The sequence below is a fragment of the Arachis stenosperma genome, chromosome 8 (genome assembly GCF_014773155.1).
Source record: "Arachis stenosperma cultivar V10309 chromosome 8, arast.V10309.gnm1.PFL2, whole genome shotgun sequence".
Taxonomy (NCBI): domain Eukaryota; kingdom Viridiplantae; phylum Streptophyta; class Magnoliopsida; order Fabales; family Fabaceae; genus Arachis; species Arachis stenosperma.
The window spans coordinates 38,558,127-38,702,305 of NC_080384.1; the positions used below are offsets into that span (position 1 = coordinate 38,558,127).

The 144,179-nt window shown below is 32.0% G+C and overlaps 7 protein-coding genes and 1 pseudogene across 11 annotated transcripts; 6 read left to right on the plus strand and 2 right to left on the minus strand.

Moving 5' to 3' along the window:
* Nucleotides 1–8,655: 8,655 nt before the first annotated feature.
* Nucleotides 8,656–10,656, plus strand: LOC130945954 (uncharacterized). The gene has a single exon (XM_057874641.1). It carries the CDS (start codon nt 8,656–8,658, stop codon nt 10,654–10,656), a length of 2,001 nt encoding a protein of 666 aa, XP_057730624.1.
* Nucleotides 10,657–29,552: 18,896 nt separating this feature from the next.
* On the plus strand, nt 29,553–32,866 carry LOC130943720 (G-type lectin S-receptor-like serine/threonine-protein kinase At4g27290; annotated as a pseudogene).
* A 4,843-nt stretch (nt 32,867–37,709) lies between these two features.
* On the plus strand, nt 37,710–69,782 carry LOC130945955 (G-type lectin S-receptor-like serine/threonine-protein kinase At4g27290). The gene is made up of 15 exons (XM_057874642.1): nt 37,710–37,785; nt 38,882–40,182; nt 40,317–40,457; nt 41,867–41,997; nt 42,875–43,082; nt 43,528–43,765; nt 43,859–44,009; nt 44,137–44,447; nt 44,555–44,634; nt 45,074–45,210; nt 48,826–48,965; nt 49,060–49,147; nt 67,594–67,927; nt 68,790–68,948; nt 69,580–69,782. Exons 2-15 carry the CDS (start codon nt 38,910–38,912, stop codon nt 69,780–69,782), a joined length of 3,594 nt encoding a protein of 1,197 aa, XP_057730625.1. The 5' UTR covers nt 37,710–37,785; nt 38,882–38,909.
* A 10,307-nt stretch (nt 69,783–80,089) lies between these two features.
* Nucleotides 80,090–91,462, plus strand: LOC130945956 (uncharacterized). The gene is made up of 15 exons (XM_057874643.1): nt 80,090–81,371; nt 81,493–81,633; nt 81,740–81,906; nt 82,381–82,591; nt 82,980–83,217; nt 83,497–83,647; nt 84,090–84,373; nt 84,875–84,878; nt 86,534–87,803; nt 88,118–88,264; nt 88,353–88,519; nt 89,935–90,145; nt 90,310–90,547; nt 90,786–90,936; nt 91,021–91,462. The coding sequence occupies exons 1-15, from the start codon at nt 80,090–80,092 to the stop codon at nt 91,324–91,326; spliced, it is 4,968 nt and encodes a 1,655-aa protein (XP_057730626.1). The 3' UTR covers nt 91,327–91,462.
* Nucleotides 91,463–103,771: 12,309 nt separating this feature from the next.
* On the plus strand, nt 103,772–107,733 carry LOC130943690 (G-type lectin S-receptor-like serine/threonine-protein kinase At4g27290). Its single transcript, XM_057871682.1, has 7 exons — nt 103,772–105,150; nt 105,248–105,388; nt 105,849–106,009; nt 106,194–106,404; nt 106,682–106,919; nt 107,018–107,168; nt 107,323–107,733. The coding sequence occupies exons 1-7, from the start codon at nt 103,869–103,871 to the stop codon at nt 107,626–107,628; spliced, it is 2,490 nt and encodes an 829-aa protein (XP_057727665.1). The 5' UTR covers nt 103,772–103,868; the 3' UTR covers nt 107,629–107,733.
* Nucleotides 107,734–117,622: 9,889 nt separating this feature from the next.
* Nucleotides 117,623–126,486, plus strand: LOC130943691 (G-type lectin S-receptor-like serine/threonine-protein kinase At4g27290). Of its 5 annotated transcripts, none has more exons than XM_057871684.1 (8): nt 117,623–118,900; nt 119,012–119,149; nt 119,379–119,521; nt 120,073–120,283; nt 120,411–120,648; nt 120,753–120,903; nt 120,984–121,291; nt 122,656–122,934. In XM_057871684.1, the coding sequence occupies exons 1-8, from the start codon at nt 117,733–117,735 to the stop codon at nt 122,732–122,734; spliced, it is 2,436 nt and encodes an 811-aa protein (XP_057727667.1). In that variant the 5' UTR covers nt 117,623–117,732; the 3' UTR covers nt 122,735–122,934. The 5 variants fall into 5 exon arrangements, 4 of the variants coding, with proteins under 4 accessions (XP_057727667.1, XP_057727669.1, XP_057727668.1 ...); XM_057871685.1 differs by lacking the exons at nt 117,623–118,900; nt 119,012–119,149; nt 119,379–119,521; ... (1 more) ...; nt 120,411–120,648; nt 120,753–120,903 and adding exons at nt 123,921–124,061; nt 124,342–124,505; nt 124,602–124,812; ... (1 more) ...; nt 125,721–125,871; nt 125,973–126,486 and having other exon boundaries at nt 121,024–121,291; nt 122,656–123,816; XM_057871686.1 differs by lacking the exon at nt 122,656–122,934 and having other exon boundaries at nt 119,006–119,149; nt 120,984–121,451.
* Nucleotides 126,487–128,686: 2,200 nt separating this feature from the next.
* On the minus strand, nt 128,687–132,741 carry LOC130943693 (pentatricopeptide repeat-containing protein At4g37170-like). Its single transcript, XM_057871692.1, has 2 exons — nt 132,261–132,741; nt 128,687–131,658 (listed from the first exon to the last, which is right to left on the minus strand). The coding sequence occupies exon 2, from the start codon at nt 131,539–131,541 to the stop codon at nt 129,538–129,540; it is 2,004 nt and encodes a 667-aa protein (XP_057727675.1). The 5' UTR covers nt 131,542–131,658; nt 132,261–132,741; the 3' UTR covers nt 128,687–129,537.
* A 4,790-nt stretch (nt 132,742–137,531) lies between these two features.
* Nucleotides 137,532–141,178, minus strand: LOC130945957 (uncharacterized). The gene is made up of 2 exons (XM_057874644.1): nt 140,294–141,178; nt 137,532–139,349 (listed from the first exon to the last, which is right to left on the minus strand). The coding sequence occupies exon 2, from the start codon at nt 138,963–138,965 to the stop codon at nt 137,532–137,534; it is 1,434 nt and encodes a 477-aa protein (XP_057730627.1). The 5' UTR covers nt 138,966–139,349; nt 140,294–141,178.
* Nucleotides 141,179–144,179: the final 3,001 nt, after the last annotated feature.

Consider the following 144,179-nt stretch of genomic DNA (forward strand, 5'->3'; position numbering starts at 1 on the left):
TTAGGGGATGCAGTTTGGGAGATGCTAATTGTAGAATTATGTATTACTCGCTGGGCAAACCATTGAAACGCCCAGGTATCGTTGAAAGCAAGTTGCCGGAAGGGAAATAAGGTTTTGTTATTCAAAAAGTCTGGCTCCATGTGTCGTTCTATGAGAAATCGGTCACAGTGCAAAACAGTGTGTGAATTTACTGTTTGGCTAGTTAACCATTATATATTAATAGATTAATATGCAGTAATACTATATATTCCATGGTTCCATCTTGTTGACCGTTACTTTAGGGTAAGTTTATTTATAGGCACGACGTACTGACATACAAATATAAAGATTCAAAATCATATTTAATAATTGAGATAGAATATAAACATTATATCTAAGAATATTAAATTTTTATATTGTATGTTTTTTTTAACAAGAAGAATATCGAAATACTAATAAAAATATATTTTATTTTTTTTATTATTTTTTTTATTTTTTATAATTATATTTTTATTAATATATATTTTTATTTTTTGTATAAAAAATTAAAAATAAATTAAACTTTTATAATTTATTATTTTTATACTTAATTTATTATTAAACAAAATTTAAAAGACCAATTTTTATGTTTCGATTTTTTATATCTTATTTTTAATATTTTATTTAATTCTATTTTCGAAATTAAATTCATCAGTCTCGTAGACAAGGTTCAAAACCATCTCCTCGTTGAAACACAAGGCATCAACTATGATATTGATAGGTCGGCATTTGAATAGTACGTACTATTTCTAATTTTCTATTACTATTATCTATGGGTAACGCTAGGGAGACAATGAAATATGTCTACAATGGCTACAATGGACCGTTTTATAAGGCCCAATTTAGTTTAATAAGATAAATTAACCCATTAATAACCCTAATCTTTTATAAATGTTTGGTTAACTATACCACAAAATTATAATTAATTACATTTTTTTCCCAAAATCCTAATAAAGGAGATTGAGGCCATTTCACTCCCAATCAATTAACCTTGCATTTGTTGAACAGAACCAAGAAGACCTCTCAGCACCGTTTTGCAAGGAAGACTCCGCAGCGCCGCAAACGCCAACCAACCGTGGCCATCGAGAAGACCCCACCGTCACCGCCCGAGGCCGTCGAGAGAACCACGCCGTGACCGCCCGAGGACGTGGAGAACAGCCCGCCTTCATCGCCCGAGGAAGTCCGTGCCCCGCCTCTGATCAGCGCCGAAGGGAGAGCGGCGGCTGAACACCCCGCCGTCACCGACCCGGAAACCGTTCGCGCTGTGCCTTCGGTCAGAGTTGAAGGCAGAGGAGCGCTCACGACCGAAAGGAGCATTCTAGCAGTTTTACTCGCGTGGGCAACGCCATCGCCGACCAGCTGAACATCCGATCCGAGGTAATATGCCGCGTTCTCGAAGTATCTGTTAGTATCTGTAGTTATTCATTTTTTGAATGCTTATTGCTGTTGCATGTTGTGTTAGAGATAGATTTTGTTGATTATATGAGCGTTTAACCATGGTGAGAAAGCTTTGGGTGCCATGGTAGCATCCCGGAGATTGTGGGATAGGTAGTTCATTTACGTTGTTGCAATTCATGTTGATTTAACTTTAGCGCGGGAAAAGTATGAAAAAGTTTGTTCCTTTTGGTTTCATATCATTTTAAATTAATTTTTTTCCTTTTTTTGGTGTGTATCTGTGTGGACCATGTGCATCTAATTTGACGTTTTCTTGGTTGACCATTATTGAATCTTCGTTGACATTATCACGGATGGTTACTTTAGTATGATAATGGATGTTTAGTCTTGAAATTTTGATAAAGATTGGTCAATTTTCAGTACCAAATATGTTTCTCTTGTCACTGTAACCAAATAATTAACCTCTCTTTATGATATTGATATGTAATAACACTAAAAAAATTTTGTTCTCAAGCCTGGACCCCCTGATTTTTAGACCTGAGCGAAGAAATTAAAGTTAGTATGCTCTAACAAGGTAATGTTTGCTACATGGACAAAGGAATGTGTTGGTGGCTTTGCGAGGCATCTTTGTATCATGCTGTTTTGTGCAAAACAAGCTTGACTTTATATGCATTAATATACTTAAATCCTACTTCCAGCTACATGAGCCAGATAAATACACAGTATTAATTTTTTTTGTACCGCAGGAAGCCGTAAAACAACCATTCTATCTCAAGTTCAGGCTCTCAACAAATCAAGCGTGTTAACCTACTATTAGGTGAATCCCCTTTGTTTAGTTTTTCTTATATAATAATTCTCACAACATGCATGTTGGTTTATACAACTTGATATCACGGTGTCCGCTTTCTATATGTTTGTATTTGTTGCGTTGTTGGATGGCTTCTAAGATTCTGCCTGAAACATGTATCTATAATCTTTGTTCCAACCTACTGATGAACAGCTAAGTGCCTTCGCTGAATCTTGTGCTAGAAAGAGGACTGAAATCATAATTGTATCTTTGGTGCATCTTATAATTTCTAAACGGTCTTGTTTATTATGTCATTCAACAGTTTATAATGAACACGCTTATTTTATCTTTTGGTTTTTGTATGATTATTGATTGTTAAATAAAAATTTCAATTCTATATGCTCATGTCAGACTTGCCTGAAGTGAATAGCTTTTTTATGAATCATTTATTGGCATGCCCTCTAGTGAAGGAAGAAAACAATATATGGAGCTCTCTACTTGATGAATTGTGTGAAACTAGTTTTCCTTGATGTTTGGTATGCTTGTAGTTGAAAGATGTGCTCCTGGTATTCGATTGTTAGTGATATTTGACATGACCCATAGTTATTTTGATTGTTAGTTAAGTGTGTGGATGGTCAGTTGTATTGTGTATCTGCTGATATATGTATTGATGAATTAGTTTTTCATCCTAATTATAGATGGTTTACTGTTTCTGTTCCTTCTAATTTTAGATGCAATGAATCTTGCTTAGATGCTTGGTTGTTCCTAGTGAAGAACTCCATTGTTTCAATTTCAGTATATTGGAACGTGTAGAATAAATTATGGATGTAGATGGTTGCAATTGATTTAGTGTTAGATAAATAATACCTACTGAAGAGATTCATGGTTGAGCTATTGTTGTTGGTGGTGAGATTCTAGCACTTATAGTCTTTAAGATTGGATGAAGGTTGTCTAATTCTATTAGACCTTCTTGGTACAGGGCATGTGAGTGCATGGATTGGTTTTTGTGTGTTTGAGTTAAGGGTGCAGGAGTTGTCACTATTTGTGTATGTGTGCTATTTATATCATTATGTGCAGTATCATCACGTATATTGTTTTGTGCAATGTCATCATTTATTTGAACATCATTATTAATGTGAGACTTATTATGACTACTTGTGTAATTTCAATTTGAAAGTTCAACGGCTGATTATTTTCTCCATGATATTCATGATAGGCATAATCATATGAAAAAGGATCATGGCTTATGGTTTTATTGTAATACTGTTCATAACCTTCAGGTATTGCATGTTGCTTTAGAAAATGAAAATAAAACTCATAATTCTACATTTCTTGATATAAAAATTTGTCTGCTTTATAAATCTAAGAGTACAAGGTTGAAATGGTTACAAGGTTTATTTGCTATGTTATTAAATTTTTTTTTTACTTGTGTATAAACTGAAAAGATGTTTGCATTGAATTGCAGAGGACATATTGCGTGATTTTATATGTGGCTTACCCATGAAGAGGACCATTACACAATAGATTGAAGAATTATCCAAGAAAAAGACGGACAAAAGAAGAAAAAAATAAGTCGAATAAAAGTGAAAATAGTACAATCCTCTTTGATATTGTTTATTTGTTGAATAGTTAGAGTTTAGTTATAAGACAGAATGATGTTTTTTAGTCACAAATGTATAGATATTCCTTTTTTTTATTTTGCTTGTCTCAATCGAATAAACATCCAGTTAAGAATAAAAATAACTATCCGCATACCTAGTGAATTGAACATCCGTCGTATCGTAATTAAAAATTATGATTTGGAATTGGCCATTTTACTAGTGATCAATGATCATGTACTGCAGTTAGCCAGCAATAGTAAGGTAACTATTTTGTGACAAAACTGACTCACTTTTTTTGTTTCATGCATTTTATTATTCTATTATTTTTTTGGGTTCTAAAGGGTAAAAATTAATTACTTAACCTTTCTTTTTTTTATTATTGTTACTTTTCATGCATTGATGACACGAATATATCATACTTTAAAAAGGATTGCAATCATCTGAATGATGCAAATGCATAAACCACATACATAGATGTAGGTTAATTTTGAAAAACATTAAAATCAAGGGAGAATTCACTCTTATCTAATCTTGGTCACAATTTAATTTATATCACTATCAATAAAATTTATATATATTGAGAATGATAAAATTTTCTAGTAACTCTTTCTAACGACTAAAAACTTAATTTAATTTTAATACATTGTCAGTGTAAATTAGTTTTATGCAATTTTTGTTAGTACTATTTTACTTTGATTACGTGAATAATCATCTAAAAAGATAGGTGTGATTAGTCAATTAGGTAAAATGTTTTACACAATCAATACATGAAAATTAAATTCCTTAAAGTTATAAAAAAATTTTGCTTTTTTATGTATTACAACCAAACATCTACTTGAAAATGAAAATAACAATTCGCATACCTATTAAACTAAACATCTAGCATAATTTAATTGTATCTACTTGAATCTAATACTAACAACCAAACATCCACGTAACAGTGAAAATAACCATCTGTACACTTAGTATAATGAACATCCAACATAATTTAATTGTATTTATTTGAATCTAATACTAACAACCAAACATCTACTGAACAATGAAAATAACCATTCGTATATCTAGTAAAATGAACATCTAACATAATTTAAATGTATTTACTTGAATCCAATCCGAACAACTAAACACTTAATAATGAAATTGACCATCTACAGACCTAGTAAAATGAACATACAACATAACTTAATTTTAAATCTACTTATTGTTAAATCAACAATAAGTTAAAATTTGAACCTCATGCCTCAGTTTCATCACATCCAACATAATTTATTTGTATTTACTTGAATCCAATTCAAACAACTAAATAATTAATAATGAAATTAACCATCCATTAAAACTTCAAAGGAAAGGATAACTTCAAACAACTAAACACATAATTTATTTGCACAACATAGGCATATAGAAGAAATAGAATTGGCAAAAATAAATAGTGAAGATAAGTTTGAGTATACTATTATCCTAGTAAGTATTTAGGATTAAAAAAATTACACAAAAACACAATAACATACATTAAAATCTCAAAGGAAAGGATAACTTTAACAACTTATATTGTCAAGATAATTTTCAGTCACACTAAATTAGAATTGTTCCTACCAATTACCTGTGACCAATAATGAATCTAATAATAATTTCCTTCTCGCGCTCTAACTGAAGAAGTTGTTTTCCTATTCAAACAGGTATTAGATATATATTAAAGTTGGTCATGCCATTCTAATTCAATGTCCTCTCAATGTTAGGATCCATATAAACATCTATCAGCATAAAACTTTTTCTCTAATATTTTATCCCATTTTTTAAAGGTAGATACCAACATTGACTCTTAGCAGAAACAGTTTCTAGGGGAAATATAATATACCCTGAGGCATCCAAGTCTCTCGGACCGAATCACGCCTCTTCCTACTGTTTAAAGCTGTGTTTATTCTAATCACTACAAAGGCCTTCTTCTTAGGAGCACCTTCCCCCGGATATCCCCATGATAGTGGCCGTGCTATTCGAGTCTGAGAACCTGGCTTCATGAGAACTCCTAGTAGCTGCTAGTTCCATTTGAAGCATGAAAAACTGCTTATCTAAAGCCCTGGCATGCCTCAATATAAATACAGAGAGGGAAAAAAAGTAATTATTCATTTATTATTCAACCCCAAAATACAATAAAAATACAAATAAGAAAGCTCCAATTGCAACCAAATCTAAGCCAAAAAGGGAAAGAGACTCAGGTTAATTAGTTAAATGCTCACATGCTCAAATTATGTTCCCCTTTCAACAGACGCGGCGCAGGGGAGTAGAGGGCAGCCTTCTTCGTTGGGAACGCGTGGCGCATCGGAGCAGAGGGCAATCTTCTTCATCGTCGGGAAGGCGACGCAGAGGATCAGAGGCGTTGCGGCTTGCGGCGCAGTGGCACGACTTTCGAGTGCCGTTTTGGGGTTGGGTTTCTTCATCGTGAGTGGGGGAATCGCGGTGGTGTTGGGGGTGGCTTTGTGCATGGAAGAAGCCGCGGATGTCTCGCCTCACGGTTGGGGGAGTCGCGGCAGAGAAAGAAGTCGCGGTGGGCTGCACGTTGCGCCGATCAATTTCATGTGGGAAAAAGATTTTCAGGGGACGGCGGGTGCTCGAAGATTGCCGTAGAGGGGGGCGGCGTCGGCTGTGGATGCACGGCAATTGTTGGCGTCCAGTAGGTGAGAGGGTCCAACGAGAGTAAGATAAGCTGAGAGGCTAGTTGCAGAGCCTCAATTCACCAATATGAAAACTCTAATTTGTTTCAAATTTTAAATTAGAAAGAATTTAAAATTAATTAATAACCCATAATTTAATTTTAATTTTAATTAAACCCCATTGTATGCATTGTATAATAAAGCTATTGTTTCCTCATACTTTCCCATTATCTTAACATAGTAAAACTTGAGTAATAATTTTGACACCTTATTTTATGGCGAAGCAGATTGAAAGGAGCACAAGTGCACAACATTGACAGAGATGGTCGTTTTGCTAGCATTTTTTTGTTAGAAAGAAAGATTGGGTCAGGGATAAGCAACTTTTTACATATTTAAATAACTTTTTTTAAATAAATACTCTAATAAAAATTTTATAATTGTCTTTATATAAAAATATTTTATTTTGACCATTAAATAATAAATTTTAATATTTAATTTTTATATGCTATAAAAATATTATTTTTGTTTAAAGTGTAATAAAATAAATAAATCATATTTTTTAAACTAAAAGCATTATAAAAAAATATTTTTGATATTTTTATTGAAATAGTTATTTTTTATATATTTATAAATAGTAAAATATTTATCAATATACATTCACTCTTTTAAGTATCTGGTTAAGAATAACTAGATTAATTTACATCTATCTCATCACTATTGCCATAAAAGAGAAAATCAGTATTGCACGACAGATAGGGAGTAGATTTTTTCAATGAGAAAAAAATTGGATGGTGTCTAGTATTCAATCTTATTATTTATTATTCTTTCTCTCTTATTTAATTTTAATTTTATCTATAAAATTAAAAGTAAAAGATCATGCTTTATTTTTTTAAGTGTTCAAAAAAATAGAGAGAATCCATTTTCCTACAGATAGAATTTACTAACAAGTAATAACATGGTAAGTACTTGTACCTCGATGGTTTTCACAGTTTAAGTATTTATTTATTTTGCCTTTAATAATATTAAGAAATTGAAAATTTTTAAAATAAATTGTATTTCAATATTTAATTTTTATTATAAATTCAAAAATTAATAACATTCTTATAATAAGTATTAAAATGTTATCAAATGAAAAAAGAAAAAGATATAAGATTCGCGTTATATTTTAATACTTCTTGTATGATGAACATTTTAGGGTAAAAAATCATAATAAGCCAACTGGCTCAAAAAATTACGTAAATACGCTAAAGCAAAAATCGTTTCAGCAATAAGCCAGATCGTATTTTTATATAATTCGAACCAGGTTGGTTCGAACTCTATTTGTTAGTAAATCGAACCAGGTGAGTTCGAATTAGGGTTTTTTTTTTGTTAGTAATTCGAACCAGCCTGGTTCGAATTAGGAATGAAGGTAATTCGAACCAAGGTGGTTCGAATTATAGAGAGAGAAGGTGTGCATGTAATTCGAACCAGGCTGGTTCAAATTACACCAATCATAGTTCGAACCAGGCCGGTTCGAACTATGTGTGAGACTGACTGTATATATATGGTTCCAAACGTGAGTTAGTCTCATTAGAGGGAGTAGGATGGCTAGTGAGGAGAGTTTTGTTGTTTTGGTGCACCACAGAGGATCTGTTAATAGAAAAACTCGTTCCGGAGTAAAGTTCACAGATAAGAATCCTCTATGTATTGTCATAACATCTACGACGAGTTACGATGAGCTTGTTAGCGCTGTACTAATGAAGCTTGGTCTGGAGGGTGCGAAGCGGGTAAAGAAGTTTTTCTATCGCATTCCAGTCACGGTGCTACAGAATATGGTGAAGTATGATTGCTTCACGATTAATAATGATGCGGACTTGCAAGTAATGTTTCTCTGTCGGCGGCAGTTTCCGGAGGTGAGGACACCGGAGTTGTTGGCCCGGCTGGCTGATGTTGTATCCAGCTCCGGCGGTTCGAACAGGAAAACGAACACTATAGCGAATGCAGCAGGTTCTAGTTCCCGGCCTGCCGTTGCTTCCTCGTCCGTCCCTGTGTACGAACCAGTGGTCGAACATGTCGCCTCCCCATCTTTCGCTGTTGACCTCATGCCACCGAAGGCGACGAGGTAGTGGAAAGGGAAAATTTGCCGAACGCTTTAGTGGGAGTTGCACCTGTTGGTGTAGGAGACGGTTTTTTGGACGATGAAGACGAGGATGACGTCGAGCCGGATATGATTGACGATGATAGCGCTGATGATATTGGAGCGACTGGGCCTGCATTGGAGGTAGGTGGTTCTAGCTCTGGCACACAGCAGTATCCACCACATTTTTCCTCGTTGGACTTGGACGCCATGAGACATGAGGGGGTTTTAGGTCACGCTGTTGGATTCGGAGCTAGAGATGCGGAAGGGAGTACTGGTCTGACAGAGTTCCAGGTTGGTCAGCAATTCCAGGATAAAGATGAGGCCCTTTTAAGTGTGAAGACTTACAGCATCCGGCGAGGGGTACAGTACAAGGTGGTGGAGTCCGATCACCGCCGGTATGTGGGCAAGTGTTCCGAGTTTGGGAATGGGTGCACATGGTTGATTCGACTGAGTCTCCGGAAGCGCAAGGGCATTTGGGAGGTCAAACGGTACAATGGACCTCACACTTGCCTGGCCACATCCATCTCAAGTGACCACAGGAGTTTGGATTATCATGTGATTTCGGCGTTCATTATGCCAATGGTTAGGGCCGATGCATCCGTGAGCATCAAGGTGCTCCTGAACGCCACGGCAGCGCACTATGGTTTTAGGCCGACTTACCGGAGGGTTTGGATGGCGAAGCAGAAATCTATTGCCCTCATATACGGTGACTGGGATGAGTCCTACAACGACCTGCCTAGGTGGGTCTTGGGTGTCCAGCTGACGATGCCTGGGAGTGTTGCGGTCCTGAAGACGAGCCCGGTTCGAGTTGGAGGACAGGTGGACGAATCTCAAGCGTACTTCCACAGACTTTTCTGGACTTTCCCGCCCTGCATCGAGGCATTCCGTCATTGCAAGCCGCTAATCAGCATTGACGGCACACATTTGTATGGGAAGTATGGGGGAACGTTGCTCATCGCGATTGCACAGGATGGGAACTCCAACATTCTACCTGTGGCATTCGCACTAGTAGAGGGTGAGAATGCAGAATCCTGGACATTCTTTCTCTCGCACCTTCGACAGCACGTGACCCCGCAGCCCGGTCTGCTGGTTATATCGGACAGGCACAACGGCATCAAGGCTGCGCTCGAGGCTCCTGACGGCGGTTGGCTACCGCCATCTGCGTACCGTGCATTCTGCATACGACACGTAGCGGCTAATTTCGCCCTAACCTTCAAGGGCAAAGACGCTAGGAGGCTACTAATGAACGCGGCGTATGCGAAGACCGAGGTTGAATTTGATTACTGGTTTGATATCCTTCGATCTGAAGATCCGGCGATGTGTGACTGGGCGAACCGGATTGATTACTCGTTGTGGACTCAGCATCGTGATGAGGGGCGGAGATTCGGTCACATGACGACGAACATCTCCGAGTGTGTGAACTCCATCCTGAAGGGGGTCAGAAATCTCCCTGTAGCATCCCTGGTGAAGGCAACATATTGTAGGCTTGCGGAACTGTTTGTTCGCAAGGGGAGAGAGGCTGAGGCCCAGATGGGAACAGGACAACAATTCAGTCAGCATCTGGTGAAGTGTATTGAGGCCAACATGAAGACGGCCAGGTGCTTCACGGTGACGCTGTATGACCGGGATAACTCCGAGTTCACTGTAGCAGAAACTACTCCGACAGGTTCTTTCTCCTTGGGTACTTACAGAGTATCACTTGCCTCTCGAACATGTGACTGCGGGTACTTCCAGGCTCTTCATTTCCCGTGTCAGCACGCACTTGCGTGCTGTGCATACTCACGGGTCACCTGGACCTCTTACGTTCACAGCGTCTATCAGATTAGCTCGGTCTTCAATGTGTATCGGATGGGATTCACACCTCCCATCCCGGAGGGCTTCTGGCCACCTTACGACGGGCCCACAGTGATTCCAGACCCTGCCATGAGGCGTGCCAGAGAGGGTCGTCCTAGATCCACTAGGATACGGACGAATATGGACGAGGCGGATCCGAATCGGCCAAAGAGGTGCGGCCTATGTCGCCAACCTGGACACACGCGACGTAGTTGCCCACAGGTTGCAAGCTCGTCTCAGACAGGACACCATTAGTATGCATGTTGTTAGCGTTAGCATTATCTACATTAGTGCGCATCTTGCTAGTCTTAGAGTTATTTAGATTATATCCCATGTTGTTAGTGTCAGTATTATTTACATTAGTGCACATGACTTTTAGTTTGATTGTTGCGAGTAGTAATGAATATGGCTTTTTTAATTATGTATTTTTTTTCTTTAAAGTTCAATCATGTATGATCCTGGTTTGTACTTTTTCTGTTATGTTATAGTCTGTTTACCTATGTTTTTTTTTAATTTGTGTTCTGGGACATTCATTTTGTATGATCAATGAATCTTGAAACAATTTAGCGTTTATTTTCTCTTACTGAACTGTGTCCGGGTTGGCGACATAGGCCGCATCTCTTTGGCTGATTCGGATATGCCTCGTCCATAGATACACAGCTTAGTCAGTCTCACACATAGTTCGAACCGGCCTGGTTCGAACTATGATTGGTGTAATTCGAACCAGCCTGGTTCGAATTACATGCACACCTTCTCTCTCTATAATTCGAACCACCTTGGTTCGAATTACCTTCATTCCTAATTCGAACCAGGCTGGTTCGAATTACTAACAAAAAAAAAACCCTAATTCGAACTCACCTGGTTCGATTTACTAACAAATAGAGTTCGAACCAACCTGGTTCGAATTATATAAAAATACGATATGGCTTATTGCTGAAACGATTTTTGCTTTGGCGTATTTACGTAATTTTTTGAGCCAGTTGGCTTATTATGGTTTTTTACCCAACATTTTATGTGTTAGTTTTCTTTGTCAAAAGCGCTTTTCGGATAGCGCTTTCTAATCAAGATACCAAAAAATAATAGGTACTACATGAAAAATAACGACATGTAAATAAATAGTTTTAAAAGAGTGGTATTTTGATAATAAATTTTAGAAATTGTGGGATATTATTAAAAAGTCAAAAGAGATAAAGTGAGTGGAGAAACAAAAAAGATAACTCTTTAATTTAAAGAAAAGAAAAGATAAATTTTATTTTAATTATAATAAAAAATATTACATGATATATTTTAGTTGACAAATTAGTAATTAGTGATAATATATGAGAGATGGTGGAGTAGGTGAAGGAAGAAGAAATATAGAAAAGAAAAAAGGAGAAAGGAGAGACCTTGATTTTGAAGAGAAATATTTTAATTTTGTTCTTGCTGAGGTTTGGGCGCTGTATAACTCGTCTATCGGCGAATACTTGTAAGCTTTCCGTCAAGATGAGTTATACATCGGCAAGGAGAAAACAAGGGGGTGGGTACCTGCAAAAGACATTCTGACGCTCAAGTCAGTAAGTGTTTAAGAGGTATAAGAATAATTTTATGAATATAGAATGTAAGACATGAATGAAATAGAAGTTATCATATGTTGTGTGTCTATAATAATTCTATAAATATAGAATGTAAGACATGAAATAGAACTTATAGAACTTATCATGTGTTGTGTGTCTATATAATAATTCTATAAATATAGAATGTAAGACATGAAATAAAACTTATAGAACTTATAATGTGTTGTATGTCTATCTTGAGATATAGAAATTCGTGCTTTTTATAGGTATAAAATTGATGAATAATATTCATGTTATGACCGTTTGGTTATTAAGATGAAAATGATGGTCATTAATTTAAGAAGTATAAGAATAATTTTATGAATATAGAATATAAAACATAAAATAGAAATTATCATGTGTTGTGTGTCTATAATAATTCTATAAATATAAAATGTAAGACATGAAATAAAACTTAGAGCACCTCCAACAGTTGGTTCCATTTAACTTTTTCTGACATTTCAAAGAACCTGCCGTTGGAGTATAATATGATTAAGTCCCAGCACATTGCTCAAGAAGAGAGAGTCCCCATTCAAAGGGACTCATTGTAACCAATAATATAATAACTTGCCACTTGGCTAGTTATTTAAAACTAAATCATTAAATAAAATCTGAAATAATTAAATAATTATATTAAATAATTAAATAATAATTAAATTAATAATAATTATAATAAATAATTATATTAAATAATTATATCTTTATTTAATTAATAATTTATATTAATTATTTAAATAATAATTAAATAAATAATTAAATCATAATTAATTTGTTAATAATTATAATAATGAATTAAATTAAATGATTAAAATGCTAACACTTACATAATTAAATAATTAAATCATAATTAATTTATTAAATAATTTTTATTTTTAAAATTTAAAATGCTAATCACATTATTAAAATTAGCCGTTGCAAAATTAGTCGTTACTATGTTACCGTTATTATTAATAAATTAATATCTTATTACTCTATATATACCACTTACATACATTTCTATTTTCACACTTTCTTCTACTCTTCTTCATTTTCTTCCAAGTTTACGAAATCAAAGTTCTGCTGATATTATTTTTTTGTTCGGAAAAATGGATCCAAACCAACTCAACTCTTTTTTCAATTATTTACAAAACTTTTCTCAAGCTCCAAATACCTAGCAATCTCAAACCTCAAACTCTCAAGTTCTAAATCAAAACCTCACACTACCAAATATATTTCAAAATCCAAATCCACAAAATCTTTCTAATTTCAATTTTCAAGCTCCTTACAATAATCAATTTCCTATATTCCAACTACAAAATCAAAATTCACAAACACCACATTTTCCATTTTTATCCATATTTAACCCCTCTATCGAAAATGTTACTCCAACATCTTTACCGTTTCCAACTCAATTCAGTGCATCAAGACATAACTCATCTGGTGTTGGTGGCTCTTCTAACCCATCCTCTCAGACTCCGATACAATCTAGTCTAAATTCGCAATATTCAGATTTTGCAAATCTTTGTGGATTAGATGCTATCGACCTCAATGATGATGATATTGAAGATCAGAGGCAAGATATATTCAACACTGGCAATAGAAAGAGGATGAGATGCTGATCAGTGCATGATTAAATGTTTCAACTGACCCTATAGTTGGGACCGATCAAAAGGGGAAAATATTTTGGAGTCGAATTCACAGCTACTGTGTAGAATTTTGCTCCGACATGACAAGGGGGGTAGTTACATGTAAGAAACGATGGTATAAGATCAACAAGGCTATTGTACAATTTGCTGGTTGCTACGATCAAGCTAGTCGAAACATAAGGAGTGGTTCGAATGCTGATGATATAAAGGAGTTGGCCTATAAACTTTATTCCACAAATTATGGTAAAAATTCACTTTTGAGAGGCATTGGAACATGCTTCGTTTGGAGTAAAAATGGAGAAGCCAACTACCTACACATAGTGGAGGCTCAAAGAGAACCAAGGTTAGTGCAACTGGAGCATACTCATCCTTATCAAATCCAGATACACTATTGGCAGACGAACCCGGTGTGGACTATCCCGTTCGTCCATAAGGATCAAAGAAGAGCAAGCAAAAAGGTAAAGGAAAAGCACAAATGTCTGAAGATCTTAGCGAAAAGAAATCATCGGTTGTTAAAAAACTATCTCTCATGGAAGATATTAAGAATGTTAGAGAAAAGAAACTCATGGATAGGAAAAAAGAAAGAGAAGAGGAGATGGCATATAAAGCAAAAGTTATGGCAACGAAGGAGAAGGAGTTACAAATTCAAGCAGCAATGAAAGAACAAGAATTACAAACTTAAGCGGCAATGAAAAAACAAGAATTACAAACTCAGAGGTATATTAAAGAAATGGAGATAAATACAAAAGAAAGGGAAATGGAAAGGATGGCTAAGGAAAGGGAAAGTGAAATGGATATGCAAATACTTAATGCTGACACGTCTACAATGAGTGCAAAACGACGAGCTTTTCATGAGATTGAATGTGAGAAAATAATCGTGAAGTGGTTTACTTAATAGTTCCTTGTATTCGTAGAGTTACGTAGTATGTTCTTATTTTTATTGCATATTACTGGTATGTGATGTAGACTATTTTATTCATTTCTAATGTAACTTTTCAAATTAGTCAATATTATTGTGCCGTTATTGTTCATGAAAGTGACCGTTAAGTAGCCGTTGCAAAACTATCCGTTAAGTAGCCGTTGTAAAACTAGCTGTTGAGAAGTAGGTACTTGTTGCAAACACACTTATAAATATCAACTATCAATGACTCTGTAACTCCATTTCAACTCTTGTTTCTCACCTCGAAAGAGTATTAAGAATTACATTTCAAGATATGGCTAAAAATTTTGATGATACGTTTAATGAGGCTTTGTATGGCAAAAGAAGATGGCAAGATAACACACTCATAGATAATTAGATCGATGAGTGTTTATTCGAAGATTCAGAAGAAGAAGATATCGCTAGAAGCTCTATCTCAACTCCTCGTAGATGGATCAACAGAGATCGAGAAGCAGGACATGATTGCCTTTTCCAAGATTACTTTGCAGATGAACCGGTGTATAATGCTGACATTTTTCGATGGAGATTTCGAATGAGAAGACATGTATTCCTTCGGATAGTAGATGCTCTCTCAAACGTCTATCTGTATTTCCAACAGAGGGTTGATGCAACTAGAAGAAGAGGCTTGCACCACTCCAAAAATGTACCGCTGTGATACGGATGTTAGCATATGGCGTAGCAGTTGATGTTGTTGATGATTATTTGCGCATAGGCGATAGCACTACAACTGAATGCTAGGAAAAATTTGTTGAAGGTGTCACTTCGGTGTTCGAGGATGAATACTTGCGAAAACCAAATCCAAATGATGTAAGATGCCTGCTACAAATGGCGGAGGGTCATGGATTTTCTGGCATGTTGGGTAGCATTGACTACATGCATTGGCAATGAAAAAATTGTCCCAAGGCGTAGAAAGGTATATACATGAGTGGTTATCGTGGGGTTGCAACCATAGTACTTGAGGTTGTAGTATCTTCAGACCTTTGGATATGGCATACATTCTTTGGAGTTTCTGGTTCAAATAACGATATCAACGTGATAGATTGTTCTCTAGTGTTCGATGATATTCTAAATGACCGTGCTCAGGAGGTAAATTATACTATTAATGGTAATAATTATACTATGGGATACTATTTAGCAGGTGATATTTATCCTAAATGGGCCACATTTGTCAAAATCAATCTCAAAACTACAAGAGGAGAAACGCAAGTTATTTGCACAATACCAAGAAGGGCAAATTAAAGATATGTGGACCGAGCATTCAGAGTGTTGAAAGCACACTTTGCAATTATACGTGGTCCAGCTCGCTTTTGGGAAAAGAAGAAGCTTGCCAACATAATGAGAGCTTGTATTATATTGCATAATATGATTGTTAAAGATGAAAGAGACACTTATGCAGGAAATTTTGCTCAAAGCTTAGAGTATGATGAGAGATGCTTTGAGTTCCTATTTACTGTTTATGACGCAAAAGCTGATGTGGAGTTACTTTTTATGACAGGTGGGCCATAAATAGGGACTGGGATGAGTTCCCTACTGGAGACGGTCTTATAGAACTTATCATGTGCTGTGTGTCTATCTTGAGATATAGAAATTAGTGCCTTTTATAGGCATAAAATTGATGAGTGATATTCATGTTATGACCGTTTGGTCATTAAGATGAAAATGATGGTCATTAAGTCGGTAATGAAGATGTCAGTTACAAGCAAAGAATGAATGATAGTTAACGGCGAGTTATAACTCATAATGCACAATAAAGATCGAGTTATAAGGTGACGGATCACAGTCCCCAAATTTTGTTTGCCGATCATATGATCCAGGCTAAGCTTAAAATAAAATGAGTTATAATTCGGTTAAAAGAAAGATAAGTGAATAATAATATGGTGAGCCCCCAAACTTAGTCGGGTTATTATGTCGGCACTTATTTAAAAAATAATTGACTGATAAGAGTCATTCAATCAAGATAGTTGTATGGGGGATACTTTTTCGCTTAAGAACAATTTTAGCATTTGATTGTATGTGAACTGAAAAGTTCAAAAATAAATATCCATTGACGGAATCGATTGTAGATCCGAGGATATAATAGTTAATTGTCTTGGAAAATTTTTCGATCCACAACAGCTTATTGATGAATTTCTCGTTCGCTCAAAGCAATTAGTTATTAAATATTTACAATTCATAGTGAATGTTGTATAACATGAATAAGATAAATTGGGAAAATGAATATGTACAAAGTCGCAACATATATTGAATAATATATATTGTAAAAGTAAAAGAGTTCAAAGTAAAAAAAAAAAATATACCTTGAAAGTTGATAATTGTAGAGAAGAAGACGACATATATGAATGTCATACATGTCAAATATAAATATCTGAATTTTATTTTGTAGTGCATGCTTTAATTTGATAATAAAGCAATAAGATAACAGTTATTGAATGATACATTTAGTATGATACATTTAGTATAATATTTTTAGTAGTTACAACATGATGAGGAATATTTCTCGTGTAATAATAGTAAATTTTAAATGTCTGCACGTGTTTTTGCTTAACTTTTTGTATTAAATCAGTAGTAACATAAAATTTAATAAAATGAATAGTGCAATAGTGATATATTGCTAGAGAATAATACATAATTAATCAAATGACATAGAGTTATTAGGATTATTTTTGAACAATTTAATTTTAAATTTAAGTTCATACAAAAATGCATTTAAATTTATAAATGTTGTAGAAAAAAAGAATGAAATATTGATAATAAAGATTGAAATAGTATTATTGAAAAATTTTATTATAAGTTTCGAAAGAATTCAATTACATTCAAGACTTAGACTCATCTAATTGTATACATGATAATAATAAAAATAAATAAATATAATTTATGAAAAAAATTAGCATGATTGTATGAAAATTATAATGCCATATAGAAATGATATGTTTGGAATTTGTTCATGAGTAATGAATGAATTCATATATAAATTGAAATTAAACATGCTTTTGATTTGATGTTATAGTTTATCAAATGTTAAGAATGATTTTTAAAATTTTTTTATAGATCTACAAACCTTGATTTTGGAGTATAGAGAGCAAATTTAATGAAACTTGAATAATAATAATTATTCAGGAATATTTTAAGTATAAAAAAGTCTTTGCGTAACTGGAGTATAGAGAGCAAAATATATACGACAAGTGTGACACATGAATAAGAATAGCTAATGCAAAGAATGAATCATGGTACGTTTGAATTTAAAATGACAATGATATATAGGGAGAGGTTTTATCAACACTCTCACGACAATAGCTAAGAAAAATGTAAGAAATGAGGCTACTGTGTAGTACATGATCCCAAGAGCTGAAAACAAAATTATAAGCAACTATATAGTAGGTTTTGTACTCTTTCTACTTTTAGTCAATAATAAAAAAGATAGAACATTGCAAGAAATTAAAGAACATGAAATTAAATAAATTTTGTATGAGATAAACATTGATTTATTTAAATTTTTAGGAGTTTGAAGTGCATATTTTTAGACTTCAAATTATTAATAGAAAGTATAACAAATTAAAGATTAGTATTAGATATTTTATTATTCTAAATGAATTATTTGTAAAATTCTCAATGAATATTATTTGGCCATTGTATAGCTCATCCATTGGTGAATACTTTTAACCTTTCCGTCAAGATGAGTTATACATCAGTAAAGAGAGAATAAGGGGGTGGGTACCTGCAAAAGATTCTCCGACATTCAAGTCAGTAAGTGTTTAAGAGGTATAAGAATAATTCTATGAATATAGAATGTAAGACATCAAATAGAAGTTATCATGTGTTGTGTGTCTATAATAGTTCTATGAATATAGAATAGAACTTATAGAACCTATCATGTGTTGTATGTCTTTCTTGAAATATAAAAATTGGTGCCTTTTATATATATAAAATTGATGAATGATATTCATGTTATTACCGTTTGGTCATTAAGATGGAAATGATGGTCATTAAGTCGTAATGAAAGTGTCGGTTACAAGCAAAGAATGAATGAGTTAACGCCAAATTATAACTCATAATCCACAATAAAGATCGAGTTATAAGGTGATGGATCAAATTTAATTGTAAAAAAAGAGTAATATGACATATTTTTTTGTGAAATTAGTAATATATAATGGACTAGTAATAATATATAAGAGAAATGGAGTGTGCAAAGAAGAAAGAAAGATAAAAAAAGAGAAAAAGAGAGAGAGAGTTACTTAATTTTGAAAGAAAAAATTTCATTTCAATTAAAATGAAAGAGTATTATGTGACACATTTTAGTAATAAATTTTAAAAATTATAGTATGCTAATTAAAAAGCCAAGAGAGATAGAACGAGTAAAGATAGGAGAGGGAGTTCTTTAATTTTAGAAAAAAAATATTTTATTTTAATTGAAATGAGATAAAGTATAATGTGACATATTTTAACTGTTAAATTAATAATATATAATAAATTTTAATTATAATTATAATTAAAAAATATTATGTGATATATTTTAATTATCAAATTAAAAATTAATGATAATATATAAGATAAATAGAGTGAATTGAGAAATAAGAACATAGAAAAAGAAAGAGAAAAAAGAAAAGACTTCTTTAATTTTAAATGTTTTTTTAACTTAATTATAATAAAATAAAGAAAATATATTATTATTTTTATTTCTAAAATTTAGAATACAAATAAATTTATTATTGAACAAAAAAATTTACTTTGTATTCATAAAAAATGATTAAACTAATATTTTTACGAATAAAAATTTAAAATACTAGTTGTTACGGTGGGTAACCGGAGATTAATAAGATGGGCGGCGTTGACTGGCCCAAATGCGTGAAGGAGGAAGTTTCCGTCTGTATGCAGCCCGGGAGACTCCGTCCGACTTGTGTCCACAAGTGAATGGGGGGTGGTACCTGCAAAGACACTCCGATGCCTAAGTTAGCAAGGGTGTGAGCAGGTCTAGAGAGTATTGGGCTTAGTGATACCTGAGGAGTGTCAGTGTACTTATAGTGGTGAGCCAATAACCACCGTTGAGGTAGCGCCGTATCTTTAGGATGTTAACCGTCCCATTATCTTAGGGAGGTTAAGATATGGCTTTGTGAAGCGGTTAGAGAGATTTTAGGGGCGGTTACTCTTTTGAATGAGTGCTTATCTGCCAACTAATCTCATGTCCGACTTCTTTAGAGCAAGTCGTGGTGAACACCGACTTCTTATGTGAAGGTCGGTGCTTTAGCTAGGCTTAATCTATTGGATTAGGCCTTTTAATTGGACCTGGGCCCTTAACATTGGGCCAGGGTATGAACAGTGCCCCTACTTGAGCCCAAGATCTTTTTAAGGCTTGGGTTCAAGTATTTAACTCGGGTTCGTAGCCGACTTTCACGGGTTTTGCAACCGACGTGATTTTCGCGACCTTTTGTTTCTGACAGTTACGTCAATTCAAGCGTCGTGTCCGTTGGGGAAGCATTTAGGGATTGAGGGCTTTGGTAACGGTGCAATCTCATTAATGACTGCCTCGTTTTTACCATTATGCCCCTTAGTATGTTTATAAATACTTTCCCTCTCTTTCCTTCTTCCGTTTCTGCAATCTTTCAAACTTCTTCTCTCCTTGTTCGTGCTGTATTCTTGTGCTTGAAGATTTTTGCCTTTCCCAACCTTCATTTCTCGGATAAAGGTTAGTGTTTACTTTTTTCATGTCATGCCTTATGTTTGCATGCTTTTGGTTTTTGTGGGTAGATAGGTTGATCTGTAGGTTTCGGTTTCGCATCCCTCCCCTTTAGGGACCGTATTTTTTGATTTTCTTTTTCTTTTTCCTTTTTGTAGGTTTCTGTCATTTTTCATTATATAAAGAAAAATGGCCTCTGTAGATGTTCTTTCTCTGTGGGTTGATGACACTGTCCTTGGGGAGGAACCCTTGGTCGATGCTGAGTTTATCACTCATCTTCGTACTCATCATCGGCTTTGTACTTCGGAGGAGGATGAGCCAAAGTATGAGTTGATAGTCCCGGGTCAGGAAGACTGGGTTTGTTTTGGGAGGGCCGATGAGGCGGCTCCTCATTTTTTCTTTATGTATGAATGTATGATCACCCGCTTGGGTGTTTTTCTTCCCTTTTCGGATTTTGAAATATCTGTCTTGCACCACTGTCAAGTTGCACCTACCCAACTTCACCCTAATTCTTGGGGTTTTCTAAAAATTTATCAGTTTGTTAGCCACGCCTTGGACTTTCCGACCTCTTTGAGGATTTTCTTTTTTCTCTTTCATATGACTAAGCCCTTTAGTGGGCTAAATAACAAGCAACAATGGGTGTCTTTCCGAGCCATACAAGGTCGGAGAATTTTCACCCTTTTTGACGAATCCTTTCACGATTTCAAGAATTATTTCTTCAAAGTGCAAGCTGTAGAGGGTCACCACCCCTTTTTCCTGGATGAGCATTCCTCCCCTCGCTTTCCTCTTTATTGGTTGGCGGCCTCCCCTTGTGAGAAGTATGGTCTAGATGACCTTGACGAGGTGGAGGCGGCTATTGTGGGATTTTTCCGAGAAGCGTGGGGGAGGGCCCCGTATTTAGATACGAGGAAATTTCTCCAGGGGACGCCGACTTTTGTTCGGTCACAACTAGGTAGTGCATGCATCTCTCATTTCCGACTTGTTTCTGCCGGTTTGAGTTTTACCGACTTGTAACTTTTGCTAGTTGTTTCTTTTGCAGATATGGCAAGGAAGAATGCTCAGGAATCTTACCAACGAGTTCAGGAGGCTAAGGCAAAGTCCCGGGCCAGGTCTGGTGGTGCCAAGGCGATCGCCTCTCCTCCTCCTCCTCCTCCTCCTCCTAAGAACGTGGGTACTCCCTCTCGGCCCATTATAATTTCCTCTTCAACTTTGTCCCGACCACTCCCTTCTGCCCAACTTCTTCCTGAGCCAGAGAAGAAGAAGCGCAAGACTTCAGAGTCTGGCTCTTCTTTTGATGGTGGGGTTAAGGCGGATGCTCTTGCATTCGTCCGAAAGAACATCTATCCCTTTATAAGTATGGATGATGTTTCTGTTCGAAACCACCTCACCACCATGGCCGAGGAGAGTTTTAGGGCAGCAGGTGTTTGTGGCAAACTTTTAGATCTTTTTGAGAAGACTCCCCTCAACTCTTTGGGGGTAACCTCGAAGGTTGAGGAGTTAGAGGGGAGGCTTCTTGCTTTCCAAGATCAAGAGAGGGAGTTAAAGGAGGAGGTGGCCAAGTTGAGGGAGGAGAGGGATAGCCTCCGGGAGAAGGAAAGTAAGCTGCGGGCCCAATGTACTATGGAGGCGAATTTAAGGAAGACAGCACAGGATAGTTATCAAAGTTTATTTCAGGATCTTGTGGCTGTGAGGAAGGATTTGCTGAATTCTCGGAACGCATACGCCGAGTTGGAGGACTCTATCGCTAATGGTGCCGAGGAGTCTTGGAGAATTTTCCTGGAGCAAGTCAGAGTTATCGCTCCCGACTTGGACCTTTCTCCTTTACATCCTGATAAGGTCGTCATTGACGGTGCTATCGTGGATCCTCCTGCCCCCGAGGTTGTTTCCGAGTCAGATTTGAAGACTCGGGGGCAGAGGATTATCGAGTCTCCTCCTCGTCCCAAAGACGCTCCGAGTTCTTCAGTTGTTCCTCCGACTTCCTCTTCAGCCTCTCTTCCTGGTCCTGGTGGCGCTCCTCCTGGCTCTGGTGGTGATGATTCGTCTACTCCTCTGCAGAAGTAAATTGTTTTTTATGGCTATATGGGGGCTCGGCCTGTGAGTCCCCCCTTTTTTAAACTTATTTATATGTTGCTTGATGATGTTTGAACAATCTTTTTTGGCCTTTTAAGGCCGTTAACAAAATATTTTGGCACGTGCCCTTTTTGAATAAGGGTTTAGATTTAACAAAATAAATACCCTTTTTTGGATAAGGGTTTAAGTTACCTTGTGCGTGTATGCTTTTCTAATTTTCTGAATTCCCTTTGACTTTTTCTTGAAAACCTTTTAGCTTGCTTGTCTTTTCGGACTCTTTCGTTTAAGGATTTTTTTTTGGGACATCCTTTAAACTTCTTCCTAGGTTTTCATATCTCTTTTTGTTATTCCTCGTGCTCAACTTTTGTTTTAGCGAGTTCCCATGACTTAGGTTATTTTTGCGATGCGTTTTTCTTCTACTCGGCTCTACATTCCGATTCAAGGATCGGTGTGTTTCTGAGCTTTCCTACTCGGTATATTGTTCCGACTTATGAGTCGGATTTGTTTCCGAGTTTTTACGATCGACTCGTATAACCTCTTTACGCCGACTTGTACCTCGTCGTTTTATCCTGACGACCATCTAGGTCGGTTCATGGGATTTTCACGTTTTGTCGAGCTTAAGTCGGCGCGTTTCGTAGAAAGACTTAGAAAAATAAAGAAGGATATTATAAGAGATATTATGAATGAAAAAGATCTTTATTAATTGGGGAGGTACCTTCTTTTGCTACTAAGGGTCTTGATAGCCTATTTTTTCCTTAGTCTCTACTATGATGCCTCGTTAAAAACCCTTCTCCAGAAAAAACCCTTTTTGGGAAAAAATCTTGAAGTTTGGGAAAAGAGTACATCAGGGAGTAGAGTTCGCTTTTAACTGTAGTACCTTTTTATGTTACAAGCATGCCACGACCTTGGTAGCTCAGTGCCGTTCAGGTCGGTTATTTTATAATAACCTTTTCCTAAGACTTCATTAACTTTGTATGGTCCCTTCCAATTTGCAGCGAGCTTTCCTTCTCCCGATTTGTTGACTCCAATGTCATTTCTGATTAGGACCAGATCATCTGTAGCAAATGTTCTTCGAATGACTTTCTTGTTGTACCTTGTAGTCATTCTTTGCTTCAGCGTAGCTTCTCTTATCTGGGCACCTTCTCGAACTTCGGGGAGCAAGTCGAGCTCTTCTTTGTGTCCCTGTATATTTCCGACCTCGTCGTGGAGAATTACCCTTGGGCTTTGCTCATTGATTTCTATTGGAATCATGGCTTCCACGCCATAGACTAGTCGGAAAGGTGTTTCTCCCGTGGCGGATTAGGGTGTTGTCCTGTAGGCCCATAGCACTTGAGGGAGCTCTTCAGCCCAAGCCCCTTTTGCTTCTTGCAATCTCTTCTTTAGTCCTGCCAGTATGACTTTGTTAGCTGCCTCAGCCTGCCCATTGGCTTGTGGGTGCTCTACTGAGGTAAACTGATGCTTGATTTTCATACTGGCTACTAAGCTTCTAAAGGTAGCATCGGTGAATTGGGTTCCATTATCCGTAGTGATGGAGTAAGGTATCCCATATCTTGTGATGATATTTTTGTAGAGGAATCTCCGACTTCTTTGAGCGGTGATGGTGGCTAATGGTTCTGCTTCTATCCATTTTGTGAAGTAATCTATTCCCACGATCAAGTATTTGACTTGTCCTGGCGCTTGGGGAAAAGGACCCAACAAATCCATTCCCCATTTTGCGAAAGGCCATGGAGAAGTGATACTAATGAGCTCTTCTGGTGGAGCCACGTGGAAATTTGCATGCATCTGACACGGTTGACATTTTTTCACAAATTCTGTGGCATCTTTCTGCAAGGTCGGCCAGTAAAATCTAGCTCGGATTACTTTTCTGGCTAGTGACCTTGCTCCGAGATGATTTCCGCAGATCCCACTATGTACTTCTTCCAACACCTCGGTGGTTCTTGAGGTCGGTACGCATTTTAACAATGGTGTCGATATCCCTCTTCGATAAAGGACATTTCTCACCAAAGTGTAATGCTGTGCTTCCCTTCGGATTCTTTTGGCTTCTTTTTCCTCCTTAGGGAGGATGTCGAATTTCAGGTATTCGACTAAGGGATTCATCCATCCTAGGTTTAAACCGACTACTTCAAGTACCTCTTGCTTATCTTTTATCACCGAGGGTTCCTGGAGAGTTTCTTGGATCAGGCTTCTATTGTTCCCTCCTGGTTTGGTACTTGCTAACTTGGATAGGGCATCTGCTCTGCTGTTTAGATCCCGAGTTATGTGTTTGACCTCGGTTTCTGCAAAGCATCTAAGGTGCTCCAAAGTTTTTTCCAGGTACCTCTTCATGTTTGGATCCTTTGCCTAATACTCTCCACTTATTTGGGAGGTCACCACTTGCGAGTCGCTGTATATCATCACCTTTGTAGCACCGACTTCTTCTGCTAATTTTAGCCCAGCAATCAAGGCTTCATATTCTGCCTGATTATTTGAGGCTGGGAATTCAAATTTTAGAGAAACCTCAATCTGGGTTCCTCTTTCATCTACCAATATTATGCCTGCGCCGCTTCCCGTTTTGTTGGAGGATCCGTCTACATAGAGTTCCCATGTAGTCGGCTTTTCCTCTTGGTCTCCTGCGTATTCTGCTACGAAGTCGGCGAGACATTGAGCTTTAATTGCTGTCCGAGTTTCGTATTTTAAATCGAATTCGGAGAGCTCTATTGCCCATTGAACCATTCTCCCTGCAACATCCGTCTTTTGGAGGATTTGCTTCATGGGTTGATTTGTGCGGACTCTTATTGTGTGAGCCTGAAAGTAAGGTCGTAGCCTTCGTGAGGCTATTACTAAGGAGTAGGCAAACTTTTCAAGTTTGTGGTACCTTAGTTCAGGGCCTTGTAGGACCTTACTGATGAAATAGACCGGGTGCTGTCCGACCTCGTCTTCTTTTATCAGGGCTGACGAAACAGCCCTGTTTGCTACGGATAAGTACAAAACGAGGTCTTTTCCTGGTACTGGTCGAGTTAAGATAGGAGGTTGGCTTAGAAACTTTTTGAACTCTTGGAACGCCTCCTCACATTCCGGAGTCCATTCGAATTGGCATCCCTTTCTTAATAAGGAGAATAATGGAAGGGATTTTAGCGCCGATCCTGCCAAGAATCTGGAGAGGGCCGCAAGTCGGCCATTGAGCTGCTGGACTTCTCTCAAACAAGTCGGACTTTTCATTTCTAGGATGGCTCTACATTTATCGGGATTGGCCTCAATCCCTCTTTGTGTTAGCATAAATCCTAGAAATTTTCCTGCCTCCACCGCGAAGGCGCATTTTGCCGGATTTAGTCTCATCCCATGCAACCTTATGGTGTCGAAGACTTGTGAGAGATCGGATAAGAGGTCGACTTCTTCCTTGGTTTTTACTAGCATGTCGTCGACGTATACTTCCATTAAAGTCCCCAGGTGGGAGGAAAACACTTTATTCATCAACCTTTGATATGTGGCTCCTGCATTCTTTAATCCGAATGGCATGACCACGTAGCAATAGTTAGCTCGGGGTGTGATGAACGATGTTTTCTCCTGGTCGGGCTCATACATCGGAATTTGATTATATCCCAAGTAGGCATCCATGAATGACAAGTATTGGTACCCCGAGCTGGAATCTACTAGGGTATCAATACTTGGCAGGGGATAAGGGTCCTTAGGACATGCCTTATTTAGGTCGGTATAGTCGACGCACATTCTCCATTTACCATTTTGTTTTTTGACTAGCACTACATTGGCTAGCCATGTTGGGTACTTGACCTCTCTAATAAAGCCGGCATCCAGGAGCACCTGTACTTGTTCTTCTACTATTAAGGCTCGTTCTGGGCCGAGCTTACGTCTTATTTGTTGTACAAGTCGGGATCCTGGATAAACCGAGAGCTTGTGGGACATGAGCTCGGGGTCAATCCCTGGCATGTCGGAGGCCTTCCAAGCGAAGAGGTCGGAATTATCTCTTAGGAGCTTAGTCAACCCTTGCTTTAGAGTTTCCCCTAGGTTGGCTCCTATATGAGTGTTTTTCCCTTCCTCTTCACCAACCTGTACTTCCTCGGTTTTTCCTCCCGGTTGTGGTCGCAGCTCTTCTCTGGCCTTTGCACCGCCGAGCTCTATTGTGTTAACTTCTTTGCCCTTTCCCCTTAGGTTTAGGCTTTCGTTGTAGCACTTCCTTGCTAGCTTTTGATCTCCCCTTACCGTTGCTATTCCTACTGAGGTCGGGAATTTCATGCAGAGGTGAGGGGTAGATACCACTGCTCCGAGTCGATTGAGGGTAGCTCTGCCGATTAGAGCATTATAAGCTGACCCTACATCGATGACTATGAAGTCTATACTCAGAGTTTTTTATTTTTCCCCTTTTCCAAAAGTAGTGTGAAGGGGTAAAAATCCTAGTGGTTTTATTGGCGTGTCCCCTAATTCATATAGGGTGTCGGGGTAGGCTCTTAGTTCTTTCTCATCTAACCCTAGCTTGTCGAAAGCGGGCTTGAAGAGAATGTCCGCCGAGCTTCCTTGGTCTACTAGGGTTCTGTGGAGATGGGCATTTGCTAGGATCATAGTTATTACCACTGGATCATCGTGTCCAGGGATTATTCCTTGCCCATCTTCTTTTGTGAATGAAATGGTAGGAAGGTCGGGTGACTCTTCCCCGACCTGATAGACTCTTTTGAGATGTCTTTTGCGAGAGGATTTGGTGAGTCCCCCTCCCGCAAATCCCCCTGAGATCATATGGATATGTCTTTCTGGGGTCTGCGGTGGTGGGTCTCTTCTGTCCATATCATCTCGCTTTCTCTTTCCGTGATCGTCCGACCTCTCTATGAGATATCTATCAAGCCGACCTTCTCTAGCCAGCTTTTCTATCACATTCTTAAGGTCGTAACAGTCGTTAGTGGAGTGACCATATATTTTATGGTACTCGCAGTAGTCGCTGCGGCTTCCCCCTTTTTTATTTTTAATGGGTCTAGGGGGTGGCAGTCTTTCAGTGTTGCAAATCTCTCTATATACATCCACTATAGAAACTTTCAGGGGAGTATAAGAGTGATATTTCCTTGGCCTTTCGAGACTGAGCTCTTCTCTTTTCTTGGTTTCCCTTTTCCTCTCTTTTGTTGAGGGAGGGAGCCCAGGTCGTCCGCTCAGGTCTCTCAGTTTGGCGTTTTCCTCCATGTTGATGTACTTTTCAGCTCTCTCTTGTACATCACTTAGAGAAACGGGGTGTCTTTTAGATATGGACTGTGAGAAGGGGCCTTCTCTGAGCCCATTGACTAGCCCCATTATGACTGCCTCTGTGGGCAGGTCTTGGATCTCCAAACACGCTTTGTTGAATCTTTCCATATAGGCTCGTAAAGATTCTCCGACCTCCTGTTTTACTCCCAGGAGGCTCGGTGCATGTTTCACCTTGTCTTTCTGAATTGAGAACCTCATCAAAAACTTCCTTGAGAGGTCTTCAAAACTGGTGATCGATCTTGGGGGAAGGCTGTCAAACCACTTCATTGCTGCTTTCGATAAGGTGGTCGGAAAAGCCTTGCATCGAGTAGCGTCGGAAGCATCAGCTAGGTACATCCGACTTTTGAAGTTGCTTAGGTGATGCTTTGGATCCATGGTTCCATCGTAGAGGTCCATATCAGGGCTTTTGAAGTTTCTCGGAACCTTTGCCCTCATTATGTCCTCGCTAAAAGGATCTTCTTCACCTAAGAGTGACTCTTCTTGTTCGTCGCGGGAGTTGTGGTTCTTGAGGGAAGATTCCAGCTTTGAGAGTTTCCTTTCTAACTCTTTTCGCCGTTCCATCTCCTCTTTTAGATACCTCTCCGTTTCCTTTTGTCGTTCCCGCTCATGTTCTAACTGCTCCAGGCGGCTGTGGACTAACCCCATTAGTTCAGTTATGTGGGATGGTCCGCCTTTTTCTGATTCTCGCTCGTCTGAGGGGTTTGCCTTCGGGTTTTTTACCCCGGAGGTGCCCTCTCTTTGCTGATCGTTAACTTCTTGGTGGAGGGTTAAGTCCACATTGTTATTACCTACGTCCAGATTCTCTTCTTCGGAATATGTCTCCGCATGGCCTTCTTCGTGGGATCTATCCGCCATCAATGGATGATCTCTCGGGTCCCCGGCAACGGCGCCAATGTTACAGTGGGTAACCGGAGATTAATAAGATGGGCGGCGTTGACTGGCCCAAATGCGTGAAGGAGGAAGTTTCCGTCTGTATGCAGCCCGGGAGACTCCGTCCGACTTGTGTCCACAAGTGAATGGGGGGTGGTACCTGCAAAGACACTCCGATGCCTAAGTTAGCAAGGGTGTGAGCAGGTCTAGAGAGTATTGGGATTAGTGATACCTGAGGAGTGTCAGTGTACTTATAGTGGTGAGCCAATAACCACCGTTGAGGTAGCGCCGTATCTTTAGGATGTTAACCGTCCCATTATCTTAGGGAGGTTAAGATATGGCTTTGTGAAGCGGTTAGAGAGATTTTAGGGGCGGTTACTCTTTTGAATGAGTGCTTATCTGCCAACTAATCTCATGTCCGACTTCTTTAGAGCAAGTCGTGGTGAACACCGACTTCTTATGTGAAGGTCGGTGCTTTAGCTAGGCTTAATCTATTGGATTAGGCCTTTTAATTGGACCTGGGCCCTTAACATTGGGCCAGGGTATGAACACTAGTAAAATTATCCATAAATAAAATTAAAGTTTGAATATTTTTTTATCACATATAGAGGTTATTTTTTGTGGATACACAACAAATTTAATATATTCATAAATAAATTTGTCAATATTTTAAATTTTGAACAAAAAAATTAATAATTTACTCAATTTTTTTTTTAAAAAATATTTTATAAACTTATGGATGCAAATCGAAATGTCTAATGACTTCATAAAATTATTCAAAAGCATTGTTCAATTCGTTAACATCTATAGAAACATGCATTATCGGGCTTTTTTATTTTTATGTTTTTAGAAAATAATATAATATATAGATCTCATAAAAAGGAACATGAGAAGGAGAAACTTTAATTTTTTGAGAAATTGAAGTAACAGGGTAACACTGATCACTATCAGTTTTTTCTCACGCGCAATTAAGTATGTATTATATAGCATTAGGTGGTATTATAAACAAGTATTTAGTCTTATATTATTGACTAATAATAACTTAATCGGGCCGTGTGAAGTGAACAATTGACAAATTCGTGTTACCTAACACAAAATAATAACAGAAAAAGTAAATCAGGAATCAACTTTCAACTTTGACAGAGAAGGCAATTCAATGAAATTGAAACCGTAGTACAAGTTTTAAGATATTTTCTACATTTTCTGCTTACGAGAGACACTCAGATTCACACTGCAAATGGAAAACTTCACAATAATGATTCTCTTATGCTTATTTTTGATGAACTATATGGTGGCTTCCACTGCAAGGGACACTATTGATTCACTGCAATCTATCAGTGATGGTGAGAAAATAGTTTCAGCTGATGAAATCTTTGCATTGGGATTCTTCAGCCCTGGAACTTCTAAGAACCGTTATGTTGGAATCTGGTATAACAAAGACCCAACAAAGGCAATAGTGTGGGTTGCAAACAGAGAAAAACCCCTCACTGATTCCTCAGGGGTTCTGAAGCTCAACAACACCGGAATTCTAGTCCTTCTTGATCATAACAGCAGTCTTATTTGGTTCTCCAACGCAACAAGATCCGTCCTGAATCCGGTCGCAAAGCTTTTGAATTCAGGAAATCTTGTTGTGCAAGAAACAAGCAACAATGGTGCTAACGAAGAAGATTTCGTATGGCAAAGTTTTGATTATCCAGGCGACACGGTCTTGCCTGAACAGAAGTTAGGAATAAATCTGAAAACAGGACAGAGTCGATATCTAACCTCATGGAGCAGCTCGGATGATCCGTTTCCAGGTAGATATACTTTACAAATCGATATCAAGGGATATCCTCAAGTATTCATTAAAGAAGGTGCAAACAAAAGATTTCGTGCCGGATCATGGAATGGAGTTCAATTCAGTGGAACGCCACAAGTGAAAGGAAACCCAATCTTTAGATATAAATATTTTTCTAACGAGGAAGAGATATATTTTATGTATGAACTTATCAATAATTCAAACCCTCACAAAGTGGTTCTAACGCCGGAGGGAATCAACCAGAGAAGCCAGTGGAGTACGGACACATCGACTTGGACCAACTTGGCAAGGTTACCGGCTGATGATTGTGACTACTATGAAACATGTGGAGCTTATTCTAGTTGTAATGTTAACAACTATCCAAGGTGTAGTTGTTTGGATGGATTTGTGCAAGATAATAATAAGAAGGAGCAAGGTTTATCAGATGGTTGTGTAAGAAGAACATCATTAGATTGTAATGGAGATGGGTTTTTGAAGTATTCAGGGCTGAAATTGCCAGATACAGAAAGATCATGGTATAGTAGAAATATCAGCATTGAAGATTGTAAGATGGTGTGCTTGAAGAATTGTTCATGTATGGCTTATGCAGCTTTGGATATAAGTGAAGGCGCAAGTGGTTGTTTGATGTGGTTTGGTAATTTAAATGATATTAAAGCCCTGAATCCAAATTCTCTTGAAGATATTTACTTAAGAATGGCTGCTACAGAACTAGGTATAAGTATTTTCTATTTTTTTTTAAATATTCTTTTTTTTTTCAATTTTCTGCTATTTATTAATTAATTGTTTATTTTCGTTTAACGGGTGCATTTTTTCTTCTTATAGAGGAAAATAAATCACACAAATCAAATGTCCGAAAGAAAAAGACTATCATCATAATTTGTGCGTTATCTTCTAGTGTTCTAATCATATGCTTGGCCTTCATCGTCTTTAGATGGAAGATACGAAGGAAAGGTAGTTAAGTAACTATTATATTATTTAAGTGATGTGGAAAACAGAGCATGTATTGCATTTACGTATTAGTGTATTACATGATGCTACTTATGTAGGTGTAACAAGTGACCAACAAGAGGAAGATCCACAATTGCCTTTGTTTGATATGTCCACACTTTCTTCTGCAACAAATAATTTTTCAACCGATAGCATTTTGGGAAAAGGTGGCTTTGGTTCGGTATATAAGGTAGTGAAACCATTTGCCTTTTGTTTTACCCAAAAAAAAAAACACACTATACATGAAAATGTTACATTATATATATTGTTACAACTTTCAGGGTGTATTAAAGGATGGAAAAGAAATAGCGGTTAAGAGACTCTTACAGAATTCAAGTCAAGGAATCCAAGAGTTCAAAAATGAAGTTATGCATATTGCCAAACTTCAGCACAGAAATTTAGTGAAACTCCTAGGATGTTGCGTTTATGCAGAAGAAAGATTGCTAGTCTATGAATTTATGCCCAACAAAAGCTTGGACTACTTCATATTTGGTTTGATTTCAGAAATCCTTTATGATCATTCAATTAAGCTGCAAGTGTACTCTCTATCTTGGTGAATGAGAATTTTTTGTTTGAAAAACATATAATAATGAATAGACTACAATATATTATTTTTCTTTTCAACACTTATTATCTTTTATCTACAGAAATTATATATGCAAACAGATTTCCACTAGAGGCTTCGTATTAAATTCTGAGATAATGTGTTAATCCATGCACTATTTAATTACTTCTCAACTTAAGTTTACACTCTTACCACAAGAAAGATATAATTGACTACCTTTTGAACAGATGAAAAGAAGAGCATGTTACTAGATTGGACTAGGCGCTTTGACATTATCAATGGGATTGCTCGAGGTCTTCTTTATCTTCATCAAGATTCAAGACATAGAATAGTTCAAAGAGATCTTAAAGCCGCCAATATTTTATTAGACGGTGAAATGAATCCAAAAATTTCAGACTTTGGACTGGCTAGAAGTTTTGGAGGGAACGAAACAAAAGCAAACACAAGACATGTTGTTGGAACTTAGTAAGTCTCTTATGCTTTGCTGATTGTTAATATGGGTGTCTATGATGGCTTGGCTATATGTTTGATTTTTTTTTCCTTTTTCTTTTTCCTTTGGTTGGATGTGCACAGCGGATATTTATCACCAGAGTACATAATTGATGGAGTTTTTACTCAACAAAATCCGATGTATTCAGTTTTGGTGTATTGGTGTTAGAAATAGTGAGTGGAAATAGAAATAGAGGATTCATTCATCAAGATCATCAATTTAATCTTCTAGGACATGTAAGTGTGTAACTGAATTCTAATAATCATTTGTTATATATGTTTCTAATCTTAACCACAAGCTTTGCAAAAAATATATGCAGGCATGGAAACTATTTATGGAAGACAAAGGGTACGAAATAATTCATGCTCCAATAAGAGATACATCAAATTTATCTTCAATGCTAAGATCAATTCACGTGGGACTACTTTGTGTGCAAAAAAGTCCAGATGATAGGCCAAACATGTCATATGTTGTTCAAATGTTGAGTAGTGAATCCACATTACCTCTACCTAAAATGCCTGGATTCTTCTTAGAAAGAGAAATGGTTGATGAAGGTTCTTCTTCAAGTAATAACAGAAAATGCTCAATCAATGATGTCACAAATAGCATAGTGGAGGCTAGATAGGTAAAATTTCATATGGGGATCAAGAGATTTTTGTATATATACTCTAGAAGTTAAGAACATCTTAGACATCAATTATATTTTAAAAGTTTTATATAGTTATTTAATTATATATATGATTATTTGTATAAACTTACTACTGTACAAGTTAATCTAGTATACCACTATGAAAATTGTTTCTTTCAAACACAGTTAAGGCAACAAACGGTCAACCAGCTCTCATGTGCTCAAAGCAAATTTGTGTTCTGAAAACCAGATGATCAAGAGACATATCAAGAGCGTAGCAGGAAGCTGGAAATCAAAGTTTTGAAATATATATAGTCTTCATGAATGCACTTCTTCTAAATTTGTGTATAATTATAAGAAGGGAAATATAAACAATCTACGTATAATCTCTTCTACTCCACTTCAGCACTTGTCTATTAGTGAAACACATTTGGAGATTGAAATATGTAGGTATGATTATCAATAAATAAACTCCACCTATTCTACACCTGGGATACATAGTCGGTTCGAAGTCCGGATAAAGGAGAAGGGTTGTGTTAGGCCTTTGACAATCAATATAAAAATTTCGTCAAATCTTCATTACATGAATTAAAAACGTTATTGAGTTAAAGCTAGGTCATTATTCGAAAGCAACGCACTGTATGACTTACATACATTGTAACGTCTCCTCTAACAAAATGCCTTGCTTAAATCATGGTATTTCCACTAGTAAGAACATTACGTAACCTTTCCTAATATTATTTACTTAATTACTGAGCCTTTATTATCGCATTCCAATTTTCTGAAAATACCAGAAAATTTTGTTCAAATAAAACCATTCATCCAAGATTCTCTAACAAAAATAGTCACATAATTATTAATAATAGTAAATATTATTCAAGTAATTTCAAATAAAGTTCAGATATAACACATATCCCTCTAAATAAAATAAAATCTTAAGCGATAAGTGCGAAGAAATTCTATGAAAACACTTAACTCATAAACAAACTCCACTATTCGTCCTCGAATTCATACGGAGTCTTCAAAACCTGTGTCACTTAAAGGGTAAGAAATTTTGGAGTGAGAACTAACCACTCGTTCACAGTAGAGGATGAGAATACTATAAAAGTAAAGAATAAAACACAAATAATCAACTTAAAACTCAAGAATGATTATCCTAGTGAAAATCTTAAAATTCCTCGAGTCTTAATTTAAACAATGTAGTTATTTTTTCTTCAAATTACATTATTTGATCAATTTTCAGTTACATTAATCAATCCACATTTATATCAGTCTTCAATCATCTCAATTAACAGTCACATTTATAAACTAACAAACACAGATAAGGTACATAATGCAAAAGCATAAACAATTCACGCAAGAAAATTTTACAGATAACCTAACACAGCAATAGAAAGCACACCTAAACAATTCTTACGAATACATATGATGAATGTCTATTCTTATACAGACAGTGAGCTCACGTGTCAGTTCGTTACCTGTTATCCGACAGTGGTCTTGAGATAGACGTTACGTATTGCTATTCCTACCTCAACCAACATCTCTTCTATCAACATTATGTATCGCCGTCTTCATGGGAATCTTCTTTCGGGTCTTAAGTAGGCGTTAAATGTCACTGCCCTCGTTGAGCCTCATCCTTCTTTAATTCAAATCATTCAGTATTTTTCTCAATCTTTATTCCTCAAACTACAATCCTTGATTCCTTAAACCTTTAAACCTTTAAACTTTATTCCTTAAGCCTTAATTCTTAAACTTTAATTTCTTAACCCTTAAACTTTAATTTTTTAAATCTTAATCCTTAAACTTTAAATTTTAAACCTTAACCCTTAAATCGTACTTCATTATAAACCTTAATGATCTCTTTCTCATTCAAACTCGATTTAATCTCTTTACCCTCATATATTAAATGATCTTAAATTATTATTTTAACCTTATTCTTTTATTAAAAAATCATTACATCCTCACTAATGTTTAACTTTAATACCCTAACTTCTTTGACCGAAACCTATATCCTTCTTTAATACCTCGTCTCCTTCTCTGTTTCCTTTTTATTCTTAATATTTTTCTTTAAACTTTTTCTTATTTTTATAAAATTTCGCACATAATCTCTTTTAAAAATAGGGCTTAACCATCCTCAAGAATCCCCTCAATCACAACAATCCACCAATTTTTTTTAACGATTACCAACAATAATAGTTCTACGGAAGAGAAAGAAGAATTGAGAGACTTTTGCGGAATACTAACGGTTTTCTAATCCTTTTATAAGGATTTGATTTTTGTTCTATTCTATCTCGTTTACTGTGTAAATATTTTTTTTCTCCCACGTATCTCGTTTATATTGTAAACAAGATATGACTAAAAAACTATTTCCCACTTATCACGTTTATACGTTTGTAAAGGTGATACATTGTCACATACATGTTTGTGACTTATCTCATTTATATTGTCAATGTAAACAAGATAAAATACTTGATAAAAATCGATAAATACTATCAAATTAACGTATTCGTAATTAAAATATTTATTTTTTTATTTTAAAAAAACCAAACATTTTGGGAGGAAAAAAAAAGCGAAAAATATTATATATGTCAGGGCTTTTCATAAATGAGAAATATGGACCTATTGAAAATAATATCAAAATATTATAATTAATAGAGTATAAAATACCAACAATGTTAGAGAATCAAGAGGGTACTAGCCAAAAACTAGCAAAATACTTTTGGATGAATCCAAAACCTCTACGTAGATAGTGTTTATGCTAGGCATTATGATGTTTATTTTCTTTATAAATTGGATGGTTCTAAATCTATTTTTTGATTTATCATGTTTTAGGTATTTGGAGAGAAAATGAGGGTGAAGAGACAGAAGCTAATTGAATCAGTTTTCGTAATTCACGTTGCAATGATACTGAACGTATCTCCTCCTAATTTAAATGTGATAAAATATTTAATAACTAATATTTTAAATCATAAATAAATAAAATTAATTACTATATTTATAATTAATGAAGTTGTTCCATTTTTGACTGATTTAAAGTTGGTTCATATATTTTTCCATAAAATACGGGAAGAAGATAACTGTCGTTATTAAGAGGCTTTTAGAAAATTCATCAAGCCAAATACTACAACAATAATTATTCAAAAATGAAGTGGTGAAACTACTTGGCTGCTACATTCATATAAAAGAAAGATTGCTAGTTTATGAATTTATGTGGAACAAAAGCTTAGGCCTTAAGACTCTCTCATAATTGGTCTGGTCTTAAAGTAAGAACTTTATGATTATTCAATTCACCTTAAAATTAAACTTGTAATTGTACTGTTAGTGAATAATTATTTTTGGCTTAAAAAATATACGAAAATATGACTATGCTAAAAAATTGTTATTGTTTTCGTTACCAAACTTTCACTAAACCTTTAATTACATGCAGAAGGCATATATCTGATGTATTCAACTTTGATGTGTGGGCCGGGTGCCCAAAAAATTCAATGATAAAATAAAGAAATAGAGGATTTTGTCATTAAAATCACCACTTTAATCTTCTGATGAGGCATATAAACTTGATCAATTTGAATCACTTTTCATATGGTTCTTATTTAATATTGGTCATAACCTTTTAAAAAATGTGCAGGCATGGAAATTTTTCATTAAAGGCAAAGGGTGCGAAAAAGTCTATGCTCCAGTAAGGACTAAGGAGTAAGTGACACATCAAATATATCTTCAAGGGTAAGACCAATTCATAAGCTCAGATATCGTGTAAGCACTAATTTAGATATTGTTTTCAATAGAGCATCGAATACGCGCGTATTATAATTATTATATCTAACACGACGAGAATGCACAAAAATCTATTTTATTTTGTGTTGAAATATATTTTTTTTAAAAAAAAATAAGAGTAACATACATGAATTGAAAAATTTTTTTATCATAAACATATCATATTATAAATATTTAAACTATTAGATAAAAACAAAGGAATAATTTATAAATCTATCACTGCAAATAAAGAGTCTAAATATATTAATATTGTTTAATTATTAGCTAAAATCTTTTCCTCTTAATTACTGATATCTGGACTGGTCAAAACAAAGAGTAATCTTAGAAGAAAACAATTAGAGGTAGTATTTTTTTAAAAAGAATCTACACTGTATATATATAAACACCAAAAATCCCTTTCACTTCGGCTATGTTTGGTGAGAAGAAAAGAAATAGAGAGAAAAAAAATAATAAAAAAAACGAAATTGAGTGAATTTTTTTTTTTTAAATGTGTATTTGAATAAAAAAAAATTAAAAAAAATATTATAAAAAGATAATTTTATCTTTGTATTATAAAATATAATAAAAAAATAAAAAGATAATATTAAAAGTAGTGAGAAAAAATAAGTTTTTCTTTCTTTTTTTTAATATTGGAGAGAAAAAAAATTAGTAAGTCTCACCAATTTTTTTACATCTCTTTTCTTTTTTCTCTAATTTCTCTTCATAATTAAATAATAAAAAATAATTATTTTTCTTCCTTTTTTTTCTTTTTTCTTCAAACAAACATAACATTCGTCCCAAGAAAACAAAGAAAAATGATATTAAAATTAAACACTTAATAAAAATATGATGCTGAGTCGTTAGTTAGTTGAATTCAAAAGGAGATAAGATACAAAATGATTTTAGTTTAATTAAAATTCATGACGATAGAAGATATATATAAAACAATCATTTTAATTTATTGCACGTCATTTTAGTTGACAAATTCGCGTGACGCTGATAATTAGGTTTCATACACTTGAGGTAGAGGGTACTAATTGAGTACTAAGGAAGATATAAATATCATATGGTAGTTCAAACTTTCATTTGCACTCCATAAACAAGACTCCATTCCCTTCTTTAATTTCCATCTCCTAAAGCATGTGTAAGTTGCTCCATATACCCACGACCACAAGGTACGTTAGTATGAGTAAATTCTTTTAAATGAGCATGAAAATAAAAAGCTAAATGTGAATTATCTATGTTAGTCCAGAAGTTATTAATAAAAAAAAAATAAAAGGTTAATTATTATTCTATTTTTGAATTTGCATCTTTTAAAGTGAAAAAGTTAATAAAATAATAAAGTAAAAAATTAATCACTTGATTTTATAATTTTCATAAAATATGTCTCATTATTTAAATTTAAAATTAATTAATTTTTTACTTTATCATTTTACCAATTTTTTTAGTTTTATAAAATTTTGATCCATTATTCGTAATTAATCACTTTTATTTTATGAGTAACTTATTAAATGCCTTAATGGCAGTTAATTTTTTATTTTTTACAATTAGAAAATGCTGAGGAGTCAATACCTTCTTATCAGTAAAAAATAGAAAATTAATTAGGACCCACTCACATAAATATAGTTAAAATATCTTTTTTAAAAAAAATTTTAATAATTAAAATTTAATAAATATAATCGATTAAATTAAATTATTTTTATTAAAATTAGACCAGACAAATCAATTTAGTTAAAAAATCAGTAAATCAAATTTTGAATCGGTTTAAATTAATATTTTTTAATAAAAAATAATTATAATACCCCTATTATAGAAAAATGACTAAAATACTTCTATTATATATATTTTGAGAACTCTAAATTCTAATCCTTTTCTTCTCTATCGTTATAGGATTAGGATTCAAAATTTTTAAAATTAATATATATATATATAATAAGAGAATTTTAGTCAATTTTTATAATAAGAATATTATAATCAGTTTCTATAAAAAGGAATATTAATTTAGATCGGTTCAAAGTTTAGTTTATCGATTTTTTTATTAAATTGATTTATCTGGTCTAATTTTAACAAAAATAATACAGTTTAATCGATTATATATATATTTAATTTTAATTATTAAAAAAATATTTAAAAAAAGAACGTTTTAGACTTTTTTATCTAAGTGGCTTCCAATTAATTAATAATATTCACTCAAATACAAGAAAAAAAAGGAAAAGAAATAGTCACTTAACATTTTCCAAGAAGTAAATTGCTCTGCGGTTTCACATACAGGTGATATTAACAAAGTGAAGAAGAAAATATGGAAGGTTTTAGCATGTTGCTACTGTGCCTTTCTCTCGTGAACAATGTAGCAGTCTCTATTGCAAGAGACACAATTGATAGAGTACAATTTCTGAGCGATAATGGTGAGACCATAGTTTCAGCTGATGAAACCTTTGCACTAGGGTTTTTTAGCCCTGGAACTTCTAAGAATAGGTATGTCGGAATTTGGTATAACAAAGTTCCAAAACAGAGTATCGTATGGGTTGCCAACAGAAACAAGCCCTTAACAAACTTATCGGGGGTCCTGAAGGTCATCGACAACGGAATCTTAGTTCTTCTTGATCGTAACAACAATAATGTCACCATCTGGTCCTCTAATACAACTTCAACAGCAACACAGGATCCAATTGCAAAGCTTCTGAATTCAGGAAATCTTGTAGTGCGTGAGAGAAGCAAAGGTGATGATGACAACAAAAATTTTTTGTGGCAGAGTTTTGACTATCCATCCGATACAATGCTACCTGGACAAAAGCTAGGGAGAAATTTGGTTACAGGTCTAAACCGGTACCTAAGATCATGGAACAACTCTAATGATCCATCTTACGGTAGATATAGTTTACAACTTGATATAGATGGATGTCCACAGCTTATGATCCGAGACGGCGCAACCAAAAGCGTTCGCATCGGATCATGGAACGGCGTTCAATTTAGCGGACAAGCAGCGGTGGCTAAAAAAACCTCCATAGTTAAATATAACTATGTTTCCAACGAGGAAGAAGAATATGCTACTTATGAGCTTATCAACAGTGTAGCTCCTCATAAATTAGTGTTAGAAACCGATGGAATCTGCCGTCGGGCAACATGGAGTAATGAGGAATCATCTTGGATCACCATTTCAAAAAAGCCTGGAGATTCTTGCGACTACCACGCAACGTGTGGGTCTTATTCTCGTTGTAATAGCAATAGTAACCCTATGTGCGATTGCTTGGATGGATTTATACCAAGTAACGAGCAAGATTCGTATAGCGATTGTGTTAGGAGAACTTCGTTGAATTGCCATGGAGATGGGTTTTTGAAGCATTCGGACTTGAAAATACCAGACACGGAAAAATCATGGTGTAATAGAAGCATTAGCCTTGAAGATTGTAGGGGTTTGTGTTTGAACAATTGTTCTTGTACAGCTTATGCAGCTTTAGATATTAGTAAAGGGGAGAATGGGTGTTTGCTATGGTTTGGAAATCTTAATGATATGGAAGAGTTGACTCCGTCTCTCCAAAATATCTATATAAGAATGGCTGCTACGGAATTAGGTGTGTATATAACTATATATATGCCTCTGTTTTTTTCTTTAGATACTTATTATTTTTTATTATTATTATTTTTTTTGTTGTAACTGTATTATCTTATAACTTTTTAACTTTTCTTTCAACAACACATTTTTTAGAAACTATACAAGAAAGTAAATCGCGCAAGTCCAGAATCCAGAAGAAAAAGACTATCATCATAAGTTGTGTACTGTCGTTCGGATTTTTGGCCTTATTCGTGCTCTCCATTCTCATTTATAAATGGACGTTACAGAAAAAAGGTAAGTATTATTAGATTATTACTGTGTCATTCTTGGAAATGTTATATACTATATTTATCCAAAATAAATATTGCGACTTTTATCTTCCATTTTGGTTCGCCTGTATGAATGTGTGACTTTATATATATATATGAATTCTAGTATCCTATGGTGATTATATAAGTGTGTTTTTAAAATTAAAGTCATATATTTTTTAAGTAACACTTTTTAAAAAGTGTTGTTTAATAATAAAAAAACGTTAATTTAATTTTGGCCACACTTTTTAAAACATTATAGTCATGGTAGCTAGTTACCATAACATAGTCATACTAGAATGACCGATTCTAATATGCATGTACTACGGTGATTATATTGTTACGATGGTTATAGTATTTTAAAAAGTATTGTTAAAATTAAAGTAATTTTTTATAATTTAGCAACGTTTTTTTAAAAAATATTACTAAAAATGCTATTAAAATATATAAAAAAACGTGACTTTAATTTTAACAATATTTCATAATCATTGTAATGACCATAAATATAAATATACTAAAATTCAATATATATATATATATATATATATATATATATATATATATATAACAAAGAGAGTGCGTATTTGATTTTAATACACTGATAGTATAAAATATTTTACATAATTTTTTAATTATATTTATTTTTTTAATAATTATACATGTGTTTAGTATAGAAAATAATTATTTTTTTATATAACAATACGTAATTAAATATATATAAAACATTTGTGAAATAATAAAATAATATTATTTATTTTAATAGTAATATTTTTTAAAACACCACCTTAAACTGCTGTAGTATAAACACCTTAATATATATATACCTTATTAAAGTAATATTTTTTCATCATTTTATAATTCTTTTGAATAACACCTGTAAAAAAAATGTAACTCTAATTTTAAGAAGAGTTGTATTTCGAATTTAGGACAGTAACCACCTCACATTTTCCTACAAGAATCTCCCATAAATATATGTCTCGTTGAATTCATCATCTCACCAGACAAGTAGACCATAATTACTTTAAGGGCCTTCAAGTTGACTTTGTCTGTTGTGCTTTGCTAGTTTTTGCCTATATATGTGATTTTATTTTAAAATATTTTTATTTTTTATTTTTCTTTTCAATGTGAAAGTCAGTCTGTTTAAGAAAATAAAATGAAATGAAAAAGGTAATTCAACAAAAAAGAAATTTAATTATCACAAATATTTGAATCATAGTGAGTCCACTTTTCTGTAAGATGTTGGCTAACGAGCAATGGCAAAATGGTAATGTGGCTAGCCCTATTCTTTCTATATTTTAGGTAGAGCAAAATGTTTTAGTGAAGAGAACACTGTGCATGATCTATTCAATTATATATTTCATTTTTATTTACACTACACCATATGTTACACTGCAGGTACAGTAAGTGGCCACCATAACGAAGAAATAGAATTACCGTTGTTTGATATGTCCACAATTATTTCTGCAACCAATAATTTTTCTGCTGACAACATACTTGGAAAAGGTGGTTCTGGATCAGTTTATAAGGTAATGTCTGAAATAAATATACAATGCCTTTAGCCTATAATACAACATAAAAATATTCTTTATTACTTTTACTTATTATGTCAGTGTTCAATCATTGAAAGTGCCATGAAACTATTTGATTACGTTGTTGGTCTTATATTTTATTGCTAGAATCATTCCCGATTTATTTGGTGGGTTCAATATTTTTCCTTATAATATCTATAATGGGTGCAAATCTATAAGGGAGCTACTTAGATAAAGACGTCAAAAACGTCTTTTTTTAAAGATGTTTTTTAAAAATTAAAATTTAACACATATAATCAATTAAATTGTATTATTTTTATTAAAATTAGACTGGACAAATTAGTTTAGCAAAAAAATTAATAAATTAAATTTAAAATCGGTATAAATTAATATTTTTTTATAAAAAATTAGTACAATTATATATATATATATATATATATATATATTAGTTTTGAAAACTTTAAATTCTAACTCTATAACGATAGAGAAGAAAATGGCTAGAATTTAGAATTCTCAAAATTAATATATATAATAAGAGTATTTAAGTCATTTTTTATAAAAAATAATATTAATTTAGACGGATTCAAAATTTGATTCACTATTTTTCGATCAAACTAATTTGTCTGACCTAATTTTGACAAAAATAATATAATTTAAGTGATTATATGTGTTAAATTTTAATTATTAAAAAATATCCTTAAAAAAAGACGTTTTCTGCGTCTTTATAGGAGCATCCCCCAATCTATAAAATTGATATGCATATTTTGGAAATTTGATTCCTTCTATCAACGAGGAAATTCTTAGCCCTTTTGTCACTTATTCTGCTTAAATATATAGAAAGATTTTATAACTTATAAATGGTTATAATTTCTAGGGTATTTTAAAAGATGGACAAGAAATAGCTGTCAAGAAGCTTTCACGAAATTCAAGTCGAAGACTCCAAGAGTTTAAAAATGAAGCTATGCACATTGCCAAACTTCAGCATAGAAATTTAGTGAAGCTATTAGGATTCTGTATTCAAGAAGAAAGATTGTTGGTTTATGAATTTATGCGCAACAAAAGCTTGGACTTCTTCATATTCGGTTTGATTCTCATAAAACCATTCTCAGCATCATTTTATTGAATGATTATAGTCTAGTTTAGGTAATTAGATATATTTATTTATGTGTGGAAATCTAGGTGCAATAAACTTTACGTGAAGTTGATAACTGAGAATGGTTAGATGAAAATTTAATTAAATTATTTAAGTCATTTAAGGGCTCTCAACTAACAATTTCACGTAAAATTGACTATACCTGAATTTTCACTTTATTTATGTCACAATATTTAGTTAAGTCAATAACTTGAATTAAGTCTGGCAACACATATGACTTCATTTTTATTGATTAAGAAAGTTAAAAAGCTATCTACTAACACTAATTGAAATCTGATCTAAAATTCGACTCATCATTGTTTATTGTCTCTCTCATATAATTTAGAACTTTTTATCTAGTCCAACTCACTCTTTTCCCTTTTTTTTTCAAATAGATTGTGAAAGAGGAAAACTATTAGACTGGCGTAAGCGTTTTTTTATAATAAATGGAATTGTCAAAGGTCTTCTCTATCTTCATCATGATTCAAGGCATAGAATTATTCACAGAGATCTTAAGGCTGGAAATATTCTGTTAGATGACGAATTGAATCCCAAAATCTCAGACTTTGGACTAGCAAGAAGTTTCGTAGGAAATGAAAATGAAGATAACACAAGCCATATCGCTGGAACTTAGTAAGTCATTGATTCTATATTGCTAACAAACAACTAATATTATGATTTTCCTTGATTTTAAATTATATATGTTTGATGCTGCATAACATACAGTGGCTATTTGTCACCTGAATACATTATTGACGGACTGTACTCAACGAAATCCGATGTCTATAGCTTTGGTGTACTGGTATTAGAAATAGTCAGTGGAAAGAGAAATAGAGGATTCACCCATGTGGATCACCACCTTAATCTTCTCGGTCATGTAAGCATAAGTTGTTGGTTTGTTGCCCTTGAAGTTTATTTGCAATTTCCATCTAAATAGCATAATCTATTTGTGTAATTAGTTGATTGTAGTCAACGAATTAACTCATAACTAAATGTATATATAGGCATGGACACTTTTCGCTAAAGGCAAGTGCTTAGAAATGGTGGATGTAATGATTAAAGACCTGATTGATTCACCAGAAGAAGTGATAAGATTAATTCATGTAGGTTTATTATGTGTTCAACGAAGACCAGAAGACCGGCCAAGCATGTCCGATGTGCTTATGATGCTAAGTAGTGAAGGGCCATTGCCTCAACCAAAGAAGCCAGGGTTCTTTATTGAGAGAGATGTGGATTTTGGTGATTCTTCTTCCTCAAGGAATGATAAACTACTATCATCACTTAATCATCTTACAGTTAGCGATGTCAATCCGCGGTAGAGTATGTTAGTATTATAGAATGGTGTTGTCTGTAATGACTAATAACAATTGGTGACTAGCGTGACTATCTCGGGTTGAGCTATATCTTTCTGACACGTGGTAGGTTAACTAGCAAAATTGATTGCATGAATCCAAATTTAAAAGACAATAACTATGCTAATGATGCAATAATTATGAGTGTAAGTAATTAAGTGTAAACAATGAATTAAAAATATCTAGAGAGGGAAAGATAGAGAGAGAGAGAGAGCGTGAGAGAGAGAGAGAGAGTAGGCGTTCGCCTTCACAGTGGAAACCCTTTCTTGTTGCACCGCCCTGTCCGGCGGTCTAGCCACCTATGATCTCGTCTTTTGTAACCACCTTTCCTCTAATCTATTGTGGCTATTGCAACTCCTTCTCCTTGAACAATTCCGTCCAACTTTGTCTGGCCCTCACCGCTGCAACTTTTCTCCGGCAACGCCGCCTTGGTTTGTCATAATGGTGACACATCTTTTGCCTTCTTCTTCCTCCTCTGCTGAACGGTAATCACCAGTTCGTTGTTACTACACACCATCCAATTCTCAACGCTCAACACCATCAATCTAATACGAAGTGAATCTGTTCAACCAACCCCTGTTTTTGACAGATTGGCAGAAGAATCTGGACGTTTTGCTGTGTTCACGCCGATCTTTATCACAGCGTGTCCTCTCTGATGTGGTTGTCATCGTCATTGATGTAGCAACGGCAGAGAAAAGGGACACTGAGATGTACGATGAAGGCAAAGTTCACGCGATGTCACCATGGCCGGCCGTCGGAACATTATCCATCCTCCCAACTGATTCACTCAATTGACAATTATGTCCCTAATAATCATGATTTTCCAACAAAATCCTTATAGTAAAAGACACACAAGTTACCGCGCTTAATATTTAATCAAACGTTAATGATACTCAATCACAATGCACGTGTCATCATCCCATTGCACAGTCAACATGTAGTCATTTGTAGCCACCAAAAGCGTGGCCACCAGAGACACGACCTTATAGAATTGATTATCGCACAACACATACACTATAAGAAGCATCATTTTTTGTGACAAGAAATTTAGTGACAACACAAAAGCCTTCATTTCAAAGTTAAATTATTATAGTTTTGCCATGATTTTTATGTATGTTTGTCATGAAACGTGGCCGTGCATTATTTTTAGTGACAACATGATATAGTTGTCACAAAAATTAAGTCATTTTGTAATAACAAGTTTAGGGTGTCTAAGAATCTGTGTTAATTTAGTGATGAATTTTATTCGTTTTCATAAATTCAATTATAGAATATACAACGTAATAAAAGCGTCGCAATAGCTAAATAATTTAGTGATGACGTATCTGAGATATTACAAAAAAATATGTAGACTTTATGTGGTAATGTATGTATTTATGTTGGTTCTTGCATTGCATGATATATATATATATATATATATATATATATCTTCGATGATCATATCTTCGTATTACATCATTTTGATTCACTTTTTTTGTAAAACACAATTTTTACATTCATTTAAAAAATAAAAGTGTTCAAATCACCAAACTTTCTTTAGTTGTATCATGTTTTTTGGCAAGACCGGAAGAGAAGTATTAGGGGATTAGTAACTTTTGTAATTTGTAGCTATTAAATAGTTATTAATGATATTTTTAATGGTGTGAGATTTCATCCAATAATATGGGATTACTCACTCTTCTTTTGTTGGTTATATATTAGCCAAAATTTAATAAAATTTTTTGCTCCTAAATTTTTTCAGACTGAAAATCCCACTTTCCACTTCCCACTCACTCCCCCGCCTGTATGGTTATTATTTTTGTCGTATCCAACAATCTCGTGCTTTATAACTTCATATCTTATCTAAAGTAACATTCTCAACCAATATATAACACAGTAACACGGATGTAGACAACACTTTCAAGTCCAAACTCCAAAGACATCGCAGGGAATTCTCCCCCTTTAGAATTATCTCATGTTTGATTACAAGAAAAGAATTATAACATCGGCCTTTTCAACTCATTGTAACAACTTATTTTCAACAAGATTCAATTTTTCTCTTTTTCTATTCTTCACTTCCCCTGTTCATTATTTCGACTTCACCTTCCTAAGAAAACAGAGGTGATTGGGTGGTCGGAGAGTGAGGCTGCACACGAAGAGAAATACACATGGTGATGCAGTAGTTAGGAAAATTATATTTTTTGTTTTTAAAATTTGTTAAAAGTTTTAAATATACTTTTAAATTTAATTTTGTTTCAATATTATTCTAAAAGTTTTTAATTTACATCAAATATATTCTTAACAATTAAATTTTCAAAAATTATAATAATTATGTTTGATTTACTTGTGTTAAAAGTTGTTTTTATGAAATTGTTAGTTAATTAGTCATAATTTTTTTTAAAAAATTAGCCACTAAAAGTGTAGTTGAGGCAAATTAAAAATTTTTGGGACAAAATTAAAATAAAATAAAATTTTGAGATATTTTTAATAAATTTCAAAAAAATATATATATTTTATCATTTATTTTGTTTTTTGACCCATTTTGGTAATTGTTGATTGCTTAAGAGATTCGGTTTAATTTTTTATGTAATAACAACATTTATTTTAGTTTAGTTCCATAACTACTAGGCATTCATCTTCTTCACTCTATGCTTTAACCTAATATACCATCTAGCTTTGGTAGATCATAATTAATATAGATTCCATTCTTCTTGTAATAAACAAGATTATTAAAATATTGATGAAACTCTGTTTTCATGATCACATGTACAATTGAAAATGTAAACAGCCGAACGGAAGGCATAATTACCTTATTCCAATTGTACCTGTGCATCATTTTATTGAGGGTGAACTACAAAAAATCATTCGAAATATTTTAGTGTTAACAAAAATATTCGGAATTTTGTTATCAATAAAAACGTTCTCAAGTAATTTAAAACATGTTAAAAATATTAAGTCGTAAACAAATACTTGTTCAATTAACAAAAAACCGTGATGTGACTCATTTATCAATGTCAAAATTTCACTTGCCACATAAAAAGCTTCGTTTGGCGCATTACCTTTTCCGTTAACATATATATAACGTTTAAGTTTATAAATGTGCATTTCTGTCACGTTTTTAAATAATTTAAAAATATTTTAGTCGATAATATAATTTGAGAACATTTGTGTCGACAACAAAATAATTTTTGTGCAATTTTAGTAATTTACCTTTTGTTGTTGAATAACATTATTGCAGATTCTTTTGCAAGAGATACACTATTTCTGTTAGTGAGACTGGACATGTGTAGTATGCAGAGGTTTCATACTTTGCAATAGTTTAGGATGCAGAGGTTTCATCATTAGTAAGACTGGACAAGTCTCAAAATTGATTAAACTTATATGTAATACATTTAGAACTTACAATTCTAATAATAATAGTAGGCTCACGTTATTTATATACATATGCATCCTGAATCTTCATCTACACACTAACTAAGGAAGTATCTCTTGAAACCAAGATTGCTATAAATAATGTCTTTTAAAAGTTTAAACTGATAAGTAAAATTAATCATGTGTCGCAGGAGTTTGACCTGGTCCGCTGTTGGTGGTAGGAGATGGAGGAGAGAAGGGAGGTGTCCTCCTTGAAAATACTGCAAAAGCCACATGGAAAAAAAAAAAGAAAATTAATAATAATTATGGCTTTTTATATGTATACACCTAGAATGAATATACATAGATGTGTGGTGGGGTGTGCTCTCAATCATGCATGCGTACCTGGGGTAATTTGAGTGGAAAGCAGGATGAACAAATGAGCAAGTATGATTATTGTAAGCACAATGAAGAAACGGCAGAAGGAAGAGAGTGAGAAAGAGACGATTCCCATGTTATTGTTGTATGGCAATGTGTTTCTTACTAGTATTATTTTATAGACTCGTGAGAATTGCTATCGAGTATTTCATTGACTCTGTTTTTCAACATAATTTAGTTTAGAATAGTGCTAGGAAATCAGCCAAATATTTTTAGGTGAATCCAAAATTTCTATGGGTTAATATATATGGATGTTTCTTCTACCAAGTATCAGAATGTTTCTTTTCATATTAAATGGATGTTCTTTTATATATTTTTCGAATTTTTTTGTATTGCAAATTTGAATGTCTCTATCTCTTTAAAAATTTCATAGTTTTTTTTTAATTTTATAGATATTTAATTATTTTTACTAAAATATAACTGGATATTTATTTTGTTAAGTATTAGGATGTTTTTTTCATATTAAATAAATATTTTTTTTATATATTTCTCTTCAAGAAGATCAATTAGGCATGCATAGTGCTCTAAGGTTAACTGAATTTTACAATCTGCACTCGCTTGTTTGAATACCAGTTGCGCCTCAGTTACAAGACCGGCATGATTACCCGCATGACTTCACTCCTCTATCTTGCATTTCATGAAAAAGTTGCAATGCTTGGTCACCACATCCATGAAGACTGTAGGCACCGATCAAAGTGCTCCATGAAACAGAGGTTTTCAATTTGAGTACATAGCCATAAAATGGACAACCATATTTCAGTGAAGATAAGTTTTAGCAACTCCGATAACACATCTGGTTCACGAAAGGGATGCGGTTTTTGTTGATAGTGACGAATCCGACGAGTCAGATGTCGGTGATAAAAAAGGAGTGGGTCACGGTGGGAAGGCGGAGAGGGTCTGACGGTGAGAGAGAGAGGTCTGTATGTGTGATTGTTGGAGGTGGGTAGGTTAATGTGAGAGAGAAGATGAAGGTTTTTATAGGTTTTAATTAAGTTTACTTAATCAATTTTAAATTTTTTAAATTTTAAATTTAAAAAATTTAAAATTAATTATTAATATAAACTAGTGTATGTTTCCGTACTTTGTACGGGATAATACATAAAATTATATTAAAAAATTTATTAAAAATTAAATAATATATAATAATTATTATTATAAATATTTTATAAAGTTATAATTAAAATCAAATTTTCAAAATTTTTAATATTAAAAATAATTAGTATTTATCTTAATCAATTTGAGTTTGTTAAGTGATCATCTCACTCGTCCGTTTAAACAACTATTAGGAGTTAGAATCTCGTCTTGTGTATATAGCAATCCATTGGCTAGCGATAAACCCTTAATAAAAGGAGTATCAATACGTAGTTAGAATACGCAGGTACCCAATCCGTCTATACCCGAATGAAAAGGATAATAACTTGACCCGAATCGGGGCAGATTTTGCTCAAGACATGTATCGTCGGGTTTAGGGTGTACCCACCCCGAATATATACATATAAACACTTTTTAGGAATTAGGATTTGCCTCACATCACATATGATTCATAGCTTCAGTCTATACTTTATAGCCATGCAAGATAAACTCAATCATCCTCACCTAAAATCTTCTTTCTTCTTGACTTCTTCACAAAAAAACCGCATAGCTCCTGTCATGTTGTTGTTGAGTCCATCGTCGCTTATCTATTCACAACTCCCATCTTCCTTCACAGCTAGAGACAAACTCACGTTTAATATAGAGGGGGCATTTGCCCCCACAAATTTTTTTAAACAAAAATTAATACTTATATACATATATACCACTTATTATATTATATTTGTCTCAAAATAAAATATAAATAGTTCTTTTGTATTTTATGTTAAAAAATATTTTGTTAAACTTAACACATAATAATAATTATATTGTTAAATTTGATTTAGTATGAAAAATAAATAAATATACTAAAAAATTAGTGATAATTAATTATATTATATTAGTTAATAAATTAATAATTAAATTAAAACTTAGTTTTCTAATTAAATACAACTTAAATTATTAGTAATTTTTTAAAAATTGTTTAAGATAAAAAAATATATTATCTATGTATTAATATATTGTAATTATTTTGGTTAAAAAAATTATTTATACTATAAAAATTATAATAAGTAGATTTGACAATTAAGCAAAATAATTATTTAAAAATATATATAAAAAAAATATTTAATCTTGTTAAAATAAAAAAGTCCTTATAAATATTTTTTGGTTATTTTAAATATTATACTATGTGTATGAAATTATATTTTTATTATTTTAAATATTATAATAATGATTGTGTGTATATTTCTAGTTCTTATCAATATGTATTAGATAGTTCTAATTTTAAATTTTGAATATATCTAAACCAATTTAGATTGATCAAGTGATCAACTTAGTCGACCGCTTAAATAAGTATTAAGGGTTCGAATTCTGTCTCGTATGTATAGCAACTAGTTGTCGGCCAATTGTAGATTCTTAAATGGAATTCAAATTTATGACGGATTAGTCCTTAACTTGTTGAATATCGTGGGAAGCAAAAAAAAATATCTATACCTAAATTTTATTATATTTTTGTCCCCGTTACTAAATTTTTCTAGGTCCGTCACTATTCACATCTTATGTCGTCATCGCTGCTCATCCCGAGTTTCTTTTCTCTAAGTAAATCTCCCTCTCTCTCTCTCTCTCTCTATCTCTCTGAGTCTGTTCTTCTATTCAAACATTGATATTTAATTTATAAAAAAATTGATTTTCATATTTTATAAAATAGCATACTGACGGTAATTGTAAATATGACGCTACTTAAAATTAAATAAAGTAACATAGATACAATAAATAAATAAAATAAAAAATAACTTAATTTTATATAAAATTTACCTATAAAATTCTATATCAAAAAATGAATTTAATTTTAGTATATTAATAATATAAAATATTTTATATAATCATTTAATTCAATTAAATTTATCTATTTAGGTCATTATTGAAAATAAATTTAAGATACCAACATACAATTACTTTAAATTAAGCAACAATTATCAATACTATATAAGGGACACACTATTGCACTAAGAATGATTGGCATAAGGAATAATTTTCTAATTTTCTATACTAATATTAAAAAGTTTATGTAATACTATATAATAATATTATCATTATTAATACTATATGATATCAAAACAAAAAAAATTACCGTACTAATATAATATTATTAATATTATATAAATCATCTTTGTATTTATTTTTCTGTGCGTATATAATATTTAATTAACACATTAAGACATATATAATATTTTGTTAATATATATATAATATAAAATGATTTATAAATTATTATTAATTCGTATATAATGTATAATTAAATTTAATGAATTTAATTAGAATAAATAATAAATTATTTATTTTATTTCAGACTTTATAAATGAATAAATTAATTAACTAATATAACAAATTACAATTAATGTAGTAAAATTAATTAAGTAATATATATTATAATAAATTATATTAATATTTAAACATCTAATCAAAACAATTAGCTGATATAATTAAGTCATGGTAATAAATTGTATTGAATGAGTTAAAATAATTAAATTGAAAAACACTCTTTAGAGCATGTCATGTCAGCTCTATCATTAAGTGCAGATATTCGATTTTTATATAATAGAATAGATAGATTAATATAGTTTTGTTTAGTTTTTTGCTGGTAACCTCTTGGTTCCATATACTTTTCCTTTAATTTAATATAATTTTTTAAAAAGTGACTTATGTTGGATTGTTTTTATATAAATTAAAATTGACAGTTAAAAATCGTTAGATAATTTAATAAATTTGACTAAATTATTATTTAACAATTTTTAAGTATCAATTTAAAAAAAAAAAAACCACTTACAAAACTTTACCAATTTTCTAAAAAAAAAAAGAGGCCGGTTGCATTGCAGCAAAGGCTACCTTGAGGTCAATGGCAAAGTCAAGAAACTTCATTAGTCAACGTATGAAAGTTTAAATTTATAACTAAATTTTTGGAAGAATTAGTCAATTAATAATAAGAGAATTATAGTGTACAAAGCAAAGTTTAAAGATATGCTTACGTGGTAAAATTTAAACTATACACTCTAAAGTCACATTTTTCACTCAAAACCGTAACTCTTCACAAAAAAAAGCGTCACCTAATGGAAAAAAGTAAATTAGAAGATTTAAGAGAAGAAATAATTAAGTTATCAAAATTAATAGATCAAAAATTAATGCTTTTAACTAATGTTAATTGTAATGACACCGAATTCTTAAAATCAATACAAAATGATTTTTCTCAAAACCTTTATTTTACTATAAGTTTTATTGAAGGACTTCAAAAACCTGAAAAAACTTATTTTTCACACGGAATTTCTAAAAAATGTTACCATGGAAATGATTCCCCACATCTTTATCATACTTTCAACCCATAATTAAATTCTATAGTAGATATGCTTGAAGAAATATTAGTATCCATAAAATTTCAAAGGGATAAGGAAAAAGAGAATCCCAAAGAAGAAAAATTTCAAAATATAATCAACATAACAGATCTAAAAGTAAAACCACCATTGAAATTATGAATATTGAAGAAAAATTAGAAGAAGTTACAATGCTTTTTAAACAATTAAAAATGGCTCAAGAAAATAATATTATGAAACATGGTTTTCAAATAGAAGAAGAGTTAGTAAATTCTGAAAATATAGAAAATGAAGAATACATTCTAGATTATTCAAGTGACGAAGAACCAGCAATTCCAATACAAGTAAAAAATGAAGCTAGAACATCTAAAGATAATCAATCTCAATTTAAATGGGAAACAGGTTTTGATAATTATGCTTTTAAAAAAGGATTTATAAATAAAGATTCAAAATATACAAAAATACCATCAAAATACGTTCCTAAAATCCAGGAAATTGAAGGAGAAAGAATGCTTGACTTAGACTGTAAAAAGAATGAAAAGAAAATTTTCGAAAATTGGTTGAATTCCTTTTTATTAGAAGCCTTTACTAATTCAAAATTTAGTGAATTGTCTGGAAGAGATATTTGGAATTACATAGGGTTTCATACTAAAGGAACTATAAGAGATTATATGACATCAATAGAGAACCAAATAATAGAAGAATTAGCAACAAAAACAACAGCTTATGATAAAATATTATATATAATGATGATTCTATATAAAGAATTTTTTGGAAAAAATATTATAGATCATAGACAAGAAGTCTATAATAAAGAATATCAAGAAACAAAAAACCATTTAGCTAATATTCAGATATATGATCTATGTAATGTAGAGTCTTATATATGTGAATATAGAATACATTATTACAAATTAAAAGAAGAAGATAAAAATCATTATCTTAGTATGTATATAACAAAACTTCCATATCCTGCTAATGAATTTATAATGGGAAGATTTATAAGAGAAATAAATAGAGGGACAATTGAAAATAATTTTGGTGGAGCAACCTCTGCAATAAGAGAGGAAATAAAAGAACGTTGTATGCAAGAAGCGACTCAAAAAAGATTTGCAAATATAATTAGAATTTGCTATCAGGATAATGAAGAAATACCCCAAAAATATGGTCTTAATAAAAATTTTCAAAGAAAAAGAAAATATCAATTTGGAAAAAGAAAATACTATCCAAACTGGAGAAAAAAGAGGTACTTTAGAAAAAGAAATAACAATAAAAACAAAAGACAAAAAATGACTATTGCCCGAATAAAAAAGAAAATTGCAAGTGTTGGTATTGCCAAGAAGAAGGACACTATGCAAATGAATGTCCCAAAAAGAAGAATAAAAAAGATCTTACTAAGCAAATAGAAATTGCTAAGTCTTGTTTCATAGAACCATTAGAGGAATCTGATGATAACTTAGACTATATTTTTGAATATCTCCAGAAACAGACTCAGAGATTGAGTAATAATGCCACATTTATTACTATAAAAATAACAGAAAATTTATAAATGCTTTCATAGATTCTGGAGCAACACAATGCTTTGCTAGTTCAAATATAAAACTTGATTGGAAAAAATTAAAGAAACCATTAAGAGTTAGAATAGCTGACAAATCAATACATAAAATTGACCAAAAAGCAGAGATGGCTGAAATTTTTATTCAAAATTATAGGTTCATTGTTCTATCTATATATATGTTAGATTCTGGAATGGATTTTATTATAGGAAATAACTTTTTAAAGCTATATCATCCATTCATTCAAGAATTAACATATATAGTTTTAAAAGCTCCACACGATTCTTCAATAAATCAAAAATCAAAACGTATAAAAATACCAACTACTACTATAGATAAGATTCTAAAATTTAAAATATTTTCTATCTTAGAGACATGTTATTTAAATTTATACTTTCAGATAAATATTCTAAAAAATAATCTTGAAATAAAGATAGAAGAACTTTTGGATGAAATTTGTGCTGAAAATCCTTTAGATGTTAAAAATACAAATAACGAATTAGTAAGCATTAAATTAAAAGATCCTACAAAAGAGATAAATGTTCCAAATAGAATTCCTTATTCCGCAAGAGATAGAGAAGAGTTCTCATTAGAATGTAGAGATCTTTTGGAAAAAGGAATTATAAGATTAAGTAAAAGTCCTCATGCGACTCCAGCCTTTTATGTCGAAAACAATAATGAAATTAAAAGGGGAAAACGAAGAATGGTTATTAACTATAAGAAGATGAATGAAGCAACTATTGGTGATGCTCATAAACTTCCAAGAAAAGATTCTATTTTAGAAAAAAATCAAAGGAGCAACTTGGTTTTCATCTCTTGATGCAAAATCAGGATATTGGCAACTTCGTTTAGACGAAGAAACAAAGAAATTAACTGCTTTTACTGGCCCAACAAAAGAATCAACAAGTGTATTACTCTATGAATGGAATGTATTACCATTCGGATTAAAACAAGCCCCAGGTATTTATCAAAGATTTATGGAAGAAAATCTAAAAGAGTTAAATGAATTTGTTTTAGTGTACATTGATGATATACTAATTTTTACAAAACAGGATAAAGAAGATCATCTTCAAAAATTATTAATAGTTTTAGAAAGATGTAAAGAAAAAGGATTAGTTCTTAGCAAAAAGAAAGCAAGAATAGCAAAACAAGAAATAGAGTTTCTTGGATTAATTCTATCCACCCAAGGAAAGCTAAAACTTCAACCAAATGTTCTAGAAAAGGTAAATTTATTTCCTAATAAAATAGAAGATAGAAAACAATTACAAAGATTTTTAGGATGTATAAATTATATTTCTGATCAATAATTTTTAAAGAATATAACAGAATACACTAAAAGCTTATTTCCAAAAATAAGTACTAAAAAAGAATGGAAATGGGATGAAAAAGATAGTATGCAAATTCAAAGAATTAAAGAATTATGCGAAAAACTTCCAGAACTTTATATTCCAGAAAAAAATGACTACTTAATAGTAGAAACAGATGCTTCAGACATAACCTGGTCAGGATGTCTAAAAGCTAAGAAAGCTATAAAAGGTTTGGAACAAGAAAAAGAATCACTAGATTCTAAATATTCCCCAAAGGAATTACTTTGCAGGTATATTTCAGGGACTTTTACTCCAACAGAATAGAGATATACCACTCATGAAAAGGAAACTCTAGCAGCAATTAAATCTCTTAAGAAATGGAAAATTGATTTACTACCCAGAGAATTTACATTAAGGACAGATTCAAGTTACCTAACAGGTTTCATACGATATAATTTAAAAGTTGATTATAATCATGAACGATTGGTAAGATGGCAATTATTTTTATTACAATATCCAATAAAAATTGAATATATTAAGGGTGACAAAAATGTTATTGCAGATATATTAACAAGAGAATGGAGTTCGTCTACAACGCATTAGATCAAGAAATTCAAAAATATGAGCAAGAACTCGAAAAATGCAAGCATTGCCAGCAAATAAGGACACAGATCCAATCCCTCAAGAAGGCCATTGAAGCAATGAAATCAACACAACAAGCAAAACCATCAGAGTTCAGCCAGCTAAGCATGGTGGACAAACAGGTGAAGAAAAATTTCAGAAAATAAAACAATTGCTGAAATTATTAAAAATCCACACAAGACAAAAATATTATGTGATTTATAATGGCCCCATGAAAGGAGTATATGATGCCTGGGAAAAAGCAGCACCATTCACGTATCAATCAAAAATAGTTCATAAAGGAGGATTTTCAACACTAGAAGAGGCAAAGAAATCCTTCAGGGAATATGAAGCTCTTCATCCAGAACAAACTCTAAAAAGAGCAGATAAAGCTCCGATTCAAGCCCAGAGAACAGGAATAATGAGAAATATTCCTACAAGAGCTGAAATCAAGGAAAAGAAAAGGGTCTGTAGATCAAATCTCAGAGAAACCCTTAACATAGTCCTAAATTGGACTGAAGAAAAAAGGGCAATTTTGGGATATTATCCTATTGCCAAAGAACAGCTAACAAAGCTAGTTATATTTCCAGATGCTTCCCCATTGGACACATATCAGTTTTTCCAGTATGGATTAATTGATACAATTTTAATTTTTAATGATCTAAAAATTATTAGTGAGTTTCCTGCAGGATTCGTTGATGCAGTAAAGAGATTTAAAAATATGATTGACAATGTAAATCCAAGGGATATATCCCTAAAATTTACGAATAGTCAACCTATTTTTAATGAAGAAGAAGAATGCTTGGTTCCAGCACATCAAGTAATATTCATGTCCGTCTTCCCAGGAAATTTTCAACCAATTGATCAGGTTCAAGATTTTACAATCTACAGTCATGAAGGTAGACTAGCCAGCACACTAGCAAGGGTCTTCGAAAGAACTCAAAAGATAACAAGGGAATATCACACAAGAATCAATTATAAAAGTAGAAATACTCTACTTGTGTCCAGTAAAAGAAATGAAATTGAAGAAAGAGAGATGAGACTCTTGGTAGAGTTTGAATCTGCATTCTACAATCTATCCGGACTCTTAGAAAAGCTCCCTGAAGGGATAAAAAGGAATCTCTGCTATTTGATAAAAAACAGAGAAGACCACAAGTGCCAGCTGTGTGTCTCAGAAATATCTGAAGAAAGCAATAATGAAATGGGATCCACCCACATGATAAAAGAAGAAGACAGCGCATCCAACCACATAAAAGAAGAGGACAACACATCTGAAGCATCCCTCGATATTATTGCATAATGACGTAAGCGCTTAGGTCATAAAGCACCAACAATGTAGCTGGTGCAAGATAATAAACAATGACGTAAGCAATGATATCATAAGAAGGGTAAGGATGGGAATTGTCCATCAGACCCAACCATTATAAATAGATTGCTTAGGCAATTGTAGAAGGCATCAGAAAACAGAAAGTAGAAGGCTAAGAGTACTCATATGCTAGGAGAGTAAGGAGGAAGTTGCCGAGGCGATTCTGTAGTCTGACAAAAGAATTCCCTTAGGAAAAAATAGTTTTAAACTCCCCTCTGGAGTTAATATCTATAATCTCCCTCTAGAGATAAAAACATCTTATGTAAAATGTACTAAATAAAGGAAGTTTTTCTCCAGAAAGGTACGCCTTTATCTTAATCTCTTAGTTATGAATTATTTAGAAAGCTTAGAATTAACGGAAGAATCTGATTATTATAGATTAACTGCTTTATTAGATAATGAAAAATAGGCTGTTCTAAAACAGAACTAAATCTCAAATCAAATGAAAATTTTAATAAACAAAGTCTTTTAAAAGAAGTATTTAATAGAAAAAATATAATATACTATGGAAAAATTCAACTTGAAGCCCCTGTAAAAATAAAATCTGCTAATGGAGAACTTGAAATAGCCTTGATAAATGATGAAGAATTAAGTAAACAGATTGAGAAAATTAAGGATCAACGAAAAAGATCTAAGATTGGATGGATTCATATTAGTACTATACAAGTTTTAATTAAATCTACATATATGAAAGGAATTAATTCACCAATAAGTTTAGCAATCTGTGATAAAAGAATTACTGATGACCCAATAGATCAAATAATTGGAATTGTTCATGGAAATTTGGCAAATGTAAATGTTAAATTTAATGCCCATCTTGGATATGCCATACCTCTATCAACCGAAAATCTTGGTAGATCTATAAGTTTAGCTTATAAATTTCATAGAAAAAGTTTAATGGAACAAGATGATGAACCATTTTCAATTACATATGCAATAAATTATGCTTTGACGAATAGTCATCATAGTATAATATTCAAAAATAGAGAAAGAATTTATGTTGATGAATTATTTCAGAAAATTGTAAAAACAGAAATACCAAAATATAAGGCTATTGAAAACCCAGTTCTATTATTAAAAGAACCATCAAAAAGATCGGTTTCATCAAATTTCCAAATAAGAGAATCTAAAATCAATAGTCCTTTAAGTTTATCTAAGTTAAAAATTAAAGAAGAAAATTCTGAAATTAAAGAACTAACAAAAAAGGTCGAAAAATTAAATGAAACCCTAAACACTAAATTATGACAATAAATAAAGAAGAAATATATGTAACTTATCAAGACAAGAAACAAGAGCTCTTTGAAAGAAAAAATCGTTTAAATTATTTACAGTTTTCTGAAATAAATCAAAGAGCATTTGAAGCTCTAAAAATAATCTATGACAAGTTGAAAAGAGAAGTTGAAGAGCTAGAAAAATTAATAAAATCTCTAGAAAATAGTGATGAATCAATGATAGAGTTTGCAGAAATTTTAAAATAAATAATGAAGCATAAAAAGATTGAAAAACCAGAAAATAAAATAAAAAGAAAAAGGACGAGAAAATTAAAATAAAGGAGTATAAAAGAGAATTAAATAATCTTCAGATCAAAATTGATGATCTTATAATAAAAAGGATAGAAATAAGAATAAATATAAACAAGTTGGAATTAAACTTAAAAAAATTTATAAATGCCTGGTAAACCATATTATGACTTAAAAGAATTAAAGCTGTTGAAAGAAAAAATGGAGAATGAAGTTGAAAAATTAAAAAGATATTTAGAAACAAGAGAAAGTGCAGAAATAAAAGAAGTTATTGAGGATTTAAGAAATTATATTAAAGAAAAAGACAAACAAATAAAAGATTTTATACACAATAATCCATGTAAAAGAGAATATTATAAACTAAAACAAGATTGAAAAACTATAAATCAAAATTATACATCAAGGACTAGTAATAAATGATCATATAACAAATACAAGAGAAATAGTAGAGATGGTCAATACTTTAGATTATGAATTTGCAAATTATTTTTATAAAAATCCTTTAAATAAAGTACCACCAATTGAATCTATACAAATTATAAACTTATTCAAAATAAAATATGAAGAGTTAATAGAAATTTCGAAAAAGAAATTAAAAGAAAGGTCGGCTTTAAAAATTGGTATCAGAACCAAGTTAATGATTAAGGGTAACACTTTTTCTTTAAACAACACTTTTAATAATACGCTTTTAAATCAATAAAACAAAAATCTATAAATCTGTACAAAAATACATCTTTACAGTAGATGCACCCTTAATAATATCATAGTAAGCCAAATTAACCAGCAACCTTTACATTAGATGATTAGAGTATACGTTTTACTATAAAATATATTTTATAAATGTATGAAACAATATAGGTAAAAATCTATAAGTACGGAATAACTGATTTTGTAGTTATTCTTTTAGCGAGTTCTATAGTAATATTAATTTTAGTGATTAAAGATGGCATAAATTTGATTTATAAATAAAATATTATCTAAAAATATTATTTATATAAAAAAATTAAATTTATGACCAAAATGATTTTCTCTCTTTCTTATAATTTTTTATGATCATTTTTATCAAAATAATTTTTTGATTATATTTATAATTATTATTTTTATTTTTAAAAAATAATTTTTTATAATTATTTTTAAAAACTAATTTCTTATAATTATTTTTATTAACATGATTTTTTATAAATATTTTTACTTTTTATTATTTTTAATAATTTCTAAAATAACGTCAAAATTATTTTTTAATTATTTTTATTTTAAAAAAATAATTTTTTATAATTATTTTTATTTTTATTTTTATCAAAATAATTTTTTTATAATTTTTTTTTGTAATTTTAAAAAACTAACACCAAAATAATATTATCTCTTATAATTTCTTATGATTATTTTTAAACTAACACCAAGAGAGAAAATATCATTTTGATGTTAGGTTCTCAAAATTACAAAAAAAAAATAATTATAAACAAATTATTTTGGTTAAAAAAAATAAAAATATTTATAAAATCATTTTGGTGTTATTTTAGAAATTATTAAAAATAGTAATAATAAAAAATAATTAAAAAATAAAAATAATTATAAAAACTTATTTTAGTAAAAATAATTATAAAAAATTATTTTCTAAAAATAAAAATAATAATAAAATAATTATTATAAATATAATTAAAAAATTATGTTAGTGTTATTTATTTATTTTTTTATAATTATAAAAATAATCATTGAAATTATAAGAGAAAGAGAATTATGTTGGTCATAGATTTATTATGTCATGTATCAATGTTTTACTTATAAGTCAAACTTATATCATTTTTAATCACCAAAATTAATATCACCATAGAACTTCCTATTCTTTTATTAACAAAATGTTTTTGTAAATGAAACTAGTGGCATCTAGAAATTTTTTTTTTGTTGATTACTTATATTTTTAATATAATTTAATAATTATTTTAAGACTTGTGCAAAATTAAAAAAAAAAACTGAAACAGAGAAATTATATTAAAATTGCTGCTAATCTATTATACTTTATTGTATATTTCTAATTTTACAACCAAAATGTGTCACATATCATTTTCACATATCATTTTCTCATTGTAATTAGAATCAAATTTTTTCTTCTAAAATTAAAGAATTCTCCTCTCCTCCTTACTAATTTTACAACCAAAATGTGTCACATATCATTTTCTCATTGTAATTAGAATCAAATTTTTCCCTCCAAAATTAAAAAAATTTCCTCTCCTCTTTACTAATTTTACAACCAAAATGTGTCACATGTCACTCCCTCATTGTAATTAGAATTAAATCTTTTGCTCCAAAATTAAGAATTCTTTCCTCCTCCATACTAATTTTACAACCAAAATGTGAGATATCACTCCCTCATTACAATTAAAATCAAATCTTTTTCTCCAAAATTAAAGAGTTCTTTCCTCCTCTATACTAATTTTACAACCAAAATGTGCCACATATCACTCCCTCATTATAATTAAAATCAAATCTTTCCCTCCAAAATTAAAGAATTCTCTCCTCCTTTCTTTTTCTTTCTCTATCTCTATCATTCCTTCAACCACTTTATCTATTTTATATATCATTATCAGTATCAATGACTAATTACTAATTTGACAATCAAAATTTGTAACATAATATTTTTAATTACATTAAAATTAAAATTAAAATTAAAATATACCATATATTACTATTTAATTTAATAATCAAATGTGTCACATAACTAGGGATGTTCATAGTTTGGTTAATCCAAAAACCAAACTTGTTTTTGGGTTAGCCAGAAATATAATTTGGTTAATTAACCAAATTGGTTTTATATGATAAAACTAGTTATTAACCTGTTAGAAAATTCAAAAATCGATTTTCAACCGGTTATAAAAATAAAAACCAGTTTTAAAAAAGAACCAATTTTAAAAAAACCGATTTTTTACATAAAAAAATGGATTTTTCAAAAAAAATTTTAAAAATTAATTTTTAACAGGTTAAAAATTTTTACAAAAAAATCGGTTAACCAATTTAAACACAAGAGTTGTATAAAATTTGGTTTTGATTTTGATTAATCGGTTAAAAACTGATTTTTAAAATTTGGTTTTGGTTAACAACTTTTTAATAATATGGATATGATTTTTAAAATTGTTTTATTAAATTGGTTAACCAAAATGTGGTTATAATTTTTTAATTGGTTAACTATAATTTGGTTATTTTATGAACACCCCTACATGACACTCTCTTATTAAAATTGAGAGAAAATATTTTTTTTTTCAAAATTAATAAATTTTTTTCTAAATTCTCTCATCTATCTCTCTCCATTTTGCTATTTCTCTCTACTATTTTCACTCTATATATAATTTATAGTTTATATTAGTAATTTGACAAATCAAAATATGTCATTCGATATTCTTTTATTATAATTAAAATAAATTTTTTTCTTTCAAAATTAACAAACTCTCACTCTTACTCTCATTCTTCATCTTTATCTTTCTCTCTTTTCTCTTCTTTTCTATTTTTTCTACCTTTCTATTCTATAGAAAACAAAATTAACAAAATAATATAATTCAAATAAAAAATTTTATGATTATTATATACATATTTTTTTTAGTTTTAAATTTTCACCACTTATCTTTTTAATCTATATTTTTATTTCTCTTCTTTCAAATATTTATTATATATAATTTAGAGAGAATACTAATGTTATAATTAAAAGTTAGAATCAAGATTCAATTTTTTTTAAAAAATAAATTTTGAGTTAATTTTGTAACTATCATTAGTATAATTTTTTTATGCTAATATCTAATTATATTTTTATATAAATAGAGAAAAAAATATTAATTTTATAACTATCAGTATAATTTTTTTATACTAATATCTAATTATATTTTTATATACAAAGAGAGAAAAAATATTATTTTTAAATAACAAGTATAAAAATTAATTATTTCTATTTATGCAACAGACTTAACACCTAATTAAATATAAAAATATACTTATATACACGTTAAATTATTTTAAATTTTTGATAATAAATATTAAAATTAATTATTAATAAAAAATTAAATTTTTTATATAAAATAATAACTAAAAAATTTATTAATTGATTTTTTATCTACAGATATCTTAATTTTTTTAGTCAGAGACTTTTGTAATCTACGACATTTTTTTGTAAAAATAGTTTGATTTTATAAATTTTTTGTGATATGTATAATTTATACTGTAACACCCTACCACACAGAGCCTTACGCTTAAGTCGTAAAGTAGAGGTGGCGAGGTATTACGACTTCTAAAAAAAATAAAAAATAAAATACATACTTATAGTAGTAGAAAGAAGATAATAGACTAGGAGCCTTGAAAAATGGGTAAAACAAAATCGCAAAATGAAAAGCGCCACGCTCCGGAAACGGAACAACTTGCGTGTGAGTCAAACTATAACTATCAAACGTAAGATAATAAAAGTATGAATAGAAAACCAAAGGTACAAAATAACAGGCTCCTCACTCAGTCCGCGAAGTCAAGACTGGCCGGAGAATATTTACATATATATATACTTATCCAAAACCCAAAATGTACATAAACAAAACCCTGCCTCTCCATAAACCTCTAGGAGGATAAAAAAGAATAAGTTATGCAGAGAGAAAGTTAAGTACGTGTATATACATCACTACACACCAAAATAACCCAGTAACCACTTCGCTTCAGGTGTCCAGACGCCTAATGAGATACCTTTCGACCTGCATCTGAAAAACAACAATATAGTATGGAATAAGAACCGGAGGTTCTCAGTATGGTAAAGGTGCCCGCATAGTTAATATAAAAGGTCCCGGAGAGCCATAGGCATTCCTAGAACTTCGACACTCAGGTTTCAACTTAAGAATTCAACTAAACCAGAAATTAGGTAAGTTGTCTAAGGTATTCTAATTCTGAATCTAAATTTAACCTAATAATTCACATTCTGTCTCCTCTAATCCTCCAAATCATTGGCGGAACAATTCTCTCTCCTCACACCTTCACCAAGAAGGATTTCTCAGAAAACATACACATATAGTTCAAGCAAGAAAAGCACAGGTAGAGAAGCATTTACAGCAAGTAGAACAAGTAGCGGATAAGCAGAATTAACAGTTAAGTAAACCAAAACAATGCACACTCAAGCAAACAAACAAATGCATATGATGTATGCCTGTCCTATGACTGATGAGTCTCATCTGTCGGTTATACAGCCAACCCGATAAGTCCTGGTAGTTAACCATTGGACAGTCCCTCTGTGCGCGCATCCCCAAGCTCAATAATATTCCATGGAGTCAAACTCCAATCTCAAATATAATATTCCATGGAGTCACACTCCAAGCTCAATAGTATAGTATTTCATGGAGTTAAACTCCAAGCTCAAATATAATATTCAATATTTATATATATATATATGCATGCCCATGGGGGAATCCGGGGAGTTAAAGTGCCCGGTCACATCTTGCGACAGAGGGTCAACAAATAGTCTCAAATACACAAGCCACATCATAATCTCTTTCCCTTTTAAAATATTACCTCAAATCAAAACTCCAATTCTTAAAGAAATTTTGTCAATATCTCCTCTAAGACTCAAATTTCTGCCACCCTTCAAGGGTCCCAACTATCAAACCAAACACATCTCAATCCTTTAAATTATTTCAAAATTAAACAAATACTAATATTAAATCTTTTTCCAAAATCAACCAACTTCAACAGCAAATTATTAACAACAGCTGAACCACACATTCTATTCCATATACACAATCCATCAATTATACATTCAGTCCATTCCTATCTTAAGGTCTTCTAGCCTGAATTTTCACGTGACATTAAATGTTAACTACGAGAAACCAAAACCATACCTTCGTGTGGAATCAAAATATTCAAAACTTAGGAGAAGCTTTTTGAATGAGCTATCGAAGAAGAAAATGTCCAGAATCGTCTGTGCCTCCTAAATCTTTCGTTGGCCAAACTCAAAGAGTAGAGGAGTTACGTCACCGTTAACTTCCACCGATCAAAAATGGTACCAACGTGTAGAAGAAGAGGATACGAATACTTTTACCGAATTAGATTTTTTATTGGAGTTACGGATTGCAAAAAATCGAAGCCGAAAATCCAAAGGAATTACGTTTTCACGCTTCTCGCTCTCAGCTACGCACGTCTTTCTTCACCTCTTCACCGCCTTATTTCTTCGTAAGTTATATATGTATATATAAACAAGACTTATGCTAGAAGAAAGAACATAATATTATATATATATATATATGAAAGTGACCGAATACTCTTTCTGGTTTCCTTAGTAGAACTAGCAATGAATAACGCTAGTAATAATAATAATAATAATAATAATAATAATAATAATAATAATAATAATAATAATAATAATAATGCAATGAATATCTCTCCTAGAATCCTAGAATCTCGTTTTCTCTATTTTGATTTTTACTGTGCTTAATATTCTCCAACTATATTTCTTATATTACAACAATAAATGATATATATATAAACCTATACTACAATTTAATGCTTACGGCAATAATAATAATAATAATAATAATAATAATATGAATTTGATTGAATTCAAATAGTTATAAAATTAGTTCAATTACTGATAATAAAATAATTTTTAAAGGTAAAAATCTTCAATTTATAAAATAAATTATAACTTATTTATATTTATATTTTTAAAATTAAAGGTCATCATATATATTATTAAAATAAAATAGACCATAATTTTAAAAAATTTATATTTCTGTAATATTATTATGATGGAGTAAAAATACTGGTATAAAATTAATTATGTACGAACGGGTAGCTACAAAGAAGTTCAGATGATAGACGACCAAGCTTGTCAACTGTGGTAAGTGGTATCGAGTTGTTGCGAATCCACACATTAGTAGGAATCTAGGAGGTATTCAATTTTGGATCCACCCAGTACTATAAGGTATTAATTATTATTAATTTTTTACATTTGAGGAATAGATTTTAATTAACTAAATAATGAAAAATTATAGAAAAAAATTTTAAATAATTATTTGAGTCAATGTGCTAGTAAAAAATAAATAATAAATAAAATTATGTAAAAATTTTAAAAAATAAATATAATAAAATAAAAATCGTTGGATCTATGTTACTTTTTTTTAACCATTTATTTTTTGTGTATTAACTTTTGTACAAAATAATAAAGCATCAAGAAAGAGTTAATATTTAAAATGTCTCCTAAAATTTGACTTTTGACGTAATTTAGTTATTAAACTTTTAATTGATTCTAATTGTATTATAAAATACTGACTTATGTCTTAATTTGGCTCTTTCATCGTTTTCTGTCACCGAAAAGTTGACCTGATAATTTTAGTTAACACTTGGCATTGTCAAAACGACGTCGTTTAACTCTTGGCGCCGAAAATATTTAGAAATGTCTTTGTGTGACATGAGAAGGGGTTTAAACAAAAACCCAAACATTAATTACTTCAAAAGTAAAACCCCAATTGATCCTTCTTCTTCCTCCTCCTTCCCTCGTATACGTACCCTCAGAGAAGAATCATAGTTGTCGCTGTAACTGAAGTTTGAAACTTTTTTTACTTGTTTCTCGCCCTCCCCCCTCCCCCCTCCCATTGTGAATAAGACAAAGTACTTGGAAATCACCATTTCTTCAAAAACAGGTTAGTAACTAAATCGTTGCTCTCAATATACCATGCTCTATTTTTTGTAAAATGTTGGTTGAAGTTTGTTTTTTGTTTTTTTCGCGCTACTTCATCAGTGAAATTTTGGGGGACTTTGGTTGATTATAGTCATTGGTGATGGTAGAATTCTCGCATGCTAGGGTTTATTTTTTTTGTATGTATATCAACTGAATCTTTCAATTCTTTGTCTATTTAAATAGTTATTGATTCTTCATATTCCATTTTAAAATGACAATCTTACTCCTTCATATCTCATTTTAATTTTTTGTCCAATATTTTTTGGTTGAAATTACATATATTTATTTACCGAAGCAACCATTGTTAGAATAATTGTATTACTCCTTGATCAATTTAAAATGGCAATCTTATTCTTTCATGTTTCTCTAATAGTATTACTGTACTTCACAGAAGGAGTACAATTACATAAATTACATATATTTAGACAATTATATTACTGTAACAACTATGATTCTCGTATAAGTTTATCATTTTAAATTATTAGAGCAATGTAGAAGGAATATAATTACTGTACCTGATAGAAACCTGATAAAATCAGTAGTGAGAGTTCTTATTATTGATAGAAAATTAGTCTTGGTAGAATTTATTTGTAGTGAAATAAGAAAGGATTGCATGAGACAGATTGGATTTAAACTAGACACCTTTAACAAAATACTCTATTCTAAAATTCAAGTTTTAACATCTCTTTTTTTTAATGGTTGCCAGAACACTTTTGATTGATTAACTTATTCAATATATTAGAATTAGACCCTAATTGAATTGTTTATAATCTGAATTATTATTTTTAATATATTGAAATTAGTGTTGTTTCTAATCATTGTGTCTTTTTGAATTTTATTTGTAGATGGATGAAAGTATAACGATTGTGTATCATCATGGAGATAGTATTGTCACCAAACCAAATGGCAGTTTAGTTTATGATAATTATCACACTGATGAGTTGAATGGGCTGGATGGGGATTTACTAGATGTATTTTTCCTGAGAGATTACTACAACATCCTTTATGATAACACGATTGTGTATCATCATGGAGATAGTATTGTCACCAAACCAAATGGCAGTTTAGTTTATGATAATTATCACACTGATGAGTTGAATGGGCTGGATGGGGATTTACTAGATGTATTTTTCCTGAGAGATTACTACAACATCCTAGGTTATGATAACATGGTTGAGTGTTGGTGGCTTGTTCTTGGTGACCTATGAAGAGTGGATTGCGAGCATTAAGTCATGACAAGGAGCTAGTAGAGATGTGCTTCTAAACAAAGAATAATGAAGAAAGAGTGCACATATACTATGAGCATGGAGTTTTTTAACCCATGGTAGATAAAGTACCTGAATTGATAGAGTTAACACCCAATGTTACTGGTGTAGACAAGGATGTCAAAGAGATCACACCTACCTCAAAAATGATACACCAACCATTCCTTTTGAAGAAACCAACCCTAAACCACCTGAATTTATTACAATCCATAGCAAATCATCCATTGACTCCACAACTGAAGCCCCTTCCAATGCAGCACCCAATTCCCCACCTCAATCTACTTCCAACCCCCCATTAAAGGAGACACTCCAACCGAAACCAACACCTAAGCCTATATCTAAGGAGACACCTACGCCCACACCTAAGTCCAAACTAGCACCTAGAGAGACACCTAAGCCCACACCCAAACTAGCACCTAAGCCCAAGTCCATATCCAAACCAACACCTAAGCCCAAGTCCATATCAAATACAACTAAGTCCACACCCAAGTTCGGACCCAAACCCAATCCAAAACCCAAATCAGCATCCAAGCCCAATCCAATACCCAACTCAGCACCCAAATCTAAAGTCACTTCATCCAAATAAACTCCTATTGCAACCAGGTCTTCTGCTAGACTAAAAAAAGTGGTGGGACAAACATAGAATACTGGCAGCAAGATAGCCTATATAAGCCTCGATGACAGTTATGGCAATGACATTGACACACATGACTCCTACGAATCAGTAGAAGATAGCCTATATAAGCTTGAACTATAAGACAATTCTACTGAATCAGATATTGAAGGTGTCCTATCTAGAGCAAGGTTGAGAGAATTTAAGTTGAAGTATGTTCCAGGTGCTTCCTGGAAGAAGGGCAATGAGAAAATAACGAAGGAAGATAACGGTCTTGTTGTGGAGAATTCAGATGAAGAAGTAAATTGGTTGCAAGTGTTGGGTAACAGAGGAAACAACTAAGAATCTTATGATGCATATGATCTAATTCACAATGATTCTGATGAAACTGACCGTTGGAAGTTTGAAGAATTGAAAATCCCCCAAACTCAAATGAGGAATGGAGTGATGATGATGCTGATGTTGATGACGTGTTTCCAATCTTCTCTGAGGGTGGCTGATTTGGTCAACTAAAGCTTCAAGTTGGAATGAAGTTCAATAACAAGAATGAATTTATGGATGCTGTGAGGGAATTCATCATTCAGGAGGATAGAGAGATTAAATTTAGAAGGAATGAAAGCTACAAAGTCAGAGTTATATGCAAGCGGATAACCGAAAAAGATGAGGATATGGTTAGATGTCCATGGTTGCTTATGCATCCAGAGATTCTGAGGAGACATGCTGGCAATTGAAAACCTTTAATAATGAACACATATGTCCAAGGATGAGAAAAAATAGGGTTGCCAACAGGAGATGACTTGCTGGCAAGTTGGTTAAGAAATTGAGGAGGTATCCGAGCTTAAAACACAGTGAGACTAAAGCATATTTCAGGAGAAGGTGTGACCTGGACCTAAACAAATCATCACTCACCAGAGCTTTAACAGACATAAGAAACGTTGTTTATGATAATGCAGCTTCTCAGTATGGTTTAGTTAGAGAGTATGCAGAGACTCTACTTAAGAGTAATCCTGGTTCAATAGTAAAGATTGGTACATATCTTCAAGAAGAGGATCCTATCTTTGAAAAAATGTATGTGTGCCTGGATGGATGTAAGAGGGGTTTCAAGGCTGGCTACCGCCCACTGATCGGACTCGACGGAGCCTTCTTAAAGATTTGATTTGGGGGACAAATACTCTCAGTAGTGGCTCAAGATGCCAACAACCATATATATCCAATTGCGTGGACAATTGTTGATTTCGAGAATAAAGAGAATTAGAGGTGGTTTTTGGACCTGCTGCTTGATGACTTGGGTGACTACATGGCTAACAAATAGACTTTTATGTCAGACATGCAAAAGGTAAATTAATAAATGAATTTATATGTTTTATTGATGTTTGTTGCGAGGACTATTAGTAGTACAGTTAAAATATTTCGGTGGTTGATTTGAGTTCATTTAAGTTAATTGTGGCGTCTGATTGAGGTCATCTAATATATTTGGGGGGGTCTCTTTAAGGCATGACTGAATTTGCATGTGTTACTGGTTTAGGATTTGGCTGCAGCAGTAAAGGAGCTCATGCCCAATGTACACCATAGATTCTGCATCTGGCATCTATGCAAGAATTTTAACAAACAATGGAAAGAGCAGGAGTATAGATGACTATTATGGGAGTGTGCTAGAAAAATAACTCGCCATGGTTTTGATCAGAAGATGGATAGGTTAAAGAGACTTAACGACGGAGCTTGGGCATAGAGAAGCATGGGCAAGGGCATATTTCTGACACGATAGAAAAATTGACAACATTTGTAACAATGCTTGCGAGATTTTTAACTCGAGAATCAAGGAATATAGAGCTAAGCCAATAATCACCCTGTTAGAGGAAGTTCGGATGTTTGCAATGCAGTTGATTGCAAAAAACAAGGTCAAGTTAACCCACCATGTTGGTAAGCTCCCACCAATACAACATAGTAGATTGCAAAAAATTCGAAAAGAATCTAAAAAATGGACACCGATTTGGAGTGGAGATGAAGAGTATCAAAGATTTGAGATCTACGATTGGCCTACCAACATGGCTGTTGACTTACGAAAGAGCATCTGCACTTATAGATTTTGGCAAATAATAGGTAATAAAGTTATTATTAACTATTGATTTCTATTTGCTTATATCATTTGATTAAACAGATTTTAGAATAGATAGTGACTGGTTTGTATTTAAAAGTGTTGTTCATTGTTTAACTAGTGATTGGTCTCTTGTGATTGGTCGCTATTTATTTATGCCATTTGATTAAATAGATTTTGGAATAGATAGTAACTGGTTTATATATTAAAGGGTTAAATTACACGGTTGGTCCCTATACTTTTAGTGAAATTGCAAATTGTTCCCTACACTTTAAAAGTTTGTAATTGGGTCCCTAAAGAGAATTAAAATTTGTAATTTAGTCCCACCGTTCAAAAAGTGTTTGATTTAACAGAATATTCTAAGCATATTCTCTATTTTCTGTTAAATCAACACTTTTCGAATGGCAGGGACTAAATTGCAAATTTTAATTCTCTTTAGGAACCTAATTACAAACTTTTAAAATGTAGAGACCAATTTATAATTTCACTGAAAGTGTAAGGACCAACTGTGTAATTTAACCTATATTTAAGTGTTGTTATTTGTTTAACTAGTGATATTGGCCTCTATATATTTATACCATTTCATTAAATAGAAATTTTAGTAATGTTTCATAATATTTGTCTTTATAGGCATGCCATGTGTCAATGCATGTGCAGCCATCTCCAATATAAATCAAAATCTTGAGGATTTTTGTCATTATTGGCTCACCATGCAAACCTATAGAGATACTTACAAGCACTTTCTCAATCAAATACTAGGACAGGATCTTTGGGAGAGAAGTCAACACAATAGACCTCATGCACCCAATATGAAGAGAAAGCTAGGGTTAATAACCAAAAAAAGAAGGAAGGATGCTGATGAAGAGCCCTTTGGTGTTAAGAAGTCAAAAACTTCAACCAAGTTGAAGAGGCAATACAAGGAATTCACGTGTACTTACTGTGGTACGAGAGGGCATACAAAGAGGAGTTGCACTCACAAGAAGGCTGATGACCTTACAAGTGCCCTTGTATCACGGCCCAAAATGAACCATGACCGGCGCTCAGGGAAACAGTTCCCTAGCAAGGCTATCAGACTCAAATATAAATTAAATAAGAAAGTTTCAAAGATTTTGAATAATTTACAAGTTCTAAAATAAATAGTTATACATCTTTAACAAAAATTAAAATAATTAAGAATGGTTGAATCCTACCTGTGACATATGGAGCATACAACGTCTAGGAACTCAACAAGGAACAGATACCCATTACAGATCATAATTCTTGAATAGAAGAGCTCACATATTCAAGTATTTATTCCTGAAAAATATTTTTAGAAAAATGGAATGAGTTTTGCAACTCAATGACTAGACAATACATTTATAATCCACATAAGACCATATAAATATTATTATTAAAGTAATATTTAATTAGAAAATAGTGATTAATCATAATAAGTGAATCAACAAGGGAGTTCTCATACAGAAATCTAATAAAAAAAATCCACACTAGAGTGGCTCCACCTCTATGGGTAGCCCTTTCCTCTTGTGTGTCCTAACAGAATAACAGATCTAACGTGTGGCCTACATGTTAGGCTAGCAACACCCCTGCTAGCTGGAGTTTGAGTTAGATGAATCTAATTTAACGTCATAACCGCCGTTAACTACGGTTTTCTAATACGAGCCTCAGAGAGGTAAACCTCATATTCCTCTTAAACCTGTTAGGGAACCTGATATTGATCCCTTTGCACACAAATCACACTTCATGACGTCCCATTCAAACTACAACCCTCATCGTTTTAGATCTGCCATGAATAATGATTTCTATGAAGGGGTTAGTACTCATCGCTCCTTGTGTCCCACGTTTCTTGTTGATTTACCAAATTTGAAAAAGAAAGATTTTGAGTTTGTTAATAATCTTATTTTTCTGGACTGGAACCACATTTTTAAAATAAAAAAACCTGTTTACCCAATATTAGTCAAGGAATTTTATGCAAACATGACTTACTATGAGGGGACTGTCCATTCCTATGTAAAAGGCCGTGACATAATTCTAAATAATGAGACCATCAGTGATTCTCTAAAATACACTAATATTGGTGCATGTGCCTATACATCTGGTAAGTGGGATGAAGGGGTAGGTCTTTCTTTCAGTGATACTTTGACCTATGTATGTGAACATATTTTTTTGATTGATGACATCACTCCAACTCACAAAGTCCTGGGTTACACTCGTGCTCAGTTGCACCGCATAGTGAACCATATCATCCTTCCTCAGAGTGGCTCATATCAAAGGGTGTCTTACACTGATACTCTAGTTTTGTATGCTATTCTCACAAAATCTGAAATCTCTTTTGCATATTTAATGGTAAGATATATGTTTGATTGTGTTAGAAGTGAGAAGAAGGACAAAGCTCTTCTTTATGGCATGTTCTTAACCTGTATTTTTGAACATTTTGGTGTTGACTTGTCAAATGGGTCATATAAAAATAGACACTCTTACCTAAAAGAAGGTGGTTTAGCGAAATAGCAAAAAAAGGGAACCCACTCGTTTTGAAAGGGTGGTTCTTGATGATGATGATGATGATGATTTCATTCCTGAGGAATATCCTCCTCCATCCACCACGAGAACTTCGGCCTCCACTGGACACAAAACTGTTCTCTATGAAGTTGTTAAGGATGTGGTGCAGGAACTTGTTTCTCAATCCAACCATCTTATTGCAATGAGCAAAGAAAAGAGGAGACTTACTATGAAACATGAGAACTTTCTTAGAATATCAAGAGATAGAGTGACCGTTTTCATGAAATTCATTGACAATCTCCAAGAGGATGACAATGCTGCCACTGATTCTGAAGAATATGCTAATTCTGAAGAGGATGGTTCGGATGTCTGAAATTGTCTTATATTGTTGGAGCCTTTTGTTCACTTTTGTCTCATAAAAACTGTTGTTTACTTTTGAACTACTCTATGTCTTTTTCGGATGATTGTAATACTTTTAACAACTGTTGTACTTAATTTCAGTTAACTCCCTGTTTTGGACTTTGAACTAACATTTTGTTGCAGGTTTTAATTCAATTTTTGTTCCACCCTTGATGACAAAATGGGGAGTAGTAGCATATGGAGTTGAATTTTGAATTTTTGAATTTTTGCTGCTGCTGTGATTTTTGGCATGTGAATTTGAATTTGCTTTACATGATCTATTGATGTTTTGCCTTTGTTAGTCTTGATGCTCTGTTTGTTTAAGGTTGAATGGTTTTGAACTGAATATTCTTTATTATTGCTTATATGGTTTGTTCAGTTTTGGAATGCACAGTTGAGTGTTTGCACACTCCCTTGATTCAGCTTCATAAGATGATAAACTGTTTGAAAAACCTTGTTGATTGCTTCATCTATGGATAACATATTATAGATAGTCCACTATTGTGTTTCCTATGAGAATATGCAAACAGGAAAGAAGAGAAGAGCACAAATCTAGGGGAAACTCTTAAAAGGAAAAGGGGAGCAACACAAAAGCAAGTGACATCACTCAAAGGGAAGTTTCCTAACTTTATCCAAATTCAATTCCATTTGATCAATGTTATAATTATGTTTGTCATCAAGGAGGAGATTGTTGAGTTAAGAAGTTAACTAATTTCAATTGATGATGACAAACATTATTTTATTGGGTTAATCATCCAATTAGTTTTTAATCATGTTTGATAAAGTGATGCAGGCCAAAATTAAAAGAAACAGCAGCCCAAATACAAGAAATCAAAATCATTGACTCATTGTTGGTGGGTCTTTCAAACCAACCAAGCGCAAAAGAAAATAAAGCAAAGAATTCAGATGAGCTAAATGAAACAACTCCAACCCAAGACCAAGAAGACTCTTTCAAGTTGAAGCCTTCCAAAGCTCATCACAAGTTTGCTTCGGTTAGAACCAAAGAGAGAGAGAGAGAGCTTCTTCCTGCTCATTTCATCAAAGAATAAAGAAAGAGAAAGGGCTAAGTAAAAAACAAATGTCTAATTGCCAAAATCAAACCGCGTTAAGCTAAGTCAGAAGATAAAGGTGATTCATTTCCATTTGCATGCAATTTATTTTCTTCACTTCATCTACAACTCTCTGCGACACCATTTTGGGATAAATAAAAAAAGATATTTCTGATCTATGCTGCTGTAAATCAATGGTTCACAAAGTTGCTTGGAGCAAAAGCACATTCCTAATGGTATGGATTTAAGGCTTATCAGTGAACAACAAACCATGCTGCTCAGTTGACCTCGGTCAAGTAAGAAAATCAGAAATGAAATCCCTAATTTTGGGGGTTAATTGAAGAAAGCAAAATGACAACTTTTGGAAGCACACAGCTCAAGGAGTTGACTAAGGAAAGATCCAACACAGCAACTTAGGAAGAGGTACAAAAAGAAAAAACTTTAATTTTTGAAAGACCAAGGAGAAAGGACCAGGGTTTGAAGTTTTTGTTCGGAGAAGTTTTCTCTGAGTAGAGTTCATCAACTTGGACAGTGCTTTCTAGTTAAAAGAAGCATGCCTCCAGAATGAGGAATGAAATCAGAGTCAAGTGAATCCGGTTCAACCTATAACAACAGAGGCTGTTGAAGCATTAATATCCTTCATATTTTACATATTGTAATTTTATTTTCAATATATATCTTTCTGTAATTTCTTGAGTGGAAAAATGCTGAAAGAGAGGAATCAAGAAAAAGTCAAAGAGTGATAAAAGGCTGAGTGATAAACTTGAGAGAAAAGCCTAGAGTGATTTCAGATTTTTTTAGGTTATTTCTATTGTCTTGTATCCAGTACCTGTGAAGTACCCCTTTCTTAGTTGAGTTAGCACTAAGAGTGAAGAGTTAGGTATTAGCTTAACTAAGTCAAGTTAGGTTAGAACGTAAGAGGGAAAGGATTGTGTGAATCCTTTGGAATTGGTGTATGTAATACTTTAACTATAGTGGAAATTCCACCACTGTTGTGATGGAGACTGGATGTAGGTTGCATTGCCTTGAACCAGAATACATGATGGTGTTAGTTTCTCTCTTTCCTTCTCTGTTCCGTTTTCCAAAATTCATGAGACAAAACCAAATTGTCTCATAAATGTTCCACTGTTGAGTTCAAATAGATTCAAATGTAAAGTTTGAAATTAAAAGGGTTATTTCATTAAAGTAAAAGAAGGCTATAGATTCAACCCCCCTTCTCTAAGCCTTCTACAACCTTCAGTAATACATGTTTGTTTTGTTGAGGCCCAACTTATTGCTCCACTACTTAAGGTGAAAATCCATCATGAAGTGGATTTGTTATTACTAAGATTTGTAATCTAACTTGTGTCAAAATAACCTTCTAAAACTGCGGGATAATCACTATAATGTAATCTCAAGTTTATGATTTTCTTGAGATAACCAAAAACTCTTGTTATAGCTTTCCAATGTTGATTGCTAGGTTTTCCTGTAAATCGTGATAATTCGCACACAACAAATGCTATATCAGGTCTGGTACAATGCATTGCATACATTAAACTTCATTTCTTACCAGATGTAAAATTTAATTTCACAGTTCCTTGACCACAAACTTTGGTTGAGTTGTCATTACCCATCAAGACTTCTCTATTATTCACTTCTTCTTATGTTTTGAATTGGTTACAATCATTGCAAACGTGAACAATAAGCCCATAATCTAACCACCACTCAAGTGATTTTTCTTGTGTTGCCATGTTGAGTTCTGTAACCATTCCAATATGCATATTTTGTACTTTTTTTTGCGATCATAGAAATTAGATCCTTCTCTTCCACTAGGTTAGTCTTTGGTGCTTTCTTTTTCAAAAATCTATATTCTTTGATGTAATGTCCTTTTTTCTAACAATGATAACACTCTCTTTGTCTTTTTTTTGTCTTACTTTTAATCTTTTGAGAACTTTCTTTTCTTGTTATTGGTGTTGTCTTCACCAATATGATTTATTTTAATATTTTGAGAAAGATACACAGCATTACATTTTCGAGTTTCTTCCTCTACTATACGTATATGCCTTAATAATTTCTCAATTGTAAAGTCCTCACCAAAATGTAAAAGTTTCTTCTTATAATTATTCCAAGATGAAGGTAATTTTAAAATAATTACTCCAACTTGTAATGATTTAGAGATCACTACTTGTAGATCACGAAGTCTATATACAAGGATTTGTAACTCATGAATTTGATCAATAACAGGTATAGTATCATTCATAATAAATTCAAAATATTTCATCATAATAAACTTATCTGTTCCTTGTCTTTCAGTATTGTACTTTTCTTTCAAAGATTTCCAAATCTCAAATGGTTACTGAATTGACATGTAGAGATCATAGATTCGGTCAGATAAAGTATTGAGAATATAACATCGACATGCAAATGTATCTTCATCACGTTTCTTCTTTAATTGAACAATCTTTTTTTCTCTTCTGGTGTAGAATCTTCAGCGGCATTGACAATTGGTGTAGTCTTTAGGTCAATTACATATGCAAGATTGAGAACCGAAAGAAGAAACGTCATCTTGTCCTTCCAACGGTTGAAATTTGTTCCGTGAAAGCGATCCAACTTGACAAACTCTTGATTCATTACCTTAAACGTGGTGTTTTGATTTTGTGCCATCTTCAAGAAATATCTCTCTAAAATGGTTAGGTATATGAAGATGGTTTCAAGGCACGATTAGATCGCTTTCTTTAGGGAGAGATTTGTTTCGACACTTAGTTGCTATAGGGTTGATGATAATACTCTCCCGGGATACAATGAAACCTAAGAATTTCTTAATTAGCAATATAAGAAATTCTCAACTCCCTTGAATAAAGAAAATCTCTTAAATAGTTAAGTAAAATGTACTCTTAGTATTTGCGTGTTTGAAATAGGGACAAAAACTTATTTATACATATTGTATGTAACAATTATAATTTGTTACATACACAAATGATTTTGTATTTTCTATTACCAATTCTTAAAGATTTGTGTCGCTTTACCCAATAAATATAATGTTTTAAACATACACAATTCTTAAAAAATTGTGTCTTTTTAGCTAAATAATACTAAACAGTTAATAACCGTTTATTAATATTAATAATAATATTAGTAATAATATCAATAATATTAATAATATTAACTAATCAAATTTATAAATATCCTTTAATTTTTAATAAATGTTATTATAAATATTTAATCTTTAAAATATTATTATAAAACAAATCAATCCCATTAAAACTCTTTAGCATCTTAGCCTATAGAACGGTAAAGAGCTTTCCTTCTTCTACAATCTTTTTAGATGTTGTACAAAATAAATAAAAGAATAATATACATTTTGGTATCAACTAAATAATAATAATAATAATAATAATAATAATAATAATAATAATAATAATAATAATAATAATAATTTGAAAACGAAAGAATAAAACGTAAAATAGGGGGCATTTTGTGAGATAATGCTCCAGAAATTCAAAAAGCAATCATGACTTATGAGGCAATGGCTTAATAAGCCAAAAGTAAAAAAGACAAGAAGATGATGAAATATAGGAAAAGATGGTACGTGCTCCGGGGTTTGCAACAGAAAATCTAACATTATTATTATTATTAATCGACTTTTATTTATTTGTTTATTTTTACTACAATTAGGTGATTATTATGCGAAATAAGACCAAGGCTGCCGGAATTTTTTACTATTTGGAAAGCAGTTACTTAATTAAGACCCCGTGTCTGAACAAGAAAATTTGTTAACATAAAAATTTCATAACGATTATTATTGTCTTGAACCTAAAAGATACAGACTAACTAAGGGAAAAAAAAAAGAAAAATATTGAAAATATTAAAAATTGTGACAAAGAAAAATTACATTCGTAAAAAATTTAATTATTTCAATTAGTGTTATATTTATTCTAGTTCTTAAAATCATATCATTATTGAGTGTATAAATGAAAAGAAAATTAATACGATCTAAATAGTATAAATATAGTAAATATTTTTAAAGCCTTAAAAAATTAAAAATAAAACGATTATTATTATCAAAGGGATGAAGTAAATGTTAACTATTGAATTGATAAAAGATGGTATTAGATATTAAAAAAAGATTATTGTTAAATTCGTAATTTTATTACATATTGACTTTATTGTCTTGAAGAGTAATTAAATTTTCACTTTTCTTTCTTCATGTTATCCATCTCAAGACAAATTCCATCACAGCGATACCTAAACAATACAACGTCACACGTAATTTGTTTTCAAACTTAAGAAATACGTCTTGGAAGTCAATACTAGAGACGAAGTCAGTCAACTCATCAACAAATAATCACAAGTCCACAACTAGTAGTTTACACTAATTTATCATCACATATTTTATACGGTAAAATATTATTTTGATGTCTAATATTTTAATTGAATTTTAATTTAATTTTTAATATTTTAATTATCGTATTTTAGTCTAAAAAAATTTTAAATATCATATTTTAATCATACAAAATTTTAAACAAATTTAGTGTTGTTTCATTATTAAATTTGATACAAATAATTAGCATAATAAAAAATCAATAAGATTTAATTTTAATATATAAGTAAAATTAATTCATCAACAATAATTAATGTAAAAGTTTTTCATTTAATTCTAAAGGATTGATGATTCACTGATAGCATTTGAAATTTATTTACAAGAAAATTGAAAAGAAAAAATATTTAAAAAAATTTTAATTTATTTTTTTAACATATAAAAAAAGATATGAGTTACCAGCAACTTATTAATAACTTAATATACACATTATTCATTGCATTAACTATTTATATCAAATTTAATAGTAAGATAATATTAAATTTATTTAAAATTTTTTAAAATAAAAATAAAATATTTAAAATATTATAGACTAAATTAAAATTTAACATAAATATTAAAAACTAAAATAATAATTTACCTCATTTTATATTATTAATTCTATTATTTATGCTTCTTTAGGATAACATTACTCAATTTTATTCTTTATACCTAGGTGCATCTTTTCATCGCAGCCTAACTAAAATAACCATATTAACCATTATATCAATTACTCTTATAGTATATATATTGAAACAATTATATTACAGATATACTAAATTAACTACTAAAATTAGTCATTAAAATAAAATATATATTAAAAATAAATTAAATAATACATATATTTATATATAAATATATAATTTTAATATATAAATAATATTTTTAATATTAAAATACAAATTAATATAAAATAAATATTAAAAATAAATTAAATAATATATATTTAATATTATACACAAATACATTGTGATTGATTTAATAACTAATTTTTTGGGCGGATATAACATTTTTAATACTCAAAATCTTCCATGTATCTTAGCTTCTAGTATTCTAGTTGTTTATGTATTTGTCCCTCAGCTATTACTATGGAAGGGTTCATCACCTGGCTTCTGTTGTGCTTTTCATTGTTGCACGATACTGCCATCTCCATTACCATAGAAACCATTAGCACTTCACAATCCCTCACTGATGCTGACATCATGCTTTCACCTAGCGGAACCTTTGCATTGGGATTCTTCAGTAGTCCAGAAAATTCTAAAAATCGTTACCTTGGAATATGGTACAATAGAGTATCAACAACCACCGTTGTATGGGTTGCCAATAGAAACAAACCACTCTACCACTCATCCGGAGAGTTGAAGATCGCCCAAGCCGGGATTCTAGAGCTTTACAACAGTAGCACCATTGTTTGGTCTTCCAACTCATCAAGATTTTCACAGAAACCCGTTATTGCGGTTCTTTTGGATTCTGGTAACTTCATTGTGAAGGAAACAGTCAGAAACAATGACGATTCAGCAAGTTTTCTTTGGCAGAGTTTTGATTACCCTGGTGACACTTTGCTACCAGGGATGAAGCTTGGAATCGATTTAACAACCGGCATGAATAGGTACCTAACTTCGTGGACAAGCCACGATGATCCATCTTCAGGCAACTACACATTTCAGCTTGATATCACTGGTTATCCGCGATTATGTATAAGAAATGGCGAATCCAAGGAGCATTGTGGTGGATCTTGGAATGGTGTTCGGTTTAGTGGAGTTCCTCTGCTAAAACAGAATTCCATATTCAACTATTACTTTTTCTCTAACCAAGAAGAGATATATTATACATTTGAGCTTGTTAATAGCTCAGTCTATTCAAGGTTTTCGCTAACCGTGGATGGAATCATGACGCGTTATGTCTGGAATGCTAAGAATCAAAGCTGGAGCATCTATCTAGCAGTACCAAAGGACTTGTGTGATTATTATGGCAAATGCGGCGTGTATGGTAGTTGTAACATAGACAACTCTCCAGCATGTGGATGCTTGAAAGGATTTGAACCTAAGGTCCCAGAAGAATGGAATCAAGCTGATTGGTCTAGTGGCTGCAACAGAAATAATTCGTTAAGCTGTCGCGGAGATGGATTTGCAAAATTTTCTAGTCTCAAGTTACCGGACACAGAGAGGACATCATGGTTAAACAAAACTCTGAGCCTTGAGGAATGTGCTGAAATCTGCATCAGAAACTGCTCTTGCACTGCTTATGCTGCATTAGATATCAGGAAAGAGGCAAGTGGATGTTTACTGTGGTATGGTGACTTAATAGATATTAGAGTACTGAATGATCCACAACAAGATATTTATGTCAGAATGTCAAAGAAAGATCTAGGTAAGGTTTTGAAGTTCATCATTTCATCTTTATCTCCCAATTTTGGAAGTACCTTCTTTCTGTTTCTCTTTTGTTATTGTTTTCAGGATATCATATCTTCTGTTTGTTTGTGGTTTTCTAGATGAAGATGAAAATTTGAAACACAAATCTGACATCCGAAAGCTGCAGATTATTGTTTCTAGCTCAGTCATATCTGTAGGGATTTTGATCCTCTGCCTATCCTTCACCCTGTATAGATGCAACAAGTACAAAATAAACTATAGTAAGTCACTTTAATGGGCATGAGAAAATTTAATTAGCAATTTCTTTTCTTTTTGTTATGCTTTGCTATTTGATCTTTACACGTTGCTTTTGCTTACTGAATTCAGGAAGCATGAGAGGCAAACCAGAAACAGATGCACATGCAATACAAGAGCATCAAAAGGAGGAAGAACTAGATCTACCCTTGTTTGATTTAGCTACACTTATTTCTGCAACCAATAACTTCTCTATCAATAACATCTTGGGAAAAGGTGGTTTTGGAACTGTCTATCAGGTAATATTGTATATCAGCCAAGTTTTCAGCTTCAGTACATGATTTATGAATACATGAACCTGGAATGTCAAAATCTTTGTAATATTTTTCCTATGTTGTGCTACTCATGCTTGAAAATAACTGGCTATTGGTTAATATTATGATGGTCAAGTAATTTAGTCTGGGTATTAATGAAAGGCTAGGAAATTTAATTTATTGAGATGACCAACAAGTCCATCATTTGAAAAGAAACACTTTTTTGTTTCTGTAGTAAATAACTTTTGTAAAACAAAAAGGTTCAAACTAGAAAATTTTACATTTGATATTGAATTAAGATCAACATATATAGGTTGCCATTATGTTAACAGTATTTAACTTAAGAAGCCCAACTGAATCTAGGATCCAATTCACCATTATGTTATCAAATATTTAACTCAAGTATGTTTCTTCCAAAGATTGATGTTCCCATCAAATATATATTATTGCAATATTCAGGGTATGCTGGAAGATGGAAGAGAAATAGCTGTTAAGAGACTCTCAGAAAATACTAGACAAGGTCTTCAAGAGTTCAAAAGTGAAGTAATGCATGTAGTCAAACTTCAGCATAGGAATTTGGTGAAGCTTCTAGGATGTTGCATTGAAGCAGATGAAAGGATGTTGGTGTATGAGTTTATGCCAAATAAAAGCTTGGACTACTTCATATTTGGTTTGTTTCCACTTGATACTTAGTTTTGGTTTCATTTACTGTTGAATATTTTCTAAAGTTTGGGTAATAGATCTTATAGATTTCTACCAGATGTAGTTAGAGTAACTAGTTTAATGTTTAGCAATCATAAAATGAAGGGAAATAAAATTTCTTCAAAACTAATTTCCCTAATGTTGGTTAAGTTGTTTTCCCTAAAATGAATTGTCTAGTGTCTAAACTATGAGCTACAAAAACTACTTCAATATCAAAATTTGGCTAATCAATTGTCAACTTTTATCATTTTTATATGGTTTGAAATCTCCCAAAATAATCAGTCTATAACATCAGTATCATATCCCCTTCTCACATAGATTAAGTGACATGTGCTCTATTCTTTTTTTTTTCCCAGATAATGAAAGGAGCATATTATTAGATTGGCCTCAACGCTTTCTTATCATTATTGGCATTGCACGAGGTCTTCTTTATCTCCATCAAGATTCAAGGCATAGAATAATTCATAGAGATCTTAAAGCTGGAAATATTTTGTTAGATAATGAAATGAATGCTAAGATTTCTGACTTTGGATTAGCCCGAAGCTTTGCAGGAAATGAAAATGAAGCAAGTACAGTAACTATTGTTGGAACTTAGTAAGTAGTTGATTACTTTGTAAGTAGTTAAAAATCAGCTTTCTAACCAAAAAAAAATATATATATATTTTTCATATATTTGTATAAATTTTAAAAAATAGCCAAAATTTCAAAAATATTGGTTCACAAACTTTTTTGAAAAAGCTAAACAAATTAGCTACCGATTAAGATTAGTTTTTGACTTCTTTTCAACTATATACAAAATCAAATTGTAATTTTTTTTAAAAAAATAGAAACCAACACAACCAATAGTTTACCTTGTTTTGTGGTTTTGTGCAGTGGATATCTATCACCAGAGTATCTTATTGATGGAATATTCTCAACAAAATCTGATGTCTACAGTTTTGGTGTGCTACTATTAGAGATTGTTAGTGGAAAGAGAAATAGAGGATTCAGCAATAAAAATCATCGCTTTAATCTTTTAGGGCATGTAAGCTTTACTTTTATTTTTTCTTGTTATTTATCGACTGTGAAGTATGAATGCTTAACTTATTATTTGGTTTTAGCCTATAAGATTTCAGTTCAAATATCTTTTTCAGGTAAATATAGTTCAACCATTTCCAGCATTTACTTTTTATCCTTATAACAATTCAATTTTGATATATGTTCATAAATTTTCAAAAACTTTTAGTCTTATTAATCCTTGAAAAATTATGATAATTTGGTTTTGTTATTCTGAAAATAATATATTTTGAAAGACTTAAACCGAATTATCATCTATAATTTTGGGGAATTGATAGGGACTTTTGCAAAATATTTTGATAAAAAATGTTTGTATAGATCAACATTAAAATTTATGATATTTATTAATCCTATTATTATTAGAGTTTAATTTTAATATATTTATCATTTAATTGATTGAATCTATTCAGGTGTGGACATTTTTCATGGAAGGTAACTGCATAGAAATAGTTGACACATCCATTAGAAATGCAGCCAATTTATCGGAAGTCATGAGAGCAATTCATGTGGGCCTATTATGTGTGCAACAAAGTCCAGAAGAGAGGCCGAGCATGTCGTATGTGCTTATGATGCTGAGTAGTGAATGGATATTGCCTCAACCAAAAATGCCTGGCTTCTTTACTGAGAGAGATTTGGTTGGTGGCAGCACCACTTCATCAATTAATGGACTCACAATCACTCAGATGGTTCCACGGTAGATCTTGTTTTTTGAGGAGAAAAATTTAAGTAACATAGTTAAGCTGTTTAGGATTAACCTGTTTATGGAAATAATATAAATATATGAGCAACTAAATTTCCAATTAAATTTGAACTATAATCAAATGATATAATTCAAGTTTATATATGTTAGATTAGAGTTTTCTTTTGTTTATAAATGAAAATAAAAATAAAAATTTTAAAAGGCTTTGTTTGGATGTCATTCTCGAAAAATATTTCTTTTTAAATGATATTTTTTTAAAAGATTTTTTACAAAAAGTAAAAGTGATTTTATGTTTCAATATTTCATATTAAAAGATATTTTTATCTATCAATTATGTTTGAATAAAATAAGATAAAAGCACTTTTTTATTTATTTATTATATGAAAAATATATTTTTTAAGAAAAAATATCTTTTAAAAAAGGATAAAGTATACTTTTTGTCCTTGAAATTTGGCAAAAGTTTTAAAAATATCTTTAAATTTTATTTTGTTTCAGTTTTGTCTCTGAAAGTTCTTTATTTGCATCAAATATACTCTCGACGCCTAAATTTTCAAAAAATTTAAGACCAATCTAACAATAATACATGAAAATTATGCTTGGTTTGCTTGCGTTGAAGGTTGTTCTTATGAAATTGTTGTTGAATTGGTATTAAATTTTTTGAAAATTAGCCGACAATAGTATATTTGATGCAAATCGAAAACTTTTGAGACAAAAATTAAAACAAAATAAAACTTAAGAATATTTATAAAATTTTTATTAAATTTCAAGAACAAAACATATACTTTATTCTTTAAAAAATATATAAATTATAGCTTCTCAAAAAATATTTTTTTTTTTATTTTTCTAATATTTTTATTTTTACTATTAAAAAATTATCAAACATACTAAAAAAATAAAAAAATCTTTTTTCAATAATTATTTTTTATTGATTGAATGCCCCCAAACAAGAAAAAAGAATAAAGTCAAGACAAAACATTTTCGGCGGTCAACAATATTTATGTGGGATCATAATCAACGATTGGTAGCGACTCCACAATGGAGGAATTCTATTGCCAACAATGGATTCCATTTGTGCTCCTAGTGTTAGAAATCATGTCCAAGTATTTTGGGAATCTTGATCACACCAAATCACCAATCGATTGTTACAACTTACAATTTTATTAAGAAATTCTATATTTGGTAAAGTGGTCTTATGTATAATCGTATATATTCATATCAGTAAAAACATATTTTTCATTAAAATAAATTTTCAGTGAAAAGTCAGGGAAAAGTGACCAAAGATAGATAAAATAAAATAAAGAGATGATTATTTTTTACGACTTAAAATATAACTTATAATATTAATTTGAATTTATTGCTTCAATTTCTGTGCAATAATCTAAAATAAATAAATAAATATACGCCGCCAAAGCATCATATAATTATGTAAAAAAAAATATGAATCAATGTATTATTAGTCTCATCATCCATTATTTTTTTAATGTTTTATTATTAGTATAATATTTAAAAGATAAATTAACATATATAAAAAAATCAAACACGCTACTTATCATAATGAGATGGAATGCAGTATGAACTCTTAGAATTAATGTGCAACTGTCATTATTCCATAATATTTTCCTCTGTCATGTTCATTTTATTCAAGTCTTTCATATTAAGAAAAGAAAGAGTGATTAAGACTGAAGTCAATAAAAGTTAACAAACAAATAAAAAAAATAGTTAATTATCACTATATTCTATTATCAGAAGTCAAAAACTATCATCATAAAATTGTTTCTGGTCAGAAAACGCGGCCAGGAAGTGGTTCAGACAATTATTTTTTCCCAATAATATACAAGAAACAGTAGAAAAAATTACACATAATCCACAAAATTTTCAAAAGCAGATATAATATTGTGTTTTGTTCACGTTGACTGACTTAGTCAAAGAAAATATTTCCAAGTTTTCAGGTCACAAAATTCAAACAGTGTTCTGTCACTCACATGAGTTTCATTTAATGCTAATCATAGATATTCAATCCAGCATTCGTACATCATCAGAAGCTGGAAAATGACATGAACATGTAAGACATGTATGCTATTTTCTCTTACTCTTTGATTATTAGGTTAATTTGTACATCATCTTGATTATTTATTTAATTTTTTTTTTTAACAGGGAATGAACATGAGCATAATGATGAAAAGCTTCTTCACCTTGCTTCTGTTTGGTTTTTTCTCTGTTCTGAACAATATGGTGGCTTCTACTGCAAGCGACGCTATTGATACCTTGCAATCCATAAGTGATAATAAGGGTGACACCATGGTTTCAGCTGATGAAACCTTTGCACTTGGATTCTTCAGCCCAACAAATTCCAAGAACCGTTACATTGGGATTTGGTATAACAAAGTCCCAATACAGACAGTTGTATGGGTTGCCAACAAGGATAACCCCCTCACTGACTCCTCAGGGGTCTTGAAGGTCAACGCCACCGGAATTCTCCTCCTTCTCAACGGTAAGAAGGAAGTAATCTGGTCCTCCAACACAACCGGACCGGCGAAAGATCCGGTTGCAAAGCTTTTGAGTTCTGGAAATCTTGTGCTGCAAGAAAGAAGCAATAACAGAGCGGACGGCTTTTTATGGCAGAGTTTCGACTATCCATCCGACACTCTTCTGCCTGGACAGAAGTTTGGAGTGAATCTAGTCACAGGACTGAACCGATACTTGACATCGTGGAAGAATTCGGATGACCCTTCTCGCGGTAACTATACTTATGGACTGGATATCCATGGGTACCCGCAGTTATTTATAAGGGAAGGTAGTGCCAAAAGATTTCGTTTCGGATCATGGAATGGTGTTCAGGTTAGCGGGGTAGCTCAGTTGACAGAGAATCCAATATTCATTTATGAATTTAGTTATAATGAGGAAGAAGCATATTTTATATATGAGCTAATCAATAGTTCAGTTCTTCATAGGCTTCGATTGTCACCAGATGGATTTAGCCACCGTACTACTTGGAGCTATGAAAAAATGGAATGGGTCACTTTTTTCCACATACCAGCGGATTCCTGTGATTACTATGCAAAATGTGGTGGTTATGCGAGCTGTAATGTAAACAAATCTCCTATATGTAATTGCTTGGATAAATTTGTGCAAAATGGAACAAAATGTGTAAGGAGAACTTCACTGAACTGCCATGAAGACGGGTTCTTGAAGTATTCGGGGCTAAAATTACCGGACACAGATAAATCATGGTTTGATAGAACCATTAGCCTTGAAGAGTGCAGGGTTTTGTGCTTGAAGAACTGCTCATGTACAGCTTATGCACCTTTAGATATCAGCAGCGGTGCAAGGGGGTGTTTACTTTGGTTTGGTGATTTGATGGATATGAAAGAGTTGAATTCATCTCTTCAAGATGTTTACATAAGGATGGCAAAGACAGAATTAGGTACACTATCTATTCCTCAAGCTTTGTTTTGTTTCTTTTGCCTTTTTAATTTGTTGAGTTTAATTTTAATGTTTTGATAGTATAAATTGTTTAATCACATCTGTTTTTTTGGTTGATCATTCATACGGTCCATGTAAAAGTAGTTATTTCTATTAATATAGTGTTACGTAATTGGATGCACATGTAAAATTGTTTTACGCTGACAATGTATCAAAATTACATTCTTAATTTGTTTGTTTCATGTTATATACCTTATCAAACTTTTAATAACTATTTTAAATTTCTCTATTTTCTTATAATGCCTGCTTTCTTAGGAAGTTTAGAAGTGCAGAAATCAAACAAATCCAACACTAGGAGGAAGCAAGAGGCTATCATCATAAGCTCCTCTTTGTTGTCTTTTGGGGTTTTAGTCTCTTGCTTGGCATTGGTCTTTTATAAATGGAAGACAAGGCAAAAAGGCAGTTAAGTGATTTCTTAAATTGTGTTAACATTGAACATGTTCTACATTTCTTTTTGTTCTGATATTAAACACAACATGTTACTTTGCAGGAAATATGAGAAGAAATCAAGAAACAAAAGCAAGTGTAACAAATGATGATCAGCATGAGGAAGATATAGATTTACCCTTGTTTGATATTTCTACAATTGCTTCAGCAACAAATAACTTTTCAAGTGATAACATACTGGGACAAGGTGGTTTTGGATTAGTCTATAAGGTAACCAAATGTTAAAATTGTCATTTCTAGAATCTAGAATGCATAATGTTTAGTTAATCTATTATATACTACTAATTTTACAACTCAAATGTGTTCTATGTCACTCTCTTATTATAATTGAAATCAAATCTTTTCCTCCAAAATTAAAAAATTCTCCCATTCTCTCTCTCTCTCTCTATTTCTATCTCTCTCATTCCTTCATTCGCTCTATCTCTTTTGTATATCATTATCAATAACTAATTACAAATTTGACAATCAAAATATATATGACATTCTCTAATTATATTTAAATTAAATTGAAATTAAAATATAAAATTGAAATATAGCTATATTATATATATTACTAACTAGTTCAATAATTAAAATGTGTCACATGACACTCTCTTATTAAAATTTAGAAAAAATATTTTCCTCTAAAATTAGTAAACCTCTTTCTTGCATTCTCTTATCTATCTCTCTTTTTTTTTCTTTCTCTCTATCATTCCCACTCTATATATAATATATAATTTATATTTTATATTAGTAATTTGACAAATCAAAATGTGTCACCAGATATTTTTTCATTATAATTAAAATAAATTTTTTCTTAACTTCCAAAATTAACAAACTCCCTCTCTCATTCTTCTTCTTTATCTTTCTCTCTTTTCTCTTTTCTTTCATTCTTTATTTTTCTCTACTTTTCTATTCTGCAAAAAATAAAATTAATAACATAATATAATTTAAATAAAAAATATTATTATATGCATATTTTTTATTTAATTTTAAATTTTTACTGCTTATCTTTCTAATCTATATTTTTACTTCTTTTTCTTCAAATATTTATTACATATAATTTAGAGAAAATACTAATGATGTGATTAAAAGTTAGAATTAAGATTCAATTATTTAAAAAAAATAATTTAAGTTAATTTTATAACTATCAATATAATTTTTTATACTAATATCTAATTATATTTTAAAATATTTAGAGAAAAAATATTATATTTAAATAGTAAGTATAAAATTTAATTATTTCTATGTATGCAACAGACTTAACACCTAATCAAATATAAAAGTATACACGTTAAATTTTTTTAAATTTTAGATAATGAATATTAAAATTAATTATTAGTAAAAAAATAAATTCTTTCATATGAAAATAATAACTAAAAACTTATTATTTAATTTTTTTTATCCACAAAGATCTTGGTCTTTTTAGTCGATAGAGACTTTTGTCCTTACGATCTTTTCGTAAAATTAGTTTAATACTATAAAACTTTTGTATCATAATCGATAATGTCACGAAGGACGTAGTTTTAAAAGATTTATATTTCTGTAATGTTATTACGAAAAAAAATACTAGTTTAATTTTAATTTATATTTGACTGGCCCTTAACAGAATAGATTTTAATACATCAGATTGTTATAACTTTCAGGGTATTTTAGAAGATGGAAGAGAAATAGCTGTCAAAAGACGTTCACAGAATTCAACCCAAGGACTCAAAGAATTCAAAAATGAAGTTAAGCATGTTTCCAAACTTCAGCACAGGAATTTAGTGAAGCTACTAGGGTGCTGTATTCAAGCAACAGAGAGGCTTCTGATTTATGAATTTATGCCCAATAAGAGCTTGGACTTCTTCATATTTGGTTTGATTCTACAAGCCTTATGCATTGTTCGAAATAACTTTCTTAAAGTTTATTTTTTATGTTGTTAAAATTTAAAAATGCAGTTAGTCCTTGTTGCACAATTCTTTCAAAGTCACAGTTGATAATCTTATTAGAAAAATTTTCTAACTTGGGAATTATAACAGATGAACAGAAGGCTATGTTACTAGGTTGGCCGACGCGTTTGCATATAATCAATGGGATTGCTCGAGGTCTTCTTTACCTTCATCAAGATTCAAGACATAGAATAGTTCATAGAGATCTCAAAGCGGCCAATGTATTGTTAGATGCAGAAATGAACCCAAAAGTATCAGACTTTGGATTGGCTAGAAGCTTCGGAGGAAATGAAGTTGAAGCAAGCACACAAAATGTGGTTGGAACCTAGTAAGTCTTTTGAACAATCAACATAATAATTCATATATATATAATGCCTCAACTTGTCTAGTTTCTATCATAATACCACTTCTCCTAAAAATTTAAATTGATAGAAAGAGACACATAAATAGTTATATCTCTAACATACACCTTAAGCAAAAGTTACTTTTTGAATTTGTTTTGATTTTTTTTTGCCAAGGCTTTCTTTCTTTTTTTTCTAAATAACTTTTGGAATATGAATGTGCAGTGGATATCTATCACCAGAGTATGTTATCGATGGAGTGTACTCGACAAAATCCGATGTATTTAGCTTTGGTGTGTTGGTATTGGAAATCGTAAGTGGGAAGAGAAACAGAGGCTTCAATCATCAAGATCACCACTTTAACCTTCTTGGTCATGTAAGCATGGACTTGAATTATAATTAATCAAGCTTGATATACTTCTAAGTTCTATTATCAACCAAATGTATAAAAAATGTGCAGGCATGGAGATTGTTCACAGAAGGCAAAGGCTATGAAATAGTTTGTAATGCAATAAGAGACACATCGAATTTATCTTCGGTTCTAAGATTGATCCATATAGGACTACTATGTGTGCAGCAGAATCCAGATGACAGACCAAGCATGTCAAGTGTGGTTTTAATGCTGAGTAGTGAAATTGCATTACCTCAACCTAAAATGCCTGGATTCTTTACAGAGAGAGAGATGGGAGGTGATGTTTCTTCATCAAGTAGTTATAAAGCAGTCTCAAATAATGATTATACAGTTAGTTTATTGGAAGCTCGATAGACGAAGATAGGTGACATTTTCGTGCACGAAATCGTGCAATATTTAATAGATATGTGTATTTTATTTAATTAGAATGAGACCTGGCGTTGTACGAATTTAAATAAATAATAAAAGTGATTGATAATATTATAAAAATAATTTTAAATACATAAATACGAATGCAAATTATAAATAATTTTTTGAAAAGTATATTTCTTGAAATTATGGAACTTTAATTATATGAAAATATGAGTCATAACTCATAAACATTTCAAGGTTTTATGTAATATAGTTATTATTTATATAATCTCTAAAGCTATCTTTATTATTTTATGTTTCAAAAGTTAAAATCTTTTATATCTATTTGATAAGTATTTTTCATTGAATAAGATTAAAATATAAATATTTAAATAAAATAAAATAATATTCAATAACTATCTTAGCTTGAATCAATTCAAAAATAACTGTAGTAAAGATAAAAGATCGAATACAAATTATAATTTTATTTAACATTATTATAGTTATTTGGGTGTTTTATAATACTATTAAAGTGCATGCAAAAAAGTATTGGATTATCACTTAATTAAGCATAAAATTGATTGTAATAGTCTAAAATTAAGAATTAGCAGCAATATTTCTTTTCCTGTAAAACAAAATATATAAGAGTAGTTTGACGTCTTTTAATTATAGTATGAGGCTATAAGCCTTTTATCAGTTTTTATTTTTTGAAACATTCTAGCATACCTATTTCCTATAAATTATTTTTAAAAAATTGTGATTGTAAAAACAAATGAATAATCAATTTATTTCGTGTCTCTACAAAAGATTTAAGATATTTTAATCTATAATTTTAGGATCTAACACATATGTAATGCTTTAGATAAAAAAAATATTAATTATTGTGAGAACAGCTACAAAATATGAATTGAATAATGAAAAGAATATTTAACATTACTAAAAAGAGATTTTAATTGCGAGGATTATATTGCTAATTATTATGAAAACTGTTACAAGAATTGACATTGAGGTTGAAAAAAAATATATATTTGGTTTCGTAATAGAATTACATCTATATTAATATGCTGATATGGCAAAATTCTAAAGAATCTATATGTCATTACTTAAAAAAAAATATAGTTGAACAATGTAAATATTAAACAACGTGACTAACGATTTAAAATAAGAATGATTTAAATTTAAATCAGATTAATAATTAATTAGATTTATTTAAATTTTTGAATTTAAATAATTAGAATTAATTAATATCATGTTCTAAAATACGTTGCGATCCCTTCTCTCTAACTGCACCGTGACCATTTGCAGTTTCCACCATTACCGAAGAGAGCGCCAACCCAAGATGACCGACCACCACCACCACTGGAGAGAGCGCCAACCTAAGGTGATTAAAGCCGCAATTGCCGCCAAGCGTGCCTTTCCTTTCGAGAACATTGTTGTCCCCGCATCCCGTGCAGTCATAGCCTTACGTTTTTCACAAATTTATGCACCCCGCTGTCATTGCGATTCACGATACCAGAACTATCGCCGCAACTGCTGGCTCATGATTGCTGAGGGTGGCACCACTGTTGCTAACCCAAGCTCATTACTCGTTTTTGGTGTTGAAGGCATGCTATTGAGACTGTTGATGGAGTTATCATTGGGTGAAGAAATTTCTAATGCCCTATCGTCCTATACCAGTGATCATTCCAATCAATCAAATGGCAATATTGTAAATCTGAGTGTTGATGAGAGTCAACGTGATGATAAATTATGCCGTGAAAATTTTATACGCCATGTAGATGTTTATTTTTCATGTAAATGGGATGTTTATTATTCATGTAAATTGGATGTCTGTTCTTAATGTAAATGGGATGTTTATTCTTAAAACAAAATAGCTTACCTGCACTCGGAATTGGTAATGGCAGGAGACAGCAGCACTGGAGAGCTTTTTCGCCGGCGAGGGAGACTGCATGCTGGGGTAGGTGACGGACGATTGACTACAGTGAAAAAAGGGTTTGAGCGAGTTAGAAGGGGGTGTAATTAGGTCAAAGTGAAATTAGATAAAGAGAAAGTTTAGGGAGCAGTACTTTTATTAAAATCTGGCAAACACTTAACTAACAAAAGAAAAGTGAATAATTCCATACCATTAGATGAAATCTCACACCATTAAAAATACTAATAATAAATAATTGATGGTTACAAATCACAAAACTTGTTAGCCCCGACACTCGATAAAAGTGGTGAATTTATAATGAAAGTGAAATTGAATGGTTAACGAATTTGAAACGCGACTTGTTATTTATATTGTTCATACCTCTCATTGTTTACCTAGCAAAATTGTTACTTAAATATAGAATGACTTTGATATAAAATGATTTTGGAATTAACTTTTATATAGATAAAATAAATAGATAAATATTTATTCTTATGTTAAACTAATAAAACTCTTCTTCCTTATTAAGCTCTTGTTACATTTGTGATTTTGGACTTTGGAAATGAATACAAATGTCTATGTATAAGCTATGTTGAACTTAAAAGACTAATAATTTTAATTTTTATTGGCCAATATTTTTAAAAATATAAAATTTTTAGTTTAATAATTTAATATTTTTTATTAATAATTTTAAATATTAGTGACTAACAGCTAACTAAAAAATAACAACTTGTATTGGCCTTATAACATTGTTTTTGTTGATTTTATCACAGGTTGGCCATCTAGTTATTTCTACCTCTTTGAAATTAAAAAAAAAAAAAAATTCAAAAGCCAATCACCTTTAGCTAACAGTTATCTTCGTGAGGTGCAAACGAGAGTGCAGAGCCACAGAGCAATCAATCCAATCATACATGTTATTATGCTTCTAAAACTTAAAACACCTTTTTTTTTTGGCTGGTATGAATACGAAAAATGATATATGTACATTAAAAGTCATATATCTTTTTATATTGCATTAATTCTTTTTTAATATTAAATCATTTTTAATTTTTTTTAGAATAAAATATAATTTTTGTCATTAATATTTTTAAAATTAAAATAAAATAATAAATAACTCTTTTGAACATTTATATTTAAATAGATTAATCTTAAAAATAATTTAAATAAAATTTTTTAAAATAATAAATGTGAACACATTATGTTAAAGTTAACTCTTTTAATTAGGATAGAATATTTTAATTTAAATTAATTTATCTACATTTGTTATTGTGAAAATTTTTATTAGTATTTTTTTAGTTATTAATCTATTCGAAGTATAAATTTTTAAGAATTTATTTGTCATTTTATTTTTAAAATTATCTCAAACGTCTTATTTGATTTAAGAGAAAAACACAAATATATGTCTCTAATTTTTTAATTAAAAAACACATAAATTTTTAATTAATTAAAAATATAAAAATCTTTTTAATTTTTTAAAATACAAAATATTTAAGTCTCTTTGTTTAAAATATATAAGGATGAATCGGTCTCCTAAAAAAATTTAGATGCAAGGATGGAGGCACATATGGTTGAAGGGCAATATCCCCCAAATTTTAATTTAAAAAAAATAAATTTAATAGAGATGAGCCCTTCTTTTATTACTCAACTTCTCCCTGGACAAAAAAAAATTAAATTATAATATATAAATATAATTCATTAATAATTTAGAATAAGTCCAAAAAATAAGCTCATTTTTGTATAGTGTTAATAAGATATAATAATATAGTCCATTTTATTTAAAAAATAAAATATAAACCATTATTTTCTTCTTAATGTCCTCATTTAGACAAAAAAAATCTTCCACTTTTACTTTGCAATTGTAACAATTTTTTCTATTTATCTCTTTTTTTTATCTCTTTCATTTTTTATCTTCTACTCTTTGACATTTTTTTTGTAAATTAAAAACATTTAGTTTAACAAATAATTTTTCACTTTTTTTACAAAAAAAATCCTATTTTATTTTATTTTTTGTATTTCAAAAAAACTATTAAACTAACAACTAAAACACATAGTCATTCAAAAGTAGAATATATTTAATATTTTTTTACTTTTTTTTAGTCTTGTTTAATTCTGTTATTTTTTATATATTTGATTATTTACTTAATTTATTATTATTTGTTAAGTTTGTATGTTATTATATGTTAGTTTGTATATGTAATTTTTTATTAATTAACTATTAATTTACAATTTTGTATTATTTATACCACAATATTAGTATTACTGTTTTGAATTTTAATATCTTATTTTGAATTGAAATATAATTTTTATATTTTATAAAGATTATAGATTGTAATTTGTACTTTTTACTAAATATATCTTTAATTATAAAAATTTATTTGACTATTTGAATTATGGGTAAATTTAAAATTGTTGATACATTTTAAGAAAAAAAATCAAAAGAATGAAAATACGTCTACTATTATTAGTTTATTACTACTCCAACACTTGAGAGAATATTAAATTTAATTACTTCAAATTCTCTAACAAATAGTTCAAGAGATCTTAAAATGCGACCAATCATTTGAAATAAATGAGTATTACATATACATGTCGACAAAGACAAAGTTAGTAGTATCTCTTTTATTTAATTGGATATTAAACACATATATGTATGTTTTTGTATGAATATTTGATTGAGATTATATATATAGATATTTTTAAAATTTTATCATTAGAAATAGTAATATAAAATATTTTTAATAAATTATTAAACACGTCGCCCTTAATAATTAGCTTAGTTCCGTCCCTGTTGAAATGTTTCGCGTTTTAGAAAGTAAAAGATGTTATATTTTTTATTAGTCGAAAACTTATTTATCTTTAAAATAAAAAGTTAGGGACAATTTTATTTTATTTTTTAATTTTAAATTTATTGTTAATTTTTTTACGGTTATTAGTTAGTTAATGTTATAAAATAAATAAATAAAAAAGAAGAAATAAATATAAAAAATATAAATAGAAAACTCTAGTATTAATGTTCACAAATACTATTATCTCACTATAATACTATAATAAAAATGATTCATATATTCACTAATATATATATATATATATATATATATATATATATATATATATATATATATATATATATAACTCAAACCCACCGAGAGATAGAAAAGAGAAAAATTTATGTATTGTATAAAGAGAGAGAGAAATGCTTATTATTGATGTTATTGTATTATCCTTTTGTCCTGTTCATGCTTTTATAGGAATACAAATTTTACTTTTTAAACTTCATTAATTTTATTTCGTCATAAGAACTTGCTCCTTTTAATATAGGAAAATTGAGCCGCTCATAAATAAGTATCCATCTTTATCCATCTTTGTCACAACATTCTCCATTGAATGTTCATTTAGGATTATACTTCATTAAAACCTTATTAAAAAAAATTCAATGGAAAAAAATTTTAGTAAAGAAAAAAGAGTACAACATCCTTTGTAATGGGAACCGCCTTATTAAAAACCTTGTCAAAAAAAATCCAATGAAAAAAAACTGACCAAGGAAAAAAAAGTACAGTCTTCCCCTCTTGTCGACATCATTTAATATCTCGAAATTGGCGCATCCTAATCTGATGTACCAATCTTTCAAATGAGGATTTTGGAAGTGACTTTGTAAAAAGATCTACAAGATTATCGCGTGAGTGGATCTGTTGGACATCAATTGTTCCTTGATTTTGAAGGTCATGAGTGAAGAAGAATTTGGGAGAAATATACTTTGTTCTATCACCTTTGATGTATCCACCTTTAAGTTGAGCAATGCATGCTGTATTATCTTTAAACAGGACAGTTGGTATTATCTTATGATCAATCAGTCTACATGATGATAGAATATATTAGATCAAACTCCTGAGCAAAAAATACTCGCGACTTGCTTCATGTATCACTAGTATTTCAGCATGATTAAAGGAGGTTGCTGCTATCGTCTATTCCGTGGGCTTCCATGATATAGTTGTGCCACCATATGTGAACAGGTATCCTATTTTTGAGATCTTCTTTTGTGTGGATCAGACAAGTATCTTGCATCTGTATAGCCAACTAGTTGTGACTTGGATCCATAGGGGATAAAACAATCACATATCAATCGTTCCATGAAGATATCGAAAGATTTGTTTGATTCCATTCCAATGTCTTCTGGTTGGAGGGGAACTATACCTTACTAATAAATTCACAGCAAATAATATATTAGGTCGTGTATTATTAGTAAGATACATTAGCGCCCTAATGGCACTAAGATATGGTACTTCAAGACCAAGGATATCTTCATTTTCTTCTTTAGGACGAAATTGATTCTTTTCCACATCCAAAGACCTTACGATCATTGGAGTACTCAAGGGATGTGACTTATCCATATAAAATATCTTCAAAATCTTTTATGTGTATGTTGTTTGATGAATAAAAATTCTATTTTTTGTATGCTCGATCTGCAAGTCGAGACAAAATTTAATCTTTCCAAGATCTTTCATCTCGAACTCTTTTTTTAGAGTTTTTATAATTGTTGGAATCTCTTCGGGGGTTCCAATGATATTTAAATCATCAGCGTACACAGCAATTATAATGAATCCAGATGCAGATTTCTTTATGAAAACACATTGGCAGATATCATCATTCTTGAATCCGTTTTTGGTTAGATACTTAGTAAGACGATTATACCACATTCGCCCAAATTATTTTAGACTATATAAAGATCTTGGAAAATTTAACTGAGTATAACCCCTGCGAATATTCATTGGATGATTTAGACATCTTTAGTTCTTCAGAAACTTTCATATAGATATCACGATCTAATGATCCATATAAATAGGCTGTTACCACATTTATTAAATGTATATGTAGTTTATGGTATGCAAATAAACTGGCCAATAATGCAATGTTATTGTATCCACTATAGGTAGGAGAATATGTTTCTTCATAATTTATACTGGACCTTTGTGAAAAATCTTGTACCACAAGTCGAGCCTTGTAGCGTACAACTTTATTTTTCTCATTTCATTTTCTCAAAAATACCCATTTGTATCCAACAAGTTTTACATCTTCTGGTGTACGGACTACAAGTCCAAAGACTTCACATTTTACAAGTGAACCTAACTTAGCCTTCATAGCTTCTTCCCATTTTGTCCATTCATTTCTATGTCGACATTCTTCGAATGTTCTTGGCTCAATATCCTTACTTTCATTCATAATATTTAATGCCACATTATATGAAAATATTTTATTGATAATTGTCTTATTTCGGTCCCATTTTCTTCATGTAAAGACATAATTTATCGAGATCTCATCATTTTCATAATTTTCAGGTACCTGAACGTCCTCTGGTGTCAAAACTATATCAGAATTTTGGACAACTGCATGTGTCTTTACTATGTCTTCTTCAACAGGAATAGTATTTACCTCTTTTTTTTTCAAGAATTTTTGTCTTTGGAACCAACCGGTTTAACACGCTTCTAGCGTGAATTTGTTTTGGTGGTCACTTGTCCTACTGGGACATCAATTCGAATTGGGACATTTTTCGTTGGTATATAAGATTTGGTTATCCTCTTTGTATCAGAAAATACATCAGGCAATTCATTTGCTATTCTTTGCAAATGTATAATCCTTTGAACTTCTAGTTCACATTCTCCTGATCGAGGATCTAAATGCATCAAGGATGATGCATTCCAATTAAGTTCCTTTTTAGAAAGCTTATTCTCTCCCCTTAATGTTGAAAATTTTGATTCATCAAAATGACAATTTATAAATCGGGCTTTAAATACATCTCCAGTTTGTATCTCGAGATACCTCACTATAGAGAGAGAATCATATCCAACATATATCCCCAATTTTTTTGTGGTCCCATTTTGGTGCGAGAAGGTGGTGCAATGAGAACATATATCACACATCTGAATATTCTTAAATTAGAAATATTTGGTTGCTGACCAAAAGCTAATTACATAGGAGAGAATTGATGGTAATTTGTTGGCCTCAGACGAATAAGTGCTGCGGCATGTAAAATAACATGCCCTTAAACTGAGGTTGGGAGATTTGTTCTCATAAATAAGGGTCTAGCAATTAGTTGGAGGCGTTTAATAAGTGATTATGCTAACCCGTTTTCTTTGATGCTCTTCTAGGTTGTTTTCTTGTTTTTGGTGCATCCTTCGAGTCATTTTCATAATCATACCGGATTCAGCAACAATCATACTCTTCTTTTACTTCTTTTTTACCTTTTTTTCTCTGTTTTAGTTGTCTTCTGACCTTCTTTTCACAATTCTCTAAAATAGAAAAAACATGTATCTACACAATATATCTATAAGAAATACACCGAAATTGAAGAAGGAATTCTCTTCAGTTATCATATCTTGCTTGATTTCAGCTTGTATTCTTTTAACCAGCAATTGCCTGGTCCAATGTTGGATCCATAGTGGTTCAAGAATTGCATTTGCCGTTTGTGTGTTGATTCGTAAAATATACAATCATTAGAAAAAAATGCAGCAATTAACAACATATATTTCTTTTCAACTATGTGCTGTCTGATGCCCCTTATGAGGAAGTTCAGTACATGAACTTCCTAATTATGTTCAAGTATTGCGTCCAAGTCAACAATTGGCGGCAAGTGAACCAAAAAAATTTTGTTTATCGTTGTTGGCAACAAGGACATTTGAATGTAGAGGATGAATAACCTCTTGAATCTTAGCCGATTTTTTTCCCCATCAACACTCATCTTCATCATAGGCATTGATAATTGGGACAAAGTCTTGCTTTGGAAGCTTCTAATAACTTCCTTGCCCTCCTCACTAAGTTCTTGAAAGTTAATTTTTTTTTTTGGATAGAGTAGACCTGCAAAAGCATAAAAAATATCTCAGAAACACAAAAATAAGTTGAAAATACACTGAAATTTGAATTTCACAATTTATTACAAAATGGTTTTTTACTTGATGCAGTCAAGCCTAGTGCAACTGCTATATTTTCTGGGATGATTTTGATTATACCATACCGTGTGTTCACTCTGTTACGGGACATATCAAAAGAATATGCCAACTCTTTTAAAAGCTTATGTTGCACATTCATCGAAGGATATGCATCAAACCTCCAAATCCTAATTCTCGAACAATGACTTTCTTCTCGTGTTCTGGAAATTTTTGTGAATCAATCTGGTTGAGCATCTCAAATTACAATTTTTTTGTAAATAAATTAGAATTATGTAAATAAACTACATTTATTCAAAATAAATTGAGTTGTTCAAACATATATATATTTACATTATATTTTAGTGCTTCTTTTTTTGCCATTTCTTCTGTAAGGAATAAAAAAATGTTAATAGGTGACAAGAGCAGCAGATGCACATCAATTCACACAAAATACACCTAAAAACCTTTCAAATACACTGGAATTATATCAAACAATGTGAGTTCAAAATGACATGCAATTCAATGAAACAATACATAAAATGGACAAAAACGGTTGCTAATCTCTCAAATATGTGCAAAAATAACATCAGAAGTAGAATAACAATATTCTTTTCTCTAGTTACAGTATAAAGCGAACAACAGATATAGTACACCTCAATTCACACGACATACAACCAAAAAACTTCCAAATATATCGAAACAGAAACAAAATACACCGAAAATATTTTCAACAAGTTATGAGACTAACGTGATTCGAAATATGCAAACACTTAAACATGCACAAAAACAAATTCAAATGCTTCAAACACATGCAGATATTTAGTTAAACTGTACGAGAAAAATTACGTAACATTTTACGTTGATTTAACATAACAGTTATACCGACCTAACAATTTTACTTCGAAATGAAGCGTATAATCAGAACAGTAAACATTGAAAGGCAAGCACATGATATAATTGTACTAAATAAAGAGATTTATGAGTATGTAGGTTTTGCGATTAGAATGAGAGAGAGAAAAATGAGAAAATTGTAAGATTAGTGAACATTACCTTCAATAATTTGTTGTGTTTTCTTTCTGTCTTTGTTGTTGAAGATTTCGAATTCAGCTTTGAAACTTCTTTGACTTTTTGTGATGATTTTGAGAAATTTTGATCCTTATTTAAATTTTGAGCATTGCAGTTTTGCTTGAGGGAGAAGAACCGTTTGTCATAATGGTTTTTACACTATTCAAGAGTTGAGAGAAGTGTGTATTTACACGTTATCGAAATTGAGGGTTGTTTTTGTTGGGTTGGACCAATTTATATGAATTTATATGCCAAAAAACTTATATATGTAACAGGTCTGATAGAGTTATTCTTAATTTATTAGCATTAACTTGTGAGTAGAGTTTATATCTATAATTATTTTGTGTTTATATTTATAAACTTAGTATTTAAAGAATTTTAATTTGATTATAATATTTGACTTAACTATTTTAATAAAATGGTTAATTTTATATAGATTATCTTTTAAAAAATATACATCAGACAATATATATATATATATATATATATATATATATATATATATATATATTTTATGAAATTTGTATAATTTCAGAGTATTTGATTTTATCCAATTATATATACATTTTAGAAAATTAGAATATTTTTAGTATTCATTTATATATTTTGAACTTATGAAAGATATTGAAATATTTTATAATTTAGAATGGATTTATTTAAAAAATATTATTTAATTTAATGATGTGTATCTGAAATAAATTTATGTTAAGTTTACTTGAACTACAATATAAACCAATTTAAAAATAATATCGAATAAAAATATTAAGTCCGACTAAGTTTTGTATATCCTTATTAACTATAGTTATGATAACTATATGACCCCATAAAAGTATTAATAATAAAAACTATACTTTTAATTTCAAATATATTTTTTAAATATTATCATCATTTTATAAACGCCGTAAATTCGCCTTATTTCTTTACCAATAAAATAGTCATATTCAAAGGCACGTTTGCCGTACCACGTTGAATGTCTTCTTATCCCAAGGCTATAAAACATTAAAACCATAGAAAAATCAAGGCTCGTAGCTTGACCATGGCTAAAAGATTTGACAAGTGCATTTAGTATATTTAAAAAAGTTTTAACTCTAAGACTGCAATCCTAAAGCTAAAATTAGTGAGTGCCGGTAGGCATGAAATACCCTAAAGTATTATTGAGTCTAAATCAGGTGTACGTCGGTGAAAGGCTATTAAACACATATTTTATTCAGTTATTGTACTTGTATATTGAATATATTTTAGGTGCAACACTCATTGCACGCTTCTCTGATATGTTTGTTGTGTTCAATGGTGTTGTATTTAATTGTATTTTAATAAAAAATTTAAATATATTTAAATATATTTAAATATTATTACGTATTAGTGTATTTAATTTTATTTTTAATATATATTTTTTTAATAAATTTAAAAATAATATATATTATTATTTATTAAAATAAAAATATTTTATATATTTTATATATTTAAAAAATATTAAAAATAATTAAACAATTTAATTTATATTTTAATATCAATGAAATATTAAAATATCATTATAATTTATTCAAAAAATATTTTATATTTTATATATATGTGTATTTTCGTGTCTTATAAAATTTTAAAATTTGCGTATTTACATATCTTATATCGTGTCGTATTCCAGTTTGTGCATCATAGGTCAAATATTTTATTTTAAATTTGGCTGTTTAAAAGATCTGACCAAATTTAAAATCTATTTAAAAAAATAACAAAACTTTTTATCACTTTTGCAAAAATTTTAATTATGTTACAATAGTGTATTAATAATACCAAAGTATTTATTAGTCTATATCTTTTAATAAATTAAAAATATGTAAGAATAATAAATTTGAAATTAGTCAAGATAATAAATATAATATATTAAAACTAAAAGGTCATAAGATTCAACTTATGGATTCAACAAAATAGTTTTATTTTTTTTATAGATTATATATGATATGATGTATGATGAAGGAAATTTTAGAAAAAAATTATATACCAGCTTTCTTTTCTATTTTTATTATATATACTAGTATATTAATAGACACACATTAATCCACCTTTTTGTAAATTAAGTATGAAGAATAATAATACTTCAAAATTAGTTAAGATGATAAATATGTTATACTAAAATTAAAAAGTCCTGAATTTAATTCTTGGTGTTAATAATTTTTTTTGTAGATTATATATGACAAAGAGTATTTTGCCAAAGAAAAATTGTATTCCAACTCTCATATTCTCATTATATATATAGTATAGAAGTATAGATATAGATTTTTATTTAATAAATTAAATATAGATATGATCATATGAATGATTGGCTTAGTACATTAATTAGAAAGTAAGAAGTAAGTTTAAAATAAACAATATGAATCTCTATTTAAATCCTAATAAAGCAATAAAATTTTTAGGCATAACAAGTAAGTCAGTATATGAAACATAAAAAAATAATAATAATTAGTCTATTCTAAATATTGATGATGGTCATTACTTTGAATTTGAACAAGTATGTTCGTAACGCAATTAATCTAACTTTGCCAGTCTAAGAATGTCAGCTAGTGTGTGCTGCATCTTATCTCTTGTTCTTTATCTACTAATCCTCTAACAAAATAAGCAACGACAATTTAAAAAAGAAAAAAAAGTAAGCACCAATGGAAAGGTTTCCTTTGTTTCTATTGTGCTTCTCATTAATGCACGATGCTGCCATTTCCAGTACAATAGAAAGCATTAGTACTACACAGTCCCTCACTGATGGTGACACCATGGTTTCAGCCGGTGGAACCTTTGCAGTTGGATTCTTAAGTATTCCAGAAGGTTCCAAGAACCGTTACCTCGGGATATGGTACAATAAAGTGCCATCTAGGACAGTACCATGGATTGCCAATAGAAACGCTCCACTTAATGACTCGTCCGGGGTCTTGAAGATCACTGCCAATGGAACTCTTGCTCTTCATACTCATAACGACACCATCATTTGGCATTCCAACTCATCAGGATTCGCGCAGCGACCGGTTGCAGTGCTTTTGGATTCAGGGAACCTGGTTGTGAAGGAAGATGGGAGCAATGATGATGATTTGAAGAGTTTCATTTGGCAGAGTTTTGATTACCCTTATGACACGCTACTGCCAGGGATGAAACTGGGAAGTGACTTAACAACAGGCCTTACAAGGTACCTAACATCACCGATTAGCTCTGATGATCCTTCTGAAGGTAGCTATACTTTGCAGCTTGATATTGTTGGATATCCACAATTTTGTATAAGAAATGGCGAATCCAGGACATATTGTGCTGGACCTTGGAACGGTGTTCGGTTCGGCGGAATTCCCCAGTTAAAACATAATACTATATACACCTATTACTTTGTTTACAACAAGGAAGAGATATATTACTCATATGAGCTTGAGAATAGCGCTGTATATTCAAGGTTTGTGCTAACCGCAGACGGATCAATGATTCGTTATGTGTGGAGTGTTACGAATAAGAGTTGGAGTGTCTATCTAACATTACCAACTGATATCTGTGATGATTATGGTAAATGTGGAGCATATGGTATCTGTAATGTAGCCAACTCCCCTGTATGTGGTTGCTTATTGACAGGATTTGAACCTAAAGTCCCTGAAGAATGGAATCAGACGGATTGGTCTGATGGTTGTGTTCGAATCAATAAATTGAATTGCCAGGATGATGGATTTGTACAGTTGTCTGGTTTGAAGTTACCAAACACACAAAGAGCATCAGGGTTAAATAATAGCATGAGTCTTGAGGAGTGTGCTAATTTATGCATGAAGAATTGCTCCTGCACGGCTTATGCTTCCTTGGATATCAGGAATGGAGGAAGCGGGTGTTTATTCTGGTATGATGAGCTGATAGATATTAGAGTTCTGAGTGATCCACAGCAAGATCTTTTTGTCAGAATGTCCAGGAAAGATATAGGTATAGACTTTCTTCTCACAATTTAACAAGTTCCTTCTTTCTATATTTCTTTTGGATTGTTTTCTTAGTTGTAAATGTTCAATTGTATTTTTTCTAGATGAAATTATGAAGTCAAAACATAAATCCAAGAACAAGAAGGTGCTGATTATTGCTTTCAGCTCAGTCATATCGGTAGGAATTTTGATCCTATGCCTATCCTTCATCGTATATAGAAGAAAGAAGAACAAGATAAAATATAGTAAGTCACTTCTGCAGCCTCATGTTTCATGACTTTCCTTCAAAATTATTTCTGTCAGACAAATTAGTTCCTTCATCGCCTTTAATAAAATTTTTTAATATGCGTACTAGACAAAGTCACTAATAAATTTCATTAGAAAATAATTAGGTCTCAAAAATTATCACTATAAGAGTCTCCCTTATGCAGGGATCAATTTGCCTCAAGAATTTCTAGAGTAACTAAAATTTGTTTGGAACCATAGTGTCAGATCTAATTAATAGAAAATTAACCTATAGATGAATTTGATGTAAATTTACAATAATATTATAACATTAGGGATAAATTGAGGCTCTAGTAAGTAGCAACAGGATTATCTAGCAACATATTTTAAGAGGCATGAGAAAATCTAAGCCAAAGATTTCTCCAATTTTTCATCTGCCATGCTATTTTTGTTCTTTTCTTAATGCTTACTGCTTTGCAGGAAGCATGAGACACAATACAGAAAGATATGCACAGGCAATAGAAGACCAGGAGGAAGACCTTGATCTACCATTGTTTGATATGGCTACACTTATTTCTGCAACCAATAACTTCTCCACCAATAACATATTAGGAAAAGGTGGTTATGGAACTGTTTATCAGGTAATATATATCAGACAAAATATCAGTACATGAACTTGGAATTTCAAAATCTTGCTATATAATCTGTTCTCTTCAGCCACTGCTGCTTGTAAGTTAAAATGGTTAGTGCTTTATACTTAATAGTATGAACTTAAGCATATTGTTTCTAAAAGTGGATATTCGCATCAAATACCACAATATTCAGGGTACACTGAAAGATGGAAGAGAAATAGCTGTTAAGAGGCTCTCAGAAAATTCTAGACAAGGTCTTCAAGAGTTCAAAAGTGAAGTGATGAATGTAGTCAAACTTCAGCACAGGAATTTGGTGAAGCTTCTAGGGTGTTGCATTCAAGCAGAAGAAAGGATGCTGATCTATGAGTTTATGCCAAATAAAAGCTTGGACTACTTCATATTTGGTTTGTTTCTCTAAGTAGATACTTTAGTTTTGATTTTTATTTACCAACAATTATTTTCTAGTTTGGGTAATAGATCTACTCATCTACATGCACATAAGTTCCATGGTTCCTAGGACATTTTCTCTTGACATGTTAAGGGCAATACTGTTTCTTCTAAAACATTGTCGGATATGTTGTTCCCCTATAAAAGAATATGTTTAAAATTTGAGCTACAAATACTACTTTAATCTGAAACTCAGCCTTACTTTCTTTTTTCCTTTATATATATATATAAAAGATAAAGAGAGAAGCACGCAACTACTTTGGCCTCAGCGTTTCCTTATTATTGTTGGGATTGCACGGGGTGTTCTCTATCTCCATCAAGATTCAAGACATAGAATAGTTCACAGAGATCTCAAGGCTAGCAATGTTCTACTAGATGACGAAATGAACGCCAAAATCTCTGATTTTGGACTAGCCAGAAGCTTTAAAGGAAATGAAAATGAAGCAAACACAACAAGAGTTGTTGGAACTTAGTAAGTAATTGATTACTTAACATGTTTCTATATATATATATAGAGAGAAAATTCCTGCCTTGTTCTGAAGCTTATACCTGTATGTTGATGTTTTGCAGTGGCTATCTATCTCCAGAGTACCTAATTGATGGAATTTTCTCAACAAAGTCTGATGTTTATAGCTTTGGTGTGCTTGTATTAGAGATAGTAAGTGGAAAAAGAAATAGAGGGTTCAGCGATAAAAATCATCGCTTTAATCTTCTCGGACATGTAAGGCTTAACTTTTGTTTGTTATTCATATCTATTTTGTTCGTTACAAACCAAATAATATGTGTTCCTTCACCTAATTCATGTCCTAACTCTACCTGGTGTTTCAAAACTTGTTATTGTATTAAGTATTAACTAAATAAATGGACACATGCAGGTATGGACACTCTTCATGGATGGTAATTGTTCAGCAATAATCGATCCGTCCATCAGAAATTCCTCCGAATTATCTGGAGTCATAAGAGTAATTCATGTGGGTCTACTTTGTGTTCAACAGAATCCAGAAGACAGGCCAAGCATGTCACATGCTCTTATGATGCTGAGTAGCGAATGCGCACTGCCTCAACCGAAAATGCCAGGATTCTTTACCGAGAGAGATCCTGTTGGTGACACTTCTTCATCAAGCAATAGTAAACTAGTGTCATTTAATGAAGTCACTGTTACTGTGGTGGATCCACGGTAGATTCTGTTTCTTAAATCATGATTAGCTGAATTCAGCACGTTAGATAACATTTCATGACAGTTGCACAGATTCCTTTTACAATAATACAGAAATTTTATACTGTGATGTTTAGGGGATTTTGTTAATTGATTACATGTTTGTTATATGCTATTTTAAGGACTAAGGTTATGATTCATGGGAACATACATAAATATAATAAATGTAAATAATATTGAGTATTAGACATATATAGAGAAAGTATATATACATATACGCATATAAATCTAGTAAAAATATAGTACTCACACTAGTGTTTGTGTTTCAGTCCAAAAATTTGAAAGTATATTCAGCAAAAATTTAGTCATAATAAATAGAGAAAAGAACAAATAGGTCCTTGACTTTTTGGTCCGCAGACATTTATGTCCTTGAGGATTTGAAAATACATTTAAGTTTCCGACTTTCTCAAAATCTGGACATATCGATCCCTGGGTCTAATTTTTCCCATTTTAAAAATTCTCCCACGTGTGCATCCGTATATCCGTCAGGCCAGTACAACGGAAGCCATGTTTGATTTTTTTGTTGGGTCTACCAGATTCAAGTGAATAGAGGATTAGTGTGTCCAGATTTTGAGAAGGTCGAGAATTTAAATGTATTTTCAAATCGTTTGGGATTTAAATATCCAAGCCAAAAGGTCAAGAACCTATTTGTCCTTTTCTCTAATAAATAACTCTACCAAGTTGCAGAAGCCAAACAAATAAGCACGCCATGACGTCAACCAATTCACACAACAAGAAATAAAAACCATACAAAGTTTCCACAACTCATGAAATATTGGCAGACCAAATGATCTTGGTTAAAATTTTCTGAGATAAACAGTGGAATGGTAAAATATCTAATTATTAATACATAATTTTCATATCTTTTCAGTAAGCAGATTCAAGATTAATAAACTAATAAGGCAATTGAAATTAGCAGTTATTAACTCAAGACTCCCCCATGTTTTTTCTCTCATGAAGATTCCACATTTAAGAGACATTACTGCTTCCTTTCATAAGAGACTTACTTATCACGAAACATTTCTTCTTTTCCTTTCATCATTACCATCTCCATTTCAATTGGTTCATCAATGAAATAGCTAGTCATCCTATATTTAACCAATAACAAACATAACGTGATAGATGGGACACGTTAAAGGAATAATGTCATGTATCATATTCAACAGACATTGAAATGCACAAGCACCACTGCCGCTTGACAGTTGACTCGGTATATAAGACCATAGAAAAGTCATGACCGTTGCTTGATACTGTAATTCAGAAGTGAATTTATTATATTAGGAATGTTTTTAACTCTTGGAATAGACTGCAATCCTAAGAGTAGTGTGTGCCACATGTCTTAGCTCTGTACACTAATTATCAGGTCTTGACACCTAATACCACATAATAACGTCTAAAATCTAAAACAAATCACTTAATTATTCATAACAATATATATGTTCAGCAAACATTGAGGCACAATAAACCAAAGGCATACCAAATAATTAACGTGACATTCTTCAATGAGATAAAGAGTAAAATACATAAGCATCTAATTATCTATCTATTCTTAATATATAAAAGTAGATACATAAATATGCACCACATTACTTCTAAGTTATTCCTCTTATTCTACTAATGTCATGTCCGCAATATTACTTACGTGGCAACATTTTAGAAACAACCAATCAAATCTTGCCAAATCAACTTCTATTTTTAAATTAAAAAAAAAACTAAAAAATAGAATAAAAAACAACAAAAACACAAATTAACATTTACCCAAAAAAAACCTCTGAAAACCAAAGAGTTCATTACTTTTCTCATGCTTCTCGCTTGAAAACTCCTTACTCTTCTCATGCTTCTCAAAACCCTCTTCTTCTTGACACCTCTCCGTACCAAGATCCTATTTCCTCCATGCTCTTCCGGCATGAGCCATTGAATTTTCCTCGAATCAAATTTTACTCTTCTCATGCTTCTCGAAACCCTCTTTTTCTTTGCACCTCTCCGCATTGCATCAATTGCAGAAACCAGGCCAATTAAAAAAATTCGTCCAACGAAAAAAATTCATCCCAAGTATTTTCCTAAGGATTACAACATTAAGGTCATTTTATATAAGAAATTAAAAGTAGATATACTTAACCTATCTTTTATCTTTTTTATTCATAAACTTATTCTTTACCAGTCGTTTATGCTTGCAGTACTTGATTCCATATCAATGGCATTTCAACAAACTCATGAGAATATATCTTCTATAAAGTAAGTCATCTCTTACACATTGTGAGTCGATGAGTAATTTTATACCAAACTCCTTTGAAAAAACTTGCGATAATATATTTCTTCATAAGTAATCAATTTCTTACGTCTGGAGTAATGTTTATATTTCTTTCTTCTAAAATTCCTCATACATATTTTTTGTGAAAATGGTTGTATCTACAGGTATAATACGCTTCGGAATAAGATCGACCTCTACAATGCTCTAACTGGTCCGAAAATTAAATCTCAATACTTCTTTTTAGATATTACACATATAGCCATGGGTTGAATTTAAGGATATTTTTTCCTCTTAGTTTGTATACTTCTAAATTTATTTATATACAGTTTTTTATTTTTTTTTCTTTTACAAAATTCTTAATCATATCATTTATAAATTATAATTTAAACCACTTAAAATTGGCCTATGAAATTTATGTAATATTCTTAATCACATATAACAATTTAAATAGATTAAAGTTACATTTTAAAGCTTATAATAATTTATTAGTTAGTAAACAAATTTATATCATTATTATTGCATATTACTTCACTAAGAAATACATATTTAAATGTGACAATATCATATTAGGTGGAATGCTTGGTCATCTTTAGCATTAAGACATCGACATTCAATTTGATCCACCAAGGACCGATCACATTTAATAATATGATATTATCTAATTCAACTTGCTAATTTATGTATTTTATTAGGAATAATTGGTATTATTCATGATTACAGATAAAAATACTATTATTAATTAATAAGTTACTTTAAAAGTGGGATAAGAAAAAATGGGCAGAAAGAAGATGTACTGACTTCTATTCTAACTACAAAATTTTATGAAGTCATTTAATTAAGTAATTAGAATATTAATTTTGAATTACTGCTAATAAACTTTTCGCCATTTTCGGTACGTTAGTATATATTAATTGTTCAAAGAAAAACGTTAAGGACTAATATTTTTTATTAATATTAGTCTAAAAATTTTTAATTAAGTCCATATAATATACAAATATTTTTTAATCAAGTCTTTTTAAATTAAAATTTTTGAAATTAAATTTGTAACATATAAAGATATTGAAATCATATTCCTATATTTATTATATCTTACTGTTATAAATAATACAATAAATTTATTATACTAATAATTAATTTATTAATTTATGTAAATTAACTCATTAAAAATTTATATCATTATTATTGCATATTACTTCACTACTGCCATTATTTCAGCGAACATAGGTCTCAACTTTAGATCTCTACAATACAAAAAAAGTATCATATAGTGACACCAAGCATCGGGTGTATTTCATTCATGTAGGTGAAGTATTCTAAAACTTCCTAAAACTTAAACATTTGCAAATAGTCTAAAAGTTTTCTATTAAGTCCATATAACTCTAGAAGTTTTTGATTAAATTCATATAATATACAAATATTCTTCAACCAAGCCTTTTTAAATTATAAATTTTGAAATTAAATTTGTAACCTATAAAGATATTAAATCTATATATATTCTTGTATTTATTATATCTTACCGTTATAAACAATATAATAACTTTATAACACCAATAATTAATTTATTAATTTCTATAAACTCAATCATTAAATGTAATAAATATCCATATAATAAATGTCATAATAATATTATTAATCATAATAAATTTTACGTTACAAATATTTAAATTATATACTATTTGAACTACTTATATAAGTCTCTAATCACTATTCTTTAAAATAACATCAAATTTACCATAAGAAATTTCTTTCCAAATTATACAACATCTCAAACTTACTCAATGGAGCATCATTCATTGGACAATATAACCAAATATATGGACAATTGGTTTATCAAAGTTCGCATGATTCGTCTATAGAAAACATTAACACCCAAAAATAAAAAGGAGCCTCTTTACTTAGAAATGATTATATTAGATGAAAAGGTACAAAATAAACAAATTTATTTTGTTTATTAATTGAATATAAAAAAATGCTTTAATTATTTTTGTTTTTTATACTTTTAATATTATTTTATAATACTTTATGTATAATTGTATTTTAATATCGTTAAAGTTAAACTTCTCTCAATTTGATAATCATTGTTCCTTTTCTAATAATTTAAAAAAATAAACGCAATTATTTTTTTAATTAATTGTTAACAATGATTTACTAACACTGGAGGGAACACCTCTTCATGTAATTGTGAAGAAAAATATGATAAACAAATTCAAACATTTGTTAAAAGAAGGAAAAGTCTATACTATCAAAAATTTGAAAATAGAATATGCAAATGATTTGTATAGAGTAATTAAAGGTACTATGAAAACAAATTTTTTAATAACAACTATTGTGAAAGAAATCAAAGATCCAGTTTTGAACATTCTCCAACACTATTTTGAATTTGCATCACTTGAGGTATTATCTGACAGAGTGGGTCAAAGACAAATTTTAACAGGTAATTTTATTTTATATTATTTCAATTATTTTTATTAAAAAAATTATTAAAAAAAATCAACACATTTTTGTTCTTTTTATTGTAGATATCATTGAAAAACTGCATGCAATAGGAGAAGAAGAACAAGTAGATGTTAAAGAAAAACTCACAAAAATATGAAGAATGGAATTGATACTCAAAGAGTAAAAAAATATACAACCAATTCATTTTTCATTTAGATATATAGTTATTAACAAAATACTATTAATTTTAGGAATATCGTGTTGAACGTCACGTTGTAGAGAAATCTCTCAAATCAGATAAATAAAAAAATTACAACACAAATTAAGGGCCAAAAAATTGTTGCACTCACATCAACATTGGTTAGTGAATATAAAGATATGATCTTTTTCAAAAAATTTTAATTTATTTTTTTTTAGTTCAAAGAATTATATTTTATATAATACATTAATTGACACAATACAACACAATCTTATTTTATATAACCTATTATATTATAATATTTTAGGTGATTATTAAGTTAGCACAACTTCAAGTACAAAAATCTATATCAATCCAGAAATTGAAGAATTCACACAGCTGACTTATGGGTATTTCATAACTAATAAGTCTCTCAAAAATTAATTCATTTATTTAATTATTCAATTTAATAAATATAAAAAAAATTTCCTAAATAGGACTGATCAACATGAAGAAGTAATGGAGATACCAAGCCAAGACAATGCCAACACAAATCTTCAGAGAATGATTATAAATCGAATAATTATTCAAGATCTAATGGCTATGTAATGGGAATCTGATGATCAGGTATGACAAAAAAATCTCACAACATGCATCATACATTCATTCTTACTCAAATACAATATACCTAATGATAACATAAATGGAATATTGGAATAGGAAAAGATCTTTACAATTTTAGCAACTATAAACGGAATTGATGACAAATTTGGATAGAACTATGTTAAATGTGAAAAGTATCATAAGAAAGCAAATAAAAAAGAAGACAACTACATCTGTGGCACATGCAATCAAACACCACAATATCCAACCATAAGGTAACTTTATATACTTTTCATAATCTCATTTAGCAAATTATTAGTTATTAACCCAATACTTATTTTAGGTTCAGAATTCAATTAAAGGTTTTAGATCAAAGTGCTACAGCAACTTTTGTATTATTTGATGGCAAAGCAAAAAAATTGTTGGACACAACTGCTTCAAATCTAATCACACTCCAGAAAAGTTATGATCTTGAAGCACTACCCCAATTAAAAAACTTGTGCAACCTCACACTTATTTTTGAAGTCAAACTAAATGAGTTTAATCTCAAAGAAGGTTCTCAACAATACACCGTTACCAAGACATTTGTTCCAACTAAAAACACTGAACAGCAACACCCATTACAACAAATAAAACAAGTAATACTAAAAAAATCACCCATTATAGGAACCAATTTCGCCAACACTAATATTATCAGACGAAGATCACATACCTATCAAGAGGTTGAGGAAAAAAAAAACGATACAAATTCAAGACACATTTTCGGAAGAAGACCATACATGCAAAGAGGGAGCAAACAACACAAAAGAAAGTGCACACAACTCACCAATTCATAAAGAACATGTCTTCACAACAACCTATGACAGAAAGAAGAAAGCAACAACTCTAACAACAATCAATAAAAAAAAGGAGGACGAGTACCACATAAGAAGACCAATTCCATCAATTAAACCAAATGCAAAAATCAATTCCAACATCCAAATACTTTGTACTACCATTTTTTTTAAATAAAATACCATTTAAATTTATTTTTAGTTTATACATATTTTATTTAATACTACAAAACATAATAATTTTTAATATTTATTATATACTATTATTAATTTACCGTCCCGCGCGATGCGCGGGTCACATTCTAGTTAATACATAATTGTTCATGTCTTTCCAATAAGTAGATTTAAGAGTAATAAACTGACAAGGCACTTAAGAAAGTTTCCAACTGTCGCGATAAGCTAACTGACTAAGCATGCCTACTAATGTGCTTGGATTTCAGCTTCTAGCTGTTTATCACTTTATCTACTGATAACAATAAACAAAACATTAATGGAAAGTTTCACCTAGTTTCTGTTATGCTTTTCATTGCTGCATGATACAGCAGTTTCCATTACCATAGAAAGCATTAGTACTACCCAGTCCCTCAATGATGGCGATACCATGGTTTCAGGTGGTGGAACCTTTGCACTAGAATTCTTCAATAGCTAAGACAATCCCATGAAACGTTATCTTGGAATATGGTACAACGAAGTAATACGGTAGTATGGGTTGCCAAGAGAAACAATCCCCTCAATGACTCATCAGGGCTCTTGAAGATCACTGATAAAGGATTGCTTGTGCTTCTCAACAATAACAATAACATCTTTTGGTCATCCAACTCATCATCAAATTTGACACAACAACCAGTTGCACTGCTTTGGGATTCAGGGAACCTCATTGTGAACACCAATAACAAGGAGTCAGAATATATTGTTTGGCAGAGTTTAGATTACCCTTTTGTCACGCTATTGCCAGGGATGAAGCTGGGGACCGATTTAACTACAGGCCTAAATAAGAACCTCACATCAAGGAGTAGCCCTGACGATCCTTCTAATATTTGAGTGCTGAGTGATCCACAGCAAGATCTTTATGTCAGAATGTCCAAGAAGGATCCAGGTATCTGTTCATATCCCAACTTTGATGTCCCTTTTCTATCATTCTTTTCATACTATTGTTAAACTTGTTTGTTTTTGTCTTTAAATATATTTTCTTAGATGAAGATAACAAGTTAAAATGTAGATCCAATATCCGGAAGCTGTGGATTATGGTCTCCTGCTCAGTCTTATTTGTAGGAATTTTAATCCTGTGTGGATCATTCATCGTTTGTAGAAGAAGGATGTACCCGTTACACGGTAAGTACTTCTGCAGATTCATGTGCCTGACCTCTGTTATTCTATAGAGTTTCTTTTTGAGAATGATTGTGATATAAATTTTTAATGTATTGGTTGGGTAGTAATAGTATGAGATTCATGCTCTTATTTATTTTTGATCTCTTTGTGCTTCTTTTCATATGCACTATAGAGATAAATCTTTCCTTTTCTTGTTCTTTTTCGTCTTTTCCCAGTTCCCACTGTTTATTACTCTATAGGAAACCTGAGAAGCAATTCAGAAGAGCATGAGGAAGAAGAACTAGAGCTACCCTTGTTTGATAGGGCTACACTTAATTTTGCAACTAACAGATTTTCCACCGATAACATATTAGGAACAGGTGGTTTTGGTTCTGTTTATAAGGTATTGATCAGATAAGAAGTTAAGAACAAATTGATATCAAGGTGTCCACCATGATAGTGATTAAAAAATATAGAAATTCTGAAATGTATATTTTATAATATTCAGGGCATACTGGAATGTGGAAAAGAAATAGCTGTTAAGAGGCTCTCAGAAAATTCTAGGCAAGGACTTAAAAGAGTTTAAAACCGAAGTCATGCACATAGCAAAACTTCAGCACAGGAATTTGGCGAAGCTTCTAGGATGTTGCATTCAAGTGAAAGAAAGGATGCTGGTCTATGAGTTTATGCCAAATAAAAGCTTGGACCACTTTATATTTGGTTTGATTCCACTTGGAACATTAATTCTAGTTCTTTTTTATTCTCTAGTTTGTATAATTAGATTTTCTTCCCATCAGAATATGTAGTTAAAGTGACAAGTTTATAGTCTTTAATTATATCATACTGAACTTATTAAATTTTCATAATATGGCTAATCATTAATCACTTTTTTCCACATAAGCTTTTGAAGCTCGTAAGAATATCAGTACAACTTATTTATCTTCTAAAGCAGATGGTGACAAAGGCATAGAGTAATACATAGAGATCTCAAGGCTGGAAATATTTTGTTAGATATTGAAATGAATCCAAAAATCTCAGACTTTGGCCCGGCAAGAAGCATAGTAGGAAACAAAAATGAAGCAACCACAAATCATGTTGGAACTTAGTAAGTTCTTATGGTTGATTAATTGATATGTTGCATGTATAAAGTATGATATTTTCCTTGTTCTGTAATTGAATATTGATGATATGTGCAGTGGCTATATGGCACCAGAGTAGATAATTGATGGACTATTCTCAACAAAATCGGATGTCTATAGCTTTGGTGTGTAATGTGTTACTGGAAAGAGAAATAGAGCGTTCAACCATAGATATCACCACTTTAGTCTTCTCGGGCATGTAAGCTTAATTTTCATTGTCCTTGCTATTTATTTTTATCAGTACTAAATAACTAGACACATAAATACAGGCATGGGCATTTTTCATAGAAGACAAGTGCTTAGATATAGTTAATGCATCTATCAGAGACTCAATTAATTTACCAGAAGTCATGAGATCAATTCATGTGGGTCTGTTATGCGTGCAACGAAGTCGAGAGGATCGGCCAAGCATGTCATACGTGCTTAAGATGCTGAGTAGTGAATGGGCATTGCCTCAACCAAAAAAGCCTGGATTCTTCACTCAGAGAGATTTGGTTGGTGGCAGTTCTTCGTCAAGCAACAGCAACAACAAAGTATTGTCAATTAATAAACTCTCAGTTAGTGAGATTGATCCACGCTAGATGTGATTTTGGAATCAGTTTCCATCTTTATACAACAAATGCTTTAAACTAAAACAAATTGTATACTAATGTGAAGTGCTTAAATAAGAGAATTTGTCAGTTTGTAAGTAGGATTTAGGGATGGAGTAAACTGATAGAAAGTTTTATTACTTGTTTATGTTTCATCTTAATAAATATACTTTGTACCAAGAATATTTTTCTCTATTCTTTTAAATAGAAATTAGATTTCAAAATCTAATAAGCAGAACGAATAGTACAATATTCACGTTTCAATAATAATAATTTTGATAAAGATATAAATGAACTCGGTAAAAGAACGCGCTAAGATTACTAATATAATGTTGACATGGACGATGTCTCAGTGGAACAATAATTCCTGTCATAAATCACAATTGCTAAGCTAAATAAAGACCACAGAAATGTACGTCGAGGTTTCTTGGCTTTTGCTTTATAATTCACATATTCACATATGGGATTTCTAGCTATCAAGAAAATTTTCCAACTGTCACTATAGACTGCCGTGTACTTGCATTTCAGCTTCTGGTTCTTTATCTATAAATCCTCAAACTTTAACAGCTTTATTACCAACTAAAGCTACAAAAATTAAAATAAAATACATCAAAATAATAATGGAACGGTTCATCTTGCTTCTGTTATGCTTCTCATTGCTGCATCATACAGCTATTTCTACAATCATAGACACTATTAGTACTACACAGTACCTCACTGATGGTGACACCATGCTTTCAGCTGATGAAAACTTTGCACTTGGATTCTTCGCTATACCAGAAAGTTCCATGAACCGTTACCTTGGAATATGGTACTATAAAGTGCCAACTAGGACAGTGGCATGGGTTGCCAACAGAAACACTCCACTTAATGACTCATCTGGAATCTTGAAGATCACTGACAAAGGAATTCTTGCTCTTCATAGTCATAACAATACCATCATTTGGCATTCCAACTCCTCAAGATTCGTGCAGCGACCGGTTGCAGTGCTTTTGGATTCAGGGAACCTCATTGTGAAGGAATATGGGAGCAACAACAATGACTTAAAAAGCTTTCTTTGGCAGAGTTTCGATTGCCCTTTTGACACAATGCTGCCAGGGATGAAGTTCGGAAGCGACTTAAGTACAGGTTTGAATAGGTACTTAACATCTCAAATTAGCCCCGATGATCCTTCTAAAGGTAACTATACTTTTCAGCTTGATATTGTTGGATATCCAGAATTATGTATAAGAAATGGTGAATCCAAGTCCTTTTCTAGTGGATCCTGGAATGGTCTTCGATTTGGTGGAATTCCCCGGTTAAAACAGAATGCTATATACAACTACTACTTTGTTTACAGTAAGGAAGAGATATATTATACATTTGAGCTTCTTAATAGCTCAATGTATTCAAGATTTGTGCTATCTGCGGATGGAATCATGACACGTTATGTTTGGAGTTTGAGGATACAAAGTTGGACACCCTACCTAACATTGCCAAATGATATCTGTGATAGTTATGGTAAATGTGGACCATATGGTAAATGTAATATAGACAACTCCCCTCCATGTGATTGCTTGAGCGGAACTGTACCTAAAGTCCCTGAAGAATGGAAGCAGGCAGATTGGTATAATGGTTGTATTAGAAGTAATCCGCTAAGTTGCCATGGAGATGGATTCAAAAAGTTTACTGGTCTGAAGCTGCCTGATACACAGAAAGCATCATGGTTAAATACTAGCACGAGTCTTGACGAGTGCGCGAAGTTCTGCCTGAAAAATTGCTCCTGCATGGCTTATGCTGCATTGGATATCAGCAACGGGGCAAGTGGGTGTTTAATGTGGCATGATGAGCTGATAGATATTAGAGTCCTGAGTGATCCACAACAAGATCTTTATGTCAGAATGTCCAAGAAAGATTCAGGTAGATGATTGATTATCTCCCAACTTGGATGTTCCTTCCTTCTATTTTTCTTTTGTGTATTGTTTTCTAAATTGCATATTTCCTGTTTAATGTTATTTTTCCTAGATGAAGATGAAAAGTCAAAGGGTAGATCTGATATCCCGAAGATGCAGATTATTGTTTCCAGCTCAGTCTTATTTATAGGAATGATGATGATCCTATGCATTTCCTTGATCCTGTATAGAAGAAAGAAAAACCAGAAAAACTATAGTAAGTCATTTCTTTATGTTCTTGTGATTCTTCTATTGAGTAAAAGCTTTTAGAATTTCAAGTATGTGTTGTTTGGTCCTTCATCGATTAAGTCGGATTCAATGAATAGAATGTATTTTTTGAACCTGCTTGATTTTGGTCTCTCTTAAACTGTTCAAACATTGTATTAACCTATAGATTTTGTGATTTTCTTGTTTCATTTGGTCTTTGCACAATGCTTCTTTTGCAGGGAACATGAGAGGCAACCCAGAAGAGCATCAGGAGGAAGAACTAGATCTACCATATTTTGATAGGGCTACACTTATTTCTGCAACCAACAACTTCTCCACCAATAACATATTGGGAAAAGGCGGTTTTGGAGCTGTTTACAAGGTTAATACTTAGTCATATCATGCTCAAATCTGGATATTAGCAACATGGTAGGGAATTTCGATTTGTTGAGATAGGTGCTATAGCCAAATAAGTACATTATTTGAAAGAGTCACTTTTTTGTGTCTGTAGAGAATCTGTATTCATGATTCTGCATTTGGTATTGAATTAAGATTAGCATAAAAACAATTAAGACAATATGTTTAAGAAGGGGGGTTATTCACAAGACCACAGGTTCAAGCTGTGGAAGCAGCCACTTCTATGTAATTATCAGGTAAGTTGTCTATATTACGCCCTTTGGGTGCGACCCTTCTCAGGACCCTGCGTTAACGCGGGATGCTTGTGCACCACACTGTCCCTTCAATATAAGAAAGACAATTGCATCTAGAACCAAAGGTGCTACCATTTATCTGGTTTAACTTTCCTTAATCATCATCTGATAACTGCTGGCTGTAATCAAATTTACCACTATATACACTATAAGCAGGTTGCTTCTAGAAGTTGATATTCACAAAAATATAAATATCATGTTCCATGTTACATTATTTTTACAGGGTGTGTTGGAAGATGGAAGAGAAATAGCAGTTAAGAGGCTTTCAGAAGATTCTAGACAAGGTCTTCAAGAGTTCAAAAGTGAAGTTATGCATGTAGTCAAACTTCAGCATAGGAATTTGGTGAGACTTCTAGGATGTTGCATTCAAGCAGAGGAGAGGATTCTAGTCTATGAGTTTATGCCAAATAAAAGCTTGGACTACTTCATATTTGGTTTGCTTCTGCTTGATACTTTTGTTTTATTTAATAATTGATTATGTTCTAGCTTGGGACTATGCATAATAGATACTTATGGTTTATCTCACAAGAAAATCACTCTAAACTCTTTTCTTTGAAAAAGATGAAGAGAGAGGCAAGATATTAGACTGGCCTAAGCGGTTCATTATTATAATTGGGATTGCACGAGGCCTTCTCTACCTCCATCAAGATTCAAGACATAGAATAGTCCATAGAGATCTTAAGGCTGGCAATGTTTTGTTAGATGAGGAAATAAATGCGAAAATCTCTGACTTTGGACTAGCCAGAACCCTTGTAGGAAATGAAAATGAAGCAAACACGGCAACTGTTGTCGGAACCTAGTAAGTAGTTGATTACATGACATATTAACATGTGTACAGCAAGTTAGCAAGATAATATTTTCTTTTTACCATTATTTCACTTCGTATGTTTTTATTATATGTAGTGGCTATCTATCTCCGGAGTACCTTATCGATGGAATATTCTCAACAAAATCTGATGTCTATAGCTTCGGAGTGCTGGTGTTAGAGATAGTTACTGGAAAGAGAAATAGAGGCTTCAACAATAAAAATCATGGTTTTAATCTTCTCGGATATGTAATTAAGCTTAACTTATCTTGTATATATTTAATTTTTTGTTACTAGCCAAATAATATATATACCTTCACCTAATTCAGGTTTGGACTCTCTTCATAGATGGTAAGTGTTTAGAAATAGTTGATGGATCAATCAGAGATGATGACGCATCGAATTTATGTGGAGTGATAAGAGCGATTCATGTTGGTCTACTATGCGTTCAAAGAAGTCCAGAGGATAGGCCAAGCATGTCACATGCGCTTATGATGTTGAGTAGTGAATGGCCACTGCCTCAACCGAAAATGCCAGGCTTCTTTACTGAGAGAGATCCTGTTGGTGACACTTCTTCATCAGGCAACACTAAAGTAGTGTCAATTAATGAAGTCACAATTAGTGAGCTGGATCCAAGGTAGATGCTGTTTCATAAATCAGAACATGATTAGCTAACTCAGTACATGCTAGATGACATTGATTAATGATTATACTAATGTGATGTATCTTTGGTTAGAATAAATTTAATTTAAATTTGAAAATAAGTAAAGTCATCATATCATTGGTTTATATATAAATTAACGGTAATGCCTATTAATCTACCAGTTTATTGATTAAATATGTGATATGTGAATTGGGAGCCTCATTGTGAAGGATATGAGAGCAACAATGAATTAAAAAATAAAAATAGAAAATAAAAAATTCTTCTTTTTCACATACTTTGATGTTTTTGCATAACCATTCATCACATGAATCGATGCGTTTCATATGTGAGGGCGTGTTTGGATTGTGGAATATTTTTATGTTTCAGGAATTTACATTCAAACTTAAAACTCTAAAGAGTAAAGATTCATCCTTAAATACTTCTTATGAAATATCAAGTGTTGTTCTCTTTGTTAGTTAACTAAATTTTGACTCTTTATTTATTATATTTTATACTAATAATTCAGAATTAGCATTTAAAGTTTAAGATTAAGGGTTCAGAATTTTAGAATTTAAAATTTTTGTTTTAGAATTCAAAAAATGCTGTAGGAGTGCATTAGCATTCGCCTAGAGTAAAATACCCATAAATATAACTATCATCCAATTGAATTTCTCCGGTCATTTTCTTAATTTCCATCGTACTCGAATATGGTTAATAAATTAAATCAGCTTGAATAATTGAAATGGTTTAGTTTTCATTGGTCAAACCTGGGGAGCATTGTTGAGCCTCCCTTAAGGCCTTAACCAAGTGTTTGATGGTTCCATTGTCACCTTGAGCATAGAAAAACTGAAATTCTATCTCATCTAATCAAAGTGCCTCAGCGAGGAATCAATCATTATGTGGATAGAAAAAAGTAATTGGTCAACGGTCATAATCACAAGCCATGCCTAGTTTTCAATGTCGGTTAAGATATACTGTTATTGGTTGCTTCAACTCCTCATGGAACTTTCTTGGGTCCATATATCATATAAGACAACATTATAATTTCTTGGCTTTTGCTTGATCTTTCACATTTTCCATACTTATTTTTATTTTTGAGATAGAAGATTCCAACACTATAGACTAAGAATGTCAACTATTGCATGCTTGAATCTATTCTAGTTCTTTATCTACTTTTCCTATAAAAAAGAGCACTATTACCAAGTAAGCTACAATAATAATAAAGCAAAACAATACAATGGAAACGTTCACCTTGCTTCTGTTGTGCTTCTTATTCCTGCATGATGTAGCCGTTTCCACTGCCATAGAAAGCATTAGTATTACCCAGTCCCTCACTGATGGTGACACCATGGTTTCAGCCGGTGGAACCTTTGTAATTGGATTCTGCAGTATCCCAGAAAGTTCCAAGAACCGTTACGTTGGAATATGGTACAGTAAAGTGCCATCGAGGACAATAGTATGGATTGCCAATAGAAACACTCCACTTAATGACTCATCCGGGGTCTTGAAGATCACTGGCAATGGAACTCTTATTCTTTATAGTCATAACAATACCATCATTTGGCATTCCAACTCATCAAGACTCGTGCAGCGGCCGGTTGCAGAGCTTTTGGATACAGGCAATCTCATTGTGAAGGAAGATGAGAGCAATGATGATGATTTGAAGATCTTTATTTGGCAGAGTTTTGATTACCCTTATAACACGCTACTGCCGGGGATGAAACTGGGAAGTGACTTAACTACAGGCCTTACAAGGTACCTAATATCGCCGATTAGTTCTGATGACCCTTCTGAAGGTAGCTATACTCACCAGCTTAATATTGTTGGATATCCTCAATTATGTACAAAAGATGGCCAATCCATGACATTTAATGGTGGATCTTGGAATGGTCTTCGGTTTGGTGGAATTCCCCAGTTAAAACATAATACTTTTTACAACTTTTTCTTTGTTTACAACAAGGAAGAGATATATTACACATATGAGCTTGTCGATAGTGCTGTATATTCAAGGAGTGTGCTATCTGCAGACGGATCAATGACTCGTTATGTGTGGAGTGTTACAAATAAGAGTTGGAGGGTCTATTTAAAATTGCCAACTGATATCTGTGATGATTATGGTAAATGTGGAGCATATGGTATCTGTAATGTAGCCAATTCCCCTGTATGTAGTTGCTTATTGAACGGATTCGAACCTAAAGTCCCTGAAGAATGGAATCAGACAGATTGGTTTAATGGCTGTGTTAGAATCAATAAATTGAGTTGCCAGGATGATGGATTTGTAAAGTTGTCTGGTTTAAAGTTACCAAACACACAAAGAGCATCATGGTTAAATAATAGCATGAGTCTTGAGGAGTGTGCTAATCTATGCATGAAGAATTGTTCCTGCACGGCTTATGCTTCCTTGGATATTAGGAATGGAGGAACAGGGTGTTTATTCTGGTATGATGAGCTGATAGATATCAGAGTTCTGAGTGATCCACAGCAAGATCTTTTTGTCAGAATGTCAAGGAAAGATATAGGTATAGAAGTTCATCTTACAATTTAACAAGTTCCTTCTTGCTGTTTTTCCTTTTGCATTGTTTTCTTAGATGTACATTTTAATTGTTAATTATATTTTTCCTAGATGAAATTAAGAAGTCATCACATAAATCCAAGATCAGGAAGCTGCAGATTATTGCCTCCATCACAGTCATATCTATAGGAATTTTGATCTTATGCCTATCCTTCATGCTATACAGAAGAAAGAAGCAGCAGATAAACTATAGTAAGTCACTTCTGCAGCCTCATTGATTTTTTCTAATAAGTAAAGCTGTTGAGTTTCATGGTTTCTCAATTAATCTATTAGTTAATATAAAATTAACCTATATATGAATTTGAGATAAATTTGCAATAGCATTAAGACATTAGGGGAAAATGGAGGCTCTAGAAACAGGATAATCTAGCAACATATTTTAAGAGGCATGAGAAAATCTAGTTAGCAGATTTCTTCATTTTCCTGCAGCCATGCTATATTTGTTCTTTTCTTAATGCTTACTGCTTTACAGGAAACATGAGAGACAGTCCAGAAAGATATGCACATGTAATACAAGAGCATCAGGAGGAAGAACTAGAACTACCACTGTTTGATATGGCTACACTTATTGCTGCAACCAATAACTTCTCCACCAGTAACATATTAGGAAAAGGTGGTTTTGGAACTGTTTATCAGGTAGTATATTATATATCAGACAAAATGGTTAGTGCTTTATACTTAATAGTATGAACTTAAAAAGTGAATGTTCACATCAAATACTGCAATATTTAGGGTATGCTGAACGATGGAAGAGAAATAGCAGTTAAGAGGCTCTCAGTAAATTCTAGACAAGGTCTTCAAGAGTTCAAAAGTGAAGTGTTGAATGTAGTCAAACTTCAGCATAGGAATTTGGTGAAGCTTCTAGGGTGTTGCATTCAAGCAGAAGAAAGGATGCTGGTCTATGAATATATGCCAAATAAAAGCTTGGACTACTTCATATTTGGTTTGTTTCTAAGTTGATACTTTCCTAGTTTTGATTTATTTACTATTACTTATTTTCTCGTTTGGGTAATAGATCTTCCATATTTCTCTACCATAACATTTAGTTAAAGTAACTGATTGAAAGCCTAGCAATCATAGCAACATATGGCTGTGTTTTGTTTGAGAGCAGAACAAGATAAGACACTGAAAATAAGACATGAAAGACAGAAACACCAAATTAGTATTTGTGTATTTTATTTGGTTATAAACAAAATATAACTTAGGACAGATTATGAAAAAAAATAAATTTCTATTACTAGCGTCTTTATGTTCTTCTTGTCAAAAATGACATAAGATACATTAATTTAGTATCTCAAGACACAATGTCTATATTTGTATCTATATTTCACCAGCCTAACATAATTTTGTATGTTTCCTTATTTCCATGTCTCATGCTTGTAAAATTTTATGGACAATACAGTTTCTTCTGAAACAGTGGTGGTTGTACCCCTATAAGAAAATACTTAAAATTTGAGCTACAAAGACTACTTTAATCTGAAACTCAGCCTTACTTTCTTTCTTTTTATATATAAAAGATAAAGAGAGAAGCATGCAACTAGTTTGGTCTCAGCGTTTCCTTATTATCATTGGGATTGCACGGGGCGTTCTCTATCTCCATCAAGATTCGAGACATAGAATAGTTCATGGAGATCTCAAGGCTAGCAATATTCTGCTAGATGATGAAATGAATGCCAAAATCTCTGATTTTGGACTAGCCAGAAGCTTTATTGGAAATGAAAATGAAGCAAACACAACAACAATTGTTGGAACTTAGTAAGTACTTGATTACTTAACATGTTAATATATATAATTAACATAAACCTTGTGCTGAAGCTGTATACTTGTATCATTGTATGTTGATGTTTGTAGTGGTTATGTATCACCAGAGTACCTAATTGATGGAATTTTCTCAACAAAGTCTGATGTTTATAGCTTCGGTGTGCTTGTATTAGAGATAGTAAGTGGAAAAAGAAATAGAGGGTTCAGCAACAGAAATCATCGCTTTAATCTTCTGGGGCATGTAAGCTAAACTTTTGTTTGTTATTGATATTTATTATTTTGTTACAAACCAAATAACCTTCACCTAAGTCGTGTCCTAACTCTACCTGGTGTGACATACAGGTATGGAAACTCTTTATAGAAGGTAATTGCTCTGAAATAGTTTATCCGTCCATCAGAAATTCGTCCGATTTATCCGGAGTCATAAGAGCAATTCATGTGGGTCTACTTTGTGTTCAAAAGAATCCAGAAGACAGGCCAAGCATGTTGGATGTTCTTATGATGCTGAGTAGCGAATGCACATTGCTTCAACCAAAAATGCCAGGGTTCTTCACTGAGAGAGATCTTGTTGGTGACACTTCATCAAGCAAGAGTGAACTAGTGTCATTTAATGAAATCACAGTTAGTGTGGTGCATCCACGGTAGATGTTGTTTCTTAAATAATTGATTAGCTAAATTCAGCACATGACAGTAGCATACAATCCTTTTGAAAATTTAACACTGATGTTTAGCAGTTTAGGGGATTTTGTTAATTGATTACATGTTCTTTATATGCTATTTTATGGTTATGGTTCATGGAAATATGTTCTTCTTTCTTGTTTATGTCCTCTGATCAATATGCAGTGGAATGGAGTTGTGCTTGCAACATTCTTCTTTCTTATTTATTTTATGAATGATTATATATCTAATACACATTATTATGCAAGAATCTTTTTTGAACTTAAAAGTGTCATGGTGTATAGAATTTTTTTTCTTTTAATTAGATTAAGACTCGCACATACTAAATTAATTATACAAATATATTTTTATTATATAAAAGTTGATACCAAAGTTATTTGGAATTTTTTATTTAAATTAAATAAATATAAAATTTACGAAAATACATAAAGTACAGTGTAATTACATAAATACACAATTGGCCACATCTCCGTTACTGAGAGGTTCCGAAAATTGAATACATCTCGGGTACAGAGATGAGCCTAATCTGTGTTAGAAGAGTTTGAATATGTTTATGACTATGATTGCAAGCAGTCAATAGCCAAGAAAATGATGGTACATATTCCAACATTTCCTATAATCATCACTAAGCTTGGCCTTTAACCGAAATGCCAACATCTGAAAATGCACAAAATTCACTACACTAGATTAATATGCTTCAATACAAAATATAGAGTGTTGAGACACAGACATAGAGTAACCGGATATGGACTCATCTAAAGGTGGTGACAAAATTGGTCGAACAAGCCGGGTCGACCAGCTAAATCAATCCATAAAAGTTGGGCCGGACTAAAGGTTTTGAGTCCACCAAATCCGGAGGTTTTGGCGGGACAGATTGGCCTACCGAGATAGATTATTTATTTATTTATTTTAAAAAATGTGAGGAGTACAAAAATATATATACCAATATTAAAAATTAGGATTTTTAAACATCCTCCTTTTACTTTTCTCTTTTATATTCTTTTTGGTTATTTTTCTTTTTCACACACTGATTGATTCTGTTTTCATAATTAAACTAGTGTCTATCTATTGTCTCTATTTTTGTATAATAACAAATATCTGAACAGATAAAATAGAGATGATAATAATAGTGTAAATCGTTTGTCTTAATATTTCATTTTATTGTCTCTAAATGAAACCCTGAAATCACCCTAAATAATTAACTACTAATGACATTACTATTTACCATAATATATCATCATCCTGAAATTTTATTGGTATAAAAATTAGCTTCATCCAGCATACTACTATATATGTGCATGCATGACTTTATCAAGATATAAATTGTAGAAATCAATTTATAGAGAGAAAAGAGGAATATTACTTGGAGTGTACTAAATGTGAAAATGAGAATGCCAAAGATTCGATGAGTGTGGAAGGTGTAATACTTTGAAGATCTTCCAAGACTAAGTCCAATAGCCCAACCAGCAGTTCCAATTATGTAAAAATAACTACTCACCCTTTGTAGTTTCTAAGCTTTGCCCGGAAAAAGATCTCAATGAGGGCACCATCGACAGTGGTAGTGTTGGTGCTGTTGTTGGTGGTGGTCAAATTGCTGTAGTTCCAGGCAAACTCGGCACCTAGAGTGTGCAATTTCTTGCAGCCTGATACTTCGAATTTCCTTGCTTCAAGTTGATCAGAAAAGTCATCACTGCAGCAAAGTCTCTATCTATCTAGCTATCTATACTTTGAACACATGATTATAACTATCATCGTCTATCATTTAAACTGCAAACTAACTCTTTTCGTCTATCTTCCAATTAAGTGATAATAAATATAGCAACCACGTTTAAGGTTGCATTGAGTTAGCATCCTTAAATACCACAAAACATATATGCTTGATTACATTGAAACAGAAACATAAAAAATCAGACATAAGTATTATATCTTAATGTGTCATGTCTTTAAAAAGATGGATGAAGCAAGCTAGGTCGTGTATCACATTGAATCATTGTCTCAAAACACTTTCTGAAAAGTGAAACTAAAGAATACGGAATTTGGAGATTATTATGCTTATGTGATAGGTAGGAAATTCTCTCAAATATGCTCTGAGATCCTGAAACAGTGAGTTGCTGATACATAAATGTATTCATTCCTTTAAGAATGAGCAGCCACCTACGTTTCATTTCATGCAAATCTTGTATTGGATAATTGGAATACGACACAAAATGGCTGCTAATCTTTATCCATAATTCCATATATACCCACGTACCAAAATATTCAGCTACCTAAACCCATAAGAGAAAAATAAGAAAGAAATTATTCAGCTAACAAATACTATATTAAAAATTATACCTTTCTTTATAATTGCAGTAAGTACTAAGTAAGGAGAATACCGATAAGATAAAAGATTCTTCTTCTTCTTTCTCTTCTTCTCTTACATTCCATAAAAGGTACAATTCAGTATCTAACAAGTAAATCATATTTGTAGAAATTAATTTCTATACAGTAAAAGTGACTCTGAGGAGGCACTGCAGTTAAATGCAGTTCACATACTTTTTGTGAAAGAAGAGAGGAAAGAACAAACAATAATATGGTTTCAAAGATTAGAAATTTATGATTTTATTGAAGAATTTATCTGACTTCGGAAATAAGATAAAAGGTTGAAGAATATAACTTCATTTTGTTTTTTAACATGTCCTGAAGTTTCCATGATGATTCTTGCAACTAACATTACTTGGGCCTCATCTCCAAATTCAATTCTTGTTAGAAATCACCATTTATCATCTTCACACTTTTGATGCAAGAGCTTGAACCATTTTCCACCTCAATTACCCTTTGAGGGGCAGAAGCAGAAGGCCTGGCTTTAACTCCCAACAAGGACATCCTCCGGAGGAACATTGCCATAAATAAATTAAGATGCTAATAAGTTACCACTTTCCGATGGAGTTAGAAAATACAGAACCCACAAACAAAGGTCCCTGCCTTGCGGTATTTACATAATTCATAAATGAATGGTACACCTGCGACATATACTCCCCTGAGATCGATCCTATGCAGCATAATTCCATCATTTATTGAACATTTCATACCCCGTTGCAATGCGGCATCCGACAATTTTGCTTGATAGAGGTACCCTTTTGATTTATAGGGATAGAGGAAAAGATGATTGTCAATGCAACCCTTCAAGGCTGTTTTACAGCAAAAACATAGATTGAAGATGCCGTTTCACTCATTGCTTGGCACGACGTTACCAATAATCTTGGCATGAGCAGCTTCCATCCTCAAAACAATGAAATCTATTTGAATCTCTCACTATTATTTTTCTTTGAACAATCTTTGATATATATTTCATGGCATTGTGACAATCTACACAAGTTCTTAAATTTTTATAAACCTTGATAGGAGTTCCCGGCGGGGTTGAAATGATTCCAAAGGCAACGGCAAGCTTCTCGCTGTGGTAAACGAGGTTTTGCTCTTTCTGCTCCTCCTCCACATCATGTAGCACAAAGTTTATGTCCGGAATATAGCCTTCTTCCTTCATTTTCTTTGAGATTTCTCCTAGGAATGCATGAATATCACATATTTTGGGGTGGGATGTATCTCCTACCAGGAAGGCATGCACCTGTCTCTTGATCTCAATCCAGCTCTTACCCGGCTTCTTAACAATTCCCCTGCTTTCCATACCCTTTCTAACCCTGGCTTCCTCAGCCCACAGACCCGCATTAGCGTAAATATTAGCTAAAGTAATATATGTAGCCGGGTTCTCTGGCTCTATCTCAAATAATGCATTTGCTGCCTTTTCAGCCACTTCAAGGTTTCCATGTATTCTACATCCTCCAAGTAAGGCTGCCCAAAGGAACTTATCAGGCTTTATTGGCATTTTATCAATGATATCCTCTGCCTCTTTAAACCGTCCAGATCGTGCCAATAAATCAATAACACATGCATAATGATCTGCAGTATGCATCAACCCATGCTTCTCCTTTATTGAATGGAAATATTCTAAACCCTTGTCCACTAACCCAGCATGAGTACAAGCAGAAAGAACCCCAACAAAGACAACTTGATCGGGCTTATTACCTGATCGAAGCAATAATTCAAAGAACCAAAGCGCTTTTTCTGGTTGACCATTTTGAGCATAACCAGCAATAAGAGAAGTCCATGATACCAAATCAGGCCGAGGCATTTGGTTGAACACCCTTCTGGCATTTTCAGTGTTCCCACACTTTGAGTACAAATGAACAAGTGCACTCACGGCATATGAACGCAGGTCATACCCTATGCGCACCATGTAACCGTGAACCTCCTTCCCTAAGTGTTCAGCAGCATGGCTAGCACATGCATTTAAAACTCCAGCAAATGTATACTCGTTTGGCCTAATGCCTGACCTCATCAACTCTCTAAACAAGGAAAATCCCTCTTCCTTTCTTCCATCTTCGAAACATCTATGAATCATGGTAGTCCATGAAACTACATCTTTGTCTTCCATCTTATAAAAAATACCCCTAGCTTCATTCAAGTTCGCACATTTGCCATACAAATCCAAAAGTGCACTCCAAACTACCTCATCGGAGTCCAAACCAGTTCGTGTCAAGTAGCCATGAATCTCCTTCCCAAGACGCAAACACGGAATAGCAGCTGAAGCAGCCAGAGCACTGGACAAGGTGAACTTATTCAAATTCGAACTCTCGTGATTCTGCATCCTTCTAAACAACTCCAGCGCTTCCCAAGGGCGAGCATGGCTAACATAACCAGATATCGCTGCGTTCCATGAAAAGTTATCTCTTTGGGGCATTTCATCAAACAGTTTCCTAGCTTGTTGAAGGCGTCCAATTTTGGCATACCCAGCAATCATGGTGTTCCAAGAGCACAAATCCCTGTGAATCATTTCATCAAACAGCTTCTGGGCATCATCGAGGCTGCCACATTTGGAATACAAATCAAGCAAACGATTTGAGATGGAGATCCCAGGAACAAACTTGGAAGCTTTGGTGTGTGCATGGACCATTTTACCCTCTTGGAGAGCTCGATGGCGAACGCAAGCGGCGATAAGGGTGGAGTAAATGCGAGGGGAGGGTCGATGAATTTGGTGGAGCAACTCAATGGCTTCATTGAGACGATTTTGTTGACACAAAACATCAATGGCCTCTTCAAATTCGTTACCCTTGCTACGTCCATTGAATCGAGACTGAGGGAGACTCTGCCTCTTCTGGAATGAAAAGCTCCTCTTGAAATTCCTAAACTTCTGCATCCCTCTTTCCTCAACACCACAACAAACTGACTTACCAATTTCTTTAGTAGTTTAGTTAGGAGCTTCATTGCCCCTTGCAGCGCTTTCAACACCTCATTGGAAGGCTTCGTCAGCTCTCTAGGAGGGACAAGTTTGAGTTGGTTAGTGTTTAAGTATAAATAGGTGTGTTTCTTTAGAGCAATGTTCTGAAACCGAACTGGTTATCAAACCTCTCTAACTACTGATTCACTGGCTTGTTAGTTCAACCGATTCAACCGTAGTTCAACCGAAATAACCGTTTTATAATAAAATAATAAATAAAATATAAATAAACACACTAAAATATTTAATATAAACGGTAAAATGTCATCCAAATTAATGGTACTACATCAGCCACAATGTTATAATCCCATCCAAATACAAACTCAAAAGTCAAATAACAGAAATACAATTAACTAAGATCACCAACATGAACTAAGATCAAAACAACAGAAATAAAATCAAGATCAAGAAAAACAAACCACAACAAGAACAATTTACCAAATTAACAAGTTATCAAAATGTCAAGAAAACAGCACAACAACCTAACAATCACAAGGTCAAAAACAACACCACAACAACAATTTATCAAATTAACAAGATTAAGAATATAACAAAACAAGTTAATAGAGCAATTATAGATTAAAGCAATATCAAAACAAGAACTGTAACAGCAACAGAGGAGGGAGAAAGGAAATCACCTTAGGCTTTTCTGAAAATCTACAGAGGAGGGAGAGGGAGTTGGAACTTTAAAACTCGACGGAGGCTGAACAGCGGCGGAATGGAGGCTGAACAGAAAGTGGAACACGCGACGGAACAAGGCTGAACAGAGAATGGATGACGACGGCTGGAGCGCGGCGGAACAGGGGCTGAACAGCGGCAGAAGTACGGCAAAACGGCGGCGGAAGCACGGCGAAACAGAGGACAGTGCGAATCAACGGCGGAACACAAGGCAGTGCGAAACAAAGACTGAACAGAGGCGTTGCAACGACGCTGGAGCAGTCCGGACGGTGGCGTCGCAGACGTGACGGCGCGGTGGCTGGACAGAATGAAGACCGGCGATGAGATGGAGGTTGCTACTTCCTCTGTGCTGCGTTCGAAGTGTTTCTGGTCTTCTGGAGTTGAAAGAGAGGCCATACCCCCATAGAGCTGAGGGAAGTTAGGGTTTCTTGGTTTTTCTTTCCTTTTTTTCCCCTAATTAAAAAAACGACGTTGTATGAAGCCTTTTCTAAAATACCAGTCAGGTCCGGTGCAATCCAACCAACCGGCTTCCGGCCGGCTTAACGATTTTGAGACGGTTTTTGGAGATGGCGGTTTTCTTTGTTAATCGAGTAGTTGTTCTCGCCATTCTTGATTTGACCAACTGGTTCGAATAGGAGAATGGATTCTATCAATTGTTAAAAAAAATTTGAGGGAGTAAAGTGTTCCATTTATAAAATTAATGATGAAAGATTACATTTTATTTTCTAATTGTTAAAAAAAATTGAGAAGATGCATTCCCTTTGAATAGGTTTTCACAACTTTGCTCCAGAGACATAAAATCACGGAGTAAATTTGAATCCAGATAAATTTAAATTCCCGCTAAATTTGAATCCAAATACAAGCTTGCATCACAATTAACTTTAAAATTGTTGCTTGCCGGTGGTTCTCAACACAGGCAATTTTGGAGAGACCTAAAGGCATTGTTTCGATTCCTGTAAACCTGTAAGTCCTTGGCGGTAATTCTAGCCAAGGCAACAACCTTGTGGTCTATCCAAGGGTTGTCAGTATTGAATATGTCATTACACTTATGTCTCCATATCCACCAAAAGTCCTGCACCAAAAGACACCTCATTGTTAGCCAAGGCCTTCTGAAACTACTCTTCAAGAGCAGTACCAGCCGTCGAGTCCAAGATACTAGGATCCAACATATGCCAAATTGCCTTTGATCATTCACAGTCTCTAAGGCAATGCTCCATAGTCTCCTGCGCCTTGTTACATCTCTTACACATATCTGAAGAAGCTAAATGCCGCTTGAATCGAAAGGTCTCAGTTGGTAGAACATCATGTAAGCCAAGCCACATAGTAAATTTGAACTTCTCCGAAATGTTTGTATTCCACAACCAGTTCCAGTTACTATTGGCATTCCAATTTAATGTTTTCTCTAATAACCATCTATAACCCTCCCTTGCACTATACTTTTTTGTTGCTGCAGACCACCACTCCCACTGTGGCTCCAACTCAGTCGAACTAGGATATCTCAGACCACAAATAAACTGCTTAATCTCATGCGGAATAGGCATGGTAAGACTATCAACCTCCCAAGACACTCCTTTCCACAAGTTAGCCACTATGAAATCTGATTCAGAAATATGTACATAAGGAACAAGGTTGCAAAGCTTACCAAAAGGAGTCCACTCATCATACCAAACTGATTTGTGGACATCCCTAATATTCCAATGAATCTCTTCCTTAAGATGCTCATAGGCACTAACAATGTTCTTCCAGGTAGCCGATGAAGAATTTCTACTATTTTCGTTCATACCAGATTAATTCCTGAGATATTTATGCTTCAGAACCTGCACCCACAACTTCTCACTATTATTTAGACAAACCCATGCCAACTTTTCCAGAAGTGCCATGTTAGCATAGGAAGTATCCTTAATACCCAATCATCCGATCCTGCCCTTTTAAGAGTTATGGCGACCTCCCACCTGACCAGAGGCAACCCTTTGCCGGTCGCTTGGCCTTTCCACAAGAACTGTCTCATCAAGGAATCAATTTTATTACATGCATACTTCGGGAGAAGAGAAATTTGCATTTCATAAACCGGGATAGAGGCCATAACCGATTTAACATGACAAACCCTCCCTGCCTTATTCAGCAGGCATCCTTTCCAACAGGAGAGTTTCCTCAAAATTTTTTCAATAACCTCCTGAGCCGTCTTCCTGGAAGCTCTGGCGTGACCAATGTTAATTCCAGGTATTTACCGAAATCATTGAAGAACCGGATGTTAGAGACCCCTGAGAGAACCTTTTTTTCTCCTCTCCAACACCATCTTGAAACACTAGGCCCTTTGACTTATGAAGATTTAACTTCAAACCTGACGCTCTAGAAAACAAGTCCATGCGATGCATAACCTCTATTACTTGAGCTTTCAATGCCTTACAGAAAAGTAAAAGATCATCTGCAAACATCAAATGAGTGAGTCGTTGTCCGTTCTTAGAAACCGTTACCGGGTTTCACAAACTTTGGAAAACTCTATAAGAGATAAAGCAGGCAAGCATTTTCATACAGAGTACAAATAGATAAGGAGACATGGGATCTCCTTGCCTCAACCCTCTTTTTGGATTGAAATTTTGGAGCCTGTTCCCATTCCACAAAACTTCCAAAAAATGCCAGTATACCCTGTCATAAGCTTTTTCCAAATCAATATTGAACGCTATGGTCCCTTTTCGAGACTTGGTGTTCCTCATGAAGTGCATAATCTCTTGAGCAATGATAATATTCTCTGTGGTTCCTCTTCCTAGAATGAACCCTCCTTGCAAAGGACCAATGATCTCCGACACGAAAAGTCTGAACCTGTTAACTAGAACCTTTGTGACAATTTTATAAATTACATTACATACGCTAATAGGCCGAAACTCCCATAAGGAAGAGGAAACTTCCACTTTAGGAATTAAAACAACGAGAGTATCAAAAATAGCTGCACTCATTGGCTCACCCTCAAAGGCTCACTTGACCAGTCTACACACATCTTTGCTAAGAGAGTCCCAGAACTCCTTGTAAAAAATGGCTTGAAATCCATCTAGCCCTGGGGATTTAAATGAACTCATGGTCATCACAGCTCTTTTAACCTATTCAGACGTCACTGGTTCCACTAGCTTTTGACAAGCCTCAGTACTAAGAGACGAGCAAGAAAAAGGCCCCATGGCATCCAGGTCAATATCCTTCCTTGTAGAAAAGAGTTTTTGAAAGAAAGAATTTGCCGCCATTTCTAGAGTCGAAGTCTCCGTGTGGCCCAAGACCCATCCTCCAAAAACAACACATGAATTTTGTTTCTCTTTCGCCTAATAACCGTCTGCAGATGAAAAAAATTTGTATTTCTGTCTCCACATCTCACCCATTGTTCTCTAAATTTTTGATACCACAATAGCTCTTCTTGAAGAAGGACAATATTCAGTTCCTGATGCAAAACTTCCTCTTTGATCCTAAGCTGTTGATCCTCCCGACTCTCCAGAGTAATGTGAACGTCATTCAAAAGCCTATCCAACTCCATTTTCTTAACAAAAATATTGTCAAAAACTTTTTTATTGAAGCTAGTTGCATCTTTTTGAACCTCCAACAAATATTTGACCACATCCGAAACTTCTTTATTCCAAGCTATATGAACAACATTCCTAAAAAGATGAGTCATCCATGCAGACTGTAATAGATCAACTCACAGCTTTAACATCATGCGTTAACAATTACTATTCATCATTCACATAAAAATTTATAGAAAGACTAATTAATCTAATCGAAAGAAATAATTTGTTATTTTTTATTAACAAGGATGAATTGTCTATTTTTTAAATGGTTATGAGTAAGATATGGTAGAGATAATACTCAATTTTGGTCCTTGAACTTGTACATAAGTCTTAATTTAATTTCTAAAGTTTTAATGACCTTTATTTAGTCCCCAAACTTTGCGAATATGATTCATGTTAATCTTTGAATTTCGGGCTATTTGAGCGTGTATCATTTTACAAGTTTTAGCGTGACATTTGATTGTCCATATCAATATTCTATTAATATTTGTGTGTCTAAAATTGTCTCATGAATTAATATGAGTCATATTTATAAAATTTGAGACTAAATAAAAATAATTAAAATTTTAAAGACTAAATTGAGATTCGTATATAAATTTAAGGACCAAATTGAATGTTAATTCAATATGGTATTTACTCTTGTAAAACTAGCTCTTAATCGGTTTAGTGTTTTAGACTTTTATTTTTTATTTTTGGACCTTTTTAAAGTGATTATTTTGGGAAATGGAGAAATAAATTCTTTAAAATTAAATTATACCTTTTATGTGAATATTGTTTATATACAGTTCTTAATTATTAAATTATGATTAATTTTATATTGTTTTCATGTGATTTAGCACACCTTTTAATTTGTATATTTTTTTTATGAAATGATTTTACTGCGGTAACTGCAGATTGTATTATTTACACTAGCTAGTTTGTAGGTGCTGTTAGTCTATGATATAGCGTTAACCTCTCTAAGAACGAAGTTGAGTTACTTTTGTTGGAAAAGGATTCTAGTCAGTGACGGATTCAGAAAATTTTATCCGTGGGGACAAAATATATATAGTATAATAATAATTTATATAATTATACTATAGTATTATAAAATATAATTATTCTTCAAATTATTTAACTAACAAATTAAAATAATAAAATAATAATTTAAATAATAAATAATTTAAAATTTTATTCTTCTGGGTTTCATATTTTGAAAAGATTGAATAATCTTTTTATTGTCAGTACAATCAAATGTCTCTTTTTCTATATATGTCACTAAACAATCATTTAAAAATTCATCTCCCATATGGTTGCGAAGCCGACTCTTTAAGATGTTCATAGCAGAAAAGGTTCTTTCAACTGATGCAGTTGCTACAGGCAAAACTAAAGCTAACTTCAAAAGAAGAAACACTAATGGATAAACAATATTTTTTCGAGTCTCAACCAATTTTTGAAAAAGAGCACAAATCCCATTTAAGCTTGAGAATTGATCATCAGAACGCACATCTAATATGAAGTTCTCAAGTTGACTATCAAGTGCCAAAAGTTGAGTAGAAGAAAATTCTAATGGATAGAATTGAGCGATTAACTTCTCCTTATCAAACGCAATAAATGAGTGTCTTGGATTCAGACAAGCTATACAAAGAAGTAATTCAGTATTCACCTCAGTAAAACGGTTGTTGAGTTTTTGAAGTTGTCTATCAACTACTTGATAGAATATCTCAACTTGAAAATGATGCAAATTTGAGATCTTTTAGCTTTGCGTCTTGATCTTCCTTGTGACACAAATATATCATCCATTTTTGGAACAGTAATATTATATTTTTCACAAAACAATGAGACTTCGTCAACTAAAAGAGACCAACCATCATCTCTTATAGTTTGCAACCGTTGCTTAGACACTTTAACTAATGCCATAGCATTTACAATGTCTTGATCATTCCTTTGTAACGCTTGAGATAATTCATTAGTAACTCCCAAGATATTTTTCATCAAGTGTAAGTTGAAAATGAATTCAAAGGATTGAATGACATTTAATAAATGACATGCTTCAGCTCTTTGTTCTGAATTATTTCCATCTTCCTCAACATATTCAAAAAGATTGACCACGGAAGGAAACAAAGAAATTAATCTAAGTATAGTTCCATAGTGTGAACCCCATCTAGTATCTCCAGCTCTTTTCAAAGTTATTTCTTGATTCAAACCACGTCCACTAGCAATTTCTCCACTTTGTAATGCTTCAATTGTCTTAGTCATCTGACTATCACGAAGCATATCTCTTCGTTTACATGAAGCTCCAACAACATTGCACAAATTGGTTAACAAATTGAAAAGCAAAGCAATTTCAACTTGTTTTTTTGCAACCGTTACAAGAGCTAACTGAAGTTGGTGAGCAAAGCAATGTACATAGAAAGCATAAGAATTTTCTTTCAATATCAAAGTTTTTAAACCATTAAATTCTTCTTGCATATTACTTGCACCATCATATCCTTGGCCACGTACTCTTGATAAACTTAAATTATATGTTTCTAATAATGGCTCCAATGCTAATTTTAGAGATAAAGCATTAGTATTAGAAACATGAACAAGACCAAGAAAATGCTCCCTAACTTGCCATTCTTTATTCACATACCTTAAACAAACTGACATTTGCTCCTTAATAGAAATGTTGCGGGCTTCATCAACCAAAACAGCAAACAATTCATCCCCAAGATCATTAACAATAACTTTTGTCTTTTCACTTGCAGCAGCTTTTACAATGTCTTTTTGAATTGAGGGAGCTCTTAGTTTAAGATTCCCACGAGCATTTTTGAAAGCACGACCAATCTCTTCATTATGTTGCGCAAGAAAGTTTAGAAGTTCCAAAAAATTTCCTTGATTAACAGAATCATCTGTCTCATCATTACCACGAAAGGCCAATCCTTGTCGCAAAAGAAATCTAATACAATCAATTATGGTTGTCAAATGAATTTGATAATTCTTTTTAGCTTGCTCAGATTGTTTTTCAATAGCAGCACTAATGTGTTGTTTTGGTTTCATAAGTGCTTCACATTTTCTCCAAACTTGATTATGAGCACTATCATGAATCCCAACATGAGTTTGTAATCTCTCTTTTTTTTTTCCAATTTGAAAAGCCATTGGTTACAAAAGCATCGCCACCTTCAGTCTCAGGTTTCATAAGATAACAACAAAGACAAAAAACAGCATCTTTTGATATACTATACTCTAACCAATTGCCATAATCATCAAACCAATTAGAATTAAATCTTCGAAAAGAAGAACCACAAGCAGTTTGCGGAAAATCATGATTCCTTAGTTGACAAGGACCTTTTTGCAAACATGCACATCTAACTTTGTCTCTGTCATTCAGATGATAACTTGAAATCTTTGGTCGTTGTCCTGGATCTGCTATGAGACTCTCTACTTCGAATTCTAAAAATCTCCTCTTGTTAGAAGAAGTCAATGAATTGTTTTGGGATCCAATCTCCAATGATGAAGTTCTTTTGAAATATTTCTCCATTACTAATAGAATAAAATTATAAACCTAAATTAATTCACAATTCTATATAAATTGAGAAGTTCAGTATAAAATTATAAATATATTGAGAGTTTATACTGATAATATATTCTTACATGATGAATTGCTTAATATATTCATATAAAAGATCCATTAAAATAAGAATATAAGACTATATAGCTTTAATTTATTAGAAACATTTGAAGCTAGCCCTTTTCCTCAGCATATTATAAATACATCATCAATTCATCATAATTGAATACCACAAAAGTACAATGAAGAAAGATATTCAAATGGGATATTACATATATCACAAGTTAAAGGAAATTAAAACGCAAGTCCATAATTTGCATTAATTATCCTAATAGAGATTTGAAAGTACAAATTCTGGTTTCTTTGCCAGTAGCCAATTGTAGATAGCAGAGCTTTGATGTATAGAGTTCATGCTTTGGAAGCTAGGAATGAATGATCAGAAAGTACTTTAAAATGCTTGCTATAGAAACTGAAAGCTATGTACTGTAAGCTTCTAAATCATCATCCCTTCTAACATTCATATCATAATCCCCTGATTCCCCTCTCATTCTTATTCATATCATAAATTCCTAAATCTGTGTTTTTTTATTTTCGAAAAAATTCTTCTACTATAGGAAAATGTCAAGCCAATTACATCAAAACACAATTACATCAGAACAATTCTTCCATCAGAACACAATTACATCATAACTCCATTAAAATTCCATCAGAACACAATTGTTAATTAACAAAGTAACCAACAATTATATTAGAACTCTATCAGTCTATCAAAACACAATTACATGATTTACATCAGAATAAACTCAATCACATCAAAACAAATTAATCAACTATATCAAATGGAATGAATTAATGAACTATATCAACTTAATAACAATGCAGCAAATGAGAATAAAAACTGAATGAAGCAAGGTACCCAACGGCAGAACCAGCGGCACCCAGGACCCAGACACCCAGTGACAGAACCAGCGGCAGAACCAGCGGCACGGCGGCACCCAGCGGTAGAACCAGCGACACCCCGCACACCCTGAACTGCTGAAGACAGAACCAGATCTACACGCCGAAGGAACGGGAAGACAGAACCAGACGAGGATTTAAGGCTTGCAGCTGTGAAGACCAAGGAAGAAGAAGAAGAAGAAGACCTCACCATACACCAGACACTGAAGGAACGCAGCGCTAGAACCAGACGCGGGCACGCTGCGATGCAACGAGAAACCGACGGAGCCGACGCGGGAGAAAGACTGAACGGAGTGGGCGAGTGGCGGCAGACGACACGACAGTAACTGAGGGCTGGAGTCTGGAAGCGGTCAAGCGGAGGTTGGAGGCTGGAGCAGAAGAACAAAATTGAAAAAGGGAAGGAGAAGGGTTAGCTGATTAGGGATTTGGAGGGTGGGCAATGGGGTCAAAATGAATTAGATGGTGGGGGCAAATTAGACAATTCACTAAGAACTACTAATTAATATTTCCAAATTCACTGGAGGCAGTTGCCCCCACTGAGTGCTGAGTAAATCCGTCCCTGATTCTAGTTAACTTGTTGAAAAGCATAACAAAATTGCAAAACGAATAGCCAAATGAAGGCTTTTTTTTATTTAAATAATTATTTAAAATTATTTAATTACCAAACACTAAGTACAAATAAAAAGGGGATGAAAATACGCATGGCCATTTCACTTCAAGCGTCCGCAAAATGGAATTACCCACCACCTCAGCCCAGGCGCCCGCAAAATGGAGGCCAATGCATCAAACTTGAAACTGGTGCTTGCGAATTGAAGCCGCCACGTCCAATTCTCATTGTGGATATATTTGGATACTGTTGTTATTGTTAGAGATAGATGCTTATTATTGATACATACAAATAATACTCGTATTGGTAAGGTTTTAGCCTTTTAGAAATAGGAGAGATTCTATTTGTTTTTTTTTTTTTTAAATTTGGTTGATTGGTTTACTGACGAATTTGTCTTTTGAACGTCAATCATAATTTAGTTTGGACCATAACAATAAAAATTATACAATAACCTAAAAAAATAAATATTATGAGAGTGAAAAAAAATAAAAAAAATATAAGTTATAATAATAATAAAGCACATAGAAAGTAAAAACAAAAGAATTAAAAAATAATTCAATTAAATAAGTAATAAATAAATTGTGTCAATTAATTATTTAAACTAACGTGACATGATTAATATTAAAAAATCAAAAAAACTAAAAATATATGGTCTCTTTGAATTTTTCTGTTTTAATATATATATATATATATATATATATATTATAAATAGATATAGCAACAAACTTTGATATTTACAAAAAAAAATTACATAATTTTATGTTAGTTGTATGATTTATGTAAGATTTAATAGTTTGAATTAAAGCAAAAAGTCGCATCAATTTAATTAATAATTATGTACACTAATAATAATTTTGATTGTCTATATAAATTCAAATTTATTTGCTTTTGATCTATAATTAGAATCAACGTATAAAATTTGATTGAATTAAAACTTACATTACCTAGTCTACTTTTTACTTATAATATATTAAAATTGGATTTTTTCTCGACTAATAAAGTGGAGTTAAACTTTAAAGTAATTCGTGAAATTCACAAAATATACCAATTTAGTCCCTAACTTCTCAATTACACTATTTTTGTCCTCGAAATTGGAAAAAAAAAGCACCAAATTTGTCCCCCTCGAATTTTCCGTTCATCTAGCTTCCCAGCGTGAATGACATGGCAAATGATTGCCACGATGGACAATGGGAAACGTCGTCGTATTAGATTTTGGCGCTAAACCCATAATAAGACGATGCCGTTTCAAGTAGGAAGGAGTTACAAAACGTTCAAACCCCTCATATTCAAAGAGATCACTTCGTCTTCTTCATCTTCTTCAAATTGAAAGCTCCAAACCTTGGCATTCGAGAGCCCTGGCGAGGGTTTTCAGGGTAAAGCAATTTCGAGTTTAGAGAAATTTGATCATCGTTGGCTCAAAATCGGTGAAGGAATGAGTAAAGCTTCTACGTGAAATCCTCTGTCACAGAGGTAGGCATGTAGTATATAAAATATTCTTGTTCTGTTTTCTATAGTGTTAAGATATCCATCATTATGAATTTTACTTGAAAATTTGGTGTAGGTTGATGAAAAACCATCGATGCTATATTATTAGCTAGGATTTTTTGCAACGGGTGGTGTTGGAAGGGGTTTTTAGAATGCTCTGTTTTAAAACAGAAAATAAGGGTATTTCTATAATGGCAATATTAATGAAGTAGCTGTTTATAAGTAATTTTGGATTATTTTCTGTTGTGGCTTGCTGATTCTATACATTAGATAAAATGTTACAGGTTTTTTTCGGTGCAAATGGAAAAATTGCTAGATATCATGTTTCATCATGGTGGAACATTTAAAAAGAATGTTGATGGAAGATTGGTTTACTCACCTGATAATAGAAGTTGCTTAGGAGATTTAGATAAAGATACACTTGATGTTTTTTTTTTCGTCAGAAACTATTTCAAGGAGTTAGGATATGACAAGGTAGTTGAGTACTGGTAGCTGGTTTTGGACAGAATGAGGATACACTTGATGTTTTCTTCGTCAAAAAACTTTCTCCTGTTATTCAGAGCCGATTATAAAAGGTTAGGAAATAATTAAAGAATTGGGTTCCCATATGGACTGAAGATGAAGACTATGAAAAGTTTGAGGTCCATAGACACCCAACAAACATGGTTGTTGATCTAGACGAAAGATTTTGCACCTGCCAGTTTTGGATGTTAACAGGTTATATTTTTTACATTTACAATAACTTTATTTTTAGAATTCAATATAAGTGGTTTTAGTTGAATTATTAGTGAGTTGGTCTAGAGTTGAATTGGCTTTTGATTAATTTATTGTATGCATACCCTGAGTTCATGCCTGTGCTGCTCTTGCACGAGTGAACAAGACCAGAGGATTTATGTCACTCCTTGGTCACAATGGAATCATACAAGAAGATCTATGAACATCACGTCAATCCTCTCCCAAGCCAATTCATGTGGGAAAAATCAGTCTACAATCAACCACAAGCTCCTAACATTAAACGAAAACCAGAAAAACTCACGACCAAAAGAAGAAAGGACGTTGATGAGGGTACCAATGAAAATAAGAAAGCTAAGCAAACTGTTACTCTAAAGAGACAGCTGAAGCCATTCACATGCACATATTATGGAGTAAAGGGCCACACTAAGAAGGGATGTAAATAGAAGAGAGCTGATGAGGTTGCTGCTGCTCTTGCTGCTGCAGTGGCTGCTGTGGCGACTTCCAAGGCCAAAGCTACTCCTACTGGGAGTACACCTACAGCTGAAGCAAGCAACACTGCCAATGAGGTACCACAAGTAGCTGAAGTTCCTTCTGATGCAGGTGTTACAAACACCAGGTGTTACATTATCAACTAATAAAAGTGAGGTGTCAATTCCACGTGAATTATTTTCCCTTCAAAATGAAATCACTATTCTTTTCTCTAAATTTATTTTAGAAAAATATCTTTATTATAATTATATTACAATTAGAATTTAATGAATAATGCATTATTATACTAATTTAAAAAATATCTTTATTATAATTATATAAAATCAATATTTAATACATTATCAACTAATAAAAGCGAAGTGTCAATTTCACATTATTTAATACATTATTAAACTAATTATCAATCGAAAATATTTTTATTCATTTTAATTATATTGATACAATTCTAATTCTCATTCATTATGCAATAATTTTATTAGTGACAAGTTGTTACGTTAATGTTGACACATTTATAACAGCAACAACAACA

Bases quoted from the DNA above. Each gene is read 5' to 3' on its own strand.
- LOC130943691 (XM_057871683.1), top strand. From the start codon at position 122,535: ATGGAAACGTTCACCTTGCTTCTGTTGTGCTTCTTATTCCTGCATGAT. The intron at 123,817-123,920 runs GTATAGAAGTTC...TATTTTTCCTAG, and splicing joins AATGTCAAGGAAAGATATAG to ATGAAATTAAGAAGTCATCA. The intron at 124,813-125,386 runs GTTTGTTTCTAA...TATATATAAAAG, and splicing joins CTTGGACTACTTCATATTTG to ATAAAGAGAGAAGCATGCAA.
- LOC130943690 (XM_057871682.1), top strand. From the start codon at position 103,869: ATGGAAAGGTTTCCTTTGTTTCTATTGTGCTTCTCATTAATGCACGAT. The intron at 106,405-106,681 runs GTTTGTTTCTCT...TATATATAAAAG, and splicing joins CTTGGACTACTTCATATTTG to ATAAAGAGAGAAGCACGCAA. The intron at 107,169-107,322 runs GTAAGGCTTAAC...GGACACATGCAG, and splicing joins GCTTTAATCTTCTCGGACAT to GTATGGACACTCTTCATGGA.
- LOC130945956 (XM_057874643.1), top strand. From the start codon at position 80,090: ATGGAAGGGTTCATCACCTGGCTTCTGTTGTGCTTTTCATTGTTGCAC. The intron at 87,804-88,117 runs GTACACTATCTA...CTGCTTTCTTAG, and splicing joins GATGGCAAAGACAGAATTAG to GAAGTTTAGAAGTGCAGAAA. The intron at 88,265-88,352 runs GTTAAGTGATTT...GTTACTTTGCAG, and splicing joins GAAGACAAGGCAAAAAGGCA to GAAATATGAGAAGAAATCAA.
- LOC130945957 (XM_057874644.1), bottom strand. From the start codon at position 138,965: ATGGCTTTTCAAATTGGAAAAAAAAAAGAGAGATTACAAACTCATGTT.
- LOC130943693 (XM_057871692.1), bottom strand. From the start codon at position 131,541: ATGCAGAAGTTTAGGAATTTCAAGAGGAGCTTTTCATTCCAGAAGAGG.
- LOC130945954 (XM_057874641.1), top strand. From the start codon at position 8,656: ATGATTGACGATGATAGCGCTGATGATATTGGAGCGACTGGGCCTGCA.
- LOC130945955 (XM_057874642.1), top strand. From the start codon at position 38,910: ATGGAAGGTTTTAGCATGTTGCTACTGTGCCTTTCTCTCGTGAACAAT. The intron at 43,083-43,527 runs GTTTGATTCTCA...TTTTTCAAATAG, and splicing joins CTTGGACTTCTTCATATTCG to ATTGTGAAAGAGGAAAACTA. The intron at 68,949-69,579 runs GTAACAGAGGAA...ATGATAATGCAG, and splicing joins AAATTGGTTGCAAGTGTTGG to CTTCTCAGTATGGTTTAGTT.